General features: G+C 45.4%; 9 non-coding genes across 9 annotated transcripts; 4 read left to right on the top strand and 5 right to left on the bottom strand.

Moving 5' to 3' along the window:
- The first annotated feature begins 7,570 nt into the window (after positions 1-7,570).
- trnap-cgg (transfer RNA proline (anticodon CGG)) lies at positions 7,571-7,658 on the top strand. Its single transcript is given in 2 exon segments — positions 7,571-7,606; positions 7,623-7,658. It is a non-coding gene; the product is annotated as a tRNA-Pro (tRNA).
- Positions 7,659-11,337: 3,679 nt separating this feature from the next.
- trnav-uac (transfer RNA valine (anticodon UAC)) lies at positions 11,338-11,410 on the top strand. Its single transcript has one exon. It is a non-coding gene; the product is annotated as a tRNA-Val (tRNA).
- A 46,539-nt stretch (positions 11,411-57,949) lies between these two features.
- On the top strand, positions 57,950-58,021 carry trnaw-cca (transfer RNA tryptophan (anticodon CCA)). The gene has a single exon. It is a non-coding gene; the product is annotated as a tRNA-Trp (tRNA).
- A 2,242-nt stretch (positions 58,022-60,263) lies between these two features.
- Positions 60,264-60,336, bottom strand: trnav-uac (transfer RNA valine (anticodon UAC)). The gene has a single exon. It is a non-coding gene; the product is annotated as a tRNA-Val (tRNA).
- Positions 60,337-68,277: 7,941 nt separating this feature from the next.
- On the bottom strand, positions 68,278-68,350 carry trnav-uac (transfer RNA valine (anticodon UAC)). Its single transcript has one exon. It is a non-coding gene; the product is annotated as a tRNA-Val (tRNA).
- A 6,647-nt stretch (positions 68,351-74,997) lies between these two features.
- Positions 74,998-75,070, top strand: trnav-cac (transfer RNA valine (anticodon CAC)). The gene has a single exon. It is a non-coding gene; the product is annotated as a tRNA-Val (tRNA).
- A 10,321-nt stretch (positions 75,071-85,391) lies between these two features.
- Positions 85,392-85,464, bottom strand: trnak-cuu (transfer RNA lysine (anticodon CUU)). Its single transcript has one exon. It is a non-coding gene; the product is annotated as a tRNA-Lys (tRNA).
- A 30,230-nt stretch (positions 85,465-115,694) lies between these two features.
- Positions 115,695-115,773, bottom strand: trnak-uuu (transfer RNA lysine (anticodon UUU)). The gene has a single exon. It is a non-coding gene; the product is annotated as a tRNA-Lys (tRNA).
- Positions 115,774-141,201: 25,428 nt separating this feature from the next.
- On the bottom strand, positions 141,202-141,274 carry trnak-cuu (transfer RNA lysine (anticodon CUU)). Its single transcript has one exon. It is a non-coding gene; the product is annotated as a tRNA-Lys (tRNA).
- Between the last annotated feature and the right edge of the window lie 2,905 nt (positions 141,275-144,179).

Genomic DNA, 144,179 nt, shown 5'->3' with positions numbered 1-144,179 from the left:
GGGGAGGCGGTGGAGTTCAGTCACATGGATAGAGGTTGAGGCAGAAACTGTCAGAATTCAAAGCAGATTGGGTTTGTTGCTGGAGGAAGAGGCGCTAAAGGGATATGGAGACCGGGTGGGTAAATGTGACTAGAAATTTCTCTATCTCTCAGTATCTGAAGCGAAATTAAAGTGAATGTGTGTGGATCACCGAGCGGACAGACTTACTGAGGGTACAGTCGATGTTATATCATCCTGCAAGCGTTTGGTCTGAACAATAAATTTGTGCGATTAGAAAGAAGGGACCATGACCCGGCATGGAGCCGGTGCTTTGGTTAATATGCAGGTATTGAATGTAAAACGGATTTTAAAATGTGGACAAATCCAGGACAGCTGCATAGAGCGCCGCTGCCTTGTTTCAATCGCTCTATCACAGCACGGATTCCCGGTCTGACCTGCACCGCTGCAGGAATGGATGTGTTAGAAACCAGCTGCCTCCCACCGGCTGAAGGCAGAACAATCTCCGCCGGGAGGGTGAAGGCGAGTCTGAGACCAGGCTGGTCACCGGTCAGTGGAGAAGATGAGGGAGAGAGTCTGTGTTCCTGCATGGAGCACAATCCCACTCTCGGCATGGATTGTGATCACCAGGAATAATATCCGGCACTTCGCTTGAACCAGATCGAGAACAGCGGGTAGATTCTGATTAACGGGACTCAACAAATCCCGGTCCTGACTGTCCGAATTCCCAGGTATATGTCCATGATCGGCTGTCAGTGTCTGTCTCCACAGCGGGAGTCAATGGAGCATTTTACAACACGCTGAATGTTCAGTAAAATATAATCTGTCAGATATTACCGAGTGTTACGGGAAAGGAGAGCAGGCACGGCAAAATGGGATTAAAATAATCCACTGAATCACTCATTGCTCGATTCTCAGATAAAACTGAAAGACTTTACATGGGGGAAATTATCTGAAGCTTTTATGGGGGTTAAAGAAAATTAGAAAGGCACCAAATGATCAGTCACTTAAAAAGGTCGAGCGGGAAATACAGTCACTGACTTTCAACCTTTTAATTGAATTGAGAAGAATAGTTTAAAATTATAATTACTGACATAAGAACAGGAATAAAGTTAGTCCCAACTTTATTGACGACGTTCGCAATGGAATTTAATCACTTACCGGGGATTCCCACGGCTGCTGTAATCGGATAGTAAATCATTTCTGCCTGTATAACTGGCGGTAACCAGGAAAATGGATAGACGACGGCCGGAACTCTCATTCTGTCCGAGAAGTGATGATGACTCTTGGCACTGAACACAGGGCTCCAACTAACTGTGAGATGAGAGCTGAAGAGAAAAACGTAATTATAATTGCGGGAGATTTCCCGTGGGACTATGAAAGATCAGGAGCATTGATATTACTTCCAGTCATTTGGCAGCGCGTCAACAACCTTCACAGTAATGTTTGTGCTGCACTAATTATGTCCAAACTAATAATACAAGTGTTTGACGTGAAACCACCCAAAGATTGGAGTGATATTTTGCTCACATTTCTAACTAACAATGTACAGAAAGCCGGGCTCTGCCGGCAATGGTGCACCACATTTAACAGAAGCAGCTCCAGTTTTCCTCCTGGTATGTGAGAGGTTTAAATCCTGTCGATGTACCAACTGAATTCCCCGAATTCTGAAACATGTTTCAATGTTTACACCACTCCGGGCGTTCGTCACTCATCCGTTTCACTGTGGGAGTTCTGGTTGGCAATTGAATCAGAAATATATGTCTTTAGCACAGAAGAGGTCGGGCATTGCACCAGCACCTTGCAGAAAAATCAATCTAAATTATAGTGCAAAAAGTTGCTGAATTAATAGCGCAGAAAATGCAGTCTCATACTATAGCTCACTCACTTAATTTGCCTGCATATCGTAAAATTGTCAAAATAATGCTTGGTGATGAAGCGGAACAAGAAATTGCAAAAATTCCGCTGTCTGACGACACAATTCGGTGAAGGATAAATGATATGTCTTCTAACATTGAAGAAAATGTAGCCCAGAAAATAACAAACTCTAATTTTGCTTTGCAAATCGACGAGTCCGTCGACATTTTTGAAAAAGCACAATTATTAGCATTTGTTCACTTCATTCATGAAAACGAGATATTGCACCAATGTCTGTGCTGGAGAGAACTTCCAGAAAATACTAGAGGTCAAGACATGTTTGATTCTGTGAATTCATATTTAGAAAACTTCAAAATTCCATGGGACTCATGTGTTGGAATCTGCACAGACGGTGTTCCATCTGTGGTGGGACATGTCAAAGGATTCATTACCCTCGCAAAAAAACATAATCCAAATATATTATTCATCAATTGCTTTTTGCATAGAAAAGCACTTGTTGCAAAGACATTACAACTAGAATTAAAATCTGTGTCAGATCAAGTTGTTAATATTGTAAATTATATAAAATCAAGAACTTCAAAAACGTGCTTACTTGCGAAGCTATGGATGCATGGCACGAATTTTTACTTTTGCATACAGATATAAGATGGCTTTCAAAGGGAAAAGTCTTATGTCGTGTATTTGAACTTAAAATAAGAATTCTCAGTATTTATGAAAGAGAAGGAAACGATATCTTTTGCAAATACATTAATAGTAAAATGTGGTGTGCTAAGTTAGCATATTTGGCAGGTATATTTAATTGTTTTAACAGCGATAATGCCAGTATGCAAGGGCCAAATGTAAACATTCTCACCTCTACAGACAAGCTATTAGCTATTCAGAAAAAAATTCTATCTGGAAAAAGAGAGCAACAGAAAACAATCTTGAAATGTTCCCTTTGATATCAAATCACAGTATTAAAAACGTTGCTCCTATAGTGATAGAGCATTTGACATCACTGGAAGACAACATCAACAAATATGTTCCATCTTTGGATGTAGAGAAGTGTGATTGTGTAAGAAATCCATTTTCTCCAATCAGTATGTCAGATTTTGATCTTACAATGCAAGAAGAAGAATTGACTTCTATTTCTACAGCCCGGGGTCTCAAAATGAAACAGGCAGATATGTCTCTTGATGCGTTCTGGATTTCTGTTGAAGAAGAATATCCTGTAATATCAAAAAAATCCTTGATAATTCTGATGCAGTTTTCAAAATCATATCTCTATGAATTGGGGTTCTCAACTCTTACGAACATCAAATGTAAAAAAAACTTGAAAAACTTGGCGGACTTGAACACGAAATGAGAGTCGCCTTATCGGTTATACGTCCTAATACTAGTAACATAACTAAAAAACGTCAGGCTCAAGTATCACGTTAAAATACTAATTAATTTATAATTAAGGTGAGGAAATATGATTATAGTTTATTACGTTATTGTTACTTTCAGAATAAAAAATAATTAATAATATACATGTGTAACAATGTTGAATATCTTCATACACTGTGATTAATAAAATGTTTTTTCAATTTTCTGAAACTTACTTTTATTTAACCTGTGTTCACTTTTTAATCCCTTCACGTGTGCCGCCAAACATTCATGTATTTGAAAGTGTGCCGCGAACACAAAAAAGGTTGAGAACCATTGTTTCAGACAGTATCTCTGCTTATAAATAGAAGTATAGAGTATAAAAGTGTGGATATTATGATGAACCTGCACAAAGCATTGGTTCGGCCTCAACTGGAGGATTATGCCCAATTGTGGGCAACGCACTTTAGGAAGAATATGAAGGCCTCAGAGAGGGTGCAGAAAAGATTTACGAGAATGATTCCATGGATGAGGGACTTCAGTTACCTGGACAGACTGAAGAAGCTGGGGTTGCAAGGCCGATAGAGTGTAAAAGCAGAGAAGTCCTGCTACAACTGTACAGGGTATTGATGAGGCCACACCTGGAATACTGCGTGCAGTTTTGGTCTCTGTATTTAAGGAAGGATATACTTGCATTGGAGGCAGTTCAGAGAAGGTTCACGAGGTTGATTCCTGAGATGAGGGGGTTGACTTATGAAGAAAGGTTTGAGTAGGTTGGGCCTTTACACATTGGAGTTAAGAAGAATGAAAGGTGATCTTATTGAAACATAAAAGATGCTTGACAAGGTGGATGCAGAGAGGATGTTCACACTCACAGGGGAAACTAAAACCAGGGGGCATAGATTCAGAGTAAGGGTTCGCCCATTTAAAACTGAGATGAGGGGGAATTTTTTCTCAGAGCGTTGAAAATCTGTGGAATTCTCGCCCCAGAGAGCTGTGGAAGCCGGGATATTGAATATATTTAAGGCGGAGATAGACAGATTTTTGAACGATTATGGGAGTAAAGGTTTAAGGGGAACGGGCAGGGAAGTGGAGCTGAGTCCATGATCAAATCAGCCATGATCTGATTGAATGGTGGAGCAGGCTCGAGGGGCCGTATGACCTACTCCTGCTCCTATTTCTTATGTTCTAATGTTCTTCTTTCACTTTAATTTACAGAAGTTCACTTTACAGGGTATTAAATGCGGAAGATTTGTTGACCAGAGCCTCAAACCAAACATCACATTCAGATCTGATGGAATCACTCGATACATCGGGTCCTGAATATCTTCGGCCTTTGACCATGGAAGCAAAAAAACCCTGTTCACAGCGGGGCAGTTATTACCACCGCCCTGCACACCATTAGCTTGGTGCCAGATTTGAGGTCCTGGTCTTCAAACACTCTCCTCCTCAGGTGATCGAAGGCTGTGCTGGCACACTGGAGGCGGTGTTGGACCTCGTCTTCGATATCTGCCCTTGCTGACAGTAGGTTCCCCAGGCGTGGAAAATGGTCCACGCTGTCGAAGGCCACACTTACAGCCTTCTTAAATATAGCACCCTCATTCTATTCTCTTGAAACAAGTTCCTGAAATCTCGGCTAGCTGTGTAGGTTACAGCTGTAGTTTTATCCTGTGATAGATTCTATCACAGTGTTTCCGTAGTGCAGTAGTTATCACATTCGCCTCACACACGAAAGGTCCCCGGTCCGAAACCGGGCGGAAAGATCTTGAAAACTTGAAAATGGGCCGAATGGCTGACTCCTGTTCCTAACTCTTACGTTCTTATGATCTCTTGACCTTTCACAGGAGAACAAACTCTCCTCTGAACATGCATGAGAAAGTTCCAGAAAATATTTCCATCCGAGGTGCTTTCGTGTGTGAGGCGAACGTGTTAACCGTTACACTGCGGAAACATCTCCACTTTCAGCACCAGATTACCAAAATTAAACCCAATGAGATCGGGATAAAAGTTCCTCACATGCTCCGGGCAAAATATCTGATTGATGGTCCACAAAAGAATGAACAAACTTCAGCACGAGGTCAGACGGAAATGTTAAGCGAGCACGTGGACTGCTTAATTGCACTTTTAAGGAGTTGGTGATGACAAAACAAATGGGTTCCGCTCAAAGATCAGAAAAGTCACAAGTGGGATTCGAACCCTCAGCTTCAGAGAAAACTGCAATTTGAACACAGCACCTTAGACCGCTCGGCCATCCTGACTATACAGTACTTTGTGTGGCCACCTGCAGGTTGATTTTGAACATTTGTGTCCTGTCACATGATATAAATAAGGGCAGCAGGCGTATCTCTGCCTGACACCGGGGAAACTGTGAGACAGACATTGCAGCAACGGTCTGGTTATTGTCAAACAGCAAATGAAATAGAAATTCTGGAAGAAAAATATCAAAAAAAACAATGACCCTAACGTGATTTGAACACGCAACCTTCTAACTTGGAATCAGACACACTACCATTGCACGATGGGACCGACACACTGAACTGGAGATGTTCGTCTATATGAAGGTTCTGCAATACAAGGGGCTTTAAAATCCCCGCCCATTCCCACCAGGTATCACAAACAGCGGTCACCGGACAGTCACCGAATGGTTTGCTCGAAAACTTTTCTCTTGCTCTCACGGGAAACCATCATTAATTAACCCCTCACCTTCTTTTGCACAATCAAACAAATGCTAACTCAGGGACATTCCATACTTCAATCATTTGGCCTGTGCTTTACATCTTAACTCGAAAGCCATATCCCATTTTACTCACTGTATTTTAGCTTTCTGGTTCAAAGTCTTCAGGGATCTGGGGCAACTTTTATCAAATTTAGCAGCACCGGTTTTTCCTATCGTGCACACAAAATAAAATCACTCGTGAAGATAAAATCCCACCGTGCGTATTTTCAGATTCAATGCTTTCGGATTTCAAATAAAGTGAAAGAATTTTACAGTGAAAAGATTTGCAAGTGTTACTTGTATTTGTGTCTTTAATTAAACTTTGTGGCGTCTGACTCCCTTTCATGCCGCTGCTGAATAAGAAAGGAGGGTTTGACGTTGACCAGCTCATCCTTTATATTCAGTGGTTTCTCACCCTTTGATGTGCTGCAGTACAGCGGATATCACGTTGGCCTCAGACGCAAAAGGACCCCGGTGGATCCGTTTTCTCTCAGTTAAAGTTATCTATTTATTGAAGTGAAATAAAGAGCAATTGAGGAATAAGGGAGCCCTTTTACCAGGAGAATAAATAGCAAATGCTGGAAATCTCAGCAGGTCAGGCAGCATTTGCCAGGAGACTCAACACGGGATTAAACCAGGGACTTTTCCCGTGTAAAGCAAACGTGATAACCACTACACTACATAAACCTCTGGTACAATAACCCCAACAGAGGGGAGGTGACCAGTGAGCTTCCTCTGTGCTGATCTGCATTCTGTGTCGGCTCACCTTGAACAACTTCTGTCCCACACTGAAAGTTCTCAATCCATCTCCTCCGCTGCCCTTTACAGAAATGTCAGGGATCACCCAGCCACCGTGTTCACTTCCACATCCTCACAGTGGGGCCACAGAGGCTCCTACCTTTCTATCCGCGATCAGCGAACTCACCCAGTTTACAAAATTAAACCCGGAATACGTGCCCGGCAAAGGGCAGGAGAAGCCAGATAGTCTGTAAGCTCGGTCTATCACAGAAAGTATTGGTATTCATGGTGGTTACAGCAATTATTAATCGTCTCACAGACCTCAATTATTTTTATGCGATGAATTGATTGAGGATTGAAACCAGGTTAGTCCGCCGAATCTTAATCGCTCGACCACCAGGGAACAGTTACGATACATGTCGATATATTTATACATATTTATATGTGAACCTGAATTTCAACGGCTACCTACCTAGACCTCGTGCTGCCCACGATAGTGTTTCTAACTTTGAGTGAGATAAATTGTTCCACAGTGACACCCATTTCATCTTTTGTTCCCTTTTAAACACTAGAAACTGAGACAGGGGAGTAAATAGAGAAACCAAAGCACAGGGTGAAAGACAAGAGGAAGAGAGAAGGGGAAAGATACTGTCCCCACCCAGAACTAATGCAGAAACCCCTCTGCTGTGCTCGTGGTGACCACCCACAGCCTGGATACACTAACGTCCCAACAGCTCATTGACTGTCGGAGTTGGACCGTGGGGTGCTTCAGAAGACAGGTCGAAAAATCAAAGTCACTGATTCCATCTCATGTGCTCCTCCGATCAAGAATAGCAACACACTAAAAATGTTTCAATAATGGTTACACCTTATCTCCACGTTTATCGAGCAGTTGGCTCGTTGGTCTAGGGGTATGATTCTCGCTTCGGGGTTATTGTTTGAAATTTGCGAGAGGTCCCGGGTTCAAATCCCGGACGAGCTTCAGTTTACCCAAGAATTTTAAAATTGCATCAAACTTTTGCAAAGAAGGACTTGCATTTCGACAACACCTTTCAGGAACTCATGACGCCCCAAAGCGCTTTGCATCCGTTGAGTTATGTTTGAAGTGTTGTCGTGTGGGGAAAGATGTGCCCAAATCACCCCACATGAACCGCAACTCTTTGCGAAGGAGTTTGGTGCAAAAAAATCAGGTGCCTCAGGGACTTGGACTTTCTGTGAATGAGTTTTGCTTGTACCTGCGTTCAAGCTTGTAACAGTAACTGTGCTTCCATCTCACGGGAGCAGCGTGTAGCGGTTAGTGAGTCGGTGACCAGGTTGATGTTCGCCGCTTTCAATCTTTTAAATTTCACCAAACAAAGACACGGAGAATCCAACTGTCCCTGTAAGCGACGGATTGAAGGGATCGGTGCTCCAAACAGAGCTGGAACACACGCAGTGCAGGAATAGGGTCCGCAACGTTAAATGTCAGAGTTATTAAGCAGACAATAATTAAACATACACTTAATAGTATTTACACCCAAACCTTGCGAATGTTAGCCGAAGAACTCAAACACGTTACAGTTCCCAGCTCGGTGTAGAAATTGATCAAACATTAATCGGATTCTAAACTATCTGTTCCAAATGCCACATTTTATATCTTTTCCTTACCCCTGCTTCGTGACAATTGAAACTTTTAATAGTATTACCTAACACAACTGCCCAACTTCTGATGGAAGGTCATTAACCTGAAACGTTAACTCTGTTTCTCTCTCCACAGATGCTGCCTGGCCTGCTCAGTGTTTCTAGTATTTACTCTTTTTATTCTCCAAACTTATCATCAGAGTATCACTTCCCTTGTCATCTAACTACGCTCCTTCCTGATATGTAGCCTTGTCCGACAAACCAGGCTCCTTTCTGATGATTCAGGCATTCATTGGAATTATAACTTCTTACCGATAACAATTATGTGAAGTATGTAACTATGTCATACTTGCCACCAGAGGGCGTGACTGTTGGAGTCCTAATGGTCACCTGCCCACACGTGCAGGGCCAGTATAAAAGGTTGGCTGCCATGTTGTTCAGGCACTCTGGAGTTGTAATAAAGAAGACGAAGATCACACTAAGATTAGCTCACAGAACTCAGCCTCCTGGGGTTCTACTTTTCACAACAATTGGCGACGATTAACAGAATACAAACCTTCACACAACCATGGCTGCTGTTGGAATATTAGAGAGATTCACAGAGAGTGAAATAAATGAGGGCAGCAGGCGGATCTCTGCCTGACACCGGGGAAACAGGGAGACAGACCTTGGAGCAAAGGGATATGGATGGAGTCGACAAAACTTGAGGCATCTGATTCAGGAGAGTCGCGGGGCGTGGGAATTTGTGAGTTTAATGACTTTGAAAGGAACATTTTTGTTTTGTGCCGTTTTGTTCAGAGAAATGTTTGTGAAAGGAATTTTTTGCAGGAAGGGATGCAGCATTTAATCTTCTGCCTTAACACTTCTTTCTGTGTGTCAGGATCACATTTCGTTTCAATGTTATTCTTCCAGAATTAATATTTCATTTGCTGTTTGACAATAACCAGACCCTTGCTCCAAGGTCTGTCTCACTCTTTCCCCGGTGTCAGGCAGAGATCCGCCTGCTGCCCTGATTTATTTCATGTGAAAGGACACAAAAGTTCAACATCAACCTGCAGGTGGCTACACACAGCACTGAATAGTAATGATGGCCGAGTGGTCTAAGGTGATGTGCTCAGATCTCTATAGATAGTATTCGAATCCTATTGCAGACATTTCTTATGTTGAATCATGAAGCGAAACCCATTTGTTTTGTCACCACCAACTCCTTAAACGTGCGATTCAGCAGTCCACCTGCTCGCTTCTCATTTCCGTCTGACCTGGTGCTGAAATTTGTTCATTCTTTTGTAGAACGACAATTATTTATTTTGCCCTGAGCATGTGAGGAACTTTTCTCCCGATCTCATTGGTTTTAATATTGTTAATCTGGAGCTGAAAGTGGAGATGTTTCCGCAGTGTTACGGTTAACACTTTCTAGTTTTTTGAGTTCATGCTGAACTTTCTCCTTGAGTGCATATGGTACGGAACGGGGCTTGTAGTAAACCAATCTAGCGTTCTTCTGTACCCTGAATCTCGCCTTGAAGCCCTGGATCGGACTGTCCGTTTCGCAGAACACCTTTGGTTACTTATTGATAACCTCATCCGTTGATGAAAATCTCGCTTCCACACAGAAAATCTGACTACAATCCAGCTTCAGTGAGCTTAATCAATTTCTTCCTTGTAAGGCAGACTTATCTCTTTTCACTACTATTCGAGGCAAGTTCTGAAATTAATCTTTATATTTCACCGATCGGTACAGTGATAGGACTAACCACAGGAATTTACTCTCCCGAGTAGCCTCGCAGCTCTATCTTGGGTTTCTCTAGTTGGAAATCACGCAATTTGTCGCGGTACAGTGACTCCTTTATTACACTGACGGATACACCCGTGTCAATTTCCATTGGTATCTTGAATCCAGCAACATCTATGTGGATTTTGATGCTTTCCGAATCACTGTCCGTTAAACTCGTGCTCCTGATGATGTGTAACTCTAACATCTCCTCGTCCTGTTGTTGGTCTTCCATACTCTGTAGTCTCTTGGGATTTCGACTCAGAGCTTTGAACGCTGGACTCATAGCTTTAACAACAGGTTTACCCTTCAGTCGGCATGCCTTCGCAAGATGCCCAGTCTTTCTGTCGAAGAAACACTCTGCCTTCACGTGTGGACAACTTTGAGCAATGTGTTGTCCCAGGCATCTACAGCATGACTTCGACGCTCTGTTCGAATTTCCAGTTTCTGAGGCTTTGGGCTCCCTTGTTATACCTTCAAATGCTCTGATAATGACTCCACGACACAATGTGTCGTTCTTTAACTGTAGTGACCTGAGTCCTTTATTGATAACCTTTATTGGTGGCCTGCCTTTTATTCTAGGCCAGGCACACCTGTGCAGGTAAGCAACAAGTCTCCCACTGCAATGCCCTCTGGTGGCACACCTTGTAATAGTACAAGCAGCAACCATGTCGAACACATGACAGGTGTCACTGTGGAACTGTTTCTCTCACTCAATGTTAGACGCACGAACGTGGGCGCCACGAGGTCTAGGTAGGTAGCTATTGACATTCAGGTTCATATATAAATATATATAAATATATCTCCATGTATCGTAACTGTTCCCTGGTGGTCGAGGTGTTAAGACCCGGCGCACTAAGCTACTTTCAATCCTCGATCAATTCATCACAGAAAAATAATTGAGGTCTGTGAGACGATTAATAATTGCTGTAATCACCGTGAATACCAATACTTTCTGTGATAGACCGAGATTACAGACTATCTGGCTTCTCCTGCACTTTGCCGGGCAAGTGTTTGGGGTTTAATTTTGTAAACTGGGTGAGTTCGCTGCTCGCGGGGAGATGGTAGGAGCCTCTGTGGCCCCACTGTGAGGATGTGGAAATGAACACGGTGGCTAGGTTATCCGTAACATTTCTGTAAAGGGCAGCGGAGGAGAAGGATTGAGAACTTTCAGTGTGGGACAGAAGTTGTTTCAGGAGAGCCAACACATTCCCGATCACCACAGAGGGAGCTCACTGGTCCGCTCCTCGCTGTGGGGGCTGTTGTACAAGAGGTTTCTGTAGTGTAGTGGTTATCACGTTTGCTTTACACGCGAAAGGTACCTGGTTCAATCCGAGGCAGAAACATTATGTTTAAACTTGCTGTGGATGAACAATCAGAGGCGAGTTTTGTCTCGCTGCAAATGCTGCCTGACCTGCTGAGGTTTCCAGCATTTGCTGTTTTTATTTGCTATATATTCTCCTGGCAAAAGGGCTCCCTTATTCATTAATTGCTCTTTATATCACCAATAAATAGATAACTTTGAGTGAGAGAAAACGGATCCACCGGGGACCTTTTGCGTGTGAGGCCAACGTGATATCCGCTACACTGCAGCCCATCAAAGGGCGAGAAACCACTGAATATAAAGGATGAGCTGACAAATATCAGGGGCAGTGCAGTCTGGTCAATGTCAAACACTCCTTTCTTATTCAGCAGTGGCATGAACGGGAGTCAGACGCCACAAAGTTTAATTAAGGACACAAATACAAGTAACACTTGCAAATCTGTTCAGTGTAAAATTATTTCACTTTATTTGAATTGCTACTGCGTTGAATCTGGAAATACACACGGTGGGATTTTATCTTCACTACTGATTGTATTTTGTGTGCATGATAGGAATAATCGGTGCTGATAAATTTGATAAAAGTTGCCCCAGATTCGTGGTGTCATCGACAATGAACACTTTCAACCAGAAAGCTAAAATACAGTGCGTAAAATGGGTTAAGATGCATAAGAACATAAGATCATGAGAAATAGGAGCAGGAGTGGGCCATACGGCCCCTCGAGCCAGCTCCAACATTTAATACAATCAAGGCTGATCTGATAATGGACTCAGGTCCACTTCCCTGCCCGCTCCCCAAAGCACAGGCCAAATGATTGAAGTATGGACTGTCCCTGAGTTAGCATTTGTTTGATTTTGTAAAGAAGGTGAGGGGTTAATTAATGATGGTTTCCCGTGAAAGCAAGAGAAAAGTTTTCGAACAAACCATCCGGTGACTGTCAGCTGAGCGCTGCTTTTGATGCCTGGTGGGAATGGGCGGGGATTTTAAAGCACCTTGTATTGCAGAACCTTCATATAGACGAACATCTCCAGGTCACTGTGTAGGCCTCGTGGTGCAACGGTAGTGTGTCTAACTCTAGATCAAAAGGTTGTGTGTTCAAATCATGTTGGGGTATTGCTCTTTTCGATATTGTTCTTCCAGAATTAATATTTCCTTTGCTGTTTGGCAATAACCAGTCCCTTGCTCCAAGGTCTGTCTCACTGTTTCCCCGGTGTCAGGCAGAGATACACCTGCTGAGCTCATTTATTTCATGTGACAGGACACAAAAGATCAAAATCAACCTGCAGGTGGCCACACACAGCGCTGAATAGTCAGGATGGCCGGGCGGTCGAAGGTTTTGTGTTCAGGTCACTGTCTCCTCGACACGTGTGTTCAGCTTGAATTCCAATTCTAACAATTATTATCATTCAACGGAACACATTTGTTTGACACCACGGCCAACTCCTTCAAAGTGGGATTCAGCAGTTCAGCTGCTCGCTTAACATTTCCGTCTGACCTGGTGCTGGAGTTTGTAAAAGAGAGTCAGTGCAGAAGATTCAACCTTTCACCTTATTCCTGAGCACCACCTTCTTACCTGAGGCCAGAAAGTCTCAAGCCGTGCATTCCTGATCCTAACCACTCGCTGCTAAATGGCCAGCTCCTGTTCCGATGTGTAAAGTCTGGGAAAAACGAGATCAATTCCTACCACACTCACAGCCTTCCTAAATATAGCACCGTCATTCTATTCTCGTAAAACCAGCTCCTGAAGTATCGGCCAGCTGTGTAGGTTAATGCTCTGGTTATGTTCCTCGCATTGTGTCAATTGCAGTGTTTCAGTAGTGGAGTGGTTATCATATTCGTTTAACACGTGAAAAGTCCCCGCATCGCAACCGAGCGTAAACATTTTGAACATTGATCAATTGAAGATGAGAGAAAATGAAATAATTGACATTAATGGTTCAATATTAACAAAGTTGGTGTTTGTTTCTGCTTAGTGATTAAAAATAATAAACACCAGAAGTGGTATTTGGACCCTTGTCTTCAAGATAGATTTTGAACTGAACACAGCACCTTCGACCGCTCGGCCATCCTGACTACTCACTGCTGTGTGTGGCCACCTGCAGATTGATTTGAAATTTTGTGTCCTGTCACATGAAATAATTGAGGGCAGCAGGTGGATCTCTGCCTGACACCGGGGAAACTGTGAGAGAGAGGGAAGTAAAATGGAGGCAGAAGCAAAAGATGGAAAGGGGAATAGTAAAGGAGGAGGGCAGAAAAACCCAAGGCAAACAACAAAAAGGGCCGCATAACAGAAACATTCTGAAGTGGCAAAGTGTGTTGAAAATACAAGCCTGAAAGCTCTGTGAGAATGGATATGATGTATTTTGCATCACAGAGACATGGCTCCAGGTTGACTAAGGTTGGGAACGCAACAGCCAGGGGTATTCAACATTTTGAAGGATAGGAGAGAGGAAAAGGAGGCGGGTTGGCGTTGCTGATTAAAGAGGAAATTAATGCTATAGTAAGTAGGAACATTAGTCTGGATGATGTGGAATAGTTATGGGTGGAGCTGCGTAATTCCAAAGGGCAGAAAACGTTAGTGGGACCACCAAACAGTAGTAGTGATGTTGGGGACAGCATCAAACAAGAAATAAGCGGTGTGTGTAATAAAGGTACATCAGTTATCATGGGCGACTTTAATCTACATATTGATTGGTCCAACCACACTGGTAGCAATGCAGTGGGGGAGAATATCCTAGAGTGTATTAGGGATTGTTTCTAGAGCAATATGTCTCAGAACCAACTGGAGAGCTGACCATCATAATGTGATGTGTAATGAGAAGGAACTATTTAGCACTTTTTTTGTGCGAGGCCCCTTGGGGAAGAGTAACCATAATATGGTAGATTTCATTATTAAGATGGAGAGTGACACAATTAATTCGGAAACTAGAGTGCAGAACTTAAGGAAAGGTAACATCGACGTTATGAGGCGTGAATTGGCTAGAATAGACTTCCTAAGGATACTTAAAGTGTTGATGGTGGATAAGCAATATCAAACATTTAAAGATGACATGGATGAACTTCAGCAATTGTAATCTCTGTCTAGGGTAAAAATAAGAAGGGGAAGGTGGCTCAACCATGGCTAACAAGGAAAATTAAGGATAGTGTTAAAGCCAAGGAAGAGGAATATACATTGGCTAGAAAACGCTACACACCTGAGGATTGGGAGAAATGTAGTATTCAACAGAGGAGGACTAATGATTTAATTGACGGGAGGAACATAGATTACGAGAGGAAGCTTGCAGGGACATAAAAACTGATTGCAAAAGCTTCGGAAGAAATGTGAAGAGATAAAGGTTAGTAAAGCCAAATGTATTTCGCTTATAATCGGATTCGTTGAATTTATAATGGGTAACATAGAAATGGCAGACCTATTGAACAAATACTTCCGTTCTGTCTTCACGAAGGAATGCACAAATAACTTTCCGAATGTACTAGGGGACAATGGATCTGGTGAGGAGGAACTGAAGGATATCCTTATTAGGCAGGACATTGTTTCAGGGAAAGTGATGGGTTTGAAGGCCGATAAATACCGGGAGCCTGATAGTCTGCAAACAGAGTACATAAGGAAGTGGCCCTAGAAATAGTGCATGCATTGGTGATCATTTTCCAACAGTCTATCGATTCTGGATCAGTTCCTATGGACTAGAGGGTAGCTAACGTAAAACCACTTTTTAAAAAAAGTAGGGAAAGAGAAAACGGGTATTTATACAGAAGTTAGACTGCCATTAGTAGTGGGGAAAATGTTGGAATCAATCGGTACGGATGAAATAGCAGCGCATTTGGAAAGCAATGACAAGATCGGACCAAGTCACCATGGATTTATGAAGGGGAAATCATGCTTGACGAATCTTCAGGCATTTTTGGGGGATGCAACTAGCAGAGTGGACAAGGGAGAACCAGTGGATGTGGTGTATATGACTTTGAAAAGGATTTTGACAATTTCCCGCACGAGATATTGGTGTGCAAAATCAAAGCGCATGGTATTTGAGGTAGTGTACTGACGTGGATAGAGAACTGGTTGGCAGACAGGAAGAAGAGAGTCTGGATAAACGGGTCCTTTTCAGAATGGCAGGCAATGACTAGTGGAGTGCCGCAGGGCTCAGTGCTGTGACCCCAGCTCTTTATAATATACATTCACGGTTTAGATGAAGGAATTGAGTGTATTATCTCCAAGTTTGCTGATGACACTAAACTGGGTGGCGGTGTGAGCTATGAGGAGGACGTTAAAGGGCTGCAGGGTGACTTGGGCAGGTAAGATGAGTGGACAAATGCATGGCAGATGCAGTATAATGTGCAATTGGTGGAAAAACACGAAAGGCAGAATATTATCTGAATTTCGGCAGATTAAGAAAAGGAGAGATGCAACGAGACCTTGGTATCATGTTTCATCAGTCATTGAAAGTTGACATGCAGGTACAGCAGGCAGTGAAGAAGGCAAATTGCATGTTGGCCTTAAAAGCACAGGGATTTGTGGATAGGAACAGGGAGGTCTTTTACTGTTGCACAGGGTTTTGCTGATGCCTCACCTGGAGTATTGTGTTCAGTTTGGTCTCCTAATCTGAGGAAGGACGTTCTTGCTATTGAGGGAGTGCAGCGAAGGTTCACCAGACTGATTCCAGGGATGGCTGGACTGTCATGTGAGGAGAGACTGCATCAACTGCGCCTTGATTCACTGGAGTTTAGAAGGATGAGAGATGATCTCATAGAAACCGATAGGATTCTGAGGGAACTGGAAAGGTTAGATGTGGGAAGAATGTCCCCGATGTTAGGGAAGTCCAGAACCAGGGGACTGTGTCTTAGGACATGAGGTTTGCCATTTAGCACTGAGAAGAGGAGAAACTTCTTCACTCAGAGAGTTCTTAACATATGGAATTCCCTGCCGCAGAGAGTTGTTGATGTCACTTCATTGGATATATTCAAGAGGTCGTTAGATATGGCGTTTACAGCTAAGGGTATCAAGGGGTATGGAGAGAAAGCAGGAAAGGTGTACTGAGGGAATGTTCAGCCATGACCTTATTGAATGACGGTGCACTCCCGAAGTGCAGATTGGCCTACTCCTGCACCTATTTTCTCTGTTTCCATATTTCTATGTTCACCTGCCCCCAATGTGGAAAGGGAGGTACTTACTGGAGCTTTCTGCTGAAACACACACCACCGAGCAGTTCAGAAGAGAGTCGCTCTGTTCACTTTTACTGTTCGTGCAAGTTTTAATCACATCCAGGTCTGAACTGTACCTGAGCTGTGGATACTATTCTGTATATTTTTCAAATAACGTAAAGAGTGATGGGCTTTTTAAAGTGCTTACTTCCAATACTGTAAACTACCAAGTATGTCGTCAATACAACAGAAATAAGATTAAATCTTCTTGCCGGTCGTTGCAATTAGATTACTCTGTGAAACGGCTGAGCCATCACGATCTGTTCAGTAGTGCCACCTGCGTCCAGCAGATGGGGATGTCCGACAATTTAATTCCAACTGAGAAGCGTGCAACTGTCCCCGAGAAAAGTATGTGTGAGGAGAGCTCAGGGTTAGATTCTGAGCATACTGCTCCCCACAGGGACATCACACACTGCACCCTCCCTGGGGCAGCTCTGGGTCAGACACTGAACATACTGCACCCTACAGGGACATCACACACAGCACCCTCCCTGGGGCAGCTCTGGGTCAGACTCACCACTTACTGCATCCCACAGGGACATTTCACACTGCCCCCTCCCTGGGGTAGCTCTGGATCAGACACTGAACATACTGCACCGACAGGGACATCACACACTGCCTCTCCGTGGGGCAGCTCTGGGTCAGACTCACCACTTACTGCATCCCTGAGGGACATTTCACACTGCCCCCTCCCTAGGGCAGCCCAGGGTCTGACACTGAGGATATGCACCCCACAGCGTCAGCACACATTGCCCGCTCCTTGGCGCAGTTCAGGTTCAGGCACTGCACCCCACAAGTACATCACACACTTACTCTCCCTGCGGCAGCTGAGGGGTAGAAACTGCACCCCAGAATGTCATCACACATTAACCCCTCCCTGGTGCAGCTCAGGGTCAGACTCTAGCTTTATCTCACCCCACAGGGACATCACGCACTGCCCACTCCTGGGGCAGCTCATGGTCAGACACTGAAAAGACTGCACCATAGAGGGACATCATACACCGCCCGCTTCCCGGCCAGCTCACGGTCAGACACTGCACACCACAGTGATATCACACACTGCCCCCTCCCTGGGAAAGCCCAGTGTCAGACTCACGACTTACTGCACCTCACAGGGACATCACACACGGCACGCTCTCTGGGGCAGCTCAAGGTCAGACACTGAAAACACTGCATCCCACAGTGACATCACACACTTTCCCCTCCGTGGGGCATCTCAGATTGAGAAACTGCACCGCAAAGGAACATCTCACACTGCCCCCTCCCTGGGGCAGCTCGGGAACATGACCTGAACAAACTGCACCTCACAAGGAGATGCCAACTTTCATCCAGCTGTAAGAATACAGGCTTTGGTGAGTGTTTTGAGGGATTAGGCATTGCAAGTATAAAATGAACGAAGTACATTCATTGAAAAGCTTGCTTCTGCAAAGACAAAGACACTGGTTTGGATTTTCTGCTGACGCAAGGCTCTGGCTCTGCCACCAGTCATTATGGTGTTACGTCACACATTATCACTGTGAAACAAACGCACTGGGAAATAATACCGAGGAGCTCAGATCTGTCTTAGTTTATCGCTCATGTCGCTTCTCTGAAGGTAGAATCACACAGAGCACTAGCAAACTGTTGAAAATAATAAATTATAAATCGTTTTTTCAAATTGTAATGCACTTAGTTAGGACTCATTACTATCAAAATCCTGTATTGCGTCGTCAACATGGAAACTTAAAAACACAACAGAAAAAGCTTATATTGAGGTTGAAGATGAGTTCTGCCAAAACCAGTGCGTGGAGACAGAGTCTCCCAGGCTCAAGACTGGGTAGATGTGGATGTATATGAGTGTTAGAGCGAAAAACTTTAATTAGAGGTAAAGTAATTCGGTGTAATTAAAATAAAGTAAGGAAGACTGAGAGTAAGATTTAAATTGCGTTCATGGTAAAATAGCTGTGTTCGGCAGAAACACTGAGGTCAGAGAAATTCGCTTAGGAGATAAGAACACGCACAAGATTTATGCAGACAGCTCTCAGATATAATGTGAGGAGGCCACGATGTTCCAGCCTCAGAAGATAACAGGGACAATGCTTCTATTAAGTAAATGGTAGCCATATGTCTGCCAAGAACATTAGCCTGAGAATAAGCCTGGGAAGACGTTCGCAGAAAATTAACACATTACCTGCAAAGGCTTTTCCTCAGCAACAGTCGTCATAACTGAATGTACCAATGGAATAAGAAGAATGTACTCTATCCAATAAAATTAATTGCACTGTACCAGCCAATGATATTGCTGTAACCTGTATTAACCAATGGAACACTTCCCCGCGTAGTTCCACCATTTTAGAAACACAGAAACATAGAAACTTAGAAAATAGGTGCAGGAGTAGGCCATTCGGCCCTTCTAGTCTGCACCGCCATTCAATGAGTTCATGGCTGAACATGCAACTTCAGAACCCCATTCCTGCTTTCTCACCATACCCCTTGATTCCCCTAGTAGTAAGGACTTCATCTAACTCCTTTTTGAATATATTTAGTGAATTGGCCTCAACAACTTTCTGTGGTAGAGAATTCCACAGGTTCACCACTCTCTGGGTGAAGAAATTCCTCCTCATCTCGGTCCGAAATGGCTTACCTCTTATCCTTCGACTGTGTCCCCTGGTTCTGGAGTTCCCCAACATTGGGAACATTCTTCCTGCATCTAACCTGTCTAACCCCGTCAGAATTTTAAACGTTTCTATGAGATCCCCTCTCATTCTTCTGAACTCCAGTGAATACAAGCCCAGTTGATCCAATCTTTCTTCATAGGTCAGTCCCGCCATCCCGGGAATCAGTCTGGTGAACCTTCGCTGCACTCCCTCAATAGAAAGAATGTCCTTTCTCAGGTTAGGAGACCAAAACTGTACACAATACTCCAGGTGTGGCCTCACGAAGGCCCTGTACAACTGTAGCAACACCTCCCTGCCCCTGTACTCAAATCCCCTCGCTATGAAGGTCAACATGCCATTTGGTTTCTTACCCGCCTGCTGTACCTGCATGCCAACCTTCAATGACTGATGTACCATGACACCCAGGTCTCTTTGCACCTCCCCTTTTCCTAATCTGTCACCATTCAGATAATAGTCTGTCTCTCTGTTTTTACCACCAAAGTGGATAACCTCACATTTATCCACATTATACTTCATCTGCCATGCATTTCCCCACTCACCTAACCTATCCAAGTCGCTCTGCAGCCTCATAACATCCTCCTCGCAGCGCACACAGCCTCCCAACTTAGTTTCTTCCGCAAATTTGGAGATACTACATTTAATCCCCTCGTCTAAATCATTAATGTACAGAGTAAACAGCTGGGGCCCCAGCACAGAACCTTGCGGCACCCCAGTAGTCACTGCCTGCCATTCTGAAAAGTCCCCATTTACACCTACTCTTTGCTTCCTGTCTGACAACCAGTTCTCAATCCATATCAGCACACTGCCACCAATCCCATGTGCTTTAACTTTGCACATTAATCTCTTGTGTGGGACCTTGTCGAAAGCGTTCTGAAAGTCCTAATATTCATCAACTGGTTCTCCCTTGTCCACTTTACTAGAAACACCCTCAAACAATTCCAGAAGATTTGTCAAGCATGATTCCCCTTTCACAAATCCATGCTGACTTGGACCTATCATATCACCTCTTTCGAAATGCACTGCTATGACATCCTTAATAATTGATTCCATCATTTTACCCACTGCCGATGTCAGGCTGACCGGTCTATAATTCCGTTTTCTCTCTCCCTCCTTTTTTAAAAAGTGGTGTTACATTGGCTACCCTCCACTCCATAGGAACTGATCCAGAGTCAATGGAATGTTGGAAAATGACTGTCACTGCATCCACTATTTCCAAGGCCACCTCCTTAAGTACTCTGGGATGCAGTCGCATCAGGACCTGGGGATTTATCGGCCGTCAATCCCATCAATTTCCCCAACACAATTTCCCGACTAAAAAGGATTTCCCTCAGTTCCTCCTCCTTACTAGACCCTCCGACCCTTTTTATATCCGGAAGGTTGTTTGTGTCCTACACAGTGAATACCGAACCAAAGTACTTGTTCAAATGGTCCGCCATTTCTTTGTTCCCAGTTATGACTTCCCCTGATTCTGACTGCAGGGGACCTACGTTTGTCTTTACTGACCTTTTTCTCTTTACATATCTATAGAAACTTTTGCAATCCGTCTTAATGTTCCCTGCAAGCTTTTTCTCATACTCCATTTTCCCTGCCCTAATCAAACCCTTTGTCCTCTCTTGCTGACTTCTACATTTCTCCCAGTCCCTGGGTTCGCTGCTATTTCTGGCCAATTTGTATGCCACTTCCTTGGCTTTAATACTATCCCTGATTTCCCTTGTTAGCCACGGTTGAGCCACCTTCCCTTTTTTATTTTTACGCCAGACAGGAATGTACAATTGTTGTAGTTCATCCATGCGGTCTCTAAATGTCTGCCATTGCCCATCCAAAGGCAAACCCTTCAGTATCATTCGCCAATCAATCCTAGCCAATTCACACCTCATACCTTCAAAGTTACCCTTCTTTCAGTTCTGGACCATGGTCTCTGAATTAACTGTTTCATTCTCCATCCTAATGCAGAATTCCACCATATTATGCTCACTCTTCCCCAAGGGGCCTCGCACAACGAGATTGCTAATTAAACCTCTCTCATTACACAACACCCAGTCTAAGATGGCCTCCCCCCTGGTTGGTTCCTCGACATATTGGTCTAAAAAACAATCCCTTGTGCCCTCCAGGAAATCCTCCTCCACCGTATTGCTTCCAGTTTGGTTAACCTAATCTATGTGCATATTAAAGTCACCCATTATAACTGCTGCACATTTAATGCACGCACCCCTAATTTCATGTTTGATGCCCTCCCCAACATCACTACTACTGTATGGAGGTCTGTACACAACTCCCACTAACGTTTTTTGCCCTATGGTATTCTGCAGCTCTACCCATATAGATTCCACATCATCCAAGCTAATGTCCTTCAGAACTATTGCCTTAATTTCCTCCTTAACCAGCAATGCTACCCCACCTCCTTTTACTTTTATTCTATCTTTCCTGAATGTTGAATATCCCTGGATGTTGAGTTCCCAGCCCTGATCATCCTGGAGCCACGTCTCCGTAATCCCAATCACATCATATTTGTTAACATCTGTTTGCACATTTAATTCATCCACCTTATTGCGGATACCTCTTGCATTAAGACACAAAGCCTTCAGGCTTGTTTTTTTAACACCCTTATGAGCAATTGTGACATCAGCTCCTTTATTCAAACTCCAGAGTGATGGTACAGCATGGAGGCTTGCTTATATATAGTGCTCCCAAGGGATGCTATGACCCCACCAGTAAGTGCCTGCCAACCCGAAAATGGCCTGTTTATTCCTACTCTCTGTTTTCTGTCCGTTAACCAATCCTTAATCCTTGCTAGTATATAACGCCCAATCCCATGAGCCCTAAATTTATTCAATAATCTCTTGAGTGGCACCTCATCGAATTACTTCTGTATATATAAATACATCATATCCAGTGGTTCCCCCTTATCTATCCTGCTAGTTACCTGAAAAAACACTAACAGATTTGTCAAGAACAATTTACCTTTCATAAATCCGTCTTAATTCTGCCCAATCCTGTTATTCGATGTGAAGTGCCCTGTTACTACGTGCTTAATAATAGATTTTAGCATTTTCCCTACTATTGCTGTCCAGACTACCGGTACTGCACGGGGTAGAGACAGAGTAAATCTCACTCCATCCTGTCCCAAACACTACCATGGTTGATACAGAGTAAATCTCAGTCTACAATATCCCAAGCACTCTAGGGGCACTTGCACATGGGTTAGTTAAAGAGTAAAGCTCCATCGACACTGTCGCATCAAACACTCCCAGGCTAGATACAACTCAGGTTAGATACAGAGTAAAGCTCCCTCTACACCGTCCCATCAAATAGTCCCAGGGTAGGTAAAGCACGGGTCAGATACAGAGTAAAGCTCCCTCTAGACTGTCCCGTCAAACTCTCCCAGGGCAGGTACAGATCAGGTTAGGTCCAGCATAAATCTCCCTCTGAACAGTCCCCAACAAAATTCACAGGGCAGCTCCAGCACAGGTTAAATACAGATTAATTTATCCCACAACACTGTCCCATCAAACACTCAAAGGGCAGGTACAGCACAGATTAGATACACATTTTCCCACTGGACATTCCCATGGCAGGAACTGCACAGGTTAGATACAGAGTAAAGTTCCTCTACATTGTCCCATAAAACTCTCCCAGGGCAGGAACAGCATGCGTTAGATACATAGTAAAGCTCCCTCTGCACTGTCCCATCAAACATTATTGGTGACGATTTTATCATCATGGCCCTATTTTTGGTTTCATAATTATTTCATGATTTCAGGTTTTTTAAACTCTATTTTATACTGTGCTTGCTTTTCCGCTATTGCATTTATCAGATCACAAGTAACGATTAGAAACAGGCTCAAAAAGAGCACAGCATCGATTCTACACACGAAACAAGGACTCAATGGCTTCTGTTATCACAGGACCACAGAATCATACAGCACAGAAAATGCCATTCGATCCATCATGCTGCTCCAGGCTCTGTGATCGAGCTATTCAATCAGCCGCACACCCCTGTTCTGTTCCCAGATCCCTTCAAATACCGGAATTCCAGTATTGATTCCAATTACATAAGAATATAAGAACATAAGAATTATTAACAGGAGTAAGCAATCTTGCCCCTCGAGCCTGCTCCGCCTTTCAACTAGATTATGGCTGATCTGACCGTGGAATGAGCATCACTTACCCGTCCGCTCCCCATAAACCTTAATTCCATGAATTGTTAAAAATCTATCGATCTGTGATTTGAATACATTCAATGAGCTAGCCTCAACTGCTTCCTTGGGCAGAGCATTCCACAGATTCACAACCCTCTGGGAGAAGAAATTCCTTCTCAACTCCGTTTAAATTGCCACCCCCGGTATTTTGAGGCTGTGTCCCCTGGTTCCAGTCTCCCCGACCAGTGGAATCAACATATCTGCCTCTATCTTGTCTATCCCTTTCATTATTTTCAATTTTTCTATCAGGTCACCCCTCATCCTTCTGAACTCCAACGAGTAAAAACATCGTCTACTCAATCTATCATCATAAGTTAACCCGCTCATCTCCGGGATCAGCCTAGTGAATCGTCTCTGTACCCCTTCCAAAGCTAGCATATCCTACCATAAGTAAGGTGACCAGAACTGCACGCAGTACTCCTGGTTCGGCCTCGCCAATACCCTGGACAGTTGCAGCATGACCTCCCTGCTTTTGTATTCCATCCAACTCGTAATGAAGGCAAACATTCTATTCGCCTTCCTGATGACCTGCTGCACCTGCAAACTAACTTTTTGTGATTCATGCGATTTTACGTTTTAAAGTTTAATTTGTTTTAATTGCCGGTGCTTTTAGTGTCCCCTTCCCTTTTATAGGGGGCACTGGGAAAATTGTGATTTTAGTGCCCAAAAAAAAAAAAAAGAAAAACACAAAAAAAAAGGAAAAAAAGGGCCTTGTAAATGTCTGGTGTGTCACCCAGGTCGGGTGGCACGGTTTAATGTTTTATGTTTTTCAGGTAGACTCTAAAAGAGTTTCATGCACAAGGACCCCCAGGTCCCTCTGCACCGCAGCATGTTGTAATTTCTCCCCATTCAAATAATATTCTCTTTTACTTTTTTCTTTTCCACGGTGGATGATCTCACATTTTCCGACATTGTATTCCATCTGCCAAAATTTAGCCCATTCGCTTAATCTATCCAAATATCTGTGTCCTCCACACAACCCCTTTCGCACTAATCTTTGTGTCATCTGCAAATTTTAAAAGTTATTGTTAAATCTGCTTCCATCCCATTTTCAGTGAGAACAATCCAGATGATGCAAACTCGCAGTGCAAGACAAATTCTCCTCATCTTCCCTCTGTTAATTTTCGTAAAACTCTTCCCTCTGGTTAACATTTCTTCTACCACTGGCAGAGTTTCTCTTCAGTTACTTTATCCAAAGCCTCATATTCTTGAAAACCTCTGTTAAATCTCTCGTTAATATTCTCTGATTGAACGGGAAAAATCACAGTTGCTTATATCAACTTATAACTCTCTCTGGGCGTACCAGTGCACCACGCAGCCTTCGGTCGCATGAGGAAGAGAGTGTTGGAAGATCATATCATAACATCTGGCACCAAGCTCATGGTCTACGAGAAAGTAGACACAGCCAGCCTACTGTATGGATCACAAACGTGGACCGTATATAGTAGGTGCCACAAATTACTGGATAAATACCTATGTCTCCTCAAGATCCTGCAGATCCCTTGGGATGTCAGACGTTAGACTCCTCGATCAGGCCAGCATCCCCACAGCGAAGCACTGAGCACACTTGATCAGATCCGCTAGGCGGGCCACTTTGTCCGCATGCCTGAAACGAGACTCGCAAAGCAAGCGCTCTACTTGGAACTCCTACACGGCAAACGAGCCCAGCGTGGGCAGATGAAACATTACAAGGACACCCTCAACGTCTCCTTGAAAAAGAGAAACATTCCCACTGCCAGCTGGAAGTCTCTGGCCAAAGACTGCACTAATGGAGGAAGAGAATCCGGGAGGTCGCTGAGCACCTCGAGTCTCGTCGCCAAGAGCATGCAGCAAACAAGCGCAGAGAGCGGAAGGAGTGTGCGGCAAACCAGTCCCACCCACCCTTTCCCTCAACCATTATCTACCCCACCTGGTACAGAGACCGATATTCCCATATTAGAATGTTCAATCACCTGAGAACTCACTTTTCGAGTGGAAGCAAGTAATCCCCTATTTCGAGGTATGCCTATGATGATGATTAAATCTCTTCCACACCTTCTCCAATGCTTTCCTAACGTGTGCTGCCGAATCGTCATGCAGTGATTAACCGATGTTGAACAGATTTTTATTGTACCTTCATGATGTGTGAATCGGTGGTGTGGGCAGCATTTCGTGTCCATCCCAAATTCCACCGATAAGCTGCTGGTGAATTCATCGATACATGTAGAGGGCTATTTAGAATTAACCATATTGCTGTGGGACTGGAGTCATATAGCTGCTAGACTCGGTAAGGACGGGGGATTTCCATCCCGAAAAGAGGTTATTGAACTCGATGGGTAATGACAATCCGAGATCCACACGGTCACCATTGCTGACACAATATTTTAATTCTAGATTTATTTAATTCACCTTAAATTGCACAGCTGCCGTGGTGGGATCTGAACTCATGCCCTTGGATCTTTACTCCAGGTCTCTGCATCATTAGTACAGTAGCACAATCACTTTGCTGCCATACCCGATGATTCATAAAGTCAAAGATTCTTCCTCCGTTTTTAATTGTTTTATTAACTTGCCCTGCCATCTTCAAAGATTTGTGCACATCGACTCCCAGGTGTCTCTGCACCCGCACGCCATTTAAAAAATGTATTGTTTAACTTATATTGCCTCTTGTCATGTTCCTTCACAAAAATGAATCACTTCACACATGTTTAATTTTGCCTGTCATGTGTCTTCCCATTTAAGCAGACTATCGCTGTGCTCCTGATATCTGCTATGCTCCTTACTGCTAACTACATTTCTGAGTTTCCTGACATCTGCAAATTTGAAATTATGCCTTTAGTCTTAGGTCCTGGCTATTAATCTCTATCAGAAAGAGCACTGGCACTAATATAGAACCCTAGGTTTCTCCACTCTATACTTCCCTTCTGTCTGAACGCCAACTTTTCACCACCACTCTCAGTAATTTGTTCCGGTGCCAATGTTGTCTCCACACAATCACTGTCACTTTAATTCCATGAGGTTCAGTTTCCCTATGAAGTCGATGAAGTGACATTTTATCAAACGCCTTTTGAAAGTCGATATATACAACATCAGCTGCACTACGCTCATCAAACCTTTAGGTTATTACATCAAAGAACTCAATCAGGTTTTTCAGACACACTACGACATTACACAATTTGCTCTGGTTGTCATTTATTAATCCAGGTTTTTCCTATTAACAGATAATTTCATACCGGATTATGGCCTTTAGAAGTTTCCCCACCACAGACGTTAGTCTGACTAGCCTGTAGCGACAGGTTTTTTCCCTCTCACCTTTTTTGAACAGCGTGTACCATTTGCGAACCTCCAGTCCTCTGGCACAACTGACATATCCAGGGAGGATTAAAGATTCTGGCCTGAGCGATTTTCATCATTCCTTCACACAGCAACACTCATAATTCCCATTCGGACCAGTTATATAGAAACATAGAAACAGAGAAATTTGCAACACAGGAGGTCATTTCCGGCCCATCATATCCACGCCGGCCGACAAAGACTCAGGCCATCGGTCAGCTGCCCTGAAGCTGACATGTAAACCTTTGAACGATTAACAATGGGGAAAAGTGAAGAGCAGCAAGCACAAGCAGACTGCCCCACACAACTGTGACACAACATAAACTGAAACATTCTACACTCCAACCCAACCGGAGCAATGTGATCTCCCGGGAGAGGCAAAAACCAGTTTAAAATCCAGGTCAATTTCGGGAAAAGTATTGGAGTGAAAGGGGTTAATTGAAAATGTTTGTTCAGGGACTGTAATTAATATCAGTCTCCACAGCTTTACAGAAGCTATTTGTGCAGTGACTGTGATTAATATAAGTCTCTAGAAACATAGAAACATAGAAAATAGGTGCAGGAGTAGGCCATTCGATCCTTCTAGCCTGCACCGCCATTCAATGAGTTCATGGCTGAACATGCAACTTCAGTACCCCATTCCTGCTTTCTCGCCATAACCCTTGATCCCCCTACTAGTAAGGACTACATCTAACTCCTTTTTGAATATATTTAGTGAATTGGCCTCAACAACATTCTGTGGCAGAAAATTCCACAGGTTCACCACTCTCTGGGTGAAGAAGTACCTCCTCATCTCGGTCCTAAATGGCTTACCCCTTATCCTTAGACTGTGTCCCCTGGTTCTGGACTTCCCCAACATTGGGAACATTCTTCCTGCATCGAACCTGTCTAACCCCGTCAGAATCTTAAACGTTTCTATGAGGTCCCCTCTCATTCTTCTGAACTCTAGTGAATAAAAGCCCAGTTGATCCAGTCTTTCTTGATAGGTCAGTCCCGCCATCCCGGGAATCAGTCTGGTGAACCTACGCTGCACTCCCTCAATAGCAAGAATGTCCTTCCTCAGGTTAGGAGACCAAAACTGTACACAATACTTCAGGTGTGGCCTCACCAAGGCCCTGTACAACTGTAGCAACACGTCCCTGCTCCTGTACTCAAATCCCCTCGCTATGAAGGCCAACATGCCATTTGCTTTCTTAACCGCCTGCTGTACCTGCATGCCAACCTTCAATGACTGATGTTCCATGGCACCCAGGTCTCTTTGCACCTACCCTTTTCCTAATCTGTCACCATTCAGATAATAGTCTGTCTCTCTGTTTTTACCACCAAAGTGGATAACCTCACATTTATCCACATTATACTTCATCTGCCATGCCTTTGCCCACTCACCTAACCTATCCAACTCGTTCTGCAGCCTCATAGCATCCTCCTCGCAGCTCACACTGCCACCCAACTTAGTGTCATCCGAAAATTTGGAGATACTACATTTAATCCCCTCGTCTAAATCATTAATGTACAGTGTAAACAGCTGGGGCCCCAGCACAGAACCTTGCGGTACCCCACTAGTCACTGCCTGCCATTCTGAAAAGTACCCATTTACTCCTAATCTTTGTTTCCTGTCTGTCAACCAGTTCTCAATCCATGTCAGCACACTATCCCCAATCCCATGTGCTTTAACTTTGCACATCAATCTCTTGTGTGGGACCTTGTCGAAAGCCTTCTGAAAGTCCAAATATACCACATCAACTGGTTCTCCCTTGTCCACTCTACTGGAAACATCCTCAAAAAATTCCAAAAGATTTGTCAAACATGATTTCCCTTTCACAAATCCATGCTGACTTGGACCTATCATGCACCTCTTTCCAAATGCACTGCTATGACATCGTTAATCATTGATTCCATCATTTTACCCACTACCGATGTCAGGCTGACCGGTCTATAATTCCCTGTTTTCTCTCTCCCTCCTTTTTTAAAAAGTGGGGTTACATTGGCTACCCTCCACTCCATAGGAACTGATCCAGAGTCAATGGAATGTTGGAAAATGACTGTCAATGCATCCACTATTTCCAAGGCCACCTCCTGAAGTACTCTGGGATGCAGTCCATCAGGCCCTGGGGACTTATCGGCCTTCAATCCCATCAATTTCCCCAACACAATTTCCCGACTAATAAGGATTTCCCTCAGTTCCTCCTCCTTACTAGACCCTCTGACTCCTTTTATATCCGGAAGGTTGTTTGTGTCCTCCTCAGTGAATACCGAACCAAAGTACTTGTTCAATTGGTCCGCCATTTCTTTGTTTCCCGTTATGAATTCCCCTGATTCTGACTGCAGGGAACCTACTTTTGTCTTTACTAACCTTTTTCCCTTTACATATCGATAGAAACTTTTGCAATCCATCTTAATGTTCCCTGCAAGCTTCTTCTCGTACTCCATTTTCCCTGCCCTAACCAACCCTTTGTCCTCCTCTGCTGAGTTCTAAATTTCTCCCAGTCCCCGGGTTCGCTGCTATTTCTGGCCAATTTGTATGCCACCTCCTTGGCTTTAATACTATCCCTGATTTCCCTTGAAAGCCACGGTTGAGCCACCTTCCCTTTTTTATTTTTACGGCAGACAGGAATGTACAATTGTTGTAGTTCATCCATGCGGTCTCTAAATGTCTGCCATTGCCCATCCACAGTCAACCCCTTCAGTATCATTCGCCAAGCTATCCAAGCCAATTCACGCCTCATACCTTCAAAGTTACCCTTCTTTAAGTTCTGGATCATGGTCTCTGAATTAACTGTTTCATTCTCCATCCTAATGCGGAATTCCACCATATTATGGTCACTCTTCCCCAAGGGGCCTCGCACAACGAGATTGCTAATTAATCCTCTCTCATTGCACAACACCCAGTCTCAGATGGCCTCCCCCCTAGTTGGTTCCTCAACATATTGGTCTAAAAAACCATCCCTTATGCACTCCAGGAAATCCGCCTGCACCGTATTGCTTCCAGTTTGGTTGACCCAATCTATGTGCATATTAAAGTCACCCATTATAGCTGCTGCACCTTTATTGCATGCACCCCTAATTTCCTGTCTGATGCCCTCCCCAACATCACTACTACTGTTTGGATGTCTGTACACAACTCCCACTAACGTTTTTTGCCCTTTGGTGTTCTGCAGCTCTACCCATATAGATTCCACATCATCCCAGCTAATGTCCTTCCGAACTATTGCCTTAATCTCCTCCTTAACCAGCAATGCTACCCCACCTCCTTTTCCTTTTATTCTATCTTTCCTGAATGTTGAATACCCCTGGATGTTGAGTTTCCAGCCCTGATCATCCTCGAGCCACGTCTCCGTAATCCCAATCAAATCATATTTGTTAACTTCCATTTGCACAGTTAATTCATCCACCTTATTGCGGATACTCCTTGCATTAAGACACAAAGCCTTCAGGCTTGTTATTTTAACACCCTTTGAGTCACTTGAGTGATTCTCGCTCATATTGATTAGGCACTCCTTTCATAGTATTAACCCATAGTCACAGTGAATACATCACATCTGGCACTAACAGCGATCATCGCACTGCTCCACAGAGAGGGAGTCGGAATCTGAGAACAGTAGATTGGAATGATACAACAATGTATCAGAGTCTGAAAAAAATGGATTGGAATGTTACAACAAAAATGCAGGAGTTTCATCTTGTATTTTAACTTTCTTGTTGCACATTTTGAGGAATTATCATTGTTATTGTGAATGCGTTACGCATTTCGTATTATTCAATACATTTACTTGCCCGACTTTGCTGTTGTTGGTTTTACTGGTAAGTCATTCTAATTATTCCAGTAATCATGGTTCAATGTATTACTGATCTTATATTTTACTCTCCCCTCCTTGCTGCATTTGTTGTTCCTAGTAGTCTCTGTATCCAACTATTAACTCTGGAAACAAATTTCGCTGTATTACAAGACTTGTAAATTGCTTTCTCATCTTTGATGCAGTTGTTGTTCCAGGGAAATCTCTTCATACAGCTGGTAACTATGCATACGTTGTTAATTGTACGAGTGATATTTTAATTTATTCCACAATCTTTCATGTAGTTGGTGTTCCTGGTAAGTCTCTATATCCAACAATTATAACTCTACTCTATATTTCACTGTATTACTGAGTATGTCACTTAAATCTTTGGAAGTCTTTGTCACATTGTATATCTACTGACTCAGTCCCCTCTCTGGCGTATGTCTGAATCTGAACGAGATTGTTCACAAATTCGGCATTCTGTTTTTTCCCTGAGTTCAGTTCTGACCTCTTCTCCTCTGAATCACTGGTTCTGCCCACTATCATCTCCATAATACTGCCCAACTCATTCCTTCGCCTCAATAACCCAGTGACTTTGTGAAACAAGAATCAACCATTGCAATGCTTTCCTTGCCCACCTCGCAGTTACAGTCCACTATAAATTAGAGCTCACCTAAACAAGTTGCTGATCATAACCTACCTCCACTAAGTCCTGTTCACCCATCAATAATCTGCTCTTCAACATTGGCTCCCGATTAAGTAATACCTCATTTTTATTATTCTTATCCAGGTGTTCAAATCACACCATGGTCTCACCCCCTCCAATTAGTCCCATTCCCCTGCTCTATTCCCATAGTCCAGCAATTTTTTCCCCTTCAAATATTCATCCAATTGTCCAATAAATGTTAATTTACTTCCCTCTATACGTCCTCCAGTCATACTGTCTCTATTCTCTTTTTCTCATTCATTCTGGCACTTTGTGAATTTCTCACTTTCTCTCTGTCTCTCTGGCAGTTTCACGCTGTCTCGCCACATTTCCCTGTCTCTGTCTCTTGCTCATCAACTGTTAGATTAATACAGCAAAGAAAGAGGCCGCTCGGTCCATCGTGTCCATGCCGTCTCTTGGATAGAACTATCTCAGAAGCCAACTCTTTAGCCAGAAAAATGTAAATATATCCCCTTCCACGAATAAAGCAATTCCCTTTCGAAAATAACGATTGAATCTACTACCACCGTGTTCTCACAAATCGCATTACAGGTCGCAACAGCTCACTGCATAAAGAACACTCTTCCTATCTCTCCTCTGGTTATTTTGTCAATTACCTTAAACCTGTCTCCTCTGGTTATGCACCATTGTGCAACTGGAAACATTTTCGACATACTCGCTCTATCAAAACCCATCATAATTTAAAAATCTATATTAAATGTTAAATCTTTGCTGATGATACAACGTCATCATCGTAGGCAGTCACTTTAAATAGAGGAAGGCTTGCTTCCACTCTAAAAATTAGTTCTAATGTAACTGAACAGTGCAATACGGGAATTACAGTCTCTGTCACACGTGGGACAAACAGTGGTTGAAGAAAAGGGAGGTGGGACTCGTTTACCGCATGCTCCTTCTTCCTCCTGCGCTTGGTCTCTGCATGCTCTCGGCGACAAGACTCGAGGTGCTCAGTGCCCTCCTGGATGCGCTTCCTGCACTTCAGACACTTTTGGGCCAGGGACTTCCAGCTGTCGGTCGGGATGTTGCATTTTATCAAGGAGACTTTGATCGTTTCATTCAAAAGTTTCCTCTGCCCACCTGGGGCTCGCTTACTGTGTAGGAGTTCCGAGTAGAGCGCTTGCTTGCGAGTCTTGTGTCAGGCATCCGGAAGATGTGGCCTGCCCAATGGAACTGTCCAGGTGTACCAGCATCGAAGCACTGATAATACAAAGATAAGTGTCAAAGCATGTTGTGAGGTGGACGCAAAAAATCTGCAAAGGCATATAGATAGTCCAACTGGGTGGGCCACAACAATGGCAGATGGTGTATAATGTGGAAAATGTGACGCTATCTTCTTTGTTATGAAACATAAATAAGCAAATTATCATTAAATGGGGAGCGATACCAAATTGCTGTGGTCCAGATTGATCTGGGGGTTCTTCTACGTAAAACACAGAAGGTTAGCATGTTGGTACAGCTAGCAATTAGAAAAGGCAGCAGAATGTCTGGCTTTATTTCAAGTGGGACAGAATATAGAAGTTGAGCTACAAATGTACAGGTTGTCGATAAGACTACAGCTGGAGTATTGTGTACAGTTTTGTTCACATTAGTGAAGGAAGGATTTACTTGCATTCGAGGCAGTTCAGAGAAGGTTCACGACGTTGATTACTGGGATGTATATGTTGTCATAAGAATAAAGGTTGAGCATGTTGGGCTTGTATACATTGGAGTTTAGAAAACAACGAGGTGATCTTATTGAAATGTGTAAGATTCTATAGGGGCTTGATGGGGTAGACGCAGAAATGATGTTTCCTCTAGTGGGAGAAATCTAGAACCAGGGGACAGAGGTTCAGAATAAGGGATCGCCCATTTATATCACAAATAAGAAGCAATTTATTCTCTCAGGGGAGCGTGAATTTTTGGAATTCTCTTCGACAGAAAGCTGTGGAGGCAGCTTCATTGAATCTTATTCACTGGAGATAGACTGAGTTTTAAACGAGAAGGGAGTTAAGGGTGTGGACACGGAAGGGGAGTTGCGGCCAAGATCATATGTTCATTCCAAAGAGTCAGGTCCAATCACAGAGGCGGGAGCGGAGTAATGTTTTTGGCTCTCGGAATGAAATCCCTGGACCGACGTGAGAGCACTGGAAGTTAGGCGAACCTGGGAATGAAATTTCTCGACAGAGGTGGGAGTAGTGTAATGTAGGCGAACCTGGTCATTAAATATCTAGACTGAGGGAGGGAGCAGTGTAATCTAGGCAGATGTTGGTGTCAACTCCTGGAGCGAGGTGGGAGCCCTATCTGGGAAGTCGCATCATCGCATCACTGGAATCATCTCAGAGATCCTGAGGTTCATGAATATTTATTTATTGTGAATGTTTTACCGTTATTTTCTTTGATGCAATAATTCAGAAATCATATCAGATGCCGTCACTTTTTTATTATTTAATTCCTTCCTTTTATCAGCCAATTTCTCATCTTTTGTTCTCACTTGGAGTTGAACAGAGGGAGCGAAACTCTGTTCACTCTGTTCTGTCCACGCTATGTTATAGGCGGGTAAATATCCGCTGATCATTTAGTTCCAGTCAGTGTCTCCTTTGTCACCATATCAAGTTCTGCATTAATGGCAGTGCTTCTGATGGGTGGAACACGATTACAAGCATCATTAACATTCACAAACAAAATGTTCGTTCAGCCAGATTTCATTCATTTATTTCCAATCTTTAATTTGAATTTGCAATTTGGTCCCATGCCGATCTGTCACAGTTCAGTAGGTCTCTCAGCGAGAAACAGAGTGAATATATCTGTTGCCTCCAGCTGTACACTTCTGATCTTTGGGCCCCTCGTGCGGAGGGGGAGCGGGAGGTCAGAAGGCCTCCTCGTCGGACTGCTCCGGGGCATGACCAAGCGGACCATCAGCTGTTTCAGGCAGCGGGCGGTCGAGAAAATCGTTCAGCCCGGCTGCCTCCCTCTCTGCCGCGGATACATTCAAGCCAAGGTGTCCCTGGAGATGGAGCACGCGGTGTCCACCGGAACGTTTGCGGCCTTCCACGAGAGGTGGCTGCCGGATGGACTGAAGTGCATCAACAACACCGGCAACCAGATTTAATTTGTTCTTCAATGGTAAAAGTGTAATATCATTCCAGTTATCGGTTTTATTGCACATTTATATCATAGCAGCGCATTTGGAAAGAGGTGGCATGATAGGTCCAAGTCAGCATGGATTTGTGAAAGGGAAATCATGCTTGACAAATCTTCTAGAATGTTTTGAGGATGTTTCCAGTAGAGTGGACAAGGGAGAACCAGTTGATGTGGTATATTTGGACGTTCAGAAAGCTTTCGACAAGGTCCCACACAAGAGATTAATGTGCAACCTTAAAGCACATGGGATTGGGGTTAGTGTACTGACATGGATTGAGAACTGGCTGTCAGACAGGAAGCAAAGTGTTGGAGTAAATGGCTACTTTTCAGAATGGCAGGCAGAGCCTAGTGTGGTACCGCAAGGTTCTGTGCTGGGGCCCCAGCTGTTTACATTGTACATTAATGATTGGACGAGGGGATTAAATGTAGAATCTCCAAATTTGCGGATGACACTAAGTTGGGGGCCAGTGTGAGCTTCGAGGAGGATGCTATGAGGCTGCAGAGTAACTTGGATAGGTTAGGTGAGTGGGCAAATGCATGGCAGATGAAGTATAATGTGGATAAATGTGAGGTTAACCACTTTGATGGTAAAAACAGAGAGACAGACTATTATCTGACTGGTGACAGATTACGAAAAGGGGAGGTGAAACGAGACCTGTGTGTCATGGTACATCAGTCATTGAAGGTTGGCATGCAGGTGCAGCAGGCGGTTAAGAAAGCAAATGACATGTTGGCCTTCATTGCAAGGAGATTTGAGTACAGGGGCAGGGAGGTGTTGCTACAGTTGTACAGGGCTTTGGTGAGGCCATACCTGGAGTATTGTGTACAGTTTTGGTCTCCTAACCTGAGGAAGGACATTCTTGCTATTGAGGGAGTGCAGCGAAGGATCACCAGACTGATTCCCGGGATGGCGGGACTGACTTATCAAGAATGATTGGATCAACAGCGCTTGTATTCAATGGAGTCAGAAGAATGAGAGGGGATCTCATAGAAATGTTTCAAATTCTGACGGGTTTAGACAGGGTAGATGCAGGAAGAATGTTCCCAATGTTGGGGACGTCCAGAACCAGTGGTCACAGACTAAGGATAAGGGGTAAGCCATTTAGGACTGAGATGAGGAGAAACGTCTTCACCCGGAGAGTGGTGAACCTGTGGAATTCTCTACCACAGAAAGTTGTTGAGGCCAATTCACTAAATATATCCGAAAAGTATTTAAATATAATCCTCACTACCAGGGAGATCAAGGGGTATGGCGAGAAAGCAGGAAAGTGGTACTGAAGTCGCATGTATAACCATGAATTCATTGAATGGCGGTGCACGCTCGAAGGGCCGAATGGCCTACTCCTGCAACTATTTTCTATATTTTCAATGTTTCTTTCATGAGGGAGCAATTCATATATAGTTTAAATCAAAAATCGTTGTATTGCAGGATAAACAACCCCAGCTGATTGTAACTTAGATACTTAGAATATGAACAAACTTTCATATTTTCTCGTCTGATATTCTCTGCACAAGTGGAAACAAACAGGTGAAAAGCTGCAGCAATTAATCTCTTCCATTTGTGTTCAAATACTTTAAATACTCGTTTCAAGGACACCCTCAAAGCCTCCATATTAAAATGCAACATCCCCACCGACACATGGTAGTTCCTAGCCAAAGACCACCCTAAGTGGAGAAAGTGCATCCTGAAGGGCGATGATCACCTCGAGTCGTCGCCAAGAAAATGTAGAGACCAAGCGAGGGTTGCGGAATGAGCGTGTGGCAAACCAGACTCCCCACCCACCCTTTTCTTCAACCACTCTCTGTCCCGCCTGTGACAGAGACTGTAATTACCATGTTGGACTGTTCAGTCACCTGATAACTCACTTTTAGCGTGGAAGCAAGTCTTTCTCGATTTCGAGGAGCTGCATATGATGATGATGTTACATATGCATTTGGCGGCTCATTGACTGAGGGATGGGTCGTCTGATTTAATGCTGATAAATTAAGTTAGTTGGTGATTACCTTGTCAATGATTGTTAATTATTTTAGTTTGGAGTCTATTCCTTGCTCCCAAATTAATGTTTAATTTACCTGTTTATTTCCCTGCCTGACAGTTAACATCCTGTCGATTGTGATCCTGCCGCGTGGAAAGTGCGGTCTCTCCAGATGTGTCACTCGCTATCTGGTTGCCATGGCAGCGACGGATCTCCTGGTCATTATCCTCGACCTGATACTGAGGCACATTCCGATTCTTTACCAGAAAGAGTTCCATTTCGTGCGGTTCTTCCACTTGTGTAATATTCACGCCGTCTTACTTCACGCAGCCACAGACTGTTCTGTCTGGTTCACCGTCAGTTTCACCTTTGATCGCGTTGTGGCCATTTGTTGCCAGAAGCTGAAAACTAAATATTGCACCGAGAGAACGGCGGCTCTGGTTGTGGGAACCGTGACTTTGCTGAGCGGGTTCAAGAACATGTTCTGGTATTTTATGTTCACACGTTTCTATATACTTGAAAACATGCCCTGGTTTTGCTTTATAACAGATGATGTTCTGAATTCACCGGTCTGGGCAGCAATCATATTCCTTCATTATATTCTCACCCCATGTATCCCATTTGCTCTGATTCTGCTGCTCAATACTGTCACCGCCAGGCATATTATATGGCCAGCAGAGCCCGCAGGCAACTCCGGGGTGCCAGCAGTGGGGAGTGTCCCAGTGACCCAGAGATGGCGAGCCGCAGGAATTCCATCATTTTACTGTTTGTTATCTCCGGCAATTTCATCCTGTTGTGGGCAGTGTTTATGGTGAATTCTATCTGGACCCAGATGTACTTTTTGCGGTATGATTCTGTATATATACCTCTTTATGTAATGGACGTTGGAATAATACTGCAGCTGCTGAGTTGCTGCACAAACACGGGAATTTATGCCGTGACCCAGACTAAGTTCAGACAGCAGTTGAAGAATGTAGGGAAATATCCCTTCACACTGATTCTGAAATTAATTAAGCAATGAGAAGACGCAGAAATGTTCCTGCATCAGACTCCCTGTGTCCTGATATTGTGAGCGAGCTGCTCTCCCCGGCGTGGCCAGTGATTCTCGTGAATAATAATACTCTCACTCACGCACTGTCTACAACGGTCTCCCTATGAGGGGTCTACAGTCCGGTTGAATCACCATCAGCATCATCGGCAGTCCCACGAAATATAGAAACATAGAAACATAGAAAATAGGTGCAGGAGTAGGCCATTCGGCCTTTCGAGACTGCACCACCATTCAATAAGGTCATGAATGATCATTCAAATCAGTAGCCCTTTCCTGATTTCTCTCCATACCCATTGATCCATCCGTGAGGGCCATATTTTGAATATATTTAACGAATTGGCATCAACAACTCTCTGTGGTAGTGAATTCCACAGGTTCACAACTCTCTGAGTGAAAAGTTTTCTCCTTATCTCGATCCTTGGACTGTGACCAGTAGCTTTGGACTTCCCCAACATAGGGAACATTCTTTCTGCATCTAAACTGTCCAGTCCCGTCAGAATTTTATATGTTTCGAAGAGGTCCCCTCTCATTAAATAAAACTCCAGTGAATACAGGCCCAGTGGATCCAATCTCTTCTCATATGCCAGCCATGCATCCCGGGAATCAGTCTGGTGAAACTTCGCTGCACTCTCTCAATAGCAAGACGGTCCTTCCTCAGATTAGGACACCAAAACTGATCATGATAATCCAGGTGATGCCTCACCAAGGCCCTGTACAACTGCAGTAAGACCTCCCTGCTCCAATACTCAAATCCCCTAGCTATGAACGCGAACATGTAATTTGTCTTGTTCACCACTTGCCAACTTTCAATAACAGATGCACCATGACTCTCAGGTCTCGTTGCACCTCCCCTTTTCCGAATCAGCCACCATTCAGATAATATTCTGCCTTCACGTTTTCGCCACCAAAATTAATAAATTCACAATTATCCACATTATACCTCATCTGTCATGCATTTGCCCAAACACCGAACCTGTCCAACTCACCCTGCATCCTCTTAGCTCATACCGCCAACCAGCTTAGTATCATCTTCAAACTGGGAGATATTACACACAATTCCTTCACCTAAATCATCGATGTAAATTGTAAATTGCTGGGGTCCCAGCACTGAGCCCATCTGCACCCAACTGGTCACTGCCTGCCATTCTGAAAAGGACCCGTTCATCCCGAATCTCTGCTGCCCTTCTGCCAACTAGATCTCGACCCACGTCAAAATATTACCACCAATACCATGTGCATTAATGTTGCACAACCATCTCTTGTGTGGGCCCTTGTCCAACGTTTTTTTGAAAGACACCACAACCACTGGTTCCGCCTTGTCCACTCTACTCGTTAAATCCTCAAAAGATTCTTGAAGATTGGTCAAGCATGAAGAGGACTTACTTCCACGCCGATAATGATGCGTTGGGAGCGAAATCGAGGAGCAATAATTTAGGCAAGTTATTGTGAAGTCCAAAAACGTGAGGTTGGTAATAGTGATATTTGGAAAATAATCAGCGTGTTCACATCATAGGGAGGTAGTTCTGTGCCGTGTGTGGGAAGCAAATCAATAAATCATCCGGCGTGCAGAAGCACGCGATAGTTCACACTGACGAGAGCTACCACTCAGAGGTTCTTCCTGTGGAAAGTCATTTATGCACTCATTCCACCTGCTGACACATTAAGAGTTCACACTGCAGAGAGATTGTTTACCTGCCACAGGCGTGCGAAGGGATTCACTCAGTCCACGAACCCCATGCAACTGCAGTGGATTCACAGCGGAGAGAAACAAGTTAAATCTTAGAATAAGGGGACATTAAAAACAAAGAATCATATAAAATAGTTGCAGGAGTAGGCCATTCGGCCCTTCGAACCTGCACAACCATTCAATAAGATCATGGCTGATCATTCACCACAGTACCCATTTGCACCTTTCTCTCCATAACCCTTCATCCATTTAGCTGTAAGGGGCATATCTAACTTCCTCTTGACTAGATCCAATTAACTGGCATTAACAAATATCTGCAGTGGGGAATTCCACAGGTTAAGAACTCCCTGAGTGAAGACGTTTCTCCTCATCTCAGTCCTAAATGGCCTACCCCTTATCCTAAGACTATCCGCTGGTTCTGGTCTTCTACAACATCGGGAATATTTTTCCTGCATCGAACCTGTCGAGTCCGGACAGAATTTTAGTTGTTTCTATGAGATCCCTTCGCATCCTTCTGAACTCCAGTGAATACAATCCCAGTCGCTCCAGTCTCTCCTCATATGTCTGTCGTGCCATCCCGGGAATCAGTCTGGTAAACCTTCGCTGCACTCTGTCAATAGCAAGAACGTCCTTGCTCAGATTAGAAGACCAATATTGAACACAATATTCCAGGTGAGGCCTCACTGAGGCCCTGTACAACTGCAGTAAGACCTCCCTGCGACTATATTCAAATCCCCTCGCTATGAAGGCCAACAACCAATTTGACTTCTTCACCGCCTGCTGTACCTGCATGCCACCTTTCAATGATTGATGTACCATGGCACCCAAGTCTTGTTGCACCTCACCTTTTCCTAATCTGCTATCATTCAGATAATATTCTGAATGGCGGCAGATGAGGAAAAGGGGGGGGGGGTGCACCGCCCATTTAAACTTGATATGAGGAGGAATTTCCTCTTTCAAAGCTTAGTAGAGGTGTTAAATTCGCTGCCTCAGAGCGCTGCGGAAGGTGGGTCATTGAATAAAATTAAGACAGAAATAGACAGTTTATTAACAGATGTGGGAATAACTGGTTATGGGGAACAGGCAGGGAAGTTGACATGAATCCGTGATCAGATCAGGCTTGGTCGTATTAAATGTGGAGCAGGCTCGAAGGGCAGTGTGGCCTGCTCCTGCTCCTATTTATTATCTTCTTATGTCCATATGCTGTTAAATGTACCGTGTATGGCAATGGATCCACCCATCCCTCCCGCTTGATGGTGCATCAGCGAGTTCACACTGCGGAGAGCAGTGCAAGGAAGGTAGTCGAGGGGTCCCAAGCGTCCTGCCACCTGCAAAACAGATGCTCCGTTTGGGGTACTTTTGAGGGGGATGACTCATCAGGTGGGAGCAGCAGCAGCCAAGGTCAAGGCACCGTGGGAGCCTCTGCTGCACAGGAGGGCAGGAAAATCAGTGGGAAAGTTATAGTGAGAGGGGATTCGATTGTAAGGGGAATAGCTAGGCGTTTCTGCAGCCGCAACCGAGACGCCAGGATGGTATGTTGCCTCCCTGGTGCAACAGTGAAGAATGTCTCGGAGTGGGTAGCGGAAATTCTGAAAATGGAGGGTGAACAGCCAATTGTCGTGGTGCTGTAGGTACCAACGATGTAGGTAAAAAACGGGATGAGGTCCTACGAGACGAATTTCGGGAGCTAGGAGCTAAATTAAAAGCTAGGATCTCAAAGGGAGTAATCTCAAGAATGGTAGCAATGCCACGTGCTAGTCAGAGGAGGAATTGCAGGATAGCTCAGATGAACACGTGGCTTGAGAAGTGGTGCAAGAGGGAGGGATTCAAATTCCAGGACATGGGAACCGGTTCTGGGGGAGGTGGGACGAGTACAAACCGGATGGTCTGCACCTGGGCAGGACCGGAACCAATGTCCTCGGGAGAGTGTTTGTTAGTGATGTTGGGGAGGATTTAAGCTACCATCATGGGGGATGGGAACCTATGCAGGGAGACAGAGGGAAGTAAAATGGAGGCAGAAGCAAAAGATAGAAAGGGGAATAGTAAAGGTGGAGGGCAGATAAACCCAAGGCAAACAACAAAAAGGGCCGCATAACAGAAACATTCTGAAGAGGCAAAGTGTGTTGAAAATACAAGCCTGAAAGCTCTGTGAGAATGGATATGATGTATTTTGCATCACAGAGACATGGCTCCAGGTTGACCAAGGTTGGGAACGCAACAGCCAGGGGTATTCAACATTTTGAAGGATAGGAGAGAGGAAAAGGAGGCGGGGTGGCGTTGCTGATTAAAGAGGAAATTAATGCTTTAGTAAGTAGGGACATTAGTCTGGATGATGTGGAATAGTTATGGGTGGAGCTGCGTTATTCCAAAGGGCAGAAAACGTTAGTAGGACCAACAAACAGTAGTAGTGATGTTGGGGACAGCATCAAACAAGAAATAAGCGGTGTGTGTAATAAAGGTACATCAGTTATCATGGGCGACTTTAATCTACATATTGATTGGGCTTACCACACTGGTAGCAATGCAGTGGGGGAGAATATCCGAGAGTGTATTAGGGATTGTTCTAGACCAATATGTCTCGGAACCAACTGGAGAGCTGACCATCATAATGTGATGTATAATGAGAAGGGACTATTTCGCAATTTTTTTGTGCGAGGCCCCTTGGGGAAGAGTGACCATAATATGGTAGATTTCATTATTAAGATGGAGAGTGACACAATTAATTCGTAAACTAGGGTGCAGAACTTAAGGTTAGGTAACTTCGACGGTATGAGGCGTGAATTGGCTAGAATAGACTTCCTAAGGATACTTAAAGTGTTGATGGTAGATAAGCAATGTCAATCATTTAAAGATCACATGGATGAACTTCAGCATTTGTAATCTCTGTCTAGGGTAAAAATGAAACGGGGAAGGTGGCTCAACCATGGCTAACAAGGAAAATTAAGGATAGTGTTAAAGCCAAGGAAGAGTAATATAAATTGGCTAGAAAAAGTTACAAACCTGAGGACTGGGAGAAATTTAGTATTCAACAGAGGAGGACTAATGATTTAATTGAGGGGAGGAACATAGATTACGAGAGGAAGCTTGCAGGTACTTAAAAACTGATTGCAAAAGCATCTAAAGAAATGTGAAGAGAAAAAGATTAGTAAAGGCAAATGTATGTCGCTTGCAATCGGATTCGTTGAATTTATAATGGGGAACAAAGAAATGGCAGACCTATTGAACAAATACTTCGGTTCTGTCTTCACGAAGGAATGCAGAAATAACGTTCCGAATGAACTCGGGGACAATGGGTCTGGTGAGGAGGAACTGAAGGATATCCTTTTTCGGCAGGACATTGTTTTAGGGAAATTGATGGATTTGAAGGCCGATAAATACAGGGAGCCTGATAATCTGCAAACAGAGTACATAAGGAAGTGGCCCTAGAAATAGTGGATGCATTGGTGATCATTTTCCAACAGTCTATCGATTCTGGATCAGTTCCTGTGGACTGGAGGGTAGCTAACATAACACCACTTTTTAAAAAAAGAAGGGAAACAGAAAACTGGCAATTATAGAGAAGTTAGACTGACACCAGTAGTGGGGAAAATGTTGGAATCAATCGTTACGGATGAAATAGCAGCGTATTTGGAAAGCAGTGACCATGATCGGACCAAGTCACCATGGGATTTATGAAGGGGTATCATGCTTGACGAATGTTCAGGCATTTTTGGGGGATGCAACTAGCAGAGTGGACAAGGGAGAACCAGTGGATGTATTGTATTTGACTTTCAAAAGGCTTTTGACAAGGTCCCGCACGAGAGATTGGTGTGCAAAATCAAAGCGCATGGTATTGGGGGTAGTGTACTGACGTGGATAGAGAACTGGTTGGCAGACAGGAAGCAGAGAGTCGGGATAAACGGGTCCTTTTCAGAATGGCAGGCAGTGACTGGTGGAGTGCTACAGGGCTCAGTGCTGTGACCCCAGCTCTTTATAATATACATTAACGGTTTAGATGAATGAATTGAGTGTATTATCTCCAAGTTTGCTGATGACACTAAACTGGGTGGCGGTGTGAGCTATGAGGAGGACGTTAAAGGGCTGCAGGGTGACTTGGACAGGTAAGATGTGTGGACAAATGCATGGCAGATGCAGTCCAATGTGCAATTGGTGGAAAAACACGAAAGGCAGAATATTATCTGAATTTCGGCAGATTAAGAAAAGGAGAGATGCAACGAGACCTTGGTATCATGTTTCATCAGTCATTGAAAGTTGACATGCAGGTACAGCAGGCAGTGAAGAATGCAAATTGCATGTTGGCCTTTATAGCACAGGGATTTGTGGATAGGAACAGGGAGGTCTTTTACAGTTGCACAGGGCCTTGGTGATGCCTCACCTGGTGTATTGTGTTCAGTTTGGTCTCCTAATCTGAGGAAGGACGTTCTTGCTATTGAGGGAGTGCAACGAAGGTTCACCAGACTGATTCCAGGGATGGCTGGACTGTCATGTGAGGAGAGACTGGATCAACTGTGCCTTGATTCACTGGAGTTTAGAAGGATGAGAGCGGATCTCATAGAAACCGATAGGATTCTGAGGGAACTGGAAAGGTTAGATGTGGGAAGAATGTCCCCGATGTTAGGGAAGTCCAGAACCAGGGGACTGTGTCTTAGGACATGAGGTTTGCCATTTAGCACTGAGAAGAGGAGAAACTTCTTCACTCAGAGAGTTCTTAACCTATGGAATTCCCTGCCGCAGAGAGTTGTTGATGCCACTTCTTTGGATATATTCAAGAGGTAGTTAGATATGGCGCTTACAGCTAAGGGTATCAAGGGGTATGGAGAGAAAGCAGGAAAGGTGTAATGAGGGAAAGTTCAGCCATGATCTTATTGAATGACGGTGCACTCCCGAAGTGCAGATTGGCCTACTCCTGCACCTATTTTCTCTGTTTCTATATTTCTATGTTCACCTGCCCCCAATGTGGAAAGGGAGGTACTTATTGGAGCTTTCTGCTGAAACACACACCGAGCAGTTCATAAGAGAGTCGACCTGTTCACTTCTACTGTTAGTGCAGGTTTTAATCACATCCAGGTCTGAACTGCACCTGAGCTGTGGATACTATTCTGTATATTTTTCAAATAACGTAAAGAGTGATGGGCTTTTTAAAGTGCTTACTTCCAATACTGTAAACTACCAAGTATGTCTTCAATACAACCGAAATAAGATTATTTCTTCTTGCCGGTCGTTGCAATTAGATTACTCTGTGAAACGGCTGAGCCATCACGATCTGTTCAGTAGTGCCACCTGCGTCCAGCAGATGGGGATGTCCGACAATTTAATTCCAACTGAGAAGCGTGTAACTGTCCTCGAGAAAAGTATGTGTGAGGAGAGCTCACGGTCAGATTCTTTGCATACAGCTCCCCACAGGGACATCACACACTGCACCCTCCCTGGGGCAGCTCTGGGTCAGGCACTGAACATACTGCACCGTACAGGGACATCACACACAGCACCCTCACTGGGGCAGCTCTGGGTCAGACTCACCACTTACGGCATCCCACAGGGACATTTCACATTGCCCCCTCCCTGGGGCAGCTCTGGATCAGACACTGAACATACTGCACCCACAGGGACATCACACACTGCCTCTCCGTGGGGCATCTCTGGGTCAGACTCACCACTTACTGCATCCCTGAGGGACATTTCACACTGCCCCCTCACTTGGGCAGCCCAGGGTCTGACACTGAGGATATGCACCCCACAGCGTCAGCACACATTGGCCGCTCCTTGGTGCAGTTCAGGTTCAGGCACTGCACCCCACAAGTACATCACACGCTGCCTCTCCCTGCGGCAGCTGAGGGGTAGATACTGAACCCCAGAGTGTCATCACACATTAATACCTCCCTGGAGCAGCTCAGGGTCAGACTCTCGCTTTATCTCACCCCACAGGGACATCACGCACTGCCCACTCCTGGGGCAGCCCATGGTCAGACACTGCACACCACAGTGATATCACACACTGCCCACTCCCTGGGACAGCCCAGTGTCAGACTCACGGCTTACTGCACCTCACAGGGACATCACACACGGCGCGCTCTCTGGGGCAGCTCAAGGCCAGACACTGAACACACTGCATCCAACAGTGACATCACACACTTTCCCCTCCGTGGGGCATCTCAGATTAAGAAACTGCACCGCAAAGGGACATCTCACACTGCCCACTCCCTGGGGCAGCTCGGGAACATGACCTGAACAAACTGCACCTCACAAGGAGATCACAACTTGCATCCAGCTGTAAGAATACAGGCTTTGGTGAGTATTTTGAGGGATTAGGCATTGCAAGTATAAAATGAACCAAGGTCATTCATTGAAAAGCTTGCTTCTGCAAAGACAAAGACACTGCTTTGGATTTTCTGCTGACGCAAGGCTCTGGCTCTGCCACCAGTCATTATGGCGTTACGTCACACATTATCACTGTGAAACAAACGCACTGGGAAATAATACCGAGGAGCTCAGATCTGTCTTAGTTTATCGCTCATGTCGCTTCTCTGAAGGTAGAATCACACAGAGCACCTGCAAACTGTTGAAAATAATAAATTATAAATCGTTTTTTCAAATTGTAATGCACTTAGTTAGGACTCATTACTATCAAAATCCTGTATTGCGTCGTCAGCATGGAAACTTAAAAACATAACAGAAAAAGCTTGTATTGAGGTTGAAGATGAGGTCTGCCAAAACCAGTGCGTGGAGACAGAGGCTCGCAGGCTCAAGACTGGGTAGATGTGGATGTATATGAGTGTTAGAGCGAAAAACTTTAATTAGAGGTAAAGTAATTCGGTGTAATTAAAATAAAGTAAGGAAGACTGAGAGTAATATTTAAATTGCGTTCATGGAAAAATAGCTGTGTTCGGCAGAAACACTGAGGTCAGAGAAATTCGCTTAGGAGATAAGAACACGCACAAGATTTATGTAGACAACTCTCAGATATAATCTGAGGAGGCCACGATGTTCCAGCCACAGAAGATAACAGGGACAATGCCTCTATTAAGTAGATGGTAGCCATATGTCTGCCAAGAACATTAGCCTGAGAATAAGCCTGGGAAGACTTTCGCAGAAAATTAACACATAACCTGCAAAGGCTTTTCCTCAGCAACAGTCGCCAGAACTGAATGTACCAATGGATTCAGTAGAATTTACTCTATCCAATAAAATTAATTGCACTGTACCAGCCAATGAAATTGCTGTAAACTGTATTAACCAATGGAACACTTCCCCGCGTAGTTCCACCATTTTAGAAACATAGAAACATAGAAAATAGTTGCAGGAGTAAGCCATTCGGCCCTTCTAGCCTGCACCGCCCTTCAATGAGTTCATGGCTGACATGCAACTTCAGTACCCCATCCCTGCTTTCTCACCATACCCCTTGATTCCCCTAGTAGTAAGGACTTCATCTAACCCCTTTTTGAATATATTTAGTGAATTGGCCTCAACAACTTTCTGTGGTAAAGAATTCCACAGGTTCACCACTCATGGGTGAAGAAATTCCTCCTCATCTCGGTCCTAAATGGCTTCCCTCTTTTCCTTAGACTGTGTCCCATGGTTCTGGAGTACCCAACATTGGGAACATTCTTCCTGCATCTAACCTGTCTAACCCCGTCAGAATTATAAACGTTTCTATGAGGTCCCCCCTCATTCTTCTGAACTCCAGTGAATACAAGCCCAGTTGATCCAATCTTTCTTCATAGGTCAGTCCCGCCATCCCGGCAATCAGTCTGGTGAACCTTCGCTGCACTCCCTCAATGGCAAGAATGTCCTTCCTCAGGTTAGGAGACCAAAACTGTACACAATACTCCAGGTGTGGCCTCACGAAGGCCCTGTACAACTGCAGCAACACCTCCCTGCCCCTGTACTCAAATCGCCTCGCTATGAAGGCCAACATGCCATTTGGTTTCTTACCCGCCTGCTGTACCTGCATGCCAACCTTCAATGACTGATGTACCATGACACCCAGGTCTCTGTTCACCTCCCCATTTCCTAATCTGTCACCATTCAGATAATAGTCTGTCTCTCTGTTTTTACCACCAAAGTGGATAACCTGACATTTATCCACATTATACTTCATCTGCCATGCATTTCCCCACTCACCTAACCTATCCAAGTCGCTCTGCAGCCTCATAGTATCCTGCTCGCAGCGCACACTGCCTTCCAACTTAGTGTCATTCGCAAATTTGGAGATACTACATTTAATCCCCTCGTCTAATCATTAATGTACAGAGTAAACAGCTGGGGCCCCAGCACAGAACCTTACGGCATCCCAGTAGTCACTGCCTGCCATTCAGAAAAGTCCCCATTTACTCCTACTCTTTGCTTCCTGTCTAACAACCAGTTCTCAATCCATGTCAGCACACTGCCACCAATCCCATGAGCTTTAACTTTGCACATTAATCTCTTGTGTGGGACCTTGTCGAAAGCCTTCTGAAAGTCCAAATATTCATCAACTGGTTCTCCCTTGTACACTTTACTGGAAACACCCTCAAACAATTCCAGAAGATTTGTCAAGCATGATTTCCCTTTCACAAATCCATGCTGACTTGGACCTATCATATCACCTCTTTCCAAATACACTGCTATGACATCCTTAATAATTGATTCCATCATTTTACCCACTACCGATGTCAGGCTGACCGGTCTATAATTCCCTGTTTTCTCTCTCCCTCCTTTTTTAAAAAGTGGGGTTACATTGGCTACCCTCCACTCCATGGGAACTGATCCAGAGTCAATGGAATGTTGGAAAATGACTGTCACTGCATCCACTATTTTCAAGGCCACCTCCTTAAGTACTCTGGGATGCAGTCGCATCAGGCCCTGGGGATTTATCGGCCTTCAATCCCATCAATTTCCCCAACACAATTTCCCGACTAATAAGGATTTCCCTGAGTTCCTCCTCCTTACTAGACCCTCCGACCCTTTTTATATCCGGAAGGTTGTTTGTGTCCTACTCAGTGAATACCGAACCAAAGTACTTGTTCAAATGGTCCGCCATTTCTTTGTTCCCCGCTATGACTTCCCCTGATTCTGACTGCAGGGGACCTACGTTTGTCTTTAATGACCTTTTTCTCTTTACATATCTATAGAAACTTTTGCAATCCGTCTTAATGTTCCCTGCAAGCTTCTTCTCATACTCCATTTTCCCTGCCCTAATCAAACCCTTTGTCCTCTCTGCTGAGTTCTAAATTTCTCCCAGTCCCGGGTTCGCTGCTATTTCTGGCCAATTTTTATGCCACTTCCTTGGCTTTAATACTATCCCTGATTTCCCTTGATAGCCTCGGTTGAGCCACCTTCCCTTTTTTATTTTTACGCCAGACAGGAATGTACAATTGTTGTAGTTCATCCATGCGGTCTCTAAATTTCTGCCAATGCCCATCCACAGTCAACCCCTTCAGTATCATTCGCCAATCAATCCTAGCCAATTCACACCTCATATTTCAAAGTTACCCTTCTTTCAGTTCTGGACCATGGTCTCTGAATTAACTGTTTCATTCTCCATCCTAATGCAGAATTCCACCATATTATGCTCACTCTTCCCCAAGGGGCCTCGCACAACGAGATTGCTAATTAAACCTCTCTCATTACACAACACCCAGTCTAAGATGGCCTCCCCTCTGGTTGGTTCCTCGACATATTGGTCTAAAAAGCCATCCCTTATGCACTCCAGGAAATCCTCCTCCACCGTATTGCTTCCAGTTTGGTTAACCCAATCTATGTGCATATTAAAGTCACCCATTATAACTGCTGCACCTTTAATGCACGCACCCCTAATTTCATGTTTGATGCCCTCCCCAACATCACTACTACTGTATGTAGGTCTGTACACATCTCCCACTAACGTTTTTTGCCCTTTGGTATTCTGCAGCTCTACCCATATAGATTCCACATCATCCCAGCTAATGTCCTTCCGAACTATTGCCTTAATTTGCTCCTTAACCAGCAATGCTACCCCACCTCCTTTTCCTTTTATTCTATCTTTCCTGAATGTTGAATACCACTGGATGTTGAGTTCCCAGCCCTGATCATCCTGGAGCCACGTCTCCGTAATCCCAATCACATCATATTTGTTAACATCTAGTTGCACAGTTAATTCATCCACGTTATTGCGGATACTCCTTGCATTAAGACACAAAGCCTTCAGGCTTGTTTTTTTAACACCCTTATGAGTAATTTTGACCTTAGCTCTTTTATTCAAACTCCAGAGTGATGGTACAGCATGGGAGGCTTGCTTATATATAGTGCTCCCAAGGGATGCTACGACCCCACCAGTAAGTGCCTGCCAACCCGAAAATGGCCTGTTTATTCCTACTCTCTGTTTTCTGTCCGTTAAGCAATCCTTAATCCTTGCTAGTATATAACGCCCAATCCCATGAGATTTAAATTTATTCAATAATCTCTTGAGTGGCACCTCATCGAATTCCTTCTGTATATATAAATACACCACATCCAGTTGTTCCCCCTTATCTATCCTGCTAGTTACCTGAAAAAACACTACAGATTTGTCAAGAACAATTTACCTTTCATAAATCCGTGTTAATTCTGCCCAATCCTGTTATTCGTTCTGAAGTGCCCTGTTACTACGTGCTTAATAATAGATTTTAGCATTTTCCCTACTATTGCATGTCCAGACTACCGGTACTGCACGGGTTAGAGACAGATTAAATCTCACTCCATCCTGTCCCAAACACTACCATGGTTGATACAGAGTAAATCTCAGTCTACAATATCCAGAACACTCCCGGGGCAATTGCACATGGGTTAGTTACAGAGTAAAGCTCCATCTACACTGTCGCATCAAACACTCCCAAGCCAGATACAACACAGGTTAGATACAGAGTAAAGCTCCCTCTACACCGTCCTATCAAATAGTCCCAGGGTAGGTAAAGCACGTGTCAGATACAGAGTAAAGCTCCCTCTAGACTGTCCCGTCAAACTCTATCAGGGCAGGTACAGAACAGGTTAGGTCCAGCATAAATCTCCCTCTGAACAGTCCCCAACAAAATTCACAGGGGAGCTCCAGCACAGGTTCAATACAGAGTAATTTCTCCCACAACACTGTCCCATCAAACACTCAAAGGGCAGGTACAGCACAGATTAAATACACATTTTCCCACTGGACATTCCCATGGCAGGAACGGCACAGGTTAGATACAGAGTAAAGTTCCTCTACATTGTCCCATAAAACTCTCCCAGGGCAGGAACAGCATTCGTTAGATATACAGTAAAGCTCCCTCCACACTGTCCCATTAAGCACTCCCAGAGCAGGTACTGCTTTGGTTAGATGCAGAGTAAAGCTTCCTCCACACTTTCCAAATAAACACTCCAAGGGCAAGTACAGCATAATTTAGTGAAAGGGTTACCCTCTCAAACCTCACTAAATAATTGTACAGGGCCTTGGTGAGACCACACCTGGAGTACTGTGCACATCTTTGGTCGCCTTATCTAAGGAAGGATACATGCCTTGCTTAGATATAGAGCAAAGCTCCCTCAACATTGTTCCACCAGACATTCCATGGGCAGGTAGAACACAGGTTAGATAAGGAGTATATCTCCCTCTACACTGTCTCAAGCATTCTAGAGTATATACTGCATTGGTTAGATACAGAATAAAGTTCCCTCTACACTGACCCATAAAACACTCCCAGGGCAGATACAGAATAAATCTCCCTCTACATTGTCGCATCAAACACTCCCAAGGGAACTGCAGCACGGGATAGATACAGAGTAAAGCTCACTCTACTCTGCCGCATCAAACACTCCCAGAACAGGTCCAACATGGTTTAAATATTGAGTAAATCTCCCTCTATACTGTTCCATCGGACATTGCCAGGGCAGGTACCGCATGCATTAGATACAGCATAAAACTCCCTCAACAGTGTCCCACCAGGCATTCCAAGGGCATGTACAACACTGGTTAGGTATGGAGTATTTCTCCCTCGACACTATCCAAAGCATTGCAGGGTAGATACAGCATTGGTTAGATACAGAATAATGCTCCATCTACACAGTCCAAACAAACACACCCAGGGCAAGTACAGCACGGGATAAATACAGAGTAATCTCTCCCTCTGCATTGTCCCAACAAATAATCCTAGGGCAGGTAGCACGTGTTAGATACAGAGTAAAGCTCTTTCTACACTATCCCAAAAAACAATCCCAGGGCAGGTACAGCACAGGGTAGATCATAATATAAGATATAGGAGCAGGAGTAGGCACTTGGCCCCTCGAGCCTGTTCCACCATTTAATAAGATCATGGCTGATCTGATCTTGGGCTCAGCTCCACTTCCCTGCCCGCTTCCCATGACACTTTATTCCCTTATTGCTCAAAAATCTATCGATCTCCTCCTTTAATATATTCAATTGCCCAGCCTCCACAGCTCTCTGGGGCAGACATTCCATAGATTTACAACCCTCAAAGAAGAAATTCCATCTAATCTCAGTTTTAAATGGGCGGCCTCTTATTCTGAGACTATGTCCCCTAGTTTTAGTTTTCCCTATAGTTGCAAATATCCTCTCTGCATTCACCTTGTCGAGCACCTTCATTATCTTATATGTTTTGATAAGATCATCTCTCATTGTTCTGAACTCCAATGGGTATAGACGCAACCTACTCAACCTATCTTCATAAGTCAACCCCCTCATCTCTGGAATCAACCTAGTGAACCTTCTCTGAACAGCCTCCAAATCAAGTACATTCTTCCTTAAATACAGAGACCAAAACTGTATGCAGTACTCTAGGCGTGCCCTCACCAATATTCTGTACAGTTGTAGCAGGACTTACCTGCTTTTATACTTTATCCACCTTGCAATAAAGGCCAAGATTGCATTTGCTTTCCTGATTACTTGCTGTACCTGCATACTAACTTTTTGTGTTTTAATGCACAAGGACCCCAAGTTGCGACTGTATTGCAGCACGTTGCAATTTTTATCCATTTAAATTATAATTTTTTTTTTATTTTTTCTGCCCCACTGGATAACCTCACATTTTCCCACATTATACTCCATCTGCCGAATTTTTTGCCCACTCACTTAGCATGTCTGTATCCCTTTACAGATTTTTGTGTCCTCTTCACAAGTTTCTTTCCCACCCATCTTTGTATCATCAGCAAACTTTTCGAGATTGCACTCGGTCCCTTCATCCAAGTCATTAATATAGATTGAGTACTGAGCACCGAGCCTATGACAATGCTGGAGCTAGTTTGCCAATGGAAAATGACCCCTATATCTTGACTCAGATACAAAGTAAAGCTCCAACTGCATTGTACCATCAAACACAGCCAGGGCAGGTACAGCACGCGTTAGATAGAAGAAAGCTCCCTCTACCCAGTCGCATCAAACACTCCCAGGGTACGTAGTGCATTGGTGAGATACGAAGTAAAGCTCCTTCTACACTTTCCAAATAAACACTCCTCGGGCCGGGTACAGCTTAATTTAGATAAAGGGTAATCCTCTCAAATCTCACTCTACAATTGTACAGGGCTTTGGTGAGACCACACTTGGAGTACTGTGCACAGTTTTGGTCTCCTTATCGAAGGAAAGATTTTCTTGCCTTGCTTAGATACCGAGGAAAGCTTCCTCAACACTGTCCACCAGACATTCCAAAGGCAGGTACAACACTGGTTAGATACGGTGTATATCTCCCTCCTTCAGGGGAGGGGAACCAGTGAGTGTAGAACTGAACCCAGACAGAGTCAGCACCTTCAGGGGAAGGGAACCATTGAGTGTAGAACTGAACCCAGACAGAGTCAGCACCTTCAGGGGAGGAGAGGGGAAACCAGTGAGCGGAACTGTATCCAGCCAGAGTCAGCACTGAAGGGGAGGGTAACATATGAACATAAGAAATAGGAGCTCGAGTAGGCCACACGGCCCATCGAGCCTGCTACGCCATTTAATAGGATCATGGCTTAATAGGACTCGGGTCCACCTCCCTGCCCACTCCCCATAACCCTTTAATCCATTATCGGTTAAGAAACTGTCAATCTCTTAAAGTTATTCAATGACCCAGCTTCCGCAGCTCTCTGAGGCAGTGAATTCCACAGATTTACGATGCTCTGGGAGAAGAAAGTTTTCCTCATCTCAGTTTTAAATGGGAGGTCCCTTATTCTGAGATTATGCTCCCAAGTTTAAGTCTCCCCTATCAGTGGAAACATCGTCTCTGCATCGACCTTGTCAAGCTGCTTCAAAACCTTATACGTTTCGATAAGATCACCTCTCATTCTTATGAATTCCAATGAGTAGAGGCCCAAGCTCCTCAAACGTTCCTCATAATTCAACACCTCATCTCCGGAATCAACTTAGAAACCTTCTCTGAACTGCCTCCAAAGCCAGTATATCCTTTCATAAATGTGGAAACCAAAACTGCACGCAGTAGTCTAAGTGTGGCCACACTAATAACTTGTATGACTGTGGCAAGACCTCCCTGCTTTTATACTCCATCCCCTTTGCAATAGAGACCAAGATTCCATTGGATTTCATGTTCACTTGCTGTACCTACATACTCAACTTTTGTTTCGTGCACAAGTACCCCCAGGTCCCACTGTACTGTAGCACTTTGCAATTTTTCTCCATTTAAATAATAACTTGCTCTTTGATTTTTTGTTCTGCCAAAGTGCATGACCTAAAACTTTCCCACATTTTACTCCATCTGCCAAATTTATGCCCACTCACTAAGCCTTCCTATTTCCTTTTGCAGATTTTTTGTGACCTCATCACACATTGCTTTTCCTCCCATCTTTGTATCATCAGTGTCGTGGGAATTTTTAGAAACCCCGCTTTATGCATTCTGGCGAAGTTAAAATGGTCAAATGAAGTCTGCTGATTCTGAGTCATGGGGAAAGAAGAAGTTGGACAAAGTATGGTTGTAGTGCAAACAGATGTATGCATGTTTTCTCTCTGATAAGGAGGAACCGAATGCCCTAAACGCTGAACTCAGGGTCCCATGTACTTTATTGTGAAAGGTCTTTCTTCTTCCATTGTAACCACAATGACGCACGTGCTTGTGGGTTGTGAGATTAAATATGGAACGGCCGGGCGAGTTCAGGGGCAAGAGGCTGCGGAGCTTTTAGACTGATCTCCAACTCGGCCGAGTCTCTGTATACATATAATAAACTTGGGTGTTTTCCACTTGAGCAGATGGGTGTCTGAGTCATAGTCTTTAACATAGTTTCCACCCCAACAATTTGGCTACATTACACGCGGTCCTTTCTTCCAAGTCGTTAATGTAGATTGTAAATAGTTGGGATCCCAGCACTGATCCCTGTGGCACCCGACTAGTTACTGATTTCCAACCCGAGAATGAACCATTTATACCGATCTCTGTTTTCTGTTAGTGAGCCAATCCTCTATCCATGCTAATATACTACCCCCAAACCCATGTTTTTTTTTATCTTGTGCGGTAACCTTTTATGTGGCACCTTGTCAATGCCTTCTGGAAGTCCAAATACACCACATCCACTGGTTCCCCTTTATCCACCCTGTTTGTTACATTGGTTGAGCCCAGATGATATTGGACAGGAGACGGTCGGTTGTCGGTGCGTGGCAGGAATTGGAGCAGTAAGTGGGCTGGTGAGCCTCATAAACACCTGCTTTAGGTCCCAGGCCCCAATCACAGGCCACAGGCCCTGGGATGGCCGCGTGGTGACAGGCCCAGGTCAGCGGGGTCACTGGCCGCCATCTTGGACGGTTCATGGCGCATGTGCGGCCACCTTGTTGCAGGAACCAAGACATTTAGCAAAACATCAAATGCTGATATTTGTGTGCTGTGGTCCGGCCAAATATCAGCCAAAGTTCCCCATACACCTCTGCAGGGAATTCCACAGGTTAACAACTCTCTGAGTGAAGAGGTTTCTCCTCATCTCCTTCTTAATTGGCCTACCGCTTATCCTATGACTAGGTCCCCTGGTTCTGGATTCCCCAACATCGGGAACAATCTACCCGCCTCTACCCTGTCCAGTCCCGTCAGAATCTTATACGTTTCCATGAGATACCCTCTAATCGTTCTAAGCTCCAGTGAATAAAGGCCCAGTTGATCCAGTTTCTCCTCATATGACAGTCCAGCCATCCCGGGAATCAGTCTGGTGAACCTTCCCTGCACTCCCTCAACAGCAATAACGTCCTTCCTCAAATTAGAAGACCAAAACAGAACACAATAATCCAGGTGAGGCCTCACTAAGACCCTGTACAACTGCAGTAAGAACTCCCTGCTACTATACTCAAAGACCCGAGCTATGAAGGCCAACATACAATTTGCCTTCTTCACTGCCTGTTGCACCTGTATGCCAACCTTCAATGACTGATGACCCATGACACGCAGGTCTCGTTGCACCTCCCCTTTTCCTAATCTGCCGCCATTCAGATAATATTCTGCCCCAGTGTTTTTGCCCCCAAAATGGATAACCTCACATTTATCCACATTATTCTGCATCTGCCATGCATTTGCCTACTCACCTAACCTGTCCAAGTCACCCTACATCCTCTTAGCGTCCTCCTCACAGCTCACACCGCCACCCAGTTTAGTGTCATCTGCAAACTTGGAGATATTACACTCAAGTCCTTCATCCAAATCATTGATTTATATTGTAATGAGCTGGGGTCCCAGCACTGAGCGCTGCGGCACTCCACAAGTCACTGCCTGCCATTCTGAAAAGGACCCGTTTATCCCGACTCTCTGCTTCCCGTCTGCCAACCAGTTCTCTATTCACGTCAGTACATTACCCCCAATACCATGTGCTTTGACTTTGCATACCAATCTCTTGTGTGGGACCTTGTCAAAAGCCATCTGAAAGTCCAAATACACCACATCCACTGGTTCTCTCTTGTCCACTCTGCTAGTTGCATCCTCAAAAATTGCAGAAGATTTGTCAAGCATGATTTCCCTTTCATAAATCCATGCTGACTTGGACTGATGCTGTCACTGCTTTCCAAATGCTCTGCTGTTTCATCTTAATAATTGATTCCAACATTTTCCCCACTGCTGATGTCAGGCTAACTGGTCTACAATTACCCGTTTTCTCTCTCCCTCCTTTTTTAAAAAGTGGTGTTACATTAGCTACCCTCCAGTCCATAGGAACTGATCCCGAGTCGATAGAATATTGGAAAATGACCACCATGGCATCCACTATTTCTAGGGCCACTTCCTTAAGTACTCTGGGACGCAGACTATCAGGCCCTGGTGATTTATCAGCCTTCAATCCCATCAATTTGCCAAACACAATTTCCCGCCTAATAATGATATCCTTCAGTTGATCCTTCTCACTCGACCCTCGGTCCCCAAGTACATTCGGAACATTATTCGTGTCTTCCTTCGTGAAGACAGAACCGAATTATTTGTTCTATTGGTGTGCCATTTCTTTGTTCCCCATTGTAAATTCACCTGAATCCGACTGCAAGGGACCTACGTTTGTCTTCACTAATCTTTTTCTCTTCACATTTTTACAGAAGCTTTTATGTTCCAAACAAGCTTCCCCTCCTGATGAAACCCTTGGTCCTCCCCTGGTGAATTCTAAATTACTCCCAGTCCTCAGGTTTGCTGCTTTTCCTGGCCAATTTATGTGCCTCTTCCTTGGTTTTAACACTATCCTTAATTTCCCTTGTTAGCCACGGTTGAGCAACGTTCTCCGTTCTATTTTTACTCCAGACGGGATGTATAATTGCTGAAGTTCACACGTGTGATCTTTAAATGTTTACCATTGCCTATCCACTGTCAACTCTTTTAGTATCCTTGGCCAGTCTATTCTAGAATTGCCATTTCACACCTCAGACCGTCAAAGTTCCCTTTCCTTAAGTTCAGGACCCTAGTTTCTGAATTAACTGTGACACTCTCCATCTGAATGAAGAATTCTACCATATTATGTTACATTTCCCGAAGGTGCCCCGCAGAACAATATTGCTAATTAGTCGCTTCTCATTACACATCACCCAGAAAAGGATGGCCAGATCTCTTATTAGTTCCTCAACATATTGGTCAAGAAACCCATCCCAAATACACTCCAGGAAATCCTCCTCCACCACATTACTACCATGTGGTTAACCCAAACAATATGTAGATTAAAGTCACCCATGATAACTGCTGTACCACCACTGCACACATCCCTTGTTTGATGCTGTCCCCAACCTTACCACTATTAAACAGTGAGTTAGACATTGCAACAAGGGTCTGGTTATTGTGAAACAACAATTCTAGAAGAACAGTGACCCCGACATGATTTGAACAAGCAGCCCTTTGATCTAGAATCAGACGCACTACCGTTGAACCACGAGGTTTACACAGTAGTTAAGGGATGTTCGTCTATATGAAGGTTCTGCAATACAAGGGACTTTAAAATCCCCGCCCATTAAAATACAGTGAGTAAAATGGGATATGATTTAACAGTCACATGCAAAGTGTCATGTATTGATGCTTGGGGTCACTAGACACCAGGGGGCGCCACTGTCTGAGGTCATCGGGCTGTGCGCGCGTGTGCGCGGGCTCTGGTATATAAAAGCGAGTACGATGTCACGTGGGCACTTTGGGAAGAAGTAAAGTTGAACCAGGTTGACTGGAGAGTGAGTTTACAGTAACAAGTCTGTCGAGTCATTCTATACATTGCACAAAACACAGGACAAATGATTGAAGTATGGAGTGTCCCTAAGTTAGCATTTGTTTGATTGTGCAAAAGAAGGTGAGGGGTTAATTCATGATGCTTTCCCGTGAAAGCAAGACAAAAGGTTCAGAAAAAAAGCATACGGTGACTGTCAGGTGAGCGCTGCTTGCGATACCTGGTGGGAATGGGCGGGGATTTTAAAGCCCCTTGTATTGCAGAACCTTCATATAGACGAACATCTCCAGCTCATTTTGTAGGCCTCGTGGCGCAACGGTAGTGTGTCTGACTCCAGATCAGAAGGTTGCGTGTTCAAATCACGTCGTGGTCACTGTTCTTTTGGATATTGTTCTTCCAGAATTAATATTTCATTTGCTGTTTGACAATAACCAGACCCTTGCTCCAAGGTCTGTCTCTCTGTTTCCCCGGTGTCAGGCAGAGATACGCCTGCTGCCCTCAATTATTTCATGTGACAGGACACAAAATTTAAAAATCAACCTGCAGGTGGCCACACACAGCAGTGAGTAGTCAGGATGGCCGAGCGGTCGAAGGTGCTGTGTTCAGTTCAAAATCTATCTTGAAGACAAGGGTCCAAATCCCACTTCTGGTGTTTATTATTTTTAATCATTAAGCAGAAACAAACACCAACTTTGTTAATATTGAACCATTAATGTTAATTATTTAATTTTCTCTAATCTTTTATTGATCAATGTTCAAAATATTTACGCGGGGTTGTGATGCGGGAACTTTTCACATGTTAAACGAATGTGACAACCACTACACTACTGAAACACTGCAATTGACACAATGCGAGGAACATAACCAGAGCTTTAACCTACACAGCTGGCCGATACTTCAGGAGCTGGTTTTACGAGAATAGAATGACGGTGCTATATTTAGGAAGGCTGTGAGTGTGGTAGGAATTGATCTCGTGTTTCCCAGACTTTGCACATCGGAACAGGAGCTGGCCATTTAGCAGCGAGTGGTTAGGATCAGGAATGCACGGCTTGAGACATTCTGGCCTCAGGCAAGAAGGTGGTGCTCAGAAATAAGTTGAAAGGTTGAATCTTCTGCACTGACTCTCTTTAACAAACTCCAGCACCAGGTCAGACGGAAATGTGAAACGAGCAGCTGAACTGCTGAATCCCACTTTGAAGGAGTTGGCCGTGGTGTCAAACAAATGTGTTCCGTTTAATGATAATAATTGTTAGATTTGGAATTCAAGCTGAACACACGTGTAGAGTAGACAGTGACCTGAACACAGCACCTTCGACCGCCCGGCCATCCTGACTAGTCAGCGCTGTGTGTGGCCACCTGCAGGTTGATTTTGAACTTTTGTGTCCTGTCACATGAAATAAATGAAGGCAGCAGGCGTATCTCTGCCTGACACCGGGGAAACAGTGAGACAGACCTTGGAGCAAGCGTCTGGTTATTGCCAAACAGCAAAGGAAATATTAATTCTGGAAGAACAATATCCAAACGAGCAATACCCCAACATGTTTTGAACACACAACCTTTTGATCTGGAGTCAGACACACTACCGTTGCACCACAAGGACTACACAGTGAGTTGGAGATGTTCGTCTATATGAAGGTTCTGCAATACAAGGGGCTTTAAAATCCCCGCCCATTCCCAACACACAAAAGCAGCGCTCAGCTGACAGTCACCGGATGGTTTGTTCGAAAACGTTTCTCTTGCTTTCACGGGAAACCTTCATTAATTAACGCCTCACCTTCTTTACACAATCAAACAAATGCTAACTCAGGGACACTCCATACTTCAATCATTTGACCTGTGCTTTGGGGACCGGGCAGGGAAGTGGACCTGAGTCCATTGTCAGATCAGCCATGATTGTATTAAATGGTGGAGCAGACTCGAGGGGCCGTATGGCCCACTCCTGCTCCTATTTCTCATGATCTTATGTTCTTATGCATGTTAACCCATTTTACGCACTGTATTTTAGCTTTCTGGTTGAAAATGTTCATTGCCGATGACACCACGAATCTGGGGCAACTTTTATCAAATTTATCAGCACCGATTATTCCTACCGTGCACACAAAATACAATCAGTAGTGAAGATAAAATCCCACCGTGTGTATTTTCAGATTCAACGCAGTAGCATTTCAAATAAAGAGAAATAATGTTACACTGAAAAGATTTGCAAGTGTTACTTTTATTTGTGTCTTTAATTAAATTTTGTGGCGTCTGACTCCCGTTCATGCCACTGCTGAATAAGAAAGGAGGATTTGACATTGACCAGACTGCAATGCCCCTGATATTTGTCAGCTCATCCTTTATATTCAGTTGTTTCTCGCCCTTTGATGGGCTGCAGTGTAGCGGATATCACGTTGGCCTCACACGCAAAAGGACCCCGATGGGTCCGTTTTCTCTCACTCAAAGTTATCTATTTATTGGTGAAATAAAGAGCAATTAATGAATAAGGGAGCCCTTTTGCCAGGAGAATAAATAGCAAATAAAAACAGCAAATGCTGGAAATCTCAGCAGGTCAGGCAGCATTTGCAGGGAGACGAAACTCGCCTCTGATTTTTCATCCACAGCAAGTTTAAACATACTGTTTCTGCCTGGGATTGAACCAGGGACTTTACGCGTGTAAAGCAAACGTGATAACCACTACACTACAGAAACCTCTTGTACAACAGTCCCCACAGCGAGGAGCTGACCAGTGAGCTCCCTCTGTGCTGATCGGGAATGTGTTGGCTCACCTGAAACAACTTCTGTCCCACACTGAAAGATGTCAAACTTTCTCCTCCGCTGCCCTTTACAGAAATGTCACGGATCACCCAGCCACCGTGTTCATTTCCACATCCTCACAGTGGGGCCTCACAGGCTCCTACCGTCTCCCCGCGATCAGCGAACTCACCCAGTTTACAAAATTAAACCCCAAACACGTGCCCGGCAAAGTGCAGGAGAAGCCAGATAGTCTGTAATCTCGGTCTATCACAGAGAGTATTGATATTCATGGTGATTACAGCAATTAGTAATCGTCTCACAGATCTCAATTATTTTTCTGCGATGAATTGATCGAGGATTGAAACCAGGTTAGTGCGCCGGGTCTTAACCCCTCGACCACCAGGGAACAGTTACGATACATGTCGAACCAGGTTAGTGCACCGGATCTTAACCCATCGACCACGAGGGAACAGTTACGATGCATGTCGATATATTTATATATATTTATATATGAACCTGAATGTCAATGGCTACCAACCTAGACCTCGTGGCGCCCACGGTAGTGCGTCTAACTTTGAGTGAGAGAAACGGTTCCACAGTGACAACTGTCATGTGTTCGACATGGTTACTGCTTGTACTATTACAAGGTGTGCCACCAGTGGGCACTGCAGTGGGAGAATTGTAGCTTACCTGCACAGGTGTGCCTGGCCTAGTATAAAAGGCAGGCCACCAGGTGTGATCCTCACTCTGTGGTTATCAATAAAGGACTCAGGTCACTCCAGTTAAAGAACGACACATTGTCTTGTGGAGTCATTATCAGAGCATTTGAAGGTATTACAAGGGAGCCAAAAGCCTCAGAAACTGGAAATTCTACCAAAGCGTCGAAGTCATGCTGTAGGTGCCTGGGACAACACATTGCTCAAAGTTCTCCACACGTGAAGGCAGAGTGTTTCTTCGACAGAAAGACTGGGCATCTTGCGAAGGCATGCCGACTGAAGGGTAAACCTATTTTTAAAGCTATGAGTCCAGCGTTCAAAGCTATAAGTAGAAATCCCAAGAGACGACAGAGTATGGAAGACCAACAACAGGACGATGAGATGTTAGAGTTACACATCATCAGGAGCACTAGTTTAAAGGACAGTGATTCGGAAAGCATCAAAATCCACATAGATATTGCTGGATTCAAGATACCAATGGAAATTGACACGGGTGCATCCGTGAGTGTAATACCGGAGTCACTGTACCGCGACAAATTGCGTGATTTCCAACTGGAGAAACCCAAGATAGAGCTGCGAGGCAACTCGGGAGAGTAAATTCCTGTGGTTGGTCATATCGCTGTACCGATCGGTGAAATATAAAGATTAATTTCAGAACTTGCCTCGAATAGTAGTGAAAAGAGACAAGTCTGCCTTACAACGAAGAAATTGATTAAGCTCACTGAAGTTGGATTGTAGTCAGATTATCTGTGTGGAAGCGAGATTTTCATCAACGGATGAGGTTACAAGAAGTATCCAAAGGTTTTCTGCGAAACGGATAGTCCGATCCAAGGCTTCAAGGCGAGTGTCAGGGTACAGAAGGACGCTGGATTTGTTTACTACAAGCCCCGTTCCGTACCATATGCACTCAAGGAGAGAGTTGAGCATGAACTCAAAAATCTAGAAGGTGTTAACCGTTACACTGCGGAAACATCTCCACTTTCAGCACAAGATTATCAAAATTAAACCCAATGAGATCGGGAGAAAAGTTCCTCACATGCTCAGGGCAAAATAAATAATTGTCGTTCTACAAAAGAATGAACAAATTTCAGCACCAGATCAGACGGAAATGAGAAGCGAGCAGGTGGACTGCTGAATCGCACTTTTAAGGAGTTGGTGGTGACAAATCAAATGAGTGCTGCCGAATGATTCAATATAAGAAATGACTGCAATACGATTCGAACACGATCTATAGTGACCGGAGCACATCACCTTAGACCACTCGCCCATCATTACTATTCAGTGCTGTGTGTGGCCACCTGCAGGTTGATTTTGAACTTTTGTGTCCTGTCACATGAAATAAATCAGGGCAGCAGGCAGATCTCTGCCTGTCACCGGGGAAAGAGTGAGACAGACCTTGCAGCAAGGTTCTTTTTATTGTCAAACAGCAAATGAAATATTAATTCTGGAAGAATAACATTGAAACGAAATGTGATCCTGACACCCAGAAACAAGTGCTAAGGCAAAAGGTTAAATGCTGCATCCCTACCTGCAAAACATTCCTTTCACAAACAATTCTCTGAACAAAACGTCACAAAACAAAAATGTTCCTTTCAAAGTCATTAAACTCCCGAATTTCCACGCCCCGCGACTCTCCTGAATCAGATGCCTCAAGTTTTGCCGACTTCATCCATATCCCTTTGCTCCAAGGTCTGTCTCCCTGTTTCCCCGTTGTCAGGCAGAGATCCGCCTGCTGCCCTCATTTATTTCACTCTCTATGAATCTCTCTCATATTCCAACAGCAGCCATGGTTGTGTGAAGGTTTGTATTCTGTTAATCGTCGCCAATTGTTGTGAAAAGTAGAACACCAGGAGGCTGAGTACTGTGAGCTAAACTTAGTGTGATCTTAGTCTTCTTTATTACAACTCCAGAGTGCCTGAACAACATGGCAGCCAACCTTTTATACTGGCCCTGCAGGTGTGGGCAGGTGACCATTAGGACTCCAACAGTCACGCCCTCTGGTGGCAAGTATGACATAGTTACATACTTCACATAATTGTTATCGTTAAGAAGTTATAATTCCAATGAATGTCTGCATCATCAGAAAGGAGCCTGGTTTGTAAGACAAGGCTACATATCAGGAAGGAGCGTAGTTAGATGACAAGGGAAGTGATACTCTGATGATAAGTTTGGAGAATAAAAAGAGTAAATACTGAGCAGGCCAGGCAGCATCTGTGGAGAGAAAAACAGAGTTAACGTTTCAGGTTAATGACCTTCCATCAGAAGTTGGGCAGTTGTGTTACGTAATTCTATTAAAAGTTTCAATTGCCACGAAGCAGGGGTAAGGAATAGATATAAAATGTGGCATTTGGAACAGATAGTTTAGAATCCGATTAATGTTTGATCAATTTGTACACCGAGCTGAAAACTGAAACGTGTTTGAGTTCTTCGGCTAACATTCGCAAGGTTTGGGTGTAAGTACTATTAAGTATATGTTTCATTATTGTCTGCTTAATAACTCTGACGTTTATTGTTGCGGACCCTATTCCTGCACTGCGTGTGTTCCAGCTCTGTTTGGAGCACCGATCCCTTCAATCCGTCGCTTACAGGGACAGTTGGATTCACCGTTTCTTTGTTTGGTGAAATTTAAAAGATTGAAAGTGGCGCACATCAACCAGGTCACCTACTCACTAACCGCTACACGCTGCTCCCGTGAGATGGATGCACAGTTAATGTTACAAGCTTGAACGCAGGTACAAGCAGAACTCATTCATAGAAAGTCCAAGTCCCTGAGGCAGCTGAGTTTTTCCACCAAACCCCTTCGCAACGAGTTGCGGTTCGTGTGGGGTGATTTGGGCACATAATTCCCCACACGAGAACACTTCAAACAGAACTCAACGGATGCAAAGCGCTTTGGGGCGTCATGAGTTCCTGAAGGGTGTTGCAGAAATGCAAGTCCTTCTTTGCAAAATTATGATGCAATTTCAAAATTCTTGGATAAACTGGGGGCTCGTCTGGGAATTGAACGCGGGACCTCTCGCAAATTTCAAGCAATAACCCCGAAGCGAGAATCATACACCTAGACCAACGAGCCAACTGTTTGATAAACGTGGAGATAAGGTGTAACCATTATTGAAACATTTTTAGTGTGTTGCTATTCTTGATCGGAGGAGCACATGAGATGGAATCAGTGACTTTGCTTTTTCGACCTGTCTTCTGAAGCACCGCACGGTCCAACTCCGACAGTCAATGAGCTGTTGGGACGTTAGTGTATTCAGGCTGTTTGTGGTCACCGCGAGCACAGCAGAGGGGTTTCTGCATCAGTTCTGGGTGGGGACAGTATCTTTCCCCTTCTCTCTTCCTCTTGTCTATAACCCTGTGCTTTGGTTTCTCTATTTATTCCCCTGTCTCAGTTTCTAGTGTTTAAAAGGGAACAAAAGATGAAATGGGTCTCACTGTGGAACAATTTCTCTCACTCAAAGTTAGACACACTACGGTGGGCAGCACGAGGTCCAGGTAGGTAGCTGTTGATATTCAGGGTCATATATAAATATATATAAATATATCGACATATATCGTAACAGTTCCCTGGTGGTCGAGCGGTTAAGACCTGGCGGACTAACCTGGTTTCAATCCTCGATCAATTCTTTGCATAAAAATAATTGAGGTCTGTGAGACGATTAATAATTGCTGTAACCACCATGAATAGCAATACTTTCTGTGATAGTCCGAGCTTACAGACTATCTCACATTTTCGGGGATGTATTCCGGGTTTAATTTTTGAAACTGGGTGAGTTCGCTGATCGCGGATAGAAGGTGAGGAGCCTCTGTGGCCCCACTGTGAGTATGTGGAAGTGAACACGGTGGCTGGGTGATCCCTGACATTTCTGAAAAGGGCAGCGGAGGAGAAGGATTGAGAACATTCAGTGCAGGATAGAAGTTGTTTTTGGTGAGCCAACACTCAATGCCGATCAGCACAGATGGAGCTCACTGGTCACCACCCCTCTGTTGGGGTTGTTATACCAGAGGTTTCTGTAGTGTAGTGGTTATCACGTTTGCTTTACACGGGGAAGGTCCTTGGTTCAATCCCGAGTTTAGTCTCCTGGCAAATGCTGCCTGACCTGCTGAGATTTCCAGCATTTGCTATTTTTTCTCCTGGTAAAAGGGCTCCCTTATTCCTAAATTGCTCTTTATTTCACTTCAATAAATAGATAACTTTGACGGAGAGAAAACGGATCCACCGGGGAACTTTTGCTTGTGAGGCCAACGTGATATCCGCTGCACTGCAGCCCATCAAAGGGTGAGAAACAACTGAATATAAAGGATGAGATGGGCAACGTCAAACCCTCCTTTCTTATTCAGCAGTGGCATGAACGGGAGTCAGACGCCACAAAGTTTAATTAAAGACACAAATACAAGTTACACTTGCAAAACTTTTCACTGTAAAATTCTTTCACTTTATTTGAAATCCGACAGCTTTGAATCTGAAAATACGCACGGTGGGATTTTATCTTCACTACTGATTTTTATTTTGTGTGCATGATAGGAAAAACCGGTGCTGCTAAATTTGATAAAAGTTGCCCCAGATCCCTGAATACTTTGAAGCAGAAAGTTAAATACAGTGAGTAAAATGGGATATGGTTTTCGAGTTGAGATGCAAAGCACATGCCAAATGATTGAAGTATGGAATGTCCCTGAGTTAGCATTTGTTTGATTGTGCAAAAGAAGGTGAGGGGTTAATTAATGATGGTTTCCAGTGAAAGCAAGAGAAAATTTTCGAACAAACCATTCGGTGACTGTCCGGTGAGCGCTGTTTGTGATACCTGGTGGGAATGGACGGGGATTTTAAAGCCCCTTGTATTGCAGAACCTTCATATAGACAAAAATCTCCAGTTCACTGTGTAGGTCTCATGGTGCAACAGTAGTGTGTCTGACTCCTGATTAAAAGGTTGCGTATTCAAATCACGTTAGGGTCAGTGTTTTTTTGGATATTTTTCTTCCAGAATTAATATTTCATTTGCTGTTTGACAATAACCAGACCCTTGCTCCAAGGTCTGTCTCACTGTTTCCCCGGTGTCAGGCAGAGATACACCTGCTGCCCTCAATTATTTCATGTCACAGATCACAAAATTTCAAATCAATCTGCAGGTGGCCACACACAGCAGTGAGTAGTCAGGATGGCCGAGCGGTCGAAGGTGCTATGTTCAGTTCAAAATCTATCTTGAAGACAAGGGTCCAAATGCCACTTCTGGTGTTTATTATTTTTAATCATTAAGCAGAAACAAAAGCCAACTTTGTTAATATTAAACCATTAATGTCAATTATTCTAATCTTTAATTGATCAATGATCACGGCCAGTTGCGATGCGAGGACTTTTTACGTGTGAAGCGAATGTGATAACCACTACACTACGGAAACACTGCAATTGACGCAATGCGAGGAACATAACCAGAGCTTTAACCATCACAGCTGGCCGATACTTCAGGAGCTGGTTTTACGAGAATAGAATGACGGTGCTATATTTAGGAAGGCTGTGAGTGTGGTAGGAATTGATCTCGTGTTTCCCAGACATACACATCGGAACAGGATCTGGCCATTTTGCAGCGAGTGGTGAGGATCAGGAATGTACGGCTTGAGACTTTCTGGCCTGAGGTCAGAAGGTGGTGCTCAGGAATAAGGTGAAAGGTTGAATCTTCTGCACTGACTCTCTTCAACAAACTCCAGCACCAGGTCAGACGGAAATGTTCAGCGAGCAGCTGAACTGCTGAATCCCACTTTGAAGGAGTTAGCCGTGGTGTCAAACAAATGTGTTCCGTTTAATGATAAATATTGTTAGAATTGGAATTCAAGCTGAACACACGTGTAGAGGAGACAGTGACCTGAACACAGCACCTTCGACCGCCCGGCCATCCTGACTATTCAGCGCTGTGTGTGGCCACCTGCAGGTAGATTTTGAACTTTTGTGTCCTGTCACATGAAATAAATGAGGGCTGCAGGCGTATCTCTGCCTGACACCGGGGAAACAGTGAGACAGACCTTGGAGCAAGGGTCTGGTTATTGCCGAACAGCAAAGGAAATATTAATTCTGGAAGAACAATATCCAAAAGAGCAACACCCCAACATGATTTCAACCCACAACCTGTTGAGCTGGAGTCAGACACACTACCGTTGCACCACGAGAGCTACACAGTGAGTTGGAGATGTTCACCTATATGAAGGTTCTGCAATACAAGGGGCTTTAAAATCCCTGCCCATTCCCACCAGGTATCAGAAGCAGCGCTCAGCTGACAGTCACCGGATGGTTTGTTCGAAAACTTTTCTCTTGTTTTTACGGGAAACCATCATTAATTAACCCCTCACCTTCTTTACACAATCAAACAAATGCTAACTCAGGGGCACTCCATACTTCAATCATTTGGCTTGTGCTTTGGGGAGCGGGCAGGGAAATGGACCTGAGTCCATTATCAGATCAGCCATGATTGTATCAAATGGTGGAGCAGGCTCGAGGGGCCGTATGGCTCACTCCTGCTCCTATTTCTCATGATCTTATATTCTTATGCATGTTAACCCATTTTACGCAATGTATTTTAGCTTTCTGGTTGAAAGTGTTCATTGCCGATGACACCACGAATCTGGGGCAACTTTTATCAAATTTATCAGCACCGATTATTTCTACCGTGCACACAAAATACAATCAGTAGTGAAGATAAAATCCCACCGTGTGTATTTTCAGATTCAACGCAGCAGCATTTCAAATAAAGTGAAAGAATTTTACACTGAAAAGATTTGCAAGTGTTACTTGTATTTGTGTCTTTAATTAAACTTTGTGGCGTCTGACTCCCATTCATGCCACTGCTGAATAAGAAAGGAGGGTTTGACATTGAGCAGACTGCACCGCCCCTGATATTTGTGAGCTCATCCTTTATATTCAGTGGTTTCTCGCCCTTTGATGGGCTGCAGTGTAGCGGATATCACGTTGGCCTCACACGCAAAAGGTCCACGGTGGATCCGTTTTCTCTCACTCAAAGTTATCTATTTATTGGTGAAATAAAGAGCAATTAATGAATAAGGGAGCCCTTTTGCCAGGAGGATAAATTGCAAATAAAAACAGCAAATGCTGGAAATCTCAGCAGGCCAGGCAGCATTTGCAGGGATACGAAACTCGCCTCCGATTGTTCATCCACAGCAAGTTTAAACATACTGTTTCTGCCTGGGATTGAACCAGGGACTTTTCGCGTGTAAAGCAAACGTGATAACCACTACACTACAGAAACCTCTGGTACAACAACCCCCACAGCGAGGAGCTGACCAGTGAGCTCCCTCTGTGCTGATCGAGAATGTGTTGGCTCACCTGAAACAACTTCTGTCCCACACTGAAAGTTCTCAATCCTTCTCCTCCGCTGCCCTTTACAGAAATGTCAGGGATCACCCAGCCACCGTGTTCACTTCCACATCCTCACAGTGGGGCCACAGAGGCTCCTTCCGTCTCCCCGCGATCAGCGAACTCACCCAGTTTACAAAATTAAACCCCAAACACGTGCCGAGAAAAGTGCAGAAGAAGCCAGATAGTCTGCAAGCTCGGTCTGTCACAGAAATTATTGGTATTCATGGTGATTACAGCAATTATTAATCGTCACACAGACCTCAATTATTTTTATGCGATGAATTGATCGAGGATTGAAACCAGGTTAGTGCGCCGGGTCTTAACCCTCGACCACCAGGGAACAGCTAAGATACATGTCAAACGAGGTTAGTGCACTGGTTCTTAACCCATCGACCACCAGGAAAGCGTTACGATGCATGTCGATATATTTATATATATTTTTATATGAACCTGAAGGTCAATGGCTACCTACCTCGACATCGTGGCGCCCACGGCAGTGCGTCTAACTTTGAGTGAGAGAAACGGTTCCACAGTCACACCTGTCATGTGTTCTACATGGTTACTGCTTGTACTATTACAAGGTGTGCCACCAGAGGGCACTGCAGTGGGAGACTTGTAGCTTACCTGCACAGGTGTGCCTGGCCTGGTATAAAAGGCAGGCCACCAATAAAGGTTATCAATAAAGGACTCAGGTCACTACAGTTAAATAACGACACATTGACTCGTGGAGTCATTATCAGAGCATTTGAAGGTATTACAAGGGAGCCCGAAGCCTCAGAAACTGGAAATTCTACCAGAGCGTCGAAGTCATGCTGTAGGTGCCTGGGACAACACATTGCTCAAAGTTGTCCACACGTGAAGGCAGAGTGTTTCTTCGACAGAAAGACAACGCATCTTACAAAGGCATGCCGCCTGAAGGGTAAACCTGTTGTTAAAGCTATGAGTCCAGCGTTCAAAGCTCTGAGTCGAAATCCCAAGAGACTTCATAGTATGGAAGACCAAGAACAGGACGAGGAGATGTTAGAGTTACACATCATCAGGAGCACGAGTTTAACGGACAGTGATTCGGAAAGCATCAAAATCCACAGAGATGTTGCTGGATTCAAGATACCAATGGAAATTGACACGGGTGCATCCGTGAGTCTAATACCGGAGTCACTGTACCGCGACAAATTGCGTGATTTCCAACTGGAGAAACCCAAGATAGAGCTGCGATGCGACACGGGAGAGTAAATTCCTGTGGTTGGTCATATCACTGTACCGATCGGTGAAATATAAAGATTAATTTCAGAACTTGCCTCGAATAGTAGTGAAAAGAGACAAGTCTGCCTTACAAGAAAGAAATTGATTAAGCTCACTGAAGCTGGATTGTGGTCAGATTTTCTGTGTGGAAGCGAGATTTTCATCAACGGATGAGGTTATCAAGAAATATCCAAAGGTGTTCTGCGAAACGGACAGTCCGATCCAAGGCTTCAAGGCGAGTGTCAGGGTAAAGAAGGACGCTAGATTGGTTTACTACACGCCCCGTTCCGTACCATATGCACTCAAGGAGAACGTTGAGCATGAACTTAAAAGACTAGAAGGTGTTAACCGTTACACTGCGGAAACATCTCCACTTTCAGCACCAGATTAACAAAATTAAACCCAATGAGATCGGGAGAAAAGTTCCTCACATGCTCAGGGCAAAATAAATAATTGTCGTTCTACAAAAGAATGAACAAATTTCAGCACCAGGTCAGACGGAAATGTGAAGCGAGCAGGGGGACTGCTGAATCGCACTTTTCAGGAGTTGGTGGTGACAAAGCAAATGGGTTCTGGCTCATGATTCAATATAAGAAATGTCTGCAATAGGATTCAAACACAATCTATAGTGACCTGAGCACATCACCTTAGACCACTCGGCCATCATTAATATTCAGTGCTGTGTGTGGCCACCTGCAGGTTGATTTTGAACTTTTGTGTCCTGTCACATGAAATAAATCAGGGCAGCAGGCAGATCTCTGCCTGACACCGGGGAAAGAGTGAGACAGACCTTGCAGCAAGGTTCTTTTTATTGTCAAACAGCAAATGAAATATTAATTCTGGAAGAATAACATTGAAACGAAATGTGATCCTGACACCGAGAAACAAGTGCTAAGGCAAAAGGTTAAATGCTGCATCCCTTCCTGCAAAAAATTCCTTTCACAAACATTTCTCTGAACAAAACGGCACAAAACAAAAATGTTCCTTTCAAAGTCATTAAACTCCCGAATTTCCACGCCCCGCGACGCTCCTGAATCAGATGCCTCAAGTTTTGCCGACTCCATCCATATCCCTTTGCTCCAAGGTCTGTCTCCCTGTTTCCCCGGTGTCAGGCAGAGATCCGCTTGCTGCCCTCATTTATTTCACTCTCTGTGAATCTCTCTAATATTCCAACAGCAGCCATGGTTGTGTGAAGGTTTGTATTCTGTTAATCGTCGCCAATTGTTGTGAAAAGTAGAACACCAGGAGGCTGAGTACTGTGAGCTAAACCTAGTGTGATCTTAGTCTTCTTTATTGCAACTCCAGAGTGCCTGAACAACATGGCAGCCAACCTTTTATACTGGCACTGCAGGTGTGGGCAGGTGACCATTAGGACTCCAACAGTTTCGCCCTATGGTGGCAAGTATGACATAGTTACACACTTCACATAATTGTTATCGTTAAGAAGTTATAATTCCAATGAATGCCTGAATAATCCGAAAGAGCCTTGTTTGTAGGACAAGGCTACATATCAGGAAGGAGTGTAGTTGGATGACAAGGGAAGTGATATTCTGATTATAAGTTTGGAGAATAAAAAGAGTAAATGCTGGAAACACTGAGCAGGTCAGGCAGCATCTGTGGAGAGAGAAACAGAGTTAACGTTTCAGGTTTATGACCTGCCATCAGAAGTTGGGCACTTGTGATCGGTAATACTATTAAAAGTTTAAATTGTCACGTAGCAGGGGTAAGGAAAAGATATAAAATGTGCCATTTGGAACAGATAGTTTAGAATCCGATTAATGTTTGATCAATTTGTACACCGAGCTGGGAACTGTAACGTGTTTGAGTTCTTCGGCTTACATTCGCATGGTTTGGCTGTAAGTACTGTTAAGTGTATGTTTAATTATTGTCTGCTCAATAACTTTGACATTTAATGTTGCGGACCCTATTCCTGCACTGTGCGTGTTCCAGCTCTGTTTGGAGCAGCGATCCCTTCAATCCGTCGCTTACAGGGACAGTTGGATTCACCGTTTCTTTGTTTGGTGAAATTTCAAAGATTGCAAGCGGCGCACATCAACCAGGTCACCTAGTCATTAACCGCTAGACACTGCTCCCGTGAGATGGAAGCACAGTTACTGTTTCAAGCTTGAACGCAGGTGCAAGCAAAACTCATTCACAGAAAGTCCAAGTCCCTGAGGCACCTGATTATTTGCACCGATCTCCTTCGCAAAGAGTTGCGGTTCGTGTGGGGTGATTTGGGCACATCTTTTCCCACAATACAACACTTCAACACTTCAAACAGAACTCAACGGCTATAAAGCGCTTTGGGGCGTCATGAGTTCCTGAAAAGTGTTGAAGAAATGCAAGACCTTCTTTGCAAAAGTTCGATGCAATTTCAAAATTCTTGGGTAAATTGAGGGCTTGTCCTGGATTTGAACCCGGGATCTCCCGCAAATTTCAAGCATCAACCCCGAAAGAAGAATCATACCCCTAGACCAACGAGCCAACTGTTTAACAAATCTGAAGATAAAGTGTAACCATTATTGGAGCATTTTTAGTGTGTTGCTCTTCTTGATTGGAGGAGCACATGAGACGGAATCAGTGACTTTGCTTTTTCGAGCTGTCCTCTGAAGCACCGCACAGTCCCACTCCCACAGTCATGAGCTGTTGGGACGTTAGTGTATCCAGGCTGTGGGTGGTCACCCTGAGCGCAGCAGAGGGGTTTCTGCGTTCGTTCTGGGTGGGGACAATATTTTTCCCCTTCTCTCTTCCTCTTGTCGAAAACCCTGTGCTTTGGTTTCTCTATTTATTCCCCTGTCTCAGTTTCTAGTGTTTAAAAGTGAACAAAAGATGAGATGGGTGTCACTGTGGAACAATTTCTCTCACTCAAAGTTAGACACACTACCGTTGCACCACGAGGTCTAGGTAGGTAGCCGTTGATATTCAGGTTCATATATAAATATATATAAGTATATCGACATGTATCGTAACTGTTCCCTGGTGGTCGAGGGGTTATGATCTGGCGCACTAACCTGGTTTCAATCCTCGATCAATTCATCGCATAAAAATAATTGAGGTCTGTGAGAGGATTAATAATTGCTGAAATCACCATAAATACCAATACTGTCATGTATCTCACACTACTTTACATAACTGTACCTTACCATGCCATACATGACTGTAACCAGAGATGACCTGTAACCACAAACTTACCTTACCACCAGGGGTGCATTTGCAGGAGACACTGGATACCTTTCCCAGACAGGTCTCTAAGGATAGGTCTCAGGCAAGTGTGGCATTCGAGAGCTGTGTAATAAAGGTGCAGGTCCAGGGTGAACTTGACTTCAGTATGTGCCTCGTGTGAGTCTGTATTACAGGGTCAGGACTTTTCAGTGGCGACGAGTTACGGGATTACAGAATCCACAGCATGGCGACCAACGGCTCAGATGAAAAATACAATGCTGGAGATAATTGGGAGGACGTTATAGAAAGGCTCCAGCAAAGCTTTGTAACCAAAGACTGGTTAGGCGACAATAATGCAGACAAGAGAAGAGCCCATCTCTTGACCAGCTATGGCTCAAAAACAGACGCTTTAATGAAGGACCTGCTGGCACACGAGAAACCAGCAAGCAAGTCGTTTGAAGAATTGATCACACTGGTAAGAGGCCACCTGAAGCCAGCAAACAGCCTACACATGCAAGCTACCTCGGACCCGTGCCAAAGCTCCCCGTACATCGAGCACAGGCTCAGGAAAACCCCGGGGGAGAGGATATCCCCGTCACTGGGCCTTCCAGCTGCACTGAACAAGTGCCCGTTTTGAAACTTTCCAGTGTAATAACTTGCAATTGGAACATCCAACTGTCAGGATGGCCGAGTGGTCTAGGGCGTTGGTTCAGGTCACTGTCTCCTCTGGAGGCGTGGGTTCAAATCCCAATCCTGACATTCAGTGTTTTTAATGACAAACTCATTTATTTGGACACCACTCTGAAGTGCTTTGGGACATCCATCGAACTTAATAAAATGACGCCATTTCAATGACAAACAGTCATATCAAAGTTACTTCTCAAACCGGGAATCGATCCTGGGTGGCTGCAGCGAAAGGAATGGTTTTGTGAAGCATTGAAATGTGCCCTCTAAATATCTCGCACTGCTCATTTAAAAACACGGTTAAAATTTGTCTCAGTGCTTAAGAAGGCAGGCTCGAAGGGCCAAATGGCCGACTCCTGCTCCTGGTTTTTGTGTTCTTATACAGAGCACAGAATAAATGATTAAATGATCAACTCTCCCTCAGTTCGCATTTCTTTCATTGTGCAAAAGAAGATTATGGGTTCATTCATGATGTTTTCCTGTGAAAGCACCATAAAAGTTAAAGGAAAATACTTCGTCCAACGTGGGGTTAGAACTCACAACCCTGAGATTAACAGTCTCATACTCTACCAGCTGAACTCGTCAGGACTGCTTAAGTTGCATCTTCCTGTCACTGATCGCTGCCAGGGATCTGTTGGCTCCGCACCATGGGTTTATCTCGAAATTCAAACCTCGAAACTGCTTCTCCTGATTTCCAAGCCCCTTGTATTGCAGAACCTTCATTTCGACGAACATCTCCACCGCACTATGTAGGCCTCGTGGCGCAACGGTAGTGTGTCTGACGGTAGATCCGAAGGTTTTGTGTTCCAATCAGGTCGGGTTAACTGTTCTTTCAGACATTTGTTTTCCAGAATTAATATTTCCATTGCTTTTTGGCAATAACCAGACGCTTGCTCCAAGGTCTGTCTCACTATTTTCCTGGTGTCAGGCAGAGATACGCCTGCTGCCCTCATTTATTTCACATAACAGGACACAAAAGTTCAAAATCAACCTGCAGGTGGCCACACACAGCACTGAATAGTCAGGATGGCCTGACTGGTATCCCTACCACAGTGGATAACCTCATATTTCCCACATTATACTGCATCTGACAAATTACAGCCCAGTCACTGAGCCTATCGATATCGCTTTGTAGATTGTTTGTGTCCTCCTCACAACTTGCTTTCCCACCGATCTTTGGATCACCTTGGCTACATTACCAACATGCAGAGCACAGAACCAATTATTGACCGACTGACTTTCCGTCAGTTAGCATTTATTTCATTGTGCAAAAGAATATTATCGATTCCTTAACGATGTTATACCATGAAAGCAAAATAAAAGTGAAACGAAAATAATTTGCACACTTGAAAGGAATATTTTTGTTTGGTGCAGTTCCGGTCAGAGAGAGGGATTGAGTATTGCAGCTTGTTGTTGAACATTTCTCTCTGGGCATAGCATTAGGTGCTAGTTTCTGTAGTGTAGCGGTCATCACATTCGCCTCACACACGAAAAGTTCCCGGTTCAAGCCCGGGTGGAAACATTATTTCTGAAACAAAAATTGGTTTTAATTGTTCATTGTTCATGTGACAACGGCCTCCTTCCGTGCTGTAAACTTCTCTGATTCCATGGTGAGCAATGAACATTTAAAACCAGTCTCCTAAAATACAGAGTGTGGAAAATCAGAAAAGGAATAAAACTTCCTCAATGATTCAAGTTTCACAAATTATTAAAATTAAGTTGTTGAAGTTTCGACTGTCCCTCAGTGATCATGATAGCATTTATTTCATTCTGCTAAATAATGCTATCGGTTAATACCAGCAGATACAAGCCGCATTTCAAACCCGGAAACAACTCATTCATTATTCACCCTTCCCAGTTCCAGTGCACAGAGAGTTATTCATCCTCCATCCCATAAACTCAAATCCAACTTCTGACATTCCTTGTTTCTAATTACCAACTCATTTGTTTTGACACCACTCTGAAGTGCTTTGGGTCATCTGTGTAATTTAATTCAATTACATCACTTTAATTAAAAACGGTGGTAGCAAAATTACTTCTCTAACTGGGAATCGAACCCCGGTAGCTGTCGTGATCAGAATGTTTTTGTGAAGCATTTAAATATGCTCTCTAAAAATCTCGCATTTCTAATTTACAAATAGGGTTACCATTTGTTTCAGTGTGAAAGAAGGAGATTGAAAATAACAACAAAAACACCAGGCAGCGACTACATTAAGACAAATTCAAACTTTTCACAATGTTGGTTTACGAAGTAACGGCTGAGCTAAAGTTGGCACTCACCAGTCCCATCAGAATTTTAAATGTTTCTATGAGATCGCCGCTCATCCTTCTAAATTTCAATGTATAAAGACCCAGTTGATCCAGTCTCTCCTCATATGTCAGTCCGGCTTGGTCCTTATCCTTAGACTGTGTCCACTGGTTCTGGACTTCCCCAACATCGGGAACATTCTTCCTGCATCGAACCTGTCCAGTCCCATCCAAATTTTAAATTTTTCTATGAGATCCCATTTCATCCTTCTAACCTCCAGTGAATACAAGCCTAGTTGATCCAGTCTCTCCTCATATGTCATTCCTGCCATCCCGGGAATCCGTCTGGTGAACCTTCGTTTCACTCCCTCAATAGCAAGAACGTCCTTCCTCAGATTAGGAGACCAAAACTGAACACAATATTCCAGGTGGGGCCTAACCAAGGCGCTGCACAACTGCAGTCAGACCTCCCTGCTCCTATACTCAAATCCCCTCGCTATGAATGCCAACTTACCATTTGCCTTCTTCATCGGCTGCTGTACATGCATGCCAACTTTCAATGACTGATGAACCATGACAACCAGGTCTCGTTGCACCGCCACTTTTCCTAATCTGCCGACATTCAGATAATATTCTGCCCTAGTGTTTTTGCCCCCAAACTGGATAACCTCACATTTATCCACATTATACTTCATCTGCCTTTCATTTGCCGACTCGCCTAACCTGTCCAAGTCAACCTGCAGCCTCTTAGCGTCCCCCTCACAGCTCACACCGCCACCCGGTTTAGTGTCATCTGCCAACTTGGACATATTACACTGTAACATGTTCATTACATGTTACAATGAACATTCTGAATCAGACACCTCAATTAAAGTGCGTGCAATGGGCAATGATTCAACAATTAACATAAGTACGTAAGGAGCAGGAGTCGGCCATTCGGTCCCTCAAGCCTGCTCCACCATCCAATAATATCGTGGCTGTTCTGATACTGCACCCCTGCTCTTTTAATACTCCTCTCGAGTTTCTGCAGTGTCGAGTTCTCGCTATCTGTCCTAAGCTTCCATTTTTCCTTTATCTTACCCTGTGTGTCCCTTGAGGAATTTTTATACCCTATCTGACTTTACTCACTCTGTGTTTTAGGAGACTGGTTTAAAATGTTAATTGCTCATCATGGAATCAGAGAAATTTACAGCACGGAAGGAGACCATTCGGCCCATCGTGTCCGTGCCAGCCGACAAACAGCTCCCCAGCCCAGTCCCACTTTCCAGCTCTCGGTCCGTAGCCCTGTAGGTTACGGCACTTCAGGTGCATATCCAAGTACTTTTTTAAATGTGCTGAGTGTTTCTGCATCGATCACCCTTTCAGGCAGTGAGTTCCAGTGATTTCCGCTCAAATCCCCTCTAAACCTTCGACCAATTACTTTAAATCTGTGGTCCCAGGTTGTTGACCCCTCTTCTAAGGGAAACAGATCCTTCCTGTCCACTCTATCCAGGCCCTTCATAATTTTATACACCTCAATCCTCTCCCCTCAGCATCTTCTGTTCCAAGGAAAACAAACCCAGCCTATCCAATCTCTGCTCAGAGCTAAAATTCTCCAGTCCCGGCAACATCCTCATAAACCTACTCTGTACCCTCTCCAGTACAATCACGTCCTTGCTGTAATGTGGTGACCAGAACTGCATGCAGTACTCTAGCTGTGGCCTAACAGTTCAAGAATAACCTCGCTGCTCTTGTGTTCCAAGCCTCTGTATAATCGATCTGGACAGCAGCCTGTCCTGTCGAGAGCTGATCGTGGGAGGCTGAGCCTTAGTGGTATCGGAGAGGAGGAAGTTCTCTGCTGATCAACATGCAGTCAGCCACAATTCCTCATTCTTTAGGCGGGACTGTGTTACTGTAAGTTGGGGTGGATTAGTAAAAGGGTCCATGTCATTACTGGCTGGCAACAAAAGCTATTTACCCAACGTGGGGCTCAAACCCCCAAACCTGAGATTAAGAGTTTTATATTTGACCAAGTGAGCTGGCTGGTCTTGGCAAAGCTATGGATCCTTGTTGTATCTCAAATCTTGTGGGTGGATTAATTATTGAAATAATGGTTGAGTATCTCACAGACTTTAATTATTTTTGCCAACTTGTCATCGGGAACATTCTTCCTGCATCCTCGTGAACCTTGTATTTCAACGGGAATGCTGGCCCAGCTCCCATGCAATACACAGTTTGTTATTAGGGACAGCAGAGGATCTTGACTGGTCCAAGTCCTAATCTGGCGGGCCGTGACAGGTGATTTATCATTTTCAAATTCTTCCATGACCATCAACAAGTCAGCAGGCTGCGCCACCATCAACAAGTTTGCAGTTTGAGCCATTTCCACCCCCGTGGTGGGCAATGGTAGCCGACAGAGCATCCGCACAATTCTCAGTGCTTGTCCTGTGGCGGCTGGTCTAGTTATACGCTGAGAACGTGAGTGCCCACCTTTTTATGCGGGCTGAGGCATTAGTATTAATCCCCTTGTTTTCAGCGAACAGGCATGTGAGGGGCATGTGATCGGTTTCCAGCTCAAATTTGAGGCCAAACAGGAACTGATGCATTTTCTTTACCCCGAACACACACGCTAATGACTCTTTCTCAATCATGCTGAAGGCCATCTCGGCCTTAGACAAGCTCCTGGAAGCATAGGCTACAGGTTGCAACTTCCCTACAATGTTAGCTTGTTGTAATACACACCCGACTCCGTACGACGACGCGTCACATGCTAGCACAAGTCTTTTACAAGGGTTATACAATACAAGCAGCTTGTTGGAGCATAAAAGGTTGCTGGCTTTGTCAAAAGCAATTACTTGTTTTTTTTCCCCATACCCAGTTCTCACCTTTGTGGAATAACACCTGTAGGGGCTCTAAAAGGTGCTTAACTCCTGTAGAAAGTTACCAAATTGGTTGGGGAGTCCCAGGAATGACAGCAGCTCCGTGACGTTCTGTGGCCTGGGCGCGTTCATGACAGCCTCTGTCGTGGCGTCTGTGGGCCGAATGCTGTCCTCCGTGATCTTTCTCCCGAAAATCTCCACTTCTGTAGCCATGAAGATGCATTTCGACCTCTTCAGCCGCAGCCCTACGCGATCCAGTCGCTGGAGGATCTCCTCCAGGTTTTGTATGTGTTCGACGGTGTCCAGACCCATAACCAATATGTCATCCTTAAAGACCACCGTGTGTGGTACCGACTTGAGTAGGTTCTCCATGTTTCTCTGGAAGATCGCTGCAGACGACCGAATTCCAAACGGGCATCTGTTGTCGCTGAACAGTCCCTTTTGCATGGTGATGCAGGTGAGGCCCTTCAAAGAGTCCTCCAGCTATGCGTCATGTAGGCCGAAGTCAGCTCAAGCTTGGTGAACGCCTTGCCTCCTGCAAGCGCGCCAAATTGGTCGTCTGTCTTAGGTAGCGGGTATTGGTCCTGTAGCGAGAAACGATTAATAGTTACATTATAATCGCCGCAAACCCTGACCGTGCCATTACTTTTGAGTAAGGAACAATCGGGCTGGCCCATTCGCTGAATTCCACTGGGGAGATGATGTCCTCGCGTTTCCGCCTGTCCAGCTCGATTTCCACTCTCTCCTCATCATATGAGGTATCGCTCGCGCCTTGTGGTGAATGGGTCGTGCCTCTGGGACCAAGTGGATCCGCACCTTCGCACCGGAAAAGTTTACAATGCCTGGCTCAGAAAGGGAAGGAAATTTGTTCAGAACCTGGGTACATAATGCCTCATCGACATGTGATAGCGTTCGGATAATATCCAAGTTCCAGCGGATTTTGCCCAGCCAGCTCCTTCCAAGTAGTGTGGGGCCATCGCCCGGGACAATCCAGAGTGGCAGTTCGTGCACCGTGCCCTCGTAGGTGACCTTGACCATGGCGCTGCCCAGGACAGTGATAAGCTCTTTGCTGTACATTCTCAGTTTTGTGTGGATGGGGCTTCGGGCTGGTCCGAATGCGTTGTTGCACCACAGTCTCTCAAACATCTTTTTACTCACGATGGACTGGCTAGCGCCAGTGTCCAGTTCCATGGTTACGGGTAAGCCATTCAATTTTACAATTAGCATTATAGGTGGACATTTCGTCGAAAATGTGTGCACCCCATGTACTTCAGCATCTGCCTCCTCTCTCTGAGGCTGTAAATTGCTTTGATCCACCATGGACCAATCTTCCTCTGCCACATGGTGGTTAGCAGGTTTTGCAGAGCTTTCAGCTCATTCGCAAGCTCGTTGGAGATGCCCCATTGTTCCACAGCTCTTGCAAACATACCCTTTGAAGCGGCATGAATAGGCTGAATGGAAGCATGCACATCACCAACAAGGTGTGAATTGCCTTGCACTCATCCTTTGGTGGGGACTCTGAGTCATCTGGGTCACCAGAGGCCTGCTGGCAGTTGCAGATTCGTGGGTTCTGCCCTGTACATTTCTGCTCACAAACACAGTTCCAGTTAATTTATGAACATTGCTAGCACTTGTGTGCTGAGAGATTTGTTTGGTGTTATCACTAGTGGACATAAATACCTCTGTTATCGGAATGGCCTTACTGACGGTCGGTGTCTCTACAGCCAAAAGTTTTCGTAGGATGGTCTCGTGGCCAATGCCAAGTACAAAAAAGTCTCTGAGCATTTGCTCCAGGTAGCCATCAAACTCACATTATCCTGCACGTCGCCTTAGCTCGGCGATGTAGCTCGCCACTTCCTGATCTTCAGTTCGCTGGCACGTATTAAACCGATACCTCGCCATAGCACGCTCTCCCTCGGGTTAAGATGGTCCCGAACCAGTGTACACAGCTCCTCATACGACTTATCTGTGGGTTTCACCAGAGCCAGAAGATTCTTCATGAGGCTGTAGGTCTGAGTCCCACAGAATGTGAGGAGGACCTCTCTTCTTTTTTGCAGCACTTCCTTCTCCGTCCAGCTCGTTGGCTACAAAGTACTGGTCTAGCCGTTGGACACAGACTTCCCAGTCCTCACCGTCCGAGAACTTCTCCAGGATGCCCACAGTTTGTTGCATCTTTGTGTTGGATTCGTATTCGCGACGCCAGTTATTGTGTTCCGAACACAGATGAGGCTGCACACAGGGACGTTAAAGTAACAGTGACCTCAGTCTTTAATAAGACACTCCAGAGTGAGAAACTGGCCTTCGGGGCCGGCTTAAATGCAGTGCTCCCAAGAGGTGTTGGGATCCCTTGGGACTACAGCGGATGAGCACCCTGATGCTGGAATATGGGAGTGCATGCTTTGCAGATACACAACACATTCGTTGCCTCAACTTTGATTTCTGCCAACATCCCTTCTGTTTAACCTTCGCCGCAACTCCGCCACAATCTCTCACTGCTCCTCCACCACGATCTCTCACAGTTCGTCCACCACGATCTCTCGTCACTCCTCCGCCACGATCTCTCACCGTTCCACCACCATGATCTCTCGCCGTTCCTCCACCACGACCTCTCACCGTTCCTCCACCACGATCTCTCACCGCTCCTCCACCACGACCTCTCACCGTTCCTCCACACTGACCTTCCCGCTCCTCCGCTGTACCTGGATCCCGCCGATGCTCCTGCCTGCCCACGCACAAAACAGCGACCAGTGTTTTGATGACGTGCAGCACAGCAGGACTCCAGCTGTCCTGGTTTACCCTTGCCACTGGACCAAGACCTCGCTCTGTCAAGCCCGTGCGGTGGCTGGTGTCCAACGGTCACACCACGTTAAAACAATCCAGCCACAGGCATCTTCCACCCTTTGATTGGATTTCAGAACTGGATAATCGGGTCCTTCATTGAAACACCTGTGAACACATGTGGAAGGAAGCCATCCTCGTTCGAGGACCCGCCTATGGTGATGATGATGATGATGTGTGGGACCTTACCAAATGCCTGCTGGAAACCATCAGATTAAATCTAGTAAGACCCGTCCCTTGATTCAGTTTTCACTGACCTTGCCTTAGGAAGGCTATATTGGCGTTGGAGGGAGCACTGTGTCGGTTTCCCAGAATGATACCTGGATTCCAAGGTTTAAATTAAGATATGAGATTACACCCACTCGAAATTAGAGGGTCGAGCATTGATTTGAACAAAATTTTCAAAGATAATAAGGGAAGAGATAGAGTAGATAGAGAGAAATTATTCCCGCTGGTTGGGGAGTCCCAGATTAGGGGCCATAGTCTAAACTTTAGAGACAGACGTTTCAGGAGTGAAATTCGGAAACATTCCAACACACACATGGTGGGAGAGGTTTGGATCTCCCTTCTGCAAAGGGCAGTTCGTGCTGGGTCAGTTGTTCATTTTACATCGCATTTTGATCAAAGGTATTAAGGAAGATTGTCCAAAGGCGGGTATATGGAGTTTGCTCACAGATCAGCCATGATCTCATTGAATGGCGGAACCGGCTCGAGGGGCTGAATGGCCTCCTCCTTTTCCTGTGTAACTGGCTTGAGCGGCTGAATGGCCTCCTCCTGTTCCTGTGTAACAGGCTCGAGGGCCTGAATGGACCTCCTCCTGTTCCTGTGTAACAGGCTCGAGAGGCTGTATGGGCCTCCTCCTGTTCCTGTGTAACAGGCACGAGCGGCTGAATAGCCTCCTCCTGTTCCTGTGTAACAGGCTTGAGGGGCTAAATGGGCCTCCTCCTGTTCCTGTGTATCAGGCTCGAGGGGCTGAATGGGCCTCCTCCTGTTCCTGTGCAACAGGCTCGAGGGGCTGAATGGGCCTCCTCCTGTACCTGTGTTTAAGGTCTGGGAAACAAAGCGAAGTGATATGAGAAAACATAAACTAAATGGCATTGTGTTCTAGAGACGCAGAAGGATTGAGTGATTTACACACAGAAATCTTTGAAGCTGGATAGATAAGTTACTAAGTTGTTTAAAAAGAATACAGGGCCCTTGGCTTTAAATGAAGTGAAATCGAGGACACCAGCGAGGAAGTTGTACCATTCCTTTTCAATCCCGGTTTAGGCCTCAGTTGGAGAACTGTTTACAGTTATGAGCACCACAATTTAGGAAGGATATAAAGGCATTGGAGAGAACGTAAGAAATATATAAGAAACATTTTCTATTGTTGTAGAAGACACAAACACAGGCATTCATCGAGAATCAACCTGCAGGTGACCACATACAGATTAAAGAGCCAGAGAGACCGACAGAATCGGGAAACACCGGCACATAGACAAGAGATATTGAAAAGGACTGAAAGCACTTTGCGATCAGAAAATTGACGGCCCAGCTGTGGTTAATGACATGGCTTTTGATGATTGATCTCCATACAAGCCTTGAAATTCAGGAGAAGCGGTTTCTTGGTTTGAAGCTCGAGATAAAGCTCGAGATAAAGCCACGGGGCGATACCAATAGGCGCCTGGCACCAATCAGCGACTGGAAGATGCACCTTAAGCAGGCCCGGCTAGTTCAGTCGGTAGAGTATTAGGCTTTTAATCTCCGGGTCGTGGGTTTGAGCCCCATGTTGGGTGAATGATTGTCCTTAAACTTTTATGGTGCTTTCACAGGAAAACATCATTAATGAAACCATAATCTTCTTTTGCACAATGAACAAAATGCGAACTGAGGGAGAGTTGATCATTTGATCAAATGTTCTGTGCTTTGTATAAGAACACAAGAACCAGGAGCAGGAGTCGGCCATTTGGCCCTTCGAGCCTGCCTTCTTTTGCACTGAAACAAATTATAACCGTGTTTTTAAATGAGCAGTGCGAGATATTTAAAGGGCACATTTCAATGCTTCACAAAACCATTCCTTTCGTTACAGCCACCCAGGATCGATTCCCGGTTTGAGACGTAACTTTGATATCATTGTTTGCAATTGAAGTGGGGTCATTTTATGAAGTTCGATGGATGTCCCAAAGCACTTGAGTGTGGTGTCCAAACAAATGAGTTTGTAATTGAAAACACTGAATGTCAGGAGTGTGATTTGAAACCACGCCTCCAGAGGAGACTGTGACCTGAACACAGCACCTTAGACCGCTTGGCCATCCAGACAGTTAGAAGCTCCAGTTACAAGTTATTACTCTGGATAGTTTCAGACCGGGAACTTGTTCAGTGTTACTGGAAGGCTCAGTGGCCGGAATATCCTCTCCCCCGTTGTTTTCCTGAGACTGTGCACGGTGTCCGGGGAGCTTTGGTCCGGGTCCGAGGTAGCTTGCATCATGTGACAATGCACCCCGGACTGCTCTTGTTCCATTTTATCGCACATTAGTTTTTGGTGCAAAAATAATATCTCCAGAGGAGACAGTGATCGAAACACAGCACCGCATACTGCTCGGCCATCCTGACTATTCACTGCTGTGTGTGGCCACCTGCAGGTTGATTTTGAACATTTGTGTCCTGTCACATGAAATAAATGACGGCAGCAGGCGTATCTCTGCCTGACACCGGGGAAACAGTGAGACAGACATTGCATTGTGTTCAGGTTTAATCACAGCAATATCCGCAGTCAGGAGCTGAAAAGGTCGAAGAGCTGAAAAAGCACAATAAAAAAGGAAAGAAATGTCAGCAATTGTGGTAAACTCTTTAATGTGTTTCCTGCTCGTTTCATGATGCGGCGCTCACAGAGGGAGCACGGATTCAGAAAATAATACTTCCATTCAAAATCTTTAAAATAATGACATGCAACTAATTAAACTGTGTGCCGGGGGATGGGGATGGTTGAAGATTATTTGTTTTATTCCCCATTCATTACCCGACAGCGTTGTTTTGTAGAATTGTTACTGAGGGACAGTGGAAACTTCAATAACTGAACATTAATTATTTAAGGATTTTGAATCATTGATGAAGTTTTCTCCCCTATCTTATTTTACTCACTCTGTATGTTGGAGACTGGTTTAAAATGTTCAGTGCTTATGCGACAAGGAACCTGGGGCGACTTTTGTTCAATTTATTTCACGGCAAAAGTATTCTCCAAAATACAATTTCCACCTCGGCTCGAACCGGGGACCTTTCACGTGTGATGTGAATATAATAACCACTACACAACAGAAACACTGTGTCTAAAGCAATCTTAGGAATATAACCAGAGCTTTAAGCTACACAGCTGGCCGATACTTCAGGAGCAGGTTTTACGAGAAGAGAATGACGGTGCTGTATTCCGGAAGGCTGTGAGTGTGGCAGGAATTGATCTTTTGTTTCCCAGACTTCATACATAGGAACAGGAGATGGCTATTTAGCAGCGAGTGGTTAGGATCTGGAATGCACGGCTTGAAAGGGCGGTGGAGGCAGACTCAATCTTATCTTTCAGACGGGGGATGGATAAGTGTCTGAAGGAAAAACAATTGCAGGGCTTCTGGGAAAGGGCGGGGGAGTGGGACTCGCTGAGGGTCGGCACGGGCTCGATGGGCCGAATGGTCTTTCGTGCTGTAACCATTCCATGATTCGATAAGTTAATGGCACATTTCATAGTGTGGCTGGGAGCACAACATTGCAAAGGGACATGGATTGAGTCGCCAAAACTAGAGGCATCTGATTCAGGAGATTCGCGGGGCATGGAAATTTCGGAGTTTAATGACTTTGAAAGCAACATTTTTGTTTTGTGCCGTTTCGGTCAGAGGTTTTCCATTAAAGCAACATTAAATGAAAAGAAATCGCCCAACCTGGGTCTCGAACCCACGACCCTGAGATTAAGAGTCTCATGCTCTACCGACTGAGCTAGCCAGGCTTCCGTTCAAAGCAGGTTTTTATCACTCATTGCAGCCAGGCGCCTGTTGGCTCCGCCCCAGATGTTTAAACTTGCTGCTGAAGAACTGCCAGGATCTTCTTGAATGGTGGACCAGGCTCGAGTGGCCGAATGGCCAACTCCGGCCCCTAATCCTTACGTGTTTATGTTTACGTCTTTATGCAGAGCTCCATCAGGGTAAACGAGCCAAAGGAGGACGGCGGAAACGTTATAAGGACACCCTCAAAGCCTCCCTGGTAAAGTGCGACATCACCACTGACACCTGGGAGACCCTGGCCGCAGACCGCCCGATGTGGAGAAAGTCCTTCTGGGAGAGCGTTGAGCTCTTTGACTCTAGATGCAAGGAGCATGAAGAGACCAAGCGCAGGCAGCGGAAGGAGCACGCGGCAAACCAGTCCCACCGACCCCTTCCCTCGACGTATGTCTGTCCCACCTGTAACAGGGTCTGTGGCTCTCGTATCGGAATGTTCAGCCATCAAGGGACTCACTTTGGGATGGAAGCAAGTCCTCCTCGCTCCCGAGAGACTGCCTCTGATGGTGTCTATGATTTGCGGTACACTGCGGAAACATCTCCACTTTCAGCACGAGATTACCAGAATTAAACCCAATGGGATCGGGAGAAAAGTTCCTCATATGCTCAGAGCAAAATATATCATATAACAATAGAATGTTATGTATTAATTAATGATGTTTAAATCAATGCTTCTTTTTTTTTTACACAGGAGATGCATAATGATGTGTAAAATAGATGAACTATTTTTTTATAAGGTTTTGAATTAAAAGTACAATTTCCCTGACCGGGAACCGAACCCGTGCCGTGGCGTTGAAAGCACTAAATCCTAACCACGAGACCATCAGGGAACCTGGTTTGGATAGAGATGCAGTGGTTGTGTCGAGGTTCACATCGAGCAGATCCGTAACACAGGACTCTGTGCTCTCCGGGCTGTTCCCAGCGACACACACCGAGACAGACATCACCTGCTGCTGGAGTGCCATCAATTCAGTCAAAGATGCTCTTTGGTCTTGCCGAAACTTGCTGGTCTTCCAGAGCAAGGAGGTGTCCACGTCTGCGTGTTGCAGACTGGCACAATCCAAGAATCAGGATTACGTGCTGAGGGACACACTTAAAATTGATGTAGTTGCCGCAAAGGCAGGGTGGGGAAGGGCCACAGTTTAAAGCCCTTCTGACACGGTAAACCACGGGGCAGGAATCAGAATAAAACTCCGCTCGGGCCGTATTTGTAACTTCTCTATTGTGTGCATGGAATGCCATGATCTGTAAACACCTATGTAGTGCGATGTACAATGTAAGGTCTGTTTCGTGATGCACGTTGAAAAAATGTTTAATGTTCCGTCACCCATTCCATGTACTGTATAGTGACACGAGTGATGTAATTTTTTGAATGTACTACAAGGTGTCCCGTATTGTACCGAATTGTACTGGAACTGAAAAGCAAGGGAATACATCGACCAGAACTGCCGTCAGCACGCAAATGTCGTGCATGGGATTACTGACCGCAGCTAAATGTACTGAACTGCTTTTGAATGTACTGTACAAATTTTTATCTGAATAAAGTATTTTTTTAAATGAAAAAAAAAATCTCTGCCTAAGACCTTGGACACAGTGAGACAGACCTTGGAGCAAGAGTCTGGTTATTGCCAAACAGCAAAGGAAATATTAATTCTGGAAGAACAATATCCAAAAGAACAGTGACCACGACGTGATTTGGACACGTAATCTTCGGATCTGGAGTCAGACACACTACCGTTGCACCATGAGACCTAAACAGTGAGCAGGAGATGTTCGTCTATATGAAGGTTCTGTAATACAATGGGCTTTAAAATCTCCGCCCATTCCCACCAGGTATCACAAGCAGCGCTCCCCTGACAGGCACCGTATGGTTTCTTCTTAAACGTTTCCTTTGCTTTCACGGGAAACCATCATTAATTAACCCCTCACCATCTTTTGCACAATCAAACAAATGCTAACTCAGGAACAGTTCATACTTCAATCATTTGTCCTGTGCTTTGCATCTTAACTCGAAAACCATATCCCATTTTACTCACTGTGTTATAGCTTTCTGGTTCAAAATCTTCATTGCCGATGACACCACGAATCTGTGGCAACTTTTATCAAATTTAACAGCACCGGTTATTCGTACCATGCACACAAAATACAATCAGTCGTGAAGATAAAATCCCACCATGCGTATTTTCAGATTCAACGCAGTAGCATTTCAAATAAAGTGAAAGAATTTTACACTGAAAAGTATTGCAAGTGTTGCTTGTATTTGGGTCTTTAATTAAACTTTGTGGTGTCTGACTACCATTCATGCCACTGCTGAATAAGAAAGGAGGGTTTGACATTGACCAGACTGCACTGCTCCTGATATTTGTGAGCTCATCCTTTATATTCAGTGGTTTCTCGCCCTTTGATGGGCTGCAGTGTAGCAGATATCACGTTGTCCTCACATTGAGTACTGTTCAGGGGGATGACTCATCAGGGGAGTGCAGCAGCAGCCAAGTTCATGGCACCGTGGCTGGCTCTGCTGCACAGAAGGGCAGGAAAAAGAATGGGACAGCGATAGTGATAGGGAATTCGATTGTAAGGGGAATAGATAGGCGTTTCTGCGGCCGCAACCGAGACTCCAGGATGGTCTGTTGCCTCCCTGGTGCAAGGGTCAAGGATATCTCGGAGCGGGTGCAGGACATTCTGAAAAGGGAGGGAGAACAGCCAGTTGTCGTGGTGCACATTGTTACCAAAGATTTAGGTAAAAAAAGGGATGAGATCCTACGAGATGAATTTAAGGAGCTAGATGCTGAATTAAAAAGTAGGACCTCAAAAGTAGTATATCGGGATTGCTACCAATGCCACGTGCTAGTCAGAGTCGGAATCGCAGGATAGCTCAGATTAATACGTGGCTTGAGCAGTGGTGCAGCAGGGAGGGATTCAAATTCCTGGGGCATTGGAACCGGTTCTGGGGGAGGTGGGACCAGTACAAACCAGACGGTCTGTACCTGTGCAGGTCCGGAACCAAAGTCCTTAGGGGGGAGTGTTTGCTAGTGCTGTTGGGGAGGAGTTAAACTAATATGGCAGGGGGATGGGAACCAATGCAGGGAGAAAGTGGGAAACAAATGGAGACAGATACAAAAGACAGAAAGGAGATGAGTAAAAGTGGAGGGCAGAGAAACCCAAGGCAAAAACCAAAAATAGCCACTGTACATCAAAATTCTAAAGGGTCAAAGTGTAATAAAAAGGCAAGACTGAAAGCTAGATGCCTCAATGCGAGGAGTATTCAGAAAGCAGGAGAGGGCTCTGAGCTAGTTAGAGTGGGCGAGAGCGCAGAGAAACAGGACGCCAAGAAAGAATGCAAAAGGCAGTAGGCAACAGAGCAGAGTAGCACTGGGGTAAGTGTAAACCACAAGGTAATAGGAAGGGACAATATGTATGAATATAAAGGGGCTGCAGGAGGGGTCAAAACTAAAAATCATGGATTAAAACTAGTCTTAAATACTTTACCTAAACGCACGCAGCATTCAAAATAAAGTAAATGATTTGACGGCACAAATCATGACAAATGGGTATGATTTGGTGGCCATTACAGAAACGTGGTTGCAGGGTGGCGAAGACTGGGAATTAAACATACAGGGGTAGCTGACAAATCGGAAAGATAGACAAGAAGGGAAAGGAGGTGGCGTAGCTCTGTTAATAAAGGATGATATCAGGGCAGTTGTGAGAAATGATATTGGCTCTAATGAACAAAATGTTGAATCATTGTGGGTGGAGATGAGAGATAGTAAGAGGAAAAAGTCACTGGTGGGTGTAGTTTATAGGCGCCCAAATAATAACTTGACGGTGGGGTGGGCAATAATCAAGGGAATAATGGAGGCATGTGAAAAAGGAACGGCAGTAATCTTGGGGGATTTTAACCTACATTGGTCAAATCAAATCGCACGGGGTAGCCTGGAGGATGAATTCATAGAATGCATACAGGATTGATTCTGAGAACAATATGTTACAGAACCTACAAGGGAGCAAGCTATCTTAGATCTGGTCCTGCGCAATGAGACAGGAATTAGAAACGATCTCCTCGTAAAATATCTCTCGGAATGAGTGATCACAGTGTGGTTGAATTTGTAATATAGATTGAGAGTGAGGAAGTAGTGTCGCAAACGAGCATACAATGCTTAAACAAAGGGGACTTTGGTGGGATGAGGGCAGTGTTGGCGAAAGTAGACTGGGAAGACAGACTAAACGGTGGCACAATTGAGGTACAGCAGAGGACTTTAAAGGAGCTCTTTCACAGTGCACAACAAAAATATATTCCATGAAAAAGAAGGGCAGTAAGAGAAGGGATAACTTGCCGTGGATAACGAAGGAAATAAAGGAGAGTGTCAAATTAAAAACCAATGCGTATAATGTGGCCAAGGTTCGTGGGAAACTAGAAGATTGGGAAAATTTTAAACGACAGCAAACAATGACTAAGAAAGCAATAAAGAAAGGAAAGATAGATTACGAAATTAAAATTGTGCAAAACATAAAAACAGATCGTAAAAGCTTTTACCGATATATAAAACGGCAAAGAGTGACTAAAGTAAATGTTGGTCCCTCAGAAGATGAGAAGGGGGATTTAATAATGGGAAATGTGGAAATGACTGAGATCTTAAACAATTATTTTGCTTCGGTCTTCACAGTGGAAGACACAAAAACCATGCCAGAAATTGCTGGTCACAGGAATGTGGGAAGGGAGGACCTTGAGACAATCACTATCACTAGGCGGGTAGTGCTGGACAGGCTAATGGGACTCAAGGTAGACAAGTTCCTTGGTCCTGATGAAATGCATCCCAGGGTATTAAAAGAGATGGCGGAAGTTTTTGCAGATGCATTCGTTATAATCTTCCAAACTTCTCTGGACTCTGGGGAGGTACCAGCGGATTGGAAAGCAGCTAATGTAACGCCTCTGTTTAAAAAAGGGGGCAGACAAAATGCAGGTAACAATAGGCCGGTTAGTTCAACATCTGTAGCGGGGAAAATGTTTGAAACTATCATGAAGGAAGAAATAGCGGGACATCTAGATAGGCTTAGTGCAATCAAGCAGACACAGCATGGATTCATGAAGGGGAAATCATGTTTAACTAATTTATTGGAATTCTTTGAGGATATAACGAGCATGGCGGATAGAGGTATACCGATGGATGTGATGTATTTAGATTTCCAAAAGGCATTCGATAAGGTACCACACAAAAGGTTATTTCCGAAGATAGAGGTGTGCGGAGTCAGAGGATATGTATTAGCATGGATCGAGATTTGGCTGGCGAACAGAAAGCAGAGAGTAGGGATAAATGGGTGCTTTCAGGTTGGAAATCGGTGGTTAGTGGTGTGCCACAGGGATTGGTGCTGGGACCACAACTGTTTGCAACATACATAGATGACCTGGAAGAGGGGACAGAGTGTAGTGTAAAATAATTTGCAGATGACACAAAGATTAGTGGGAAAGCGGGTTGTGTAGAGGACACAGAGAGGCTGCAAAGAGTTTTGTATAGGTTAAGCGAATGGGCTAAGGTTTGGCAGATGAAATACATTGTCGGAAAGTGTGAGGTCATCCACCTTGGGAAAAAGACAGTAAAAGGGAATATTATTTGAATAGGGAGAAATTACAACATGCTGCAGTGAAGAGGGACCTGGGGGTCCTTTTGCATGAAACTCTTTTGAGTTCCTTTTGCATGAATCCCCAAAAGTTAGTTTGCAGGTGCAGCAGGTAATCAGGAAGGTGAATGGAATGTTCGCCTTCATTGCGAGAGGGATGGAGTACAACAGCAGGTAGGTCCTGCTGCAACTTTATAGGGTATTGGTGAGGCCGCACCTGGAGTACTACGTGCAGTTTTGGTCACCTTACTTAAGGAAGGATATATTGGCTTTGGAGGGGATACAGAGACGATTCACTCGGATGATTCCGCAGATGAGGGGGTTACCTTATTATGATAGATTGTGGAGACTGGGCCTTTACTCGGTGGAGTTTAGAAGGATGAGGGGTGATCTTAGAGAAACATTTAAAATAATGAAACGGATAGACAAGATCGAGACAGAGATGTTGTTTCCACTGGTAGGGGAGACTAGAACTAGGGGGCACAGCCTCAAAACACGGGGGAGCCAATTTAGAACCGAGTTGAGAAGCAATTTCTTCTCCCAGAGGTTTGTGAATCTGTGGAATTATCTGCCCAAGGAAGCAGTTGAGGCGAGATCATTGAATGTATTCAAGTCACAGATAGATAGATGTTAAACAACTAAGGGAATTAAGGGTTACGGGGAGCGGGTGGGTAAGTGGAGCTGAGTGCACGGCCAGATCAGCCATGATCTTGTTGAATGGTGGAGCAGGCTCAAGGGGGTAGATGGTCTACTCCTGTTCCTAATTCTTAAGTATCTTATGTTTCTTATGGAGTAGGCTTCTACTACAACCAAAAACATTTTTGAAAGGACCTGCGTAGTCCTCATGGATGCGTGCCCAAGGCTCGGTGGGCCAGGACTAGGGGCTAAGGGGTGCTTCCCTGGGCGCATTACCCAGCTGGGCAAACGTGTTGTACCTGCGAACACAAAGTTCCAGATCTGCGTCTTTCCCTGGACACCAAATGTGTGACTTGGCAATTGCCTTCCTCATGACAATGCCCGGGTGCTCATTGTGGAGTTCTCTGATGAACACCTCTCTGCCCATCTGGTTTCTACGCGGTTTCCCCACAGTAGGCAATCGGCCTATATCGAGAGTTCATCACTGCGCCTTTGAAATAGTTTAACTTCCTCTCGATATGCCCTGTACGTGGCTGCCCAGTCCCCATTCAGGACACATTTCTTGACTGGAGACAATAGCGGGTCTCTATTTCTCCAGACTTTAATCTGACGGGCTGTCACGGGTGAGCCTTCACTTCCGAAAGCTTCAACAGCCATGACCATCTCAGCACCATGCTCGGTAGCCCCCTCAGTGGTGGCTAGTGGGAGCCTGCTGAATGCATCGACGCAGTTTTCGGTGCCCGGTCTGTGCCGAATTGTGTAGTCATAGGCGGCTAACGTGAGTGCCCACCTCTGTATGCGGGCCGATGCATTTGCATTTATGGCCTTGTTGTCGGCCAAAAGGGACGTTAGGGGTTTGTGATCTGGCTCCAGCTCAAATTTCCTGCCAAACAGGTATTGGTGCATTTTCTTTACTGCATATACACATGCGAGCGCCTTCTTTTCTACCATCCCGTAGCCCCTTTCTGCCTGGGACAGACTTCTGGAGGCCTAAGCTACCGGCTGTAACTGACACTTGGCAGTGAAATGCTGCAACACACACCCGACTCCATAGGACGACGCATCGTTAGACAAGTTTCTTACATAGGTCATATAGCGTTAACAGAGTGTTGGAACATAACAAATTGCGAGCTCTATTAAAATTCCTTTCCTGGCTGTCCCCCCAGACACATTCGCGACCTTTGCGTAGGAGCACGTGTAGCGGCTCTAGCAGCTTGCTCAATTTGGGAAGAAAGTTACCAAAATAGTTCAGGAGCCACAGGAGCGAATGCAGCTCCGTCGTGTTACGGGGTCTGGGTGCTCTCTGGATCGCTTCCGTTTTGGAGGCAGTAGGGCTGATCCCGTCTGCTGCTACCTTCCTTCACAGGAATTCTACCTCTGGAGCTATGAAGACGCATTTTGCCTTTTTTCGTCGCAGCCCTCTCCGGTCCAGTCTGCGTAGCACCTCCTCCAGGTTGTAGAGGTGTTCTTCAGTATCGTAACCCGTAATGAGGATGTCGTCCTGAAAAATAACCGTCCCTGGAATCGACTTGAGGAGGCTTTTCATATTTCATTGGAAGATCGCGGCAACCGAGCGAATCCCGAACGGACATCTGTTGTACTCAAACTACCCCTTGTGTGTCGTGATGGTGGTCAGCATCTTCGACTCATTCGCCAGCTCCTGGGTCATGTAAGCTGAAGTCAGGTCTAATTTTGAAAAAAGTTTGCCACCGGATAGCGTCGCAAATAGATCCTCCGCTCTCAGTAGCGGGGACTGGTCTTGGAGTGACACCCGATTGATGGTTGCCTTGTAATCACCACATATCCTGACCGACCCATCCGTCTTGAGCAGCGGCACAATCGGGCTCGCTCAGTCACTGAATTCAACTGGCGCGATGATGCCTTCCCTTAGCAGGCGGTCCAATTCGCCTTCTATCTTTTCCCGCATCACAGACGGCTCCGCCCTGGCACTGTAGTATACTGGCCTGGCGTCCGGGTTTATGTGAATCACTACCTTGGCCCCCATGAAAGTGCCAATGCCGGGTTGAAATAATGAGTCAAATTTGTCGAGGATCTGTGAGCATGATACTCGCTCCACAGAGGAAATTGCATTGAGATCGCCCCATTTCCCGTTCATGACAGCAAGCCAACTTTGTGGGTCACGACTACCGTGGCGCTGCCTCGCACCTGAATGATCTCCTTTGTGTACATTCGTAGCTGTGCGTCAATCGGCAATAATTTTGGTTCCTGGCCTTGGACGCCCACAACTTTTCGAACTATTTGATACCCATCAGGGATTGGCTGGCCCACGTGTGTAGCTCCACTGATACTGGGATGCCATTGAGGAGCACTTTCATCATTATCGGTGGCGTCCTGGTTTATGAACTGTACACGTGCTCCACATGAACTCACTGAACTTCACCTTCAAGCGATTTCCCCCAGTGTCCATTTCTGCAATTTCTGCAGGTATTTTGCTCATCTCTGCAAACTCCGGCTGAGTGTGTGCCTCCACGCCTCCAACATGAGCTGCTGTTGGAAACAAAAGGTCTCTTGCCAGTCGATCGTCACTGACTGACCCGGGATTGTCCTTGAGTGCACCATTAACAGGTGTTGATGGCCCTATCACTGGCCGCATTGTCCCTTGCAATGACGTGATTGACGTTCATAGAAAATAGGTGCAGGAGTAGGCCATTCAGCCCTTCTAGCCTGCACCGCCATTCAATGAGTTCATGGCTGAACATGAAACTTCAGTACCCCCTTCCTGCTTTCTCGCCATAACCCTTGATCCCCCGAGTAGTAAGGACTTCATCTAACTCCCTTTTGAATATATTTAGTGAATTGGCCTCAACTACTTTCTGTGGTAGAGAATTCCACAGGTTCACCACTCTCTGGGTGAAGAAGTTTCTCCTCATCTCGGTCCTAAATGGCTTACCCCTTATCCTCAGACTGTGACCCCTGGTTCTGGACTTCCCCAACATTGGGAACATTCTTTCTGCATCTAACCTGTCTAAACCCGTCAGAATTTTAAACGTTTCTATGAGATCCCCTCTCATTCTTCTGAATTCCAGTGAATACAAGCCCAGTTGATCCAATCTTTCTTGATAGGTCAGTCCCGCCATCCCGGGAATCAGTCTGGTGAACCTTCGCTGCACTCCCTCAATAGCAAGAATGTCCTTCCTCAAGTTAGGAGACCAAAACTGTACACAATACTCCAGGTGTGGCCTCACCAAGGCCCTGTACAACTGTAGCAACACCTCCCTGCCCCTGTATTCAAAACCCCTCGCTATGAAGGCCAACATGCCATTTGCTTTCTTAACCGCCTGCTGTACCTGCATGCCAACCTTCAATGACTGATGTACCATGACACCCAGGTCTCGTTGCACCTTCCCTTTTCCTAATCTGTCACCATTCAGATAATAGTCTGTCTCTCTGTTTTTACCACCAAAGTGGATAACCTCACATTTATCCACATTATACTTCATCTGCCATGCATTTGCCCACTCACCTAACCTATCCAAGTCACTCTGCAGCCTAATAGCATCCTCCTCGCAGCTCACACTGCCACCCAACTTAGTATCATCTGCAAATTTGGAGATACTGCATTTAATCCCCTCGTCTAAATCATTAATGTACAATGTAAACAGCTGGGGCCCCAGCACAGAACCTTGCGGCACTCCACTAGTCACTGCCTGCCATTCTGAAAAGTACCCGTTTACTCCTACTCTTTGCTTCCTGTCTGACAACCAGTTCTCAATCCACATCAGCACACTACCCCCAATCCCATGTGCTTTAACTTTGCACATTAATCTCTTGTGTGGGACCTTGTCGAAAGCCTTCTGAAAGTCCAAATATACCACATCAACTGGTTCTCCTTTGTCCACTTTACTGGAAACATCCTCAAAAAATTCCAGAAGATTTGTCAAGCATGATTTCCCTTTCACAAATCCATGCTGACTTGGACCTATCATGTCACCATTTTCCAGATGCACTGCTATGACATCCTTAATAATTGATTCCATCATTTTACCCACTACTGAGGTCAGGCTGACCGGTCTATAATTCCCTGTTTTCTCTCTCCCTCCTTTTTTAAAAAGTGGGGTTACATTGGCTACCCTCCACTCCATAGGAACTGATCCAGAGTCAATGGAATGTTGGAAAATGACTGTCAATGCATCCGCTATTTCCAAGGCCACCTCCTTAAGTACTCTAGGATGCAATCCATCAGGCCCTGGGGATTTATCGGCCTTTAATCCCATCAATTTCCCCAAAACAATTTCCCGACTAATAAAGATTTCCCTCAGTTCCCCCTCCTTACTAGACCCTCTGACCCCTTTTATATCCGGAAGGTTGTTTGTATCCTCCTTAGTGAATACCGAACCAAAGTACTTGTTCAATTGGTCCGCCATTTCTTTGTTCCCCGTTATGACTTCCCCTGATTCTGACTGCAGTGGACCTACGTTTGTCTTCACCAACCTTTTTCTCTTTACATACCTATAGAAACTTTTGCAATCCGCCTTAATGTTCCCTGCAAGCTTCTTCTCGTACTCCATTTTCCCTGTCCTAATCAAACCCTTTGTCCTCCTCTGCTGAGTTCTAAATTTCTCCCAGTCCCCAGGTTCACTGCTATTTCTGGCCAATTTGTATGCCACTTCCTTGGCTTTAATACTATCCCTGATTTCCCTAGATAGCCACGGTTGAGCCACCTTCCCCTTTTTATTTTTACGCCAGACAGGAATGTACAATTGTTGTACTTCATCCATGCGGTCTCTAAATGTCTGCCATTGCCCATCCACAGTCAACCCCCTAAGTATCATTCGCCAATCTATCCTAGCCAATTCACGCCTCATACCTTCAAAGTTACCCTTCTTTAAGTTCTGGACCATGGTCTCTGAAATTACTGTTTCATTCTCCATCCTAATGCAGAATTCCACCATATTATGGTCACTCTTCCCCAAGGGGCCTCGCACAATGAGATTGCTAATTAATCCTCTCTCATTACACAACACCCAGTCTAAGATGGCCTCCCCCCTAGTTGGTTCCTCAACATATTGGTCTAGAAAACAATCCCTTATGCACTCCAGGAAATCCTCCTCCACCGTATTGCTTCCAGTTTGGCTAGCCCAATCTATGTGCATATTAAAGTCACCCATTATAACTGCTACACCTTTATTGCATGCACCCCTAATTTCCTGTTTGATGCCCTCCCCAACATCCCTATTACTGTTTGGAGGTCTGTACACAACTCCTACTAACGTTTTTTGCCCTTTGGTGTTCTGCAGCTCTACCCATATAGATTCCACATCATCCAAGCTAATGTCTTTCCTAACTATTGCATTAATCTCCTCTTTAACCAGCAATGCTACCCCACCTCCTTTTCCTTTTATTCTATCCTTCCTGAATGTTGAATACCCCTGAATGTTGAGTTCCCAGCCCTGATCATCCTGGAGCCACGTCTCCGTAATCCCAATCACATCATATTTGTTAACATCTATTTGCACAATTAATTCATCCACCTTATTGCGGATACTCCTTGCATTCAGACACAAAGCCTTCAGGCTTGTTTTATTAACACCCTTTGTCCTTTTAGAATTTTGCTGTACAGTGGCGCTTTTTGTTTTTTGCCTTGGGTTTCTCTGCCCTCCACCTTTCCTCATCTCCTTTCTGTCTTTTGCTTTTGTCTCCTTTTTGTTTCCCTCTGTCTCCCTGCATTGGTTCCCATCCCCCTGCCATATTAGTTTAAATCCTCCCCAACAGCACTAGCCATTGTCTCTGTCGAACTCCCGCTCTGGGTTCGGCTACATATTGGGGCATGCCTGACTCCCCTTGGCTGCCTGGAGAACTGTGTGATGCTTTAACAATGTTGAATCTCTGTCCCAACCATTGCTTAACACAGTACCTCTCGTCTGTTCTGCTAGTGGCCATGCTCGCGTGGTTTAAATCCAAGTTTCTCGTCGCCATTAATACGTCCTTACTATATGGTGTAAATGCACACGAGGCCCATGCTTCAGAGAATGTCAGTCTATGACCTGTCCTTTATTCCTGAGCACTCAAGTGATGGAAGTGGGTGGAGCTTCCCCTTTTATACCTGAAGGTCCAGGTTAGGAGTGTCTCCCACAAGTTCACCACCTAGTGGTCATTGTTCTCACAGTGTACAACATCGGTCAGATTATACATGGGTTACAATGCTGGTTGAATACATGACAGTCCCGGCCTCACTCACTCTGGAGCTGGGGACGAGCGATTAGTCGATGGGTTGTTTGCGGCTTCGATCTGCTGTTGTGAAGCGAGGCGGAGATGCAGGATCCTTTATTAATCTCTCCCAACTCAACTGAATGCAGCCGGAACGTGCAGCTTTGAGAGGGGCTTTCTACACCGTCAGGGCTGTAAACGGGAGGGAGTGAGAGACACTGTGTAGAGTTTGAGTGTGTACAGAACTGTACAGAGAAACCAGCCAATTTAACAGGGCTGTGAGACACTGCATTTTGTAAATAGTATAGTATTAAGCAGTCCCTCGTATCGAGGATGACTTGTTTCCAGACTAAAAAGGGATAAGTTTACAGGTGTTTCGATGAGGGACCTGACAATCTAGGTCCAGAGCTACATGCTGAAGGGGGGAAGATGCCTGTGGGTGGATTGTTTTAACGTGGGGTAACCGTTGCATACCAACCACCACACGAGCTTGACAGAGCTACGTCTTGGTCCAGTGGCAAGGATTACACAAGACGACCAGAGACCAAGCTCTGCTGCATGGACGTAGTGTGTACAAATGCGCCGACTATCCATAGATCGCAGTGTGGGCTGGCCCGTGCTGATCCTGGGCTCTCGCCTCTCCTGAGCCCCGATCACGACGCTCCTGGGCCCTGATCTCTCACCGCTCCTCCGCCCAGATCAAAAATGGAGCAGTCAGAAACAGAAAATCAAACAGTCTCTCTTATCATGGAGACATTAAATATCAACACTGTTATTTGAAATATCAAAAAATTAAACTCCAGCCTAGTTGAAGGGTTATTAACATCAGCAGAAACAAACACCAACTTTGTTAATATTGAACCATTAATGTCAATTATTCCATTTTTTCTAATATTTAATTGAACAATGTTCAAAATATTTCTACCCGGTTACGAACGGGGGACTTTTCGCGTGTTCGGCGAACGTGATAACCACTACACTACAAAAACACTGCGATTGACACAATGCTAGGAACATAACCAGAGCTTTATCCTACACAGCTGGCCGATACTTCAGGAGCTGGTTTTAAGAGAATAGAATTAAGGTGCTATATTTCGGAAGGCTGTGAGTGTGGCAGGAATTGATCTCGTGTTTCCCAGGTTTTAAACATAGGAACAGGAGCTGGCCATTTAGCAGCGTGTGGTTAGGATCTGGAATGCACGGCTTGAAAGGGCGGTGGAGACAGACTCAATCTTATCTTTCAGATGGGAATTGGATAAGTGTCTGAAGGAAAAACAATTGCAGGGCTATGAGGAAAGGGCGGGGGAGTGGGACTCGCTGAGAGTCGGTACGGTCTCGACGGGCCGAATGGCCTTCCGTGCTGTAACCATTCCATGATTCGATAAGTTAGTGGCACATTTCATCGTGTGGGTGCAAGCAGAACATTGCAAATGGAAATGGATTGAGTCGGCAAAACTAGAGGCATCTGATTCAGGAGATTCGCAGGGCACGGAAATTCGGGAGTTTAATGACTTTGAAAGGAACATTTTTGTTTTGTGCCGTTTCGGTCAGAGAAATGTTTGTGAACGGATTTTTTTGCTGAAAGGGATGCAGCATTTAACCTTCTGCCTTAACACTTCTTTCTGGGTGTCAGGTCACATTTGGTTTCAATGTTATTATTCCAGAATTGCTATAAGAACAGAAGAATATAAGAATTAGGAACAGGAGTGGGTCATCTTTACCTCGAGCCTGCTCCAACTTCTCCAACATCGGGTACAATCTACCCACATCTACCCAGTCCTGTCCCATGATAATCTTGTATGTTTCGATGAGATCCCCTCTCATCCTTCTAAACTCCAATGTATAAAGACCCAATTGATCCAATCTCTCCTCAGATGTCAGTCCAACCATCCCGGGAATCAGTCTGCTGAACCTTCGCTGAACTCCCTCAATAGCAAGAACGTCCTTCCTCAGATTAGGAGACCAAAATTGAAAACAATATTCCAGGTGAGGCCTCACCAAGGCCCTGTACAACTGCAGTAAGACTTCCCTGCTCCAATACTCAAATCACCTAGCTATGAAGGCCACTACACCATTTACCTTTTTCCTGCCTGCTGTACCTGTCTGCCAACTTTCAGTGACTGATGAACCATGACTCATTGCACCTCCCCTTTTCCTAATCTGCCACCATTCAGATAATATTCTGTCTTCACGTTTTTGCCACCAAATTGGATAACCTCACATTTATCCACATTATACTGCATCTGCCATGAATTTGCCCACTAAGCTAACCTGTTCAAGTCACCCTGCAGTCTCTTAGCGTCCCCCTCACAGCTCACACCGCCACCCAGTTTAGTGTCATCTGCAAACATGGAGATATTACACTCAATTCCTTCATCCAAATCATTGATGTACATTGTAAAGAGCTGGGGTCCCAGCACTGAGCCCTGCGGCACTCCACAAGTCACTGCCTGCCATTTTGAAAAGGACCCTTTTATCCCGACTCTCTGCTTCCTGTCTTCCAACTAGTTCTCCATCCACGTCAGTATATTACCCCCAATACCATGTGCTTTGATTTTGCACACCAATCTCTTGTGTGGACCCTTGTCAAAAGCATTTTGAAAGTCCAAATACACCACATCCACTGGTTCTCCCTTGTCCACTCTCCTAGTTACATCCTCAAAAATTCCAGAAGATTTGTCAAGCATACATCCATCCCTTTCATAAATCCATGCTGACTTGGACCAATCTTGTCACTGCTTTCCAAATGCGCTGCTGTTTCATCCTTAATAATTGATTCCAACATTTTCCCCATGACTGATGTCAGGCTAACCGGTCTATAATTACTCGCTTTCTCTCTCCTCCCTTCTTAAAATGTGGTTTTACATTAGCTAACCTCCAGTCCATAGGAACTGATCCCGAGTCAATAGACTGTTGGAAAATGAGCACCAATGCATCCACCATTTCTAGGGCGACTTCCTTAAGTACTCTTGGATGTAGACTATCAGGCCCCAGGGATTTATCATCCTTCAATACCATCAATTTCCCACCTCATAAGGATATCCTTCAGTTTCTCATTCTCACTAGACCCTCGGTCCCCTAGTACTTTTGGAAGGTTATTCGTGTCTTCCTTCGTGAAGACAAAACTGAAGTATTTGTTCAATTGGTCTGCCATTTCTTTGTTCCCCATTATAAATTCACCTGAATCCGATTGCAAGGGACCTACAGTTGTCTTCACTAATCTTATTCTCTTCACATATCTGCAGAAGCTTTTGCTGTCAGTTTTCATGTTACAAGCAAGCTTCCTCTCACAATCCATTTTCACCCTCCTAATGAAACCCTTAGTCCTCCTCTGTTGAATTCTAAATTTCTCCCAGTCCTCAGGTTTGTTCCTTTTTCTGGGCAATTTATCTGCCTCTTCCTTGGTTTTCACACTATCCTTAATTTCCCTTGTTAGCCACGGTTGAGCAACGTTCTCCGTTCTATTTTTACTCCAGACAGGGATGTGCAATTGCTGAAGTCACCCGTGTGATCTTGAAATGTTTGCAATTTCCTATCCACCGTCAACCCTTTAAGTATCCTTGGCCAGTCTATTCCAGCCAATTCACACATCATACCGTCAAAGTTACCTTTCCTTAAGTTCAGGACCCAAGTTTCTGAATTAACTGTGACACTCTCCATCTTAATGAAAAATTCTACCATATTATGTTACTCTTCCCCAAGGGGCCTCGCACAAATCGATTGCTAATTAGTCGCTTATCATTACACATCACCCAGTCAAGGATGGCCAGCTCTCTTCTTGGTTGAGAAAACCATCCATAATACACTCCATGAAATCCTCCTCCACCAAATTACTACCATGTGGTTAGCCCAATCACTATGTCGATTAAAGTCACCCATGATAACTGCTGTCCCACCACTGCACACATCCCTTCTTTCTTGCTGGATGCTTTCCGCAACCCTACCACTGCTAACCAGTGAGACAGACATTGCAACAAGTGTCTGGTTATTGTAAAACAGCAATTGCTTAAAGAACAGTGATCCCGACATGATTTGAACAAACAACCCTTTGGTCTAGCGTCAGACGCACTGCCATTGCACCACAATAGTTCAGAGATGTTCGTCTATATGAAGGTTCTGCAATACAAGGGGCTTTAAAATCCCGCCCATTCCCACCAGGTATCACAAGCAGCGCTCACCTGACAGTCACCGGATGGTTTGTTCGAAAACTTTTCTCTTGCTTTCACAGGAAAGCATCATTAATTAACCCCTCACCTTCGTTTGCACAATCAAACAAATGCTAACTAAGGGACACTCCATACTTCAATCATTTGTCCTGTGCTTTGCATGTTAACTGTTAAACCATATCACATTTTACTAACTGTATTTTAGCTTTCTGGTTCAAAGTCTTCATTGCCGATGACACCACGAATCTGGGGCAAATTTTATCAAATTTATCAGCACCGGTTATTCCTACCGTGCACACAAAATACAATCAGTAGTGAAGATAAAATCCCACAGTGAGTATTTGCAGATGCAACGCAGTAGGATTTCAAATAAAGTGAAATAATTTTACACTGAAAAGATTTGCAAGTGTTACTAGTATTTGTGTCTTTAATTGAACTTTGTGGCGTCTGACTCCCGTTCATGCCACTGCTGAATAAGAAAGGAGGGTTTGACATTGACCAGACTGCACTGCCCCTGATATTTGTCAGCTCATCCTTTATATTCAGTGGTTTCTCGCCCTTTGATTGGCTGCAGTGTAGCGGATATCACGTTGGTCTCACACGCGAAAGGTCCTCGGTGGATCCGTTTTCTCTCACTCAAATTTTTCTATTCATTGAAGTGAAATAAAAAGCAATTAAGGAATAAGGGAGCCCTTTTGCCAGAAGAATAAATAACAAATAAAAACAGCAAACGCTGGAAATCTCAGCAGGTCAGGCAGCATTTGCAGCGAGACGAAACTCGCATCCGATTGTTCATCCACAAAAAGTTTAAACATAATGTTTCCACCCAGGATCGAACCATGGAACTTTTACATATAAAGCAAACGTGATAACCACTACACTACAGAAATCTCTGGCACAGCAGTCCCCCCACAGCGAGGAGCTGACCAGTGAGCTCCCTCTGTGCTGATCGGGAATGTTGTCTCACCTGAAACAACTTCTGTCCCATACTGAAAGTTCTCAATCCTTCTCCTCCGCTGCCCTTTACAGAAATGTCACCAATCACCCAGCCACTGTGTTCACTTCCACATCCTCACAGTGGGGCCACAGAGGCTCCTACCGTCTCCCCGCGATCAGCGAACTCACCCAGTTTACAAGATTAAACCCCGAACACGTGCCTGGCAAAGGGCAGGAGAAGCCAGATAGTCTGTAAGCTCGGTCTATCACAGAAAGTATTGGTATTCAAGGTGAATACAGCAATTATTAATCTTCTCACAGACCTCAATTATTTTTATGCGATGCATTGATCGAGGATTGAAACCAGGTTAGTGCGCCAGATCTTAACCCCTTGACCAGCAGGGAACAGTTACGATACATGTCGATATATTTATATATATGTATATATGAATGTCAATGGCTAGCTACCTAGACCTCGTGGTGCCCACGGTCGTGTGTCTAACTTTGAGTGAGAGAAATTGTTCCACAGTGACACCTTTCATGTGTTCTTCATGGTTACTGCTTGTACTATTACAAGGTGTGCACCAGAGGGCACTGCAGTGGGAGACTTGTAGCTTACCTGTACAGGTGTGCCTGGCCGAGTGTAAAAGGCAGGCCACCAGGTGTGATCCTCACTCTGTGGTTATCAGTAAAGGACTTAGGTCACTACAGTTCAAGCATGACACATTGTCTCGTGGACTCATCATCAGAGCATCTGAACGTATAACAATTGGCGACGAGATTACGGACCTTCACACGAAAATGGCTAACCTTGGTACGTTGCAGCAGTTCACTGATGGTGATGATTGTGAAGCCTTTGTGGAGAGGCTCGACCATTTCTTCACAGCAAACGACCTGGCAGGTGACAACCCGGCCACATTGGCTGATAAGTGCAGAGCTATCCTGCTAACCAGTTGTGGGCCCACTGTCTATGGACTCGTCAGGGACTTGCTGGCACCAGTGAAGACAACGACCAAGACATACGAGGAGCTTGTAACACTGATCCAAGAACAACTCAATCCCAAAGAGAGCATCCTCACAGCCAGACAGCGGTTTTATACACACCGACGGCCCGAAGGCCAGGAGATCACGAAATATGCTGCAGACCTCAGGAGGCTGGCGGCACCGTGGGATTTTGGTGACCACCTCACGGAAGCACTGCGGGATATCTTTGTCATCGGAATCGGCCAAGAGGGCCTTCTTTATAAGCTACTGTCAGCGGATACCACAGTCATACTGCAGACGGCCATCTCCGTGAGCCAAGCATTCATGACCTCGACCTGTGGCTCCAGGCACATGACTCATCCTCAGGACTCAAACGCGGCAAGTAATGTGCACAGAGTGGCGCCTTTTAGAGGCTGGACTGTAGAACGAGAACCTTCTCAGGGGAGAGCGAACAGGCCCCCGAGTCCCTTAACTCAAAGTCCATGGTCAGATCAGCCATGATCTTATTGAATGGCAGAGCAGGATCGAGGGGCCGAATGGCCGTCTCCTATTCCTATTTCTTATTTTATTATGTTAATCATTTAAGGAGCTTGAATCATTGATGAAGTTTTCTCCCCTATCTGACTTTACACAGTCTGTATTTCGGAGACTGGTTTAAAATGTTCACTGCTCATGCGACAAGGAACCTGGGGAGAATTTTGTTCAATTTATTTCACAGCAAAATAGTCTCCAAAATAATGTTTCTGCACGGGTACAAACCGGGGACCTTTCACGTGTGGTTCTCCACAGTGGTAGAGGTTGTGCTCGAGTTTAAAATGGTGCATTGTTTCCACTTTGAAAATGCATCTACAAATACAAGGAACATTTTGCCCATGAATGGGCCCGCATAGTCGACGTGCACCCGCGACCACGGTTTGGTAGGAAAGGGCCAGGTGCTCTGTGGAGCCGCCCTGGGGGCATTGCTGAGTTGGGCACAAATAGTGCACCTTCGGACGCAGAGCTCCAAGTCCGCGTCGATACCAGGCCACCAGTCGTGGGATCTGGCTATGGCCTTCATGAGAACAATCCCCGGGTGCTCGCGGTGGAGCTCCCGGACAAATGCCTCTCCGCCTCGCAGAGGCTTGACTACTCGGCTGCCCCACATCAGGCAGTCTGCCTGTAGTGATAGTTCATGCATGCTCCTGTGAAAGGGTTTTAATTCCTCGGGGCAGGCATCACGAGCCTCTGCCCAGTCACCGGTTAGGACACATCTTTTTACTAAGGATAACGTGGGGTCGCTGGCCGTCCAGGCTCTGATTTGGTGAGCTGTTATGGGCGAACCTGTGGACTCAAAGGCATTGATTGCCATGACGATCTCACAGTCCTGTTCGTCAGATCCTTCCGTGGTCGCCAGGGGTAGCCTGTTGATCGCGTCGGCAAAGTTGTCTGTGCCTGGTCTGTGCCTTATGGTATAGTCGTAGGATGCCAGCATGAGTGCCCACCGTTGAATTCGCGCTGAGGCGTTGCCGTTTATTGCCTTGCAGAAACTTCTGGTACAACAGCACCAACAGAGGGGAGCTGACCACTGAGCTCCCTCTGTGCTGATCGGGAATGTTTTGGCTCACAAACAACTTCTGTCCCACACTGAGGGCCAAAGTTTCGCGTGGAGTTGCTCCTAGTTTTTTGGAGCAACTAGTTTAGTTTGGAGAATGATAGAAATTGCAATTCTCGGATATTAGTTTGCTCCAGTTCAACTGAGTTAGTTGAGTTTGGCTTCAGGTAACGTATTTTTTTTCAAAAGTGGGTGTGTCCAGCCACTCAGGCCTGTTTTGCAAGTTTCTGCTGTGAAAACTTACTACAAACTAACTTAGGCTGGAGGAAGTGCGCACTTTTGTAAGTTCAGAACAACCTTACTTAGAGGTAAGCTCAGTGCAGGCACAGCCAGAGAGGGGGTGGGAATTAAACACAAAAAGGACTGAAGCATTAAACACATCACTTAAAATGTCCAAAAACCTCTTTTGATGATATCTTGCCTTATATCTGCTGAATGAGGATAGTTGCTTCTCTTTTTATAAAGAAACAAGTGTAGCCACCCGGTTGAGGCAGGCACATTCCGGATGCTTTCAGATGAGCTGTGAGAGTATATTAAAGGCTGCGAGTGTCCTGTAGCCCCACTCACCAGGATATCCTCTCCCACTGGTTTTCCTCAGCTTGTGCTCGGTGTACGGGGAGCTTTGGCCCGGGTCCGAGGTAGCTTGCATCCCAGGGATGGACAACAACCCTCTGAGCTCTGGAACTGGGAAGAGCGAATAACTAATGAGTTGTTTGTGGGTTTGAAATGCAGCTTAGATCTGCTGGTATTAACCGAGGCAGGGGCTGTGAGACATTGCATTGTGTTCAGGTTTAATCACAGCGATATCCGCAGTCAGGAGCTGAAAAGGACGAAGAGCTGAAAAAATACAAGAAAAAAGCTAAGAAATGTCAGCAATTGTGGTAAACACTTTAATGTGTTTCCTGCTCGTTTAATGATGCGGTGCTCACAGAGGGAGCCCGGATTCAGAAAGTAACTCATTCATTCAAAATCTTTAAAATAATAACGTGCACCGAATTAAACTGTGTGTCTGAGGATGGGGGTGGGTGAAGATTATTTGTTTTATTCCCCATTCATACCCGACAGCGTTGTTTTGTAGAATTGTTACTGAGGGACAGTGGAAACTTCAATAACTGAAATTTAATCATTCAAGGATTTTGAATCATTGATGAAGTTTTCTCCCCTGTCTGACTTTACACACTCTGCATTTAGGAGACTGGTTTAAATTGTTCAGTGCTCATGCGACAAGGAACCTGGGGCGACTTTTGTTCAATTTATTTCACAGCAAAAATAGTCTCCAAAATAATGTTTCTGCACGGGCTCGAACCGGGGACCTTTCGCGTGTGAGGCAAACCTAATAACCGCTACACGACACAAACGGTGTGGTTAAAGTAATCTTAGGTATATAACCAGAGCTTTAACCTACACAGCTGGCCGATACTTCAGGAGCTGGTTTTACGAGAATAGAATGACGGTGCTCTATTTCGGAAGGCTGTGAGTGTGGCAGGAATTGATCTAGTGTTTCCCAGACTTTACACATAGGAACAGGAGCTGGCCATTTAGCAGCGAGTGGTTAGGATCTGGAATGCACGGCTTGAAAGGGCGGTGGAGGAAGACTCAATCTTATCTTTCAGACGGGAGTTGGATAAGTGTCTGAAGGAAAAACAATTGCAGGGCTATGGGGGAAGGGCGAGGTAGTGGGACTCGCTGAGAGACGGCACGGGCTCGATGGGCCGAATGGCCTTCCGTGCAGTAACCATTCCATGATTCGATAAGTTAGTGGCACATTTCATAGTGTGGGTGGGAGCACAACATTGTAAAGGGACATGGATTGAGTCGGCAAAACTAGAGGCATATGATTCAGGAGATTCGTGGGGCATGGAAATTCGGGAGTTTAATGACTTTGAAAGGAACATTTTTGTTTTGTGCCGTTTCGGTCATTGAAATGTTTCTGAAAGGAATGTTTTGCAGAAAGGGATGCAGCATTTAACCTTCTGCCTTAACACTTCTTTCTGGGTGTCAGCTTACATTTCGTTTCGATGTTATTCTTCCAGAATTGCTATTTTCTTTGGTGTTTCACAATAACCAGACCCTTTCTCTAAAGTCAGTCTCAATGTTTCCACAGTCTCCGATTGTTATTACCAGCAATGATCATTTTGACCCAGACCCCGAAAGCACAGTGTGTAAAATGGTTTATGGTTTCAGAGTTCAATTGCAGAGCACAGAAGAAATGATTCAATTATGGAGTTCCTTCAGTTAGCATTTCTTTAATTGTGGAAAAGAAGATTGCGGGTTAATTAATGATGATTTTCCATGAAAGCAACATTAAATTAAAAGAAATGCAATCGCCCAACATGGGGCTCAATCCCACGAACCTATAATTAATAGTCTCATGTTCTACCGACTGAGCACGCCAGGCTTCTGGATCACGCTGGATTTTATCGCTCATTGCAGCCAGGCGCCTGTTGGCCACCCGCAGCCTGCATACACTAACGTCCCGACAGCTCATTGACTGTCGGAGTGGGACCGTACGGTGCATCAGAAGACAGGTCGAAAAAGCAAAGTCACTGATTCCGTCCCATGTGCTCCTCCGATCAAGAATAGCAACACACTAAAAATTCTTCAATAATATTTACACCTGAGCTCCACATTTGTCAAGTAGCTGGCTCGTTGATCTCGGGGTATGATTTTCGCTTTGGGGTTGTTACTTGAAATTTGCGAGAGGTCCCGTGTTCAAATCCCGGACGAGCCCTCAGTTTCCCCACGAATTTTGAAATTGCGTCGAACTTTCGCAAAGAAGGACTTGCATTTCTTCAACATCTTTCAGGAAGTCATAACGCCCCAAAGCGCTTTCCAGCCGTTGAGTTATGTTTGAAGTGTTGTCGTGTGGGGAAATATGTGCACAAAGCACCCCACATGAACCGCAACACTTTGCGAAGGAGTTCAGTGCAAAGAATCAGGTATCTCAGGGACTTGGACGTTCTATGAATGAGTTCTGCTTGTACCTGCATTCAAACTTGAAACAGCAACTGGGCTTCATCTCACGGGAGCAGCGTGTAGCGGATAGTGAGTCGGTGACCAGGTTGATGTGCGCCACTTTCAATCTTTGAAATTTCACCAAACAAAGAAACGGTGAATCCAACTGTCCCTGAAAGCGACGGATTGAAGGGATCGGTGCTCCAAACAGAGCAGGAAAACGCGCAGTACATTAATAGGGTCTGCAACATTAAATGTCAGAGTTATTAAGCAGACAACAATTAAACATACACTTAACAACAGTACTTACACCCAAACCTTGCGAATGTTCGCCGAAGAACTCAAACACGTTCCAGTTCCCAGCTCAGTGCACATATTGAACAAACATTAATGGGATTCTGAAATATCTGTTCCAAATGCCACATTTTATATATTTTCCTTATCCCTGCTACGTGAAAATTGCAACTTTTAATAGTATGACCTAACACAAGTGCCCAACTTCTGATGGAAGGTTATTAACCTGAAATGTTAACTCTGTTTCTCTCTCCAAAGATGCTGCCTGACCTACTCAGTGTTTCCAGCTTTAATCTTTTTATTCTCCAAACTTATAATCAGAAAACCACTTCCCTTGTCATCTAACTACACTCCTTCCTGATATGTAGCCTTGTCCTACAAACCAGGCTCCTTTCGGATGATTCAGGCATTCATTGGAATTATAACTTCTTAACGACAACAATTATGTGAAGTATGTAACTCTGTAATACTTGCCAGCAGAGGGCGCGACTGTTGGAGCCCGAATGGTCACCTCCTCACACGTGCAGGGCCAGTATGAAAGGTTGGCTACCATGTTGTTCAGGCACTCTGGAGTTGTAATAAAGAAGACTAAGGTCACACTAAGTTTAGCTCACAGTACTCAGCCTCGGGGAGTTCTTCGATACACAACAATTGGCGACGAGTAACAGAATACGAACCTTCACACAACCATGGCTGCTGTTGGAATATTTGAGAGATCCATAGAGGGTGATGATTGGGAAGCCCTTGTCGAGCAGCTCGACCAGTACTTTGTGGCGAACGAGCTGGAAGGAGACACTAACGTGGCCAAACACAGGGCGGTTCTCCTTACTGTCTGTGGGCCTAAAATATACAGCCTCATCAAGAATCTGCTCACACCGACAAAACCAACGGAGAAGGAATATTCAGAGTTGTGCACACTGGTTTGAGACTACCTCAAGCCGCAAGAGAGTATCCTCATGGCCAGATATCTTTTTACATGCACCATCGCTCCGGGACCAGGACCTGGCGGATTATATCACCGACCTGAGACACCTCGCGGGACCTTGCTATTTTGGAGCTGCGTTGGGGCAAATGCTGTGAGACTTTTACGTGCTGGGCACCAGCCACGAGACCATTCTTCGAAAGCTGCTGGCTGCTGAAACCCTAGACCTGAGCAGGGCCATCGCGATCGCCTCACCATGCATGGTCACGGACGATAACACCAAACAGATATCTTCTCAACATCGAAGCTCACCGGCAAGTACTGTGCATAAAATGATGTCGCTAGCAGGCCGAACTTCATATGGCAGGGTCTATACATCTGTGGCTGCAACACCTGTGATGACTCAGAGTGCGCCATCGGGGGTGAATGTGAATCTATTAGCACCGTGTTGGTGCTGCGGGGGTAATCCTCGGTCCATCAATGTCGTTTCAAGCACGACGTGTGCAAAGGCTGCACAACGATGGGGTACCTCCAGTGAATGTGCAAACGTGCTGTGACATACCACGTGGCTGAGGATGATCGATCCGTCACGGATCATGCAGCACAGACAACTCAACCCAAGGAACAAGGACTCCCAGGTGCAGGTGGGGCTGTTGCATTTTATCAGGGAGGCTTTGAGGGTGTGCCCGAAACATTTGCTCTGCCCACCTGTCGCTCGCTTACCTGTTGGAGTTCTGAGTAGAGCGCTTGCTTAGGGAGTCTCATGTTGGGCATGTGGACAATGTGGCCCGCCCAGCGGAGCTTGACAAGTTTGATCAGTGCTTCAATGCTGGGGATGTTGGCCTGAGCGAGAACACTTATGTTGGTGCGTCTGTCCTCCCAGGGGATTTGCAGGATCTTGCGGAGACATCCCTGGTGGTATTTCTCCAGTGATTTGAGATGTCTGCTGTATATAGCCCATGTCTCGGAGCCATACCGCTGGGCAGGTATCACCACCATAAGCATGGTGCCAGATTTGAGGTCCTGGTCTTCAAACACTCTCCTCCTCAGGGGATCGAAGGCTGTGCTGGCACACTGGAGGCGGTGTTGGACCTCGTCATCGATGTCTGCCCTTGCTGATAGTAGGTTCGCGAGGCGTGGAAAAGGTTCCCGAGGCGTGGAAAAGGCACTTACAACCTTCCTAAATATAGCACCCTTATTCTATTCTCTTAAAACATTTTCCTGAATTCTCGGCTAGCTGTGTACTTTAGAACTGTGGCTTTATCCTCAGATAGATTCGACCACAGTGTTTCCGTAGTGTAGTAGTTATCACATTCGCTTCACACACAAAAGGTCCCCGGTCCGAAACAGGGCGGAAAGATCTTGAAAACTTGAAAATGGTCCGAATACCTGACTCCTGTTCCGAATTCTTACATTTTTATGATCTCTTGACCTTTCACAGAAGAACAAACTCTCCTCTGAACATGCATCAGAAAGCTCCAGAAAATATTTCCCCCGAGGTGCATTCGCGTGTAAGGCGAACGTGTTAACAGTTACACTGCTGAAACATCTCCACTTTCTGCAGCAGATTAACAAAATTAAACCCAATGAGATCGGGATAAAAGTTCCTCACATGCTCAGAGCAAAATATATGATTGATGGTCTACAAAAGAATGAACAAACTTCAGCACCAGGTCAGACGGAAATGTTCAGCGAGCAGGTGGACTGCTGAATCGCACTTTTAAGGAGTTGGTGGTGACAAAACAAATGGGTTTCGCTTAATGATTAAATGTAAGAAATGGGGCATAAACCCACATCTCCAGAGGAGACAGTGATTTGAACACAGCACTTTAGACCGCTCGGCCATCCTGACTATTCAGTGCTGTGTGTGGCCACCTGCAGGTTGATTTTGAACTTTTGTGTCCTGTCACATGAAATAAATGAGGGCAGCAGGCGTATCTCTGCCTGACACCGGGGAAACAGTGAGACTGACCTTGGAGCAAGGGTTTGGTTATTTCGACACAGCAAAGGAAATATTAATTCTGGAAGGACAATATCCAAAAGAACAATGACCAGTGAGCTCCCTCTGTGCTGAGTGGGAATGTGTTGGCTCACCTTAAACAACTTCTGTCCCACACTGAAAGTTCTCAATCCTTCTCCTCCGCTGACCTTTACAGAAATGTCACCAATCACCCAGCCACCGTGTTCACTTCCTCACAATGGGGCCACAGAGTCTCCTACCATCTCCCCGCAATCAGCGAGCTCACCCTGTTTACAAAATTATACCTCGAACACGTGCCTGGCAAAGGGAAGGAGAAGCCAGATAATCTGTAAGCTCGGTCTATCACAGAAAGTATTGGTATTCATGGTGATTACAGCAATTATTAATCGTCTCACAGACGTCAATTATTTTTATGCGATGAATTGATCGAGGATTGAAACCAGGTTAGCGCACTGGATCTTAATCCCGTGACCACCAGGGAACAGTTATGATACATGTCGATATATTTATATATATTTACATATGAACCTGAATGTCAATGGCTACCTATCTAGACCTCGTGGTGCCCACGGTAGTGTGTCTAACTTTGAGTGAGAGAAACGGTTCCACAGTGACACCTGTCATGTGTCCTACATGGTTACTGCTTGAACTATTGCAAGTTGTGCACCAGAGGGCACTGCAGTGGGAGGATTGTAGCTTACCTGTTCAGGTGTGCCTGGCCTCGTATAAAAGGCAAGCCATCAGGTGTGATGCTCACTCTGTGGTTATCAATAAAGGACGAAGGTCACTACATTTCAAGCACTACACATTGTCTCGTGGAGTCATTATCAGAGCATCTGAAGGTGTAACAATTGGCGACGCGATTACGGACCTTCACACGAAAATGGCTAAACTTGGTACGTTGCAGCAGTTCGCCGATGGTGATGATTGGGAAGCCTTTGTGGAGTGGCTTGTCCATTTCTTCACAGCAAACTATCTGGCAGGTGACAACCCGGTCACACTGGCTGATAAGTGCACACCTATCCTGCTAACCAGTTGTGGGCCCACCTTCTACGGCCTCGTCAGGGACTTGCTGGCACCAGCGAAGACGATGACCAAGATGTACGAGGAGCTTGTAACACTGATCCAAGAACAACTCAAGCCCAAAGAGAGCATCTTCACAGCCAGACAGCGGTTTTATACAAACAGACGGCCCGAAGGCAAGGAGATCACGAAATATGCTGCAGATCTCAGGAGGCTGGCGGCACCGTGGGATTTTGGAGACCACCTCACCGAAGCACTGCGGGATATCTTTGTCATCGGAATCGGCCACGAGGGCCTTCTTCATAAGCTACTGTCAGCGGATCCCAAAGTCACACTGCAGAAGGCCATCTCCGTGAGCCAAACATTCATGACCTCGACCTGTGGCTCTAGGCGGATGACTCATCCTTAGGACTCAAACCCGTCAAGTACTGTGCACAGAGTGGTGCCTTTTAGAGGCTGGACTGTAGAAAGTGAACCTTCTCAGGGGAGAGAGAACAGGCCCCCGAGTCCCTTAACTCGAATCCATGGTCAGATCAGCCATGATCTTATTGAATGGCAGAGCAGGATCGAGAGGCCGAATGGCCGACTCCTGTTCGTATTTCTTCTGTTCTTATGTTAATCATTTAAAGAGCTTAATCATTGATGAAGTTTTCTCCCCTATCTGACTTTATCCACTCTAAGTGTAGGAGACTGGTTTAAAATATTCACTGCTCATGCGACAAGGAACCTTGGGCGACTTTTGTTCAATTTATTTACAACAAAATAGCCTCCAAAATAATGTTTCTGCTTGGGCTTGAACCACGGACTTTTCGCGTGTGAGGCGAGTGTGATAACCGCTACACTACAGAAACGAAGTGGTTAAAGTAATCTTAGGAATATAATCAGTGCTTTAACCTACACAGCGGACCGATACTTCAGCAGCTGGTTTTCCGAGAATAGAATGACGATGTTGGAGTGGATCTTCAGACAAAGCAAAGCATGATGGGGTAAGCCACCACGAAATGAACTTTGTACCAAGAAGCCTATCTGCTGTCCCTGATATGAACTCTGCAGCAACAAGTGACTCCTGGCCAGGTGCAGGCCACTGTTTCATCGAAAGCTTTGCAACAGAATAACTAACCACAAAAGAAGATAAAGAGGAAGGGCCCGCAAACTCGCACCATGCTATCAGGTTTTAATAGGACTAAAAAGTTGAATGTAAATGAATTGCGTTGCCATATGGATCGATTGGTTGTTTGTAAATTAATTTAAATGATTGTATTCCGCCCCCTGTAAACTGCTTAGAACCCTGCGGCACAAGACACTCGGGGAGATCGCTGGATCTCAACTCTTCTCCCAGAGCTCTGTTAGCTATAAAGTTGTTTCTCTTACCTTACCAGAGTCTATGTGAATTTATTTTCACCAACAGTGGATGCAGAGAGGATGTTTCCACCGATGGGGGCGTCTGGAACTAGGGGCATGATCTTAGAATAAGGGCCCGCCCATTTAAAACTGAGATGAGGAGGAATTTCTGCTCTCAGAGGGCTGTAAATCTGTGGAATTCACTGTTCCAGAGAGCTGTGGAAGCTGGGAAATTGAATATATTTAGGACAGAAATAGACAGTTTCTTAAACAATAAGGGGTTAAGGGGTTATGGGCAGCGGGCGGGGAAGTGGAGCTGAGTCCATGATCGGATCAGCCATGATCTTATTAAATGGTGGAGCATGCTCGAGGGGCCGTCTGGCCGACTCTTGCTTCTATTTCTTATGTTCCTTTGACTAATACACATCAACATCCTGGGCGTCATCATTGACAAAGTAGATGTGGGCAAGCCTGGCGAGCTCAATCTGTAGAGCTTGAGATTTTTAATTTTAAGGTCATGTGTTCGAGCCCCACCTTGCGTGAATTATTTTCCATAAACTTTTATGTCACTTTCACGCAAATTAACCCACACATTCAAAAAGTAGTTAGATTTGTCCCTTATGTCTAAAAGGATCAAGGGGTATGGAGAGAAAGCAGGAAAGGGGTACTGAGGGAATGATCAGCTATGATCATAGTGAATGGTGGTGCAGGCTCGAAGGGCCGAATGGCCTACTACTGCACCTATTTTCTATGTTTCTATGTTTCCCCTTGTGGGGGAATCTAGAACTTGGGGGCACAGTTTCAAAATAAGGGGTCATAAGAACATAAGAAGTCGGAGCAGGAGTAGGCCACATGGTCCCTCGATCCTGCTCCACCATTCAATACGATCATGGCTGATCCCCATAACCCCTTCTTCCCTGATGGTTTAAGGGTCGCCCATTTAAAACGGAGATGAGGAGGAATTTCTTCTCTCAGAGGGTGGTGAATCTTTGGAGCTCTCTGCCCCAGAGAGCTGTGGAGGCTGGGTCATTGAATATATTTCAGGTGGAGATGGACAGATTTTTGGACGAGGCCATATGGATTGAATTGGAGAACAGAAAAGGGGCAATCACACGACTGGGAATGTACGGGACACCCCCGAACATCCAGAGGGAGATATAGGGTCTGGTTATTGTGATTCAGCAAGGAAACTATCGATCCTGGAGGACAAATACTCTGTTCGAAAGGAAACGGACCCAGCCTCTCCAATTGATCAGTTAATTAATGATGTTTTCGCGTGAAAGCAACAGAAAAGTTTAACAAAAATTAGTCGCCCAACCCTGAACCCACGACCCTGAGATTAAAAGTCTCAAGCTTTACCGATTGAGCTAGTCTGGCTGGGTAAATATGGCATCCTTGACGTATGTCAAATATTGTGCGTGGATTAATGATGATTGAAATCATGATTGAGTATCTCACAAACTTGAATTATGGAGTTCATTCAGTTAGCATTTCTTTAATTGTGCAAAAGAAGATTGTGGGTTAATTAATGATGTTTTTCCATGAAAGCTGCATTAAATTAAAATAAATGCAATCCCCTGACGTGGGGCTCGGACCCACGACCCTGAGATTAAAAGTCTCATACTCTACCGACTGAGCTAGCCGGGCTTCCGCCCAACGCAGATTTTTATCGCTCATTGGAGCCAGGCGCCTGTTGGCTCCGCCCCAGATGTTGAAACTTGCTGTTGAAAATTGTGTCGTATTTATCACGTTTGCTTTACACGCAAAAGGTCCCTGGTTCAATCCCGGGCAGAAACATTATGTTTAAACTTTCTGTGGATGAACAATCGGAGGCGAGTTTAGTCTCCCGGAAAATGCTGCCTGATCTGCTGAGATTTCCAGCATTTGCTGTTTTTATTTGCTATTTATTCTCCTGGCAAAAGGGATCGCTTATTCATTAATTGCTCTTTGTTTCACTTCAATAAATGGATAACATTGACTGAGGGAAAACGGATCCACCGGGGACCTTTTGCGTGTGAGGCCAACGTGATATCCGCTGTACTGCAGCCCATCAAAGGGCGAGAAACCACTGAATATAAAGGATGAGCTGACAAATATCAGGGGCAGTGCAGTCTGGTCAACGTCACACCCTCCTTTCTTATTCAGCAGAGGCATGAACGGGAGTCAGACGCCACAAAGTTTCATTAAAGACACAAATACAAGTAACACTTGCAAATCTTTTCAGTGTAAAATTCTTTCACTTTATTTGAAATCCTATTGCGTTGAATTTGCAAATACGCACGGTGAGATATTATCTTCACTACTGATTGTATTTTGTGTGCACGATAGGAATAACCGGTGCTGTTAAATTTGATAATAAATTTGCCACAGATCCCTGAAGACTTTGAACCAGAAAGCTAAAATACAGTGAGTAAAATGGGATATGGTTTTCGAGTTAAGATGCAAAGCACAGGACAAATGATTGAACTATGGACTGTTCCTGTGTTAGCATTTTTTTGATTGTGCAACAGAAGGTGAGGGGTTAATTATTGATGGTTTCCCGTGAAAGCAAGAGAAAAGTTTAAGAATAAATCATACGGTGCCTGTCAGGTGAGCGCTGCCTGTGATACCTGGTGGGAATGGGAGGGGATTTTAAAGCCCCTTGTATGCAGAACCTTCATATAGTAAAACATCTCCAACTCACTGCGTAGGTCTCATGTTGCAACGGTAGTGTGTCTGAATCCAGATCCGAAGGTTGTGTGTTCACATCACTTCGGGGTCACTGTTCTCTTGGACATTTTTCTTCCAGAATTATTATTTCCTTGGCTGTTTGGCAATAACCAGACCCTTGCTCCAAGGTCTGTCTAACTGTTTCCCCGGTGTCAGGCAGAGATACGATTTCTGCCCTCATTTATTTCATGTGACAGGACACAAAAGTTCAAAATCAACCTAAAGGTGACCACACACAGCACTGAATATTCAGGATGGCCGAGCGGTGCAAGGTGCTGTGTTCAGGTCACTGTTTCCTCTGGAAATGTCGGTTTATGTCCCACTTCTGACATTTCTTATATTTAATCATTAAGCGGAATCCATTTGTTTTGTCACCACCAACTTCTTAAAAGTACGATTCAGCAGTCCACCTGCTCGCTTAACATTTCCGTCTGACCTGGTACTGAAGTTTGTTCATTCTTTTGTAGACCGGCAATCATATATTTTGCCCTGAGCATGTGAGGAACTTTTATCCCGATCTCATTGGGTTTAATTTTGGTAATCTGGTGCTAAAAGTGGAGATGTTTCTGCAGCGTAATGGTTAACACGTTCGCCTCACAAACGAAAGCACCTCGGGGGGAAATATTTTCTGGAGCTTTCTCATGCATGTTCAGAGGAGGGTTTGTTCTCCTGTGAAAGGTCAAGAGATCATACGAACGTAAGCGTTAGGAACAGGAGTCAGCCAATCGTCTCATTTTCAAGTTTTCAAGATCTTTCCGCCCGGTTTCGGACCGGGGACCTTTCGTGTGTGAGGCGAATGTGATATCTCCTTCACTACGGAAACACTGTGATAGAATCTATCTGAGGATAAAACCACAGCTCTAACCTACACAGCTAGCCTAGAATTCAGGAACTTGTTTTAAGAGAATAGAATGAGGGTGCTATATTTAGGAAGGCTGTAAGTGTGGCCTTCGACAGCGTGGACAATTTTCCACGCCGCGGGAACCTACTATCAGCAAGGGCAGACATCGATGACGAAGTCCAACACCACCTCCAGTGTGACAGCACAGCCTTCGATCACCTGAGGAGGAGAGTGTTTGAAGACCAGGACGTGAAATCTGGCACCAGCCTTATGGTGTGCAGGACGGTGGTGATACCTGCCCCGCAGTATGGCTCCGATACATGGATTATATACAGCAAACATCTCAAATCACTGGAGAAATACCACCAGGGCTGTCTCCGCAAGATCCTGCAAATACCCTGGGAGGACAGACGCACCAACATCAGTGTTCTCGCACAGGCCAACTTCCCCAGCACTGAAGCACTGACCACACTCGACCAGCTCCGCTGGGCGGGCCACATTGTCCACATGCCCGACACGAGACTCCCTAAGCAAGCGCTCTACTCAAAATTCCGACACGGTAAGCGAGCCCCAGGTGAGCAGTGTAATTTATTTCACACTACTGTATATAACTGTACCTTACCATGCTATACATGACTGTAACTATAAATGACCTGTAACCACAAGCATACTTTACCACCAGGGATGCACTTGCAGGAGACACTGCATACCTGTTCCACACAGGTATATAATGGCAGGTCTCAGGCAAGTGTGGCACTCAAGAGGTGTGAAATAAAGGTGCAGGTGTAGAGTGACCTTGAATTCAGCATGTGCATCGTGTAAGTCTGTACTGCAGGGTCAGGACTTTAAAGTGGCGACGAGTTACGGGATCACAGAATCCACCAAATGTCTACCAACGGCTCAGATGAGAAATATAATGCTGGAGACAATTGGGAGGACTTTATAGAAAGGCTCCAGCAAAGCTTTGTAACCAAAGACTGGTTAGGCGACGATAAGGCAGACAAGAGGAGAGCCCATCTCTTGACCAGCTGTGGCTCGAGAACATACGTCTTAATGAAGGACCTGCTGGCACCCGAGAAACCAGCAAGCAAGTCGTTTGAGGAGTTGAGCACACTGGTGAGAGACCACCTGAAGCAAGCGAGCAGCCTACATATGGCCAGGCACAGGTTCTACAACTACAGACGCTGTGTGGGCCAGAGCATACCCGACTTTGTGGCGGAACTTCGGACGTTGGCTAGTTTATGTGTGTTCTCCAATGAACTAAGGAAAGAAGTACTGAGAGACTTTTTTATTGAAGGAATAGGCCACGCAGGCATATTCCGAAAGCTTATAGAGACCAAGAACTTGACCCTAGAGGCAGCAGCACTGATTGCAAAGACATTCTTGGCAGGAGAAGAAGAAACAAGGTTGATCTACACTGCGGGTACGACAACTAACGAAACATCGCAACAAGGGGTTCACAGCTTGAAACAAGCCGCTACCCCCACGCACAGATAAAGGCAGGAGAGCAGGGCTTCACAGCAGGCAGTGGCGCCAGAAGCCGATAAAGGGCCAAATGAACGGCCATTCACACCTCATCAACACACAATGCGAGCAATCAACTTCAGAATGAGAGAAGCTCAAGAGAGATCAGCCAGACGCAGCTCATCCTTCGGAAACAAAGGAAGCGGTCTGTGCTAGAGATGTGGCGGAAGGCACTCAACAAGGGGGTGTCGATTTCAGCATGCTGTTTGCAGAAACTGTAACTTTCCAGGACATCTGGCTCACGTGCAAAAAAACAGCAGCTCGGCAGGTATACGAATCAGAAGGGTCAGAAAGCGGACCAGAAGAAGGTGGGGACAGTGCCCGGGACACCGAGGTACAGCGGGTCAACACGATCAATGTCCACTGTTCTTACAACAAGACGCCTCCAATAATGATGATGGTCCTACTCAACGGGATACCCGTCAACATGGAACTGGACACGGGAGCTAGTCAATCTCTCATGAGCGTTCAACAATTTGAACATCTGTGGCCGCACAAAAGCAACAGACCAAAACTCACAAGGATCGACACCAAACTAAGGACCTATACCAAAGAAATCATCCCAGTCCTTGGCAGCGCCATGCTCTCTGTCACACACAAAGGGACAGTGAACCGATTTTCATGTCGATTGTCCCCCGAGATCTCCCAACATTGTTGGGAAGAAGCTGTCAGGCAAAACTAAATTGGAAATGGGATGATGTTCACACCGTGTCGTCAGAGGAACGGACCTCCTGCTCAACAGTTCTAAGTCGTTTTGAACATCTCTTTCAGCCTTCAAAGGGGCGAAAGTTAAAATCTACGTCACACAGGATGCCAGACCGGTCCATCACAAGGCTAGAGCTGTGCCTTATCTGATGAGGGAAAAGATTGAACACGAACTGGACAGGCTTCTGCGGGAAGGCATTATCTCACCCGTGGAATTAAGCGACTGGGCAAGTCCCATCGTCCCCGTCATGAAGCCTGATGGATCCGTAAAAATCTGTGGGGATTATAAGTCTACCATAAACAGAGTCTCCCTACAGGACCAGTACCCGCTGACCAGAGCGCAGGATCTATTTGCTACATTGGCTGGAGGAAAACTTTTCTCGATACTAGATCTCACATCTGCGTATATGACGCAAGAACTGACCAAAGAGACTAAGCTACTCACCACCATCAACACACATCGAGGCCTTTTCATGTACAATCGATGCCCATTCGGCATCAATTCGGCAGCTGCTATATTCCAGCAAAAATGGAGAGTCTGCTCAAGTCCATCCCGGGGACGGTTGTATTTCAAGACAACATTCTTATCACGGGCAGGGACACCGACTCCCATCTCTGCAATTTGGAGGAAGTACTAAGTCGATGGGATCGGGTAGGCCTAAGAGTTAAGAAATCCAAGTGTCTGTTTCTCGCGCCCGAGGTTGAATTTTTGGGCAGAAGGATTGCCACTGATGGAATCTGCCCAACAGAATCCAAAACAGAAGCAATTCGCCTGGCACCCAGGCCCCGGAATGTCTCAGAACTGCGCGCCTTTCTCGGGCTACTCAATTACTTTGGGAACTTTATGCAGACATTAAGCACGCTGCTGGAGCCTCTCCATGTGCTACTCAGGAAGGGGTGCGATTGGTTTTGGGGGGAGACCCAGGAACGCGCCTTCAATAAGGCATGCAACCTTCCATGTTCCAACAGTGTTTTGGTTTTCTTTGATCCAGGTAAAAAGCTAGTTCTCACATGTGATGCGTCAGCGTATGGGGTCGGGTGCGTTTTACAACATGTCAATGATGCGGGTAAATTACAACCCATAGCTTCCGCCTCCAGGTCACTTTCGCGGGCGGAGCTCGGGTACTGTATGGTTGAGAAGGTGGCGCTCGTGTGCGTGTACGGTGTCAAAAAGATGCACCAATACATTTTCGGGGCCACGTTCGCGTGAGAAACTGACCACAAACCCCTCACGTCCCTGCTATCGAGTGCAAGGCAATAAACGCCAACGCCTCGGCGCGCATTCAGCGGTTGGCACTCATTAGCGTATTACGACTGTACAATAAGGCACAGACTTGGCACAGACACCTGTGCCGACGCGCTTAGCAGGCTATCCCTGGCGACCACGGAAGGGTCCGACGAACAGGACTGTGAGATGGTCATGGCAATCAATGCCTTTGAATCCACAGGTTCACCCATGATGGCTCGCCAAATCAGAGCTTGGACGACCAGCGACCCCACGTTACCTTCGTCAAAAGATGTGTTTTTACTCGTGACTGGGCAGAGACTCGTGATGCCTGCTCCGAGGAGGTCAAACCTTTCCATAGGCGCATGCATGAACTATCACTGCAGGCAGACTGCCTGACGTGGGGCAGCTGAGTAGTTATGCCCTTGCGAGGTAGACAGCGTTTGTCCCGGAGCTCCACTGCGAGCAGCCAGGGATCATCCTGATGAAGGCCATAGCCAGATCCCACGTCTGCTGGCCTGGCATTGACGCGGACTTGGAGCTCTGCATCCGTCGATGCACCATTTGTGCCCAACGCAGTAATACCCCCAGTGAGGCCCCCCTAAGCCCCTGGCCCTCGCACACCAAACCGTGGTCGCTGGTGCATGTAGACTATGCGGGCGCATTCATGGGCAAAATGTTCCTCGTAGTCGTTGATGCATTTTCAAAGTGGATCGAATGCACCATTTTAATCTCGAGCACCACCTCCACCATTGTGGAGAGCCTTAGAACCATGTTTGCTACGTCCGGAATCCCTGACATATTGCTCAGTGATAATGGTCCGTGCTTCAACAGCGCAGAATTTCAAGATTTCATAGTTGACCACGGCATAAATCACGTTCAGACGGCACCTTTCAAGCCAGCCTCCAATGGCCAGGTGGAGCGAGCAGTGCAAATCGTGAAACAAGAATGCTAACAATCCAAGGTCCCACGCTGCAGAGCCGCGACTGCTGCTGACATACAGACCTCGTCCGCATTTGTTGACTGGGGTTCCCCCCGCGCAACTATTGATGAAACGAACCTTAAAGACGAGACTCCCTTTAATCCTCCCAGATAAGCATGAAATTGTTGAGGCAAAGCGCCGGAAACTAACTGAGTACGATGACCGAAATTCGAGGGGGAGGTGGAATGTGATAGAGGACAAAGTGTTTGTGCTCAACTATGGCCGGGGTCCCAAATGGTTTGCAGGGACAGTAACAGATAAGGAAGTAAACAGGCGACTGTGGTACAAATGGACAAATGCCAAACCTGCCGGAGGCATGTCGGCCAAGTAAAAAGTAAATTCACTGATAACACTGCAGAACCAGAGGCAGACTACAAATTGGAACTCACACCACACCTGGTGGAAAGACAGAGGGAACAACCTGAGAAAAGGGCAGTCTCAAAAGACAGCCCAGGCGAGATACCAGCAATCACACCGAAAGAAAAACAGGCACCAAGGCAAACAACTGAACCACAACTAAGAAGCTCCACACGAGAGCGGAGACCACCTGAGAGACTGAACCTATAAAGACAATAATACCTTGGGGGAGGGTTATGTCATGTATCTCACACTATTATATATAACTGTACCTTACCATGCTATACATGACTGTAACTAGATATGACCTCTAACCGAAGCGTACTTTACCACCAGGGTGCACTTGCAGGAGACACTGCATATCTGTTCCACAAAGGTATATAAAGGCAGGTCTCAGGCAAGACTGGCACTTGAGATCTGTGAAATAAAGGTGCAGGTCCAGAGTGACCTTGACTTCAGCATGTGCCTCGTGCATGTCTGTACTGCAAGGGTCAGGATTTTACAGGCAGAGGAAACGTTTCGGGCACACACTCAAAGCCTCCCTGATAAAATGCAACATCCCCAGCGGCACCTGGGAGTCCTTGTTCCTCGGGTTGAGTTGCCTGTGCTGCGTGATCCATGCCGGATCGATCATCCTCTGCGACGTGGTTTGTCACAGCACGTTTGCACATTCACTGGAGGTGCCCCATCATTGTGCAGCCTTTGCTCACGTAGTGCTTGAATCGACATTGATGGGCACGATGATTACCCCCGCAGCACCAACACGGTGCTCATAGATTCACATTCACCCCCAATGGCGCACTCTGAGTCATCACAGGTCTTGCAGCCACAGGCGTATAGGCCCTGCCATATGCAGTTCGGCCTGCTAGCGACATCATTTTATGCACAGTACTTGCCGGTGAGCTTCGATGTTGAGAAGGTATCTGTTTCGTGTTATCGTCCGTGGCGATGTAAGCCTGGGCGATCGCGATGATCCTGCTCAGGTCTAGGGTTTCAGCAGCCAGCAGCTTTCGAAGAATGACCTCGTGACTGATGCCCAGCACGGAAAAGTCCCACAGCATTTGACCCAACGCAGCTGCAAAATCGCAAGTTCCCGTGAGGTGTCTCAGGTCGGAGACATAATCCGCCATGTCCTGGTCCCTGGAGCGATGGTGCGTGTAAAAACGATATCTGACCATGAGGATACTCTCCTTCGGCTTGAGGTAGTCGCAAACCAGTGTGCACAAATTTGAATATTCCTTCTCCGTTGGTTTTGTCGGTGTGAGCAAATTCTTGATGAGGCTGTATATTTTAGGTCGACAGACGGTGATGAGAACCGACCTGTGCTTCGCCATGTTAGTATCTCCTTCCAGCTCGTTGACCACAAAGTACTGGTCGAGCTGCTCGACGAAGGCTTCCCAATCATCACCCTCTAGGAATTTCTCTAATATTCCAACAACAGCCATGGTTGCGTGAAGGTTCGTATTCTGTTACTCGTCGCCGATTGTTGTGGAAAGAAGAACTCCCCGAGGCTGAGTACTGTGACCTAAACTTAGTGTGACCTTAGTCTTCTTTATTACAACTCCAGAGTGTCTGAACAACATGGCAGCCTACCTTTTATATTGGCCCTGTGTGGGCAGGTGACTATTAGGACTCCAACAGTCGCGCCCTCTGGTGGCAAGTATTACAGAGTTACATACATCACATAATTGTTATCGTTAAGAAGTTATAATTCCAATGAATGCCAATATCGTGCGAAAGGAGTCTGTTTGTAGGACAAGGCTACATATCAGGAAGGAGTGTAGTTAGATGACAAGGGAAGTGATACTCTGATTATAAGTTTGATGAATTAAAGAATAAATGATGGAATCAATGAGCACGCCAGGCAGCATCTGTGGAGAGAGAAACAGAGTTAACGTTTCAGGTTAATAACCTTCCATCAGAAGTTGGGCAGTTGTGTTCGGTATTACTTTTAAAAGTTTCAATTGTCACGTAGCAGGGGTAAGGAAAAGATATAAAATGTGGCATTTGGAACAGATAATTTAGAATCCGATTAATGTTTGATCAATTTGTACACCGACCTGGGAAATGTAACGTGTTTGAGTTCTTCGGCTAACATTCGCAAGGTTTGGGTGTAAGTACTGTTGTTAAGTGTATGTTTAATTATTGTCTGCTTAATAACTCTGACATTTAATGTTGCGGACCCTATTCCTGCACTGCGCGTGTTCCAGCTCTGTTTGGAGCACCGACCACTTCAATCCGTTGCTTACAGTGACAGTTGGATTAACCGTTTCTTTGTTTGGTGAAATTTCAAAGATTGTAAGCGGCGCACCTCAATCTGGTCACCGACTCACTAACCGCTGCTCCCGTGAGATGCAAGCCCAGTTATTGTTTCCAGCTTGAACGCAGGTACAAACAGAACTCATTCATAGAAAGTCCAAGTCCCTGAGGCACCTGATTATTTGCACCGAACTCCTTCGCAAAGAGTTGCAGTTCGTGTGGGGTGATTTGGGCACATCTTTCCCCACACGACAACACTTCAAACATAACTCAACGTCTGTAAAGCGCTTTGGGGCGTCATGAGTTCCTGAAAGGTGTTGTAGAAATGCAAGTCCTTCTTTGCAAAAGTTCGATGCAAATTCAAAATTCTTGGCGAAACTGAGGGCTCGTCCAGGATTTGAACCCGGGACCTCTCGCAAAATTTAAGTAACAACCCCAAAGCAAGAATCATATCCCTAGACCAATGAGCCAACTGTTTAATGAATGTGTAGATAAGGTGTAACCATTATTGAAGCATTTTTCGTGTGTTGCTGTTCTTGATCGGAGGAGCACATGAAACGGAATCAGTGACTTTGCTTTTTGGACCTGTCTTCTGAAGCACCGCACGGTCCCACTCCGACAGTCAATGAGCTGTTGGGACGTTAGTGTATCCAGGCTGTGGGTGGTCACCCCGAGCGCAGCAGAGGGGTTTCTGCATTAGTTCTGGGTGGGGACAGTATTTTTCCCCTTCTCTCTTCCTCTTGTCAATATCCCTGTGCTTTGGTTTCTCTATTTATTCCCCTGTCTCAGTTTCTAGTGTTTAAAAGTGAACAAAAGATGAAATGGTTGTCACTGTGGAACAATTTCTCTCACTCAAAGTTAGACACACTACCGTTGCACCATGAGGTCCAGGTAGGTAGCCGTTGATAATCAGGTTCATATATAAATATATATAAATATATCGACATGTATCGTAACTGTTCCCTGGTGGTCGAGGGGTTAAGATCTGGCGCACTAACCTAGTTTCAATCCTCGATCAATTCATCGCATAAAAATAATTGAGGTCTGTGAGACGATTAATAATTGCTGTAATCACCATAAATACCAATACTGTCATGTATCTCACACTACTGTACATAACTGTACCTTGCCATGCCATACATGACTGTAACCAGAGATGACCTGTAACCACAAGCTGACCTTACCACCAGGGGTGCATTTGCAGGAGACACTGGATACCGTTCCCAGACAGGTATATAAGGACAGGTCTTAGGCAAGTGTGGCATTCGAGAGCTGTGCAATAAAGGTGCAGGTCCTGAGTGACCTTGACGTCAGTATGTGCCTCGTGTGAGTCTGTACGACAAGGTCAGTCCTTTTCAGTGGCGACGAGTTACGGGATTACAGAATCCGCAGAATGGCGACCAACGGCTCAGATGTAAAATACAATGCTGGAGATAATTGGGAGGACTTTATAGAAAGGTTCCAGCAAAGATTTGTAACCAAAGACTGGTTCGCAACAATAAGGCAGACAAGAGAAGAGCCCATCTCTTGACCAGCTGTGGCTCGAAAATATACGCTTCAATGAAGGATCTGCTGGCACCCGAGAAACCAGCAAGCAAGTCGTTTGAAGAATTGATCACACTGGTAAGAGATCACCTGAAGCCAGCAAGCAGCCTACACATGTAAGCTACCTCGGACCCGTGCCAATTGTCCCCGCACACAGAGCACAGGCTCAGGAAAACCCCGGGGGAGAGGATATCCCGTTCACTGGGCCTGCCAGCAACACTGAACAAGTGCCCGGTCTGAAACTTTCCAGTGTAATAACTTGCAACTGGAACATCCAACTGTCAGGTTGGCCGAGCGGTCGAAGGCGCTGCGTTCGGGTCGCAGTCTGCTCTGGAGGCGTGTGTTCAAATCCCAATCCTGACTTTCAGCGTTTTTAATTACAAACTCATTTGTTTGGACACCACTCTCAAGTGCTTTGGGACATCCATCGAACTTAATAAAATGACCCCACTTCAATTGCAAACAGTGATATCAAAGTTGCTTCCCAAACCTGGAATCGATTGCGGGTGGCTGTAACGAAAGGAATGGTTTTGTGAAGCATTGAAAGGTGCCCTCGAAATGGCTCGCACTGCTCATTTCAAAACACGGTTATAATTTGTTTCAGTGCAAAAGAAGGCAGGCTCAAATGGCCGACTCCTGCTCCTGGTTCTTGTGTTCTTATACAGAGCACAGAACAAATGATTAAATGATCAACTCTTCCTCAGTCGCATTTCTTTCATTGTGCAAAATAATTTATGGGTTAATTAATGATGTTTTCCTGTGAAAGCAACATAAAAATTTAAGGAATATAAATCGGCCAACGTGGGGCTTGAACTCACAACCCTGAGATTAAGAGTCTCATACACGACGAACTGAGCTAACCCTGACTGCTTAAGTTGCTTCTTCCTGTCGCTGATGGCTGCCAGGGGCCTGTTGGCTCCGCACCATGGGTTTATCTCGAACTTCAAACCTCGAAACTGGGTCTCCTGATTTCCAAGCCACTTGCATTGCGGAACCTTCATTTCGACGAACATCTCCAGCTTAATGTGTAGGCCTCGTGGCGGAACGGTAGTGTGTCTTACTTTAGTTCCGAAAGTTGTGTGTTCAAATCAGGTAGGGGTCATTGTTCTGTCAGACATTTTTTTTCCAGAATTAATATTTTTTTTTCTGTTTGGCAATAACCAGACCCTTGCTCCAAGGTCTCTCTCACTATTTCCCCGGTGTCAGGCAGAGATACGCCTGCTGTCCTCATTTATTTCATGTGACAGGAGACAAAAGTTCAAAATCAACCTGCAGGTGGCCACACACAGCACTGAATAGTCAGGATGGCCTGCCTATTATCCCAACCACAGTGGATAACCTCATATTTCATACATTATACTCCATCTGACAAATTACTGCCCAGCCACTGAGCCTATCGATATCGCTTTGCAGATTGTTTGTGTCCTCCTCACAACTTGCTTTCCCACCGATCTTTGGATCACCTTGGCTACATTACCAACATGCAGAGCACAGAACCAATTATTGACCGACTGACTTTCCGTCAGTTAGCATTTCTTTCATTGTGCAAAAGCAGATTATCGATTCATTAACGATGTTATCCCATGAAAGCAAAATAAAAGTTAAACGAAAATAATTTGCACACTTGAAAGGAATATTTTTGTTTGGTGAAATTCCGGTCAGAGAAATGTGGTGAAAGGAACTTTTTGTGGAGAGAGTGATTGAGTATTTCAGCTTATCGCTGAACACTTCTCTCTGAGCATAGAACTAGGCACCAGTTTCTTCTAGTGTTGCAGTTATCACATCCGCCTCACACGCGAAAGTTCCCCGGTTCAAGCCTGGGTGGAAACATTATTTCTGAAACAAAAACTGGTTTTAAATGTTCATTGTTCATGTGATAATGGCCTCCTTCCGTGCTGCAAACTTCTCTGATTCCATGATGAGCAAGGAACATTTAAAACCAATCTCCTAAAATACAGAGTGTGTAAAATCAGAAAAGGAATAAAACTTCTCAATGATTCAAGTTTCACAAATTATTAACATTAAGTTGTTGAAGTTTCGACTGTCCCTCAGTGATCATGTTAGCATTTCTTACAATCTGCTAAACAATGCTATCGGTTAATATCAGCAGATACAAGCCGCATTTCAAACCCGGAATCAACTTATTCATTATTCTCCCTTCCCAGTTCAACTGCACAGATGGTTATTTATACTCCATACCAGAAACTCAAATCCAACTTCTGACATTCCTTATTTCGAATTACCAACTCATTTGTTTTGACACCACACTGAAGTGCTTTGGGTCATCTGTGTAATTTAATTAAATTACTTCACATTAATTAAAAACGGTGGTAGCAAAATTACTTCTCCAACTGTGAATCGAACCCCGGTAGCTGTCGTGATCAGAATGTTTTTGTGAAGCATTTAAAAATGCTCTCTAAAAATCTCGCATTCCTAATTTACAAATAGGGTTAACATTTGTTTCAGTGTGAAAGAAGGAGATTGAAAATGACAACAAAAACACCAGGCAGCGACTACATTAAGAAAAATTCAAACTTTTCACAAAGTTGGTTTTACGAAGTAACGGCTGAGCTCAAGTTGGCACTAACCAGTCCCATCAGATATTAAATGTTTCTATGAGATCCCCGCTCATCCTTCTAAATTCCAATGTATAAAGGCCCAGTTGATCCAGTCTCTACTCATATGTCAGTCCGGATTGCCCCTTATCCTCAGACTGTGTCCCCTGGTTCTGGACTTCCCCAACATCGGGAACATTCTTCCTGCATCTAACCTGTCCCGTCCCGTCCAAATTTTAAATGTTTCTATGAGATCCCCTCTCATCCTTCTAAACTCCAGTGAATACAGGCCCAGTTGATCCAGTCTCTCCTCATATGTCAGTCCTGCCATCCCGGGAATCAGTCTGATGAACCTTCGTTGCACTCCCTCAATAGCAAGAAGGTCCTTCCTCAGATTAGGAGAAAAAAACTGAACACAATATTCCAGGTGTGCCTCATCAAGGCCCTGTACAACTGCAGTAAAACCTCCCTGCTCCTATACTCAAATCCCCTCGCTATGAAGGCCAACATACCATTTGCCTTCTTCATCGCCTGCTGTACCTGCATGCCAACTTTCAATGACTGATGAACCATGACACCCAGGTCTCGTTGCACCGCCCCTTTTACAAATCTGCCGCCATTCAGATAATATTCTGCCCTAGTGTTTTTGCCCCCAAAGTGGATAACCTCACATTTATCCACAGTATACTGCATCTGCCATGCATTTGCCCACTCGCCTAACCTGTCCAAGTCAACCTGAAGCCTCCGAGCGTCCCCCTCACAGCTCACACCGCCACACAGTTTAGTGTCATCTGCAAACTTGGAGATATTACACTGTTACATGTTCAGTACATGTTACAATGAACATTCTGAATTAGACACCTCAAGTAAAGTGCGTGCAATGGGCAATGATTCAACAATTAACATAAGTACGCAAGTAGCAGGAGTCGGCCATTCGGCCCCTCGAGCCTGCTCCACCATCCAATAATATCGTGGCTTTTCTGATCCTGCACCCCTGCTCTTTTTATACTCCTCTCGAGTTTCTGCAGTGTCGAGTTCTCGCTTTCTGTCCTAAGCTTCCCTTTTTCCTTTATCTTACCCTGTGTGTCCCTTGAGGAATTTTTATCCCCCATCTGACTTTACTCACTCTGTGTTTTAGGAGACTGGTTTAAAATGTTAATTGCTCATCATGGAATCAGAGAAATTTACAGCACGGAAGGAGGCCATTCGGCCCATCGTGTCCGTGCCAGCCGACAAACAGCTCCCCAGCCCAGTCCCACTTTCCAGCTCTCGGTCCGTAGCCCTGTAGGGTACGGCACTTCAGGTGCACATCCAAGTACTTTTTAAATGTGCTGAGTGTTTCTGCCTCTATCACCCTTTCAGGCAGTGAGTTCCAGTGATTTCCCCTCGAATCCCCTCTAAACCGTCGACCAATTACTTTAAATCTGTGCCCCCTGGTTGTTGACCCCTTTTCTAAGGGAAACAGGTCCTTCCTGTCCACTCTATCCAGCCCTTCATAATGTTATACACCTCAATCAGGTCTCCCCTCAGCATCCTCTGTTCCAAGGAAAACAAACCCAGCCGATCCAATCTCTGCTCAGAGCTAAAATTCTCCAGTCCGGCAACATCCTCATAAACTTCCTCTGTATCCTCTCCAGTGCAATCACGTCCTTGCTGTAATGTGGTGACCAGAACTGCATGCAGTACTCTAGCTTTGGCCTAACAGTTCAAGAATAACATCCCTGCTCTTGTATTCCAAGCCTCTGTATAATCGATCTGGACAGCAGCCTGTACTGTCGAGACGTGATCATGGGAGGTTGAGCCTTCGTTGAATCGGAGAGGAGGAAGCTCTCTGCTGATCAACATGCAGTCACCCACAATTCCTCATTCTTTAGGCGGGACTGTGTTACTGTAAGTTGGGGTGGATTCGTGAAAGAGTCCGTTTCATTATTGGCTTGCAACAAAAGCTATTTCCCCAACGTGGGGCTCAAACCCCCAATTCTGAGATTAAGAGTTTTATGTTTGACCAATTGAGCTAGCTGGGCTTGGCAAAGCTATGGATCCTTGTTGTATCTCAAACGTTGTGGGTGGATTAATGAATGAAATAATGATTGAGTATCTCACAGACTTGAATTATTGTTGCCAACTTGTCATCGGGAACATTCTTCCTGCATCCTCGTGAACCTTGTCTGAACTGCCTACAATGTAAGTATATCCCTCCTTAAATATGGAGACTAAAACTGTTAGCATTTCTTTCATTGTGCAAAAGAAGATTAATTCTCGTGAAACCAACATAAAAGTTTAAGGAAAATAATTCAACCGACGTGGGGCTCGAACCCATGACCCTGAGAATAAGAACCTCATGTTCTCGCCGGGCTTCTCAACATCACCCAGTCAATCCCCTTCAGTTAGTGGTCAATGGTGATCCCAGGCTGTTGATGGCGGGGGATTCGGCGATGGTAATGCCGGTGATAGCCGGGCCTGCTTAAGTTGCATCTTCCTCTCGCTGATTGCTGCCAGGCGCCTGTTAGCTCCGCCCCGTGGGTTTATCTCGAACTTCAAACCACGAAATAGGTTATCCTGAATTCCAAGGTGTGTACGGAGATCAACCATCAAAAGCTCTGTCATTAACCACAGGGGGTCCGCCAATTTTCTGATCGCAATGCGCTTTCAGTCCTTGTCCTTAAAATTGCGGACGTGTACATTGGGGAGTTTAATGACTTTGAAAGGAACATTGTTATTTGGTGCAGTTCCGGTCAGAGAAATGTTTGTGAAAGGAACGTTTTGCAGAGAGAGGGATTGAGCGCCTGTTGGCGGAAACATTTTTGAAATGGAAACTTGTGGACGATAAAATGGAACAAGAGCAGTCCGGGGTACATTGTCACATGATGCAAGCTATCTCTGACCCGGACCAAAGCTCCCCGTACACCGAGCACAGGCTCAGGAAAACCCCGGGTAGATGATATCCCGGTCACTGTGCCTTCCAGCAACACTGAACAAGTGCCCGGTCTGAAACTTTCCAGAGTAATAACTTGCAACTAGAGCATCCAACAGTCTCTTGGGATCCCTTGGAACTTCAGATGATGCGCTCCCTGGTGGTGGAACATGGGAGTGCATGCTTTACAGAGACACAACATCACTCCCCCGGCAAAGTCAAAGTAAAAAGTTTTTACATGTTGAGGCGGTCGGGAGCTTTTCTTTCCCTGGTGGACCACCTCGGTACAAATGTCTGTTCTGGTGTGTTGGCTGTGCCCTCGCTGGGCTGGTGTGTTGTTGGCCCTGCAGGGCTGCTGGGTGTGTCTGGCCTTGCTGGGCTGTTGGGTGTGATGGGTTCGCTTTCCTGGTCCGTGGTGGTGTCGTTGATCCTTTGGGTATGTGTTGCGGGTTCGAAAAAGGTGGTGTCTGCTGTGGGTTGTTCAGGGCAGCCTGTGAACCACAGCCTCGTTTGGTCCAGGTGCGTTCTGCAAATTTATCCATTGTCCAGTTTGACGACAAACACCCTACTCCCTTCTTTAGCGATCACCGTGCACGCGCTCCTCTTGGGACCATTTCCATAGTTTAGCACATACACAGGGTCATTCAGATCAATTTCCCGTGACACATTGGCGCGACCATCATTTACATTTTGTTGCTGACGCCTGCACTCTATCTGATCATGCAATTTGGGGTAGACCAGCGAGAGTCTGCTTTTAAGTGTCCTTTTCATGAGTAGCTCAGCCGGGGGCACCCCTGTGAGCGAGTGGGGTCCCGTGCTATAGCTGAGCAGTACTCGGGACAGGCGGGTTAGGAGTGAGCCTTCTGTGACTCGTTTGAGTCTCTGTTTGATTGTTTGTGCTGCCCGCTCTGCCTGTCCATTTGAGGCTGGTTTAAACGGGGTCGAGGTGATATGTTTGATCCCATTGCGGGTCATGAATTCTTTAAATTTGGCACTGGTGACACATGGCCCGTTGGCACTGACCAGTATGGAACGCATGCCGTGTGTGGCAAACATGGCCCTCAGGCTTTCAATGGTGGCGGTGGCGGTGCTTCCCGACATTATTTCACATTCAATACATTTTGAAAAATCATCCACCACCACCAGGAACATTTTACCATGAAATGGGCCTGCATAGTTGACATGGATCCTCGACACTGGTCTGGAGGCCAGGACTACAAACTTGGTGGTGCCTCTGTGGACGCGTTGCTCAACTGAGCACATACACTGCATTGCCGTACACAGGGCTCTAAGTCAGAATCGATACCGGGCCAGCAAATGTGGTATCTCGCTATCGCTTTCATCATTACTAAACCCGGGTGTGTGCTGTGGAGATCCGAGATGAACGTCTCCCTGCCCTTTTTTGGCAGCACTACGCGGTTACCCCACAACAGGCAGTCTGCCTGACTGGACAGCTCGTCCTTTCGCCGCTGGAACGGCTTGATTGGCTCTTGTATTTCAACGGGGATGCTGGCCCAGCTCCCATACAATACACAGTTTTTTACTAGAGACAGCAGAGGATCTTGGCTGGTCCAAGTCCCAATCTGGCGGGCCGTAAAAGGTGATTTATCATTTTCAAACTCTTCCATGACCATCAACAAGTCAGCGGGCTGCGCCCCCATCAACAAGTTTGCAGGCTGCGCCATGTCTACCCCTGTGGTGGGCAATGGTAGCCGACAGAGCATCCGCACCATTCTCAGTGCCTGGCCTGTGGTGGATTGTCTAGTTATACGCTGAGAACGTGAGTGCCCACCTTTGTATGCGGGCTGAGGCATTCGTATTTATCCCCTTGTTTTCAGCGAAAAGGGATGTGAGGGGCATGTGATCGGTTTCCAGCCCAAATTTGAGGCCAAACAGAAACTGATGCATTTTCTTTACCCCGAACACACACGCTAATGCCTCTTTCTCAATCATGCTGTCGGCCCTCTCGGCCTTAGACAAGCTCCTGGAAGCATGGGCGAAAGGTTGTAACTTCCCCGCAATGTTAGCTTGTTGTAATACACACCCGACTCCGTACGACGACACGTCACATGTTAGCACAAGTCTTTTACACGGGTTATACAATACAAGCAGCTTGATGGAGCATAAAAGGATGCTGGCTTTGTCAAAAGCAAACACTTGTTTTTTTTTCCCCATACTCAGTTCTCACCTTTGTGCAATAACACATGTAGAGGCTCTAAAAGGTGCTTAACCCCGATAGGAAGTTACCAAAATAGTTGAGGAGTCCAAGGAACGACCGCAGCTCCGTGACGTTCTGTTGCCTGGGCGCGTTCATGATAGCCTCTTTATTGGCGTCTGTGGGCCGAATGCCGTCCGCCGTGAACTTTCTCCCCAAAATCTCCACTTCTGTTGCCATGAAGACGCATTTCGACCTCTGAAGCCGCAGCCCTACGCGATCCAGTCGCTGGAGGACCTCCTCCAGGTTTTGTATGTGTTCGGCGGTGTCCAGACCCATAACCAATATGTCGTCCTGAAAGACCACCGTGTGTGGTACCGACTTGAGTAGGCTCTCCATGTTTCTCTGGAAGATCGCTGCAGCCGACCGAATTCCAAACGGGCATCTGTTGTCGCTGAACAGTCCCTTTTGCGTGTTGATGCAGGTGAGGCCCTTCAAAGACTCCTCCAGCTCCTGCGTCATGTAGGCCGAAGTCAGGTCAAGCTTGGTGAACGCCTTGCCTCCTGCCAGCGCGCAAAATAGGTCATCTGTCTTAGGTAGCGTGTGTTGGTCCTGTAGCGAGAAACGATTAATAATTACTTTATAATCGCCGCAAACCCTGACAGTGCCATCACTATTGAGTACTGGAACAATCGGGCTGGCCCATCGCTGAATTCCACTGGGGAGATGATGCCCTCGTGTTGCAGCCTGTCCAGCTCGATTTCCTCTCTCTCCTCATCATGTGAGGTACCGCTCGCGCGTTGTGGTGAATGGATCGTGCCTCTGGGACCAAGTGGATCCGCACCTTCGCCCTGGAAAAGTTTCCAATGACTGGCTCAGAAAGGGAAGGAAATTTGTTCAGAACCTGGGTACATAAGGCTTCATCGACATGTGATAGCGTTCGGATGGTATCCCAGTTCCAGCGGATTTTCCCCGCCAGCTCCTTTTAAGCAGTGTGGGGCCAGCGCCCGGGACAATCCAGAGTGGCAGTTCGTGCACCGTGCCCTCGTAGGTGACCTTGACCATGGCGCTGCCCAGGACAGTAAAATGCTCTTTGGAGTACATTCTCATTTTCATGTGGATGGGGCTTCGGGCTGCTCTGAATGCCTTGTTGCACCACAGTCTCTCAAACATCTTTTTACTCAGGATGGATTGGCTAGCGTCAGAGTCCAGTTCCATGGTTCGGGGTAAGCCATTCAATTTTACATTTAGCATTATAGGTGGACATTTCGTCGAAAATGTGTGCACCCCGTGTACTTCAGCATCTGCCTCCTCTCTCTGAGGCTCGAAATTGCTTGATCCACCATGGACCGATCTTCCTCTGCAACATGGTGGTTAGCAGCTTTTGCAGAGCTTGCAGCTCATTCGCAAGCTTTTGGAGATGCCCCATTGTTCCACAGCTCTTGCAAACATACCCTTTGAAGCGGCATGAGCAGGCTGAATGGAAGCCTGCACAACGCCAACAAGTTGTGAATTGCCTTTCACTCATCCTTTGTTGGGGACACTGAGTCATCTGGGTCACCTGAGGCCTGCTGGCAGTTGCAGACTCGTGGGTTCTGCCCTGTACATTTCTGCTCACAAACGCAGTTCCAGTTAATTTATGAACATTGCTAGAACTTGTGTGCTGAGAGATTTGTTTGGTGTTATCACTGGTGGACATAAATACCTGTGTTATCGCAATGGCCTTACTGAGGGTCGGTGTCTGTACAGCTAAAGTTTTTCGTAGGATGGTCTCGTGGCCAATGCCCAGTACAAAACAGTCTCTGAGCATTTGCTCCAGGTAGCCATAAAACTCACATTATCCTGCAAGTCGCCTTAGCTCCGCGATGTAACTCGCCACTTCCTGACCTTCAGATCGCTGGCACGTGTAGAACCGATACCTCGCCATAGCACGCTCTCCCTCGGGTTAAGATGCTCCCGAACCAGTGTACACAGCTCCTCATACGATTTGTCTGTGGGTTTCACCGGAGCCAGAAGATTCTTCATGAGACTGTATGTCTGAGCCCCACAGAATGTGAGGAGGACAACTCTCCTTTTTGCAGCACTTCCTTCTCCGTCCAGCTCGTTGGCTACAAAGTACTGGTTTAGCCATTCGACATAGGCTTCCCAGTCCTCACCTTCCGAGAACTTCTCCAGGATGCCCACAGTTTGCTGCAAGTTTGTGCTGGATTCATATACTCGTCGCCAGTTATTATGTTCCTAACACAGATGATGCTGCACATGGGAGGTTAAAGTAACAGTGACCTCAGTCTTTCATAAGACACTCCAGAGTGAGGAACTGGCCTTAGGGGCCGGCTTATATGCAGTGCTCCCAAATGGTGCTGGGATCCCTTGGGACTTCAGGGGATGAGCTCCCTGGTGGCGGAACATGGGAGTGCATGCTTTACAGATTCACAACACATACGTTGCCTCAACTTTGATTTCTGCCATCATCCCTTGTGTTTAACCTTCGCCGCACCTCCGCCACGATCTCTCACCGTTCCTCCACCACGATCTCTCACCGTTCCTGCACCACGATCTCTCACCGTTCCTCCAGCACGAACTCTCACCGTTCCTGCACCACGATTTCTCACCGTTCCTCCGCCACGATCTCTCACAGTTCCTCCACCACGATCTCTCACAGTTCCTCCATCACGACCTATCACCGCTCCTCCACCACGATCTCTCACCATTCCTCCGCCATGATCTCGCACCGTTCCTCCACCACGACCTCTCACCGTTCCTCCACCACGATCTCTCACCGTTCCTCCACCACGATCTCTCTTCACTCCTCCACCACGACCTCTCATCGTTCCACCACCACGATCTCTCATCGTTCCTCCCCCACGACCTATCACCGCTCCTCCACCACGATCTCTCGTCACTCCTCCAACACGATCTCTCACCGTTCCTCCACCACGATCTCTCGCCGTTCCTCGACCAGGACCTCTCACCGTTCCTCCACCACGATCTCTCACCGCTCCTCCACCACGATCTCTCACTGTTCCTCCACGCTGACCTTCCTGCTCCTCCGCTGTACCTGGGTCCCGCCGATGTTCCTGCCCACGCACCAAACGGCGACCTGGGTTTTGATGACGTGCAGCAGAGCAGGTCTCCAGCCGTCCTGTTTAACCCTTGCCACTGGACCAAGGCCTCGCTCTGTCAATCCCGTGTGGTGGCTGGTGTGCAATGGTCACACCACGTTAAAACAATCCACCCACAGGCATCTTCCACCCTTTGATTGGAGTTCAGGACTGGAACATCGGGTCCTTCATTGAAACACCTGTGAACCCATGTGGAATTAAGCCTTCCTCGGTCGAGGACCCGCCTATGATGATGATGATGATGATGTGTGGGTCCTTACCAAATGCCTGCTGGAAACCATCAGATTAAATCTAGTAAGACCCGTCCCTAGATTCAGTTTTCACTGACCTTGCCTTAGGAATGCTATATTGGCTTTGGAGGGAGCACTGTGTCGGTTTCCCAGAATGATACCTGGATTCCAAGGTTTAAATTAAGATATGAGATTACACCCACTGGAAATTAGAGGGTCGAGCAGTGATTTGATCAAAATTTTCAAGATAATAAGGGAACAGATAGAGTAGATAGAGATAAATGATTCCCGCTGGTTGGGGAGTCCCAGACTAGTGGCCATAGTCTAAATATTAGAGCCAGATGTTTCAGGAGTGAAATTCGGAAACATTCCAACACACACAGGGTGGGAGAGATTTGGAACTCCCTGCTGCAAAGGGCAGTTGGTGCTGGGTCAGTTGTTCATTTTACATCGCATTTTGACCAAAGGTATTAAGGAATATGGGACAAAGGCGGGTATATGGAGTTTGCTCACAGACCAGCCATGATCTCATTGAATGGCGGAACCGGCTCAAGGGGCTGAATGGGCCTCCTCCTGTTCCTGTGTAACAGGATTGAGGGGCTGAATGGCCTCCTCCTGTTCCTGTGCAACAGGCTCGATGGGCTGAATGGGCCTCCTCCTGTTCCTGTGTATCAGGCTCGAGGGGCTGAATGGGCCTCCTCCTGTTCCTGTGCAACAGGCTCGAGGGGCTGAATGGGCCTACTCCTGTTCCTGTGTAACAGGATCAAGGGCTTGAATGGGCCTCCTCCTGTTCCTGTGCAACAGGCTCGAGGGACTGAATGGGCCTACTCCTGTTCCTGTGTAACAGACTCAAGGGGCTGAATGGGCCTACTCCTGTTCCTGTGTAACAGGCTCAAGGGTCTGAATGGGCCTACTCCTCTTCCTGTGCAACAGGCTCGTGGGGCTGAGTGGGCCTACTCCTGTTCCTGTGTAACATGCTCGAGAGGCTGAATGGGCCTACTCCTCTTCCTGTGTAACAGGCTCGAGGGGCTGAATGGGCCTCCTCCTGTTCCTGTGTAACAGGCTCAAGGGGCTGAATGGGTCGCATCCTGTACCTGTGTGCAAGGTCTGGGAAACAAAGGGAGGTGATATGAGAAAACATAAACGAAATGGTATTGTGTTAAAAGGGAAGCAGAAGGATTGAGTGAGATACACACAGGAATCTTTGAAGCTGGATAGATAAGTTGCTAAGTTGTTTAAAAAGAATACAGGGCCCTTGGCTTGAAATGTAGTGAAATAGAGGACACCAGCGAGGAAGTTATACCATATCTTTTCAATCCCGGTTTAGGCCTCAGTTGGAGAACTGTTTACAGTTCTGAGCACCACAATTTAGGAAGGATATCAAGGCATTGGAGAGAACGTAAGAAATATATAAGAAACATTTTCTATTGGTGTTGAAGACACAAAAACAGGCATTCATCGAGAATCAACCTGCAGGTGACCACACACAGATTAAAGAGCCAGAGAGACTGACAAAATCGGGAAACACCGGCAAATGGACAAGAGATATTGACAAGGACTGAAAGCACTTTGCGATCAGAAAATTGACGGCCCAGCTGTGGTTAATGACACGGCTTTTGATGATTGATCTCCGTACAAGCCTTGAAATTCAGGAGAACCGGTTTTGTGGTTTGAAGCTTGAGATAAACCCACGGGGCGATGCCAACAGGTGCCTGGCAGCAATCAGCGACAGGAAGATGGAATTTATGCAGGCCCGGCTAGCTCAGTATGTAGAGTATAAGACTCTTAATCTCCGGGTCGTGGGATAGAGCCCCATGTTGGGTGAATTATTTTCCGTAAACTTTTATGGTGCTTTCCCAGGAAAACATCATAAATGAACCCATAATCTTCTTTTGCACAATGAAAGAAATGCGAACTTAGGGAGAGTTGATCATTTAATCATTTATTCTGTGCTCTGTATAAGAACACAAAAACCAGGAGCAGGAGTCGGCCATTTGGCCCTTCGAGCCTGCCTTCTTTTGCACTGAAACAAATTATAACCGTGTTTTTAAATGAGCAGTGCGAGATATTTAGAGGGCACATGTCAATGCTTCACAAAACCATTCCTTTCGCTACAGCCAACCAGGATCGGTTCCCAGTTTGAGAAGTAACTTTGATATCATTGTTTGAACTTGAAGTGGGGTCATTTTATTAAGTTCGATGGATGTCCCAAAGCACTTCAGAGTGGTGTCAAACAAATGAGTTTGCAATTAAAAACACTGAATGTCAGGAGTGGGATTTGAGCCCAAATTTCCAGAGGAGACGGTGAACTGAACACAGCGCCTGAGACCGCTTGGCCATCCTGACTGGGAGAAGTTTCAGTTACAAGTTATTGCTCTAAAAGTTTCAGACCGGGCACTTGTTCAGTGTGACTGGAAGGCCCAGTGACCGGGATATCCTCTCCCCCGGGGTTTTCCTGAGCCTGTGCTCGGTGTGTGGGGAGCTTTGGTCCGGATCCGAGATCGCTTGCATCATGTGACAATGCACCTCGGTCTGCTCTTGTTCCATTTTATCGCACATTAGTTTTTGGTTCAAAACTAATATCAGAAGTGGGACATGAACCCACATCTCCAGAGGAGACAATGACCTGAACACAGAACGGCCATCTTGCCTATTCAGTGCTATTTGTGGCAACCTGCAGGTTGATTTTGAACTTTTGTGTCCTGTCACATGAAATAAATGAGGGCAGCAGGCGTATCGCTGCCTGACACCGGGGAAACAGTGAGACAGACATTGCATTGTGATCAGGTTTAATCACAGCAATATCTGCTGTCAGGAGCTGAAAAGGAGGAAGAGCTGAAAAAACACAAGAAAAAAGCTAAGAAATGTCAGCAATTGTGGTAAACTCTTTAATGTGTTTCCTGCTCGTTTCGTGGTGCGGTGCTCACAGAGGGAGCCCAGATTCAGAAAGTAACTCTTTCATTCAAAATCTTTAAAATAATGACATGCAACTAATTAAACTGTGTGTCGGGGGATGTGGATGGATGAAGATTATTTGTTTTATTCCCCACTCATTTACCGACAGCGTTGTTTTGTAGAATTGCGACTGAGGGACAGTGGAAACTTCAATAACTGAACTTTAATTATTTAAGGATTTTGAATAATTGATGAAGTTTTCTCCCCTATCTTATTTTACTCACTCTGTATGTTGGAGACTGGTTTAAAATGTTCAGTGCTCATGCGACAAGGAACCTGGGGCGACTTTTGTTCAACTTATTTCACAGCAAAAATTAAGTCTCCAAAATAATGTTTCCACCCGTGCTCGAACCAGAAACCTTTCGCGTGTCAGGCAAACGTGATAACCACTACACTACAGTTAAAGTAATCTAAGGTATAAAACCAGAGCTTTAACCTACAGAGCTGGCGGATACTTCAGGAGCTGGCTTTACTAGAATAGAATGATGGTGCTATATTTCGGAAGGCTGTGAGTTTGGCAGGAATTGATCTCGTTTTTCACACACTTTACACATCGGAACAGGAGATGGCCATTTAGCAGCGAGTGGTTAGGATCTGGAATGCACGGCTTGAAATGGCGGTGGAGGCAGACTCAATCTTATCTTTCAGACGGGAGTTGGATAAGGGTCTGAAGGAAAATCAATTGCAGAGCTACAGAGAAAGAGCGGGGGAGTGGGACTCGCTGAGAGTCGGCACGGGCTCGATTGGCCGAATGGCCTTCCGTGCTGTAACCATGACATGATTCGATAAGTTAGTGGCACATTTCATAGTGTGGGTGGGAGCACAACATTGCAAAGGGACTTGGATTGAGTCGGCAAAACTAGAGGCATCTGATTCAGGAGATTCGTGGCGCGCTGAAATTTCGGAGTTCAATGACTTTGAAAGGAACATTTTTGTTTTGTGCCGTTTCGGTCAGAGGTTTTCCATGAAAGCAACATTAAATGAAAAGAAATACAATCGCCCAACGTGGGGTTCGAACCCACGACCCTGAGATTAAGAGTCTCATGCTCTACCGACTGAGCTAGCCAGGCTTCTGACCAACGCAGGTTTTTATCACTCATTGCAGCCAGGCGCCTGTTGGCTCCGCCCCAGATGTTGAATCTTGCTGTTGAACAACTGCCAGGGTCTTCTTGAATGGTGGACCAGGCTCGCGGGGACGAATAGCCAACTCCGGCCCCGAATCCTTACCTGTTTATGATTAGCTCTTTCAGGGTAAACGAGCCAAAGAAGTACAGCGGAAACGTTACAAGGACACCCTCATAGTCTCCCTGGTAAAGTGCGACATCACCACTGACACCTGGGAGACCCTGGCCGCAGACCGCGCGAGGTGGAGAAAGTCCATCTGGTAGGGCGTTGAGCTCTTTGAGTCTTGACGCAAGGAGCATGAAGAGACCAAGCGCAGGCAGCGGAAGGAGCACGCGGCAAACCAGTCCCACCGACCCCTTCGCTCGACGTATGTCTGTCCCACCTGTAACAGGGTCTGTGGCTCTCCTATCGGACTGTTCAGCCATCAAAGGACTCACTTTTGGATGGAAGCAAGTCCTCCTCGATCCCGAGAGACTTCCTCTGATGGTGTCTATGATTTGCGGTACACTGCGGAAACATCTCCACTTTCAGCACCAGATTACCAGAATTAAACCCAATGGCATCGGCACAAAAGCTCCTCATCTGCTCAGAGCAAAATATATCACATGACAATAGAATTTTATGAATTAATTAATGATGTTTAAATCAATGGTTCTTTTTTTTTTGCACAGCAGATGCATAAAGATGTGTAAAATAGATGAACTATTTTTTTATAAGGTTTTGAATTAAAAATACAATTTCCCTGACCGTGAATCGAACCGGGGCCGCGGCGGTGAGAGCGCGAAATCCTAACCACTAGACCATCAGGAAACCCAGTTTGGACACAGAAGCAGTGGTTTTGTCGAGGTTCACATCGAGCAGCTCCGTAACACAGGACTCTGTGCTCTGCGGGCTGTTACGAGGGACACACACATCACCTGTTGCTGGAGGGCTATCAACTCAATCAAAGTGACCACGACGTGATTTGAACACGTAACCTTCGGATCTGAAGTCAGACACACTACCGTTGCTCCCTCAGACCTACACAGTGAACTGGAGATGTTTGTCTATATGAAGGTTCTGTAATACAAGGGGCTTTAAAATCTCCGCCCATTCCCACCAGGTATCACAAGCAGCGCTCACCTGACAGGCACCGTATAGTTTATTTTTCAACTTTTCTTTTGCTTTCACGGGAAACCATCATAAATTAACCCCTCACCTTCTTTTGCACAATCAAACAAATGCTAACTCAGGAACAGTCCATAATTCAATCATTTGTGTTGTGCTTTGCATCTTAACTCGAAAACCATATCCCATTTTACTCACTGTATTGTAGCTTTCTGGTTCAATATCTTTATTGCCGATGACACCACGAATCTGGGGCAACTTTTATCAAATTTAACAGCACCGGTTATTCCTACCGTGCACACAAAATATAATCAATAGTGAAGATAAAATCCCACCGTGCATGTTTTCAGATTCAACGCAGCAGCATTTCAAATAAATTTTACACTGAAAAGATGTGCAAGTGTTGCTTGTATTTGTGTCTTTAATTAAACTTTGTGGCGTCTGACTCCCATTCATGCCACTGCTGAATAAGAAAGGAGTGTTTACATTGACTAGACTGCACTGCCCCTGATATTTGTGAGCTCATCCTTTATATTCAGTGGTTTCTCGCCCTTTGATGGGCTGCAGTGTAGCGGATATCACGTTGCCCTCACATCGAGTACTGTTTTGCGGGATGACTCATCAGGGGAGGGCAGCAGCAGCCAAGTTCATGGCACCATGGCTGGCTCTGCTGCACAGAAGCGCAGGAAAAAGAGTGGGACAGCGATAGTGAAAGGGGATTCGATTGTAAGGGGAATAGATAGGCGTTTCTGCGGCCGCAACCGAGACTCCAGGATGGTATGTTGCCTCCCTGGTGCAAGGGTCAAGGATGTCTTGGAGCGGGTGCAGGACATTCTGAAAAGGGAGGGTGAACAGCCAGTTGTAGTGGTGCACATTGGTACCAAAGATTTAGGTAAAAAAAAGGGATGAGGTCTTCGAGATGAATTTAAAGAGCTAGAAGCTAAATTAAAAAGTAGGACCTCAAAAGTAGTAATCTCGGGATTGCTACCAATGCCACGTGCTAGTCAGAGGAGAAATCGCAGGATAGCTCAGATGAATACGTGGCTTGAGCAGTGGTGCAGCAGGGAGGGATTCAAATTCCTGGAGCATTGGAACCGGTTCTGGGGGAGGTGGGACCAGTACAAACCAGACGGTCTGCACCTGGGAAGGTCCGGAACCAAAGTCCGAGGGGGGAGTGTTTGCTATTGCTGTTGGGGAGGAGTTAAATTAATATGGCAGGGGGATGGGAACCAATGCAGGGAGACAGAGGGAAACAAAATGGAGACAGATACAAAAGACAGAAAGGAGATGAGTAAAAGTGGAGGGCAGAGAAAACCAAGGCAAAAACCAAAAAGGGCCATTGTACATCAAAATTCTAAAGGGTCAAAGTGTAATAAAAAGGCAAGCCTCAAAGCTCGGTGCCTCAATGCGAGGAGTATTCGAAACGCAGGAGAGGGCTCTGAGCTAGAGTGGTTGAGAGTGCAGATAAACAGGACCCCAAGAAAGAATGCAAAAGGCAGGAGGCAACAGAGCAGAGTAGCACTGGGGTAAGTGTAAACCACAAGGTGATAGGAAGGGACAATATGTATGAATATAAAGGGGCTGCAGGAGGGGTCAAAACTAAAAATCATGGATTAAAAACTAGTATTAAATACTTTACCTAAATGCACGCAGCATTCAAAATAAAGTAAATGCGTTGACGGCACAAATCATGACAAATGGGTATGATTTGGTGGCCATTACAGAAACGTGGTTGCAGGGTGG

This window comes from Pristiophorus japonicus, unplaced genomic scaffold, assembly GCF_044704955.1.
Source record: "Pristiophorus japonicus isolate sPriJap1 unplaced genomic scaffold, sPriJap1.hap1 HAP1_SCAFFOLD_315, whole genome shotgun sequence".
In the NCBI taxonomy this organism is placed as follows: Eukaryota; Metazoa; Chordata; class Chondrichthyes; family Pristiophoridae; genus Pristiophorus; species Pristiophorus japonicus.
This window is presented reverse-complemented; position numbering and strand designations above follow the sequence as displayed.